The sequence below is a fragment of the Parambassis ranga genome, chromosome 22 (assembly GCF_900634625.1).
Source record: "Parambassis ranga chromosome 22, fParRan2.1, whole genome shotgun sequence".
Taxonomy (NCBI): Eukaryota; Metazoa; Chordata; class Actinopteri; family Ambassidae; genus Parambassis; species Parambassis ranga.
The window spans coordinates 6,348,817-6,462,026 of record NC_041042.1 but is presented as its reverse complement, the minus strand read 5'-3'; the positions used below and the strand labels follow the sequence as shown (position 1 = coordinate 6,462,026).

Genomic DNA, 113,210 nt, shown 5'->3' with positions numbered 1-113,210 from the left:
ATGTTATAACACAAGCTAAAAATAAGTTCTCATTTTGTAGTACATTTAAATGAACATGTGCCACTGTATGAGCTTTTCATCATCAAAACATACATACTTGCTGTTTCCCTGTTCAAGGATTGGAGGGAGACCCAGTGTGCTCAGCACACTCAGGCGGAGCTACTCTGTGTGATCAGAGCAGGGATTGGTTCAGAGTGCTGCCACTCAAACAGCAAATACGCTCCAACTTCCTCTGTCCTCCTTTCCTGGTGCAGCCTAGGAAGAGGGAGGGGAATGGATCTTTTCTGTATGAGTCGCCGGCGCTCCCTCAGCCTGCTCCTTACCACCTGTCCTTGACATACTGTGCACAGGCGAGACTGAGAGGAAGCTATACTGCTCACTCCTCCTCTGCCACTGTCCTGTCTGTGTTTATGTGGGCTGCTGCATTTTTTTATTTTACTCTGGGGCTGTTTCCTCCTACCTGTGGTGCTTCAGTGGATTGGTGGCAGGAGGAAGGTTTGTCCTCGGCTGGTGGAGCTCTGATGGGAGGCAACGCTGACTCTGGCTGGGACTGGGGATGCTGAACGGAGGGAGGGAGGGCCTGTTTGAGCTGGGACAGCAGCTCCAGCAGCAGGGGGAGTACCAGGCCGCCCTCCACTGCTTTCTCAGCTGCCTGTTGGGACTGACCCATGTGCAGAGCTTCACCTCTCTGCCCAACTGCTTACACCAGGTGAGCCAGGGGACTAGGCACACACACACAAAAACACTATGTTTGTGTCTTTTTCTTTGTCTCACACATTCTCATTACATGCATCCACAAAATCTGCTGTATCATGTATTCTCTGTGTGTGCATCATAAATTACACAGCACACAGGACACATTCAACCTTGATATCTCTGACACCAATGTCAAATCCAACAGCACAGTCCATCATGTGTCTGTGTTGACACTGTAAGAACACTTCAATTCCAGTAGGACTCCTGATGTGCATGTTGCTAAATGAGGAATTCGATGCAGCCCTAATATACAGTAACAGTGTTATTAGGCAGCTTACTATGTTGGAAACACTGTGGCATCCAGCTAATGTCTGGCCCATTGTGTGTGAGCTATTTTTGAGGTCAGTAGCATTATATTTTGGCTCTGCGTAGCCCTGACAAAGTTTAAATCAGATTATGGTGTGGTGTTTTACAAGACCCTCCTATAAAGGCTGAGCTAAAATTCTCTTTAGTAGTGTATGAAGGAATGTCCCCAATGTCAAAACATAGCCTTTACTCCACAACTTTGGAATGTACGGCATGATGTTGACCAGACCAGTGGTGCTGTGAGAACGGAATAACTTGTTTTGACAACTCATGACATCATGCTCACGTACACACTTGGGATTGATGTTAAAAATGAATTATTTAATACTTAACCATGTCCCTTGGTTGTTTTTTCTCTGCTTTACAGATTGCAGAACTCTTCATCACTGAAAAGAATTGTATCCTTTGCTCACAGCAAGTCTTTTCTAAACATCTTCTTTTCTTTCCCTGTCCTGCAAGCTTTAAGCAGGCGGCTAACTATAAAACTAGCACTTTGGCTCTGTGAACTGAAAATGTAAGGAACTGTAAAGGGAGGCAGCGGAGTAAATTCCAGCAAAATGGAAGTCACTTTATAGAAAGTGATGTAAACCGAGAGAAGAATAGCGAATGTCTTTGAGTTCATAATCAGAGATTTGTCCCTGAATACCACATGTTTTGTGTGTAGCCCAGGCTCTGTGCGACCGTCTCTTAAGAGGATTTGTAGGCTCTTATCTCGGCACAACAGAGTGGGAGTGCACTAATTAACCTGTATCTGCACTGACTAGCCTGTGCACCATCACTTCATTGCTTCTATAAACTATAGCAGTATAGGACATAGAGATAATAGAGAGGTTTTACGTTTCAGTATATATTACCTCTGTGGCTCCTCTCGCCGTCACTGAGACACTCCAACACTTAACTTGCCAGCTCAGGTTATCTACCTCAGCAAGGCTCTACCTCTCACTGTCCATTTTCCAAAACAGGTCGATTTGCTGAACTTCCCTTCATCAATAGCCATTACAGTCTGCCCCTCTCAGCATGAAAAGGAAACTACTTAAAAGGGGTCGTCTACCCTGAAAGGGTTAAATCTTTTGACATATAGTGCATTATTGCATAAGTTCATTATTAGTAATGTTTAGTGTCATGTTAGGTTGTGGTATTTTGTATTGTAGGGTTACATTCTTTAATTTGTAGTAACTTAAAAGTCATCAAAATACAAGCACACCATTCATTGTTGAGTAGGTCAGCAGTTAGGTCTGAGTAGATTGTTTAACATATTTCATGCTGTTTGATATTACGCTCTATTATTCTGGAAACAGCTCTCATCACAAGAGCTGATGTAGTGATGTCATGTGTGGTTGTAACCATCCCAAAGTGAGGGAGAGGGTCAGTGTGTCCAAAATGGAAGCAATATGCGGGAACTGTAGAGTTTCACATAAAATAACACTGCTGTACTGGCTTCACTATAGACAAATATACTGTGTTAGTTGCTGTTGATGTTGATAGTGTCAGTGCAATGACCACTTAGGGCATGATGTGTTGTTATCAGAGCTTGCAGTATTCACAAGTGACCTTTGTCCAAAGCCAAAAGCCTCTTCTGACTTCTGAGTGTTTGGTGATATGTTTCTTAGAAAGATTACTGACCCACACATGCAGACTATAATCGCAAATAAACACCTTTACATTTTTAAAGTGGACATATAGTACAGAAACACTGAAGGGGCTTAAGAACACAAGCCAATCAGTGAAGTAGTATCACTAGCATTTAGTGATATTTGGTTGTAAACATGGAGATGTAGTTGAACAGGAAATCTGAAGCTAAAGTTTAGTGTGTTCTTCTGGAGGTTATTCCAGTGCACTGTGGAGTCAGGTGGCACGTGTGAGCAGCTGTGCATTCAAAGGTGCCAGTGTTAATGCAAGTTGTTGCCGAGTTTGGGAGTGCAGTCCAATTACCAGCTCTGGGGGAGGTTGTGTGTGTGTGTGTAGATGCTTAGAGTGGAGGTCGTTCCCAGGAGAGGATTGTGTGAGGTTCCTGTTGCTGTATTGTTGTGGTCCAGGCCGGATAAAAATAGCAGGCAGAAGTAGTGCTCTGACCTCTGGTGACGGCTGTTACCCTCCTCCTCCTTCACAGATGGTCTGCTCCTTGCTCGCCTTATTCCCTGCTGCCAGGTGACTCCCTGGACCTGCAGCAGGTACAATGCATGTAAAGTTGTTCTGTAACAGAGCAGAGATTTGTTGAAAATGTTTCAACAAAATGGTGCAAGAGTGTAGGTTTTAAAGGAGCTTTATTGTTAAAGTTCCTTATATGTGCTCTTTTTGAATAATTGATACTAACCCTCTTCACCCCTCACTAATCTAGACTTCACATTTTAAAAGTTTGCCCCAACTTTTATCCAATCAGTAAACGTCTTCTCCTAATGTCAGTGCACAGTGGGATCTTAGTTCTCATACCAAATTTGGTGTGGTGTGCAATTTTGGCATTAATCTCCTCGGAAAATGAAGAAACCCAGCTGTTGTAGTTTTAAACTGTTTCTCTTTTTTAAGTTTCTGTGTAAAAGTTGTACACACGCTGTCTGTATTAAAGCATTGCCTGAAGGGTTCCCAGCAGTGATGTAAAACCCAAGAAATTTATGGTGTTTCACACATGAGAAATCTACTGTTAAGTAGGACATTGAAACAGGCACGGCTGTGTTTATTTTAAGCATTCTCCATCCCATTGGTCTTTAAATTCACCTGACAAGCATCAATGGTGTCATCTTACAGAGGGACGAACACTAAGTGCGCAGAATGCCTTTGACAAAGGGAGCTATTTTTAGGGGGCTTTAAATAGAAAGCCTTTTCATGGAAACAAAAACCTGCCATTTATATCAATTAACAGGACTGTGTACAACACATAAAAAAAAAAAACAGATATTAAAATAGGAATACAGGAAATGTGGTGTAATCTGATCCATGTGGCTACTTGACACACAAATCACAAAAACACCCCAGAAACAACAACACATACGCAGAAGCCTGTATTGCAAAACCCAGACCTAAAGATCAACAGTGTGCTCACAGCACGTTCTGACATCAGGTTTGTCCTCAAGTGGGGTTGAGCTGGGCAGTAAGGCTGTTTTTAACTCCAACAACTGACTAATCCTGTTGACAACTGAGACTGATCCTTCACCCATATATACAGATGGGAAGGCCCTCCAGTTCATTCAGGCTGAAAAAATGTTCTATGAAGTGGCATTGATCGAGCTCACGGCTCTTCAAGGGAGCACAGGCAAGTACATTTCACACTATGCTTTCAATAATAGAGTGTTCTTTGAATGTGGTTTTTGGCTTATAATTTTCACAAGAGTTTAAATGGCCTGGAAACATACAGGTACATGTAATTTAACACTGTTTACATGTAAAAACGGAGATTCACTTAGCAAGTAACAACCTTTAGTCAACACATATTCTGGACTCCTTTCATGCATGTAAGTGTGTTTTTATTGTAGAGGCAGTCAGCTCTGAAGCTCTTCAGTTGCCAGCAGACTGTGGTTAAAGTTGGCAGCTCTCAAAAGTGAATCATTTGTAACCCTAAACATGGACATATGTGTAGATAATAAAATAGTGTGCGCTAGTAATTTTTGTAAGCTGTTATGTCTATATGAAAGGATCCATTCTGTCACAATCCACCATTGTTTACAATAAACCTGCTGGAGCTTTGTGCGAATGCTCACAACAAGACTGTTCATTCATCACCCGCTGCTGCTCCAGACATCTGCCTCTTCCCCTCTGTCTGCTGCTGAGGCAGCAGTGCACTGTAGCATGGGCACAGCGGAGGAGATCGGGGACAGACATAGTGGAAGACAAATGGCCACACTTTCTCATTAGGTGCTGTGTGTCACTACAGAATGCTGAGGCCCCTGATTCAGCACTGACTCAGATTGAGTGTTGCACTTCTCCAGAGGCAGAGCTGGCTCTGTAGCAGCAGCTTACCAGCTTTCTGTTCCTCCCTACTGCTCTCTCAAATGTTCCCCTCTCTGTATGCCCTCACTGACAGCTCACATAATTGTCATTTTGTGGGTTTTGTAATGCAGACTAAATCCTCTCTTGTTACAATGATTTATTTGCACTCCCTTGTGACATGGATTACAAGTTAAACTCATTTCCACCTCCACTGTTGTATGTGTGTAGAGAGAGCCTGGTGTGTTCATTACATACTGTTTGTGGTTTGTCATTGAGTGCGTCTCAGCGCTCCAGTGGGCGTGGCGAGTGTGTTGTTTGACTCCCTTATCCTCTCTCTCCTGCCCTTATCTCTGCTCTCTTGTCTCCAGTCCTCAGTTGGCTCCTCTTTGCTGTTCAGGCTTAAAGTCCGCAGCAGTGCCACATATTCTGATAGCCCTGGGCTTTTTAGTAGTTTATTTGTCAAACTCTGTGGTGATATTGACGTGAGGAGAAAAGAAGACAATCAAAGAGAAAACTGAGAGTGTTGTTGGCAGGCTGACTGTGATTCTATGCCCTGTGTTTGTGTAACAGGGCCTCAGGAGGAGGCTACACTGGGCTCAGCAGGATGGACAACCCCAGAGGAACTTTCAGAGCAGGCCTCCCAGGCACAGCACCTGGAGCGGCTGGCTCAGCTCTGCATCATGAGCAAACAGTAGGTAAACTTGTGTACTGCTGAAACATCTATCGTGCTGAAGTGTGACATGTCTAAGATTAGGAGTAAATTTGGTGAGCTGAAGAAATGAGCTTTCATGACTTGTTTTTATATATTTATATATTTATGAATTTATAAGTATGTTCCTAGTGCATTTTGCCTCTCATCACTTCACAGAGCTGAAGTGGAATTGCTGCTTGGATCAGGTGTATCAAAGCAAACAGTATATTTGCCTTTACATCCGTTATCAGTTGTACTATGCAAGCAGCTGCTCAGTTCATGATGATAGATAAGTAGCTAACTTGTTTATAAAGTTAAGGCCTCAGCCCAGCTTAAAAGGGATAATTTTAATGATTTAACTCACTGTTTAAAGTTTTTTTACACATTTTCAAAAACCCTTTTTGTTAAATAAATTATTCATTTTTATCTTTGCTTTCATACTTTTATTTTAATGTTTTCAAAAGATCTTTACTGCTCTTGCCTGCTCACTCTTTATGAATTATGAAGCATGAAAAATGTGGGTTATTCCATGTCCGTTTGCACGTACGCACATTTCCACAATGGAAATTTTTAGAACTAGATAAACCCCAACTCCCAGTCTTTTTAGCCAGAGTTGAATTTCCTTGTAGATGTGGGGAAAAGAGACACCGCACTCTATCTGAGTGTTACGAGAGGAACACCTTAACTGGATCTGGTGTCTCCTGTTGCAGGGGCACTTTGTTAGGCCGTAGTGTGCACGCATTTTATGTGCCTCTGTTTTGTCATTGTTGGGATTAGGCCATTTAACCTGATTGCCGGAGAGGGTGACAGAGGGTTGAAGGCAGGCAGCATACAGTAGTTAAACTTAAATGAGATGGTACTGATTGTGCACGGCTGTACCCAGAGGCTTGGGTTTCTGGCTAAATAAGGACAAGCAGGAATTTGATTCTGCTCTTTGATCTATTCCTGCAGTCTTCACCCGGCACAGACTAAAAAAGATGTACAATATGAACAAAAACTGGCTGTGGTTTATCAAAGTAGGGAAATTGTCTTAATGCCTCAAAGCTCTAAATGCCTCTACTCTAAGCCTTGTGCTCCCCCGCGGACAGGAAGTTGTAATCTTCCTGAATCTTTCAGTGTTGTCGTAGGAAGTCCTGTGGGCCAGTGAAGGGCTTTTCTGTCTTTGCCGATCTCTTCTCAGATGTCCTCTGAGAAGGACCTTCTGAGGCAGAGCAAACCGACACCTGGCCATTATTAATTGAAGGGAAGTGTGGATTTGGAAGAGCGAAGCTGACATCTGTCACACTAACCAGAGCTTGCTTTACATCTATAGGCACACGTGAGGGTGTAAGGGTGGTGAATGTCCTTGGCTGGCTTTTCAGGGCAGATATGAGCAGAACAGCTGGCAGATCATCAGTGAAACACACCACGTTCACCTAGCTTAGCCCTAAACGGAAGAGTGGCACAGGGGCATGAGGCAGTAAACCAACCTGTAAGCGCCATGCCTTCTGTAATTCACTCTGGAGAATAGACAGGGGCAGGCAGTGCTGGCATAAATAGCAGGTTTCCACTTCCTTCAAAAGGTGCCTGAGTGTCCGCAGCATCACAGTCCGTGTCGAATCACAGCACACACATGTTTAGATTTGTCACGCTGCTGTGCTCCAAACAGTGAAACAGATACGCTTACCTGACAATGAGGCACCGGCCTTTACACTTGATTAAGGTTAGATATCGTTTTAATCTGTGGAAATATTAATTGTATTTGTCATTAAAAATTCTCAGATTATTATCTATTTGTTTTCCACACGTACAACATGTTTCAGTACAGCAACAGAAATGACATTTATTTACTGTACCACTTTCCTCTTTCTTTCAGACCTCATCTTGCCCTAGAATACAGTGGTAAAGTATGTACATCTCATCAATGTTTCATCCTAGACATTTAAATACATATTTTAGATAAATTTTGTATAAAGGTTGTGTGTCTGCATATTTCAGGCTACAAAGATTCACCAGAGGGCCTTTGGTAACGACCATCCAATTACAGCCAGAAGCCTGGAGCTCATGGCAACCGTCTATGCTGAGATTGGCAAGACTGAATATTCAGGTAAAGACTAAAATACAGAGCAGCAGACCATCATTCTGACATCGCCTTACAACTTAGACACTGTTTGTTGATTAAAACAAACATGGGTGTGTGATTCAGAAAACCAGGACAATGGACAGTTGAGGACAATTTACCATGAGGGTGGAGGGCTTACCTCTGCATTTGAGAGTACAGTCTAGATGTGGTTTTATGTTCTTCAGTTAGCCTTTAAACCATGTCGACCCATAGAAATGTTGAATTAATAAACACTTGCAGTCATGTTAGACACAGAAGTTGTTTTATACGCTGCAAGAAGAAACAAGGAAAGTAGTGTGTGACAGTTTGAGGCCATGGTTTTGTTGTACAGTGTGTATGCTCTGCTTGCACTTAGAGGGAGCAACACTCTGTGCCCAGCTCTGAACTCTGCATTTTGAGCTGTACGTAGAAACCAGTCTTGTTGTCGAGTCAGCTTTCAGAGGCAGTGGTGCTGAACACGAGCAGCTACATAAAGACAGGACTGTGGACCATATAAAGGAGGAGCTTTACAGCATTTCTGGTTGTTCAGCTCAGATGGTCATAAACGTGTCTGTTGAAACACTAAAGCAGTCAGATGGGCTGAGTTTGCAGATCAGAGTTTTTAGTCACCAGTGCATGTTTGGTATGACCTTTAGTTGTGTATTGTACACAGTGAAATCCTTTCTGACCTACAGTCAGACGCTTCAGCAGAGGCATTTTTAAGTGTTTACAGCTCCAGCTTACAGCTGCCCTTGACCATAAACTGGGTCAGTCACCTTTTATCGACAAACTATCAAATGCATCTGGACTGTAATATGTTATGTGGAATTATGTGGTACTATTTAATATTTAAAATGTATAATGACACACATGTGCCTAGATTTGAGAACCTTGATTTGATTATTTAATGTACTTACGGCTGTATAATGTGTCTGATCATATTCTTGGTCATAGTTTGTACTAATATAGATCAAATACTGAACATTAGTTGCTGACCTCAAAAGAAAATTGGAGCTCAGTAGGATCTTTTGATGATCTATCCTATATACCAAACACTGTAGTGTACAAAAATGTGTAATGTTAATCTAAAAAAAGTATTATAAAGACATTGTGCTGTTTTTATACAAAACAAGATAGACACATATGCCTGTTCATCTCTTTTACACTCTCTGAGCAGCAGCTATTTGACTACGATCAGTAATAGATTAACTTATCAGGTGATTAATCCAGCTAGTTCATCAGCTGGTCTTAATAGAAAAGAACACACAGTTGTAGGGAGGGGCATGGTCATTTAAACTATGCAAATGTAGAAACATGCAGTCAGTAGCTCACTTCTGCTTCTTCAGGCACTGCTGCTTCTTGCTTTTTTAAATAAATTATGGTGTTTATTTTTTAAGCGTTGTTATAATCAATATTTAGACTGAAAAAAAGATGTATTTTTGTAGCAGTGCTGGTGACTTCATTGTATCCGGTGTTGACAGAGTTAATACTCTGCCGTCTTTTTTCCCACAAATTTGCATGTTTAACTTTGTAAGTTTGACTTCAGCTCGACTGCAGACTCCAAAGAGAAACAGCTTCAGGTCTTTACTCATGCACTGTGCTGGTCATGGTTCTCTCACTAGACTCTCTGGGTCAGTGTGTATCGGCACTGTCCAAACGCTTCGCTGCTGCAGAGTCCCTCAGAGACACTGTCAATAGTCTTCCTAATGCCCATCGGGAGAAACATTCAGAGGTGCGCCACAGGAAGGACACACACCACCAACAGGAGGACACACTGACACATAAGGTGAGGAGAAGGATTCTTCTTGGTGTCTTCTGTTGGTCTGGATGTAAAGCAGCTGTGCCTTCCAGCAGACCTTTCAAATGTCTCAGCAGCTTCCAGTGAATTCAGCCTGAATTTTCTCATGTAGGTAACCAATGGCAAAGTCCCCATCTCCATTCTGAAGAGGCCAAGTCCCATCCAAGGGTCCGACACAGAACCCAACCACAGACGGAAAGGTGAGCGGAGGGTTCGATTCAGGGAGCCAGAGACCACAGTCCACGGTAAGAAAACACGCAGTTACACAATGTGCAAGTAGTCCAGCCTGCTCAGCCATGTGTTCGTACAAGCAAACAAGTGGATGCTGCCCTCTGGTGCTGCAACACCTCAGAACCCGCTCAGTGACTTTATTTTTCTGAGGACAGATCGATGAATAAAGGACTGTCATTTTGATAGTTTATTGAAATTTTCCTAAAACTGAGTGCTAACCACAGTTGGTCTCATGTAACAGCTGTGTGTGCATAGCACGTCACATAAACATAAAATAAGATACTTGATGTATCCCCAGATGGCGTCATAAACTATACATCCTATACAATTTAAAAGTAAGCTAATGCCAAGTGATATCCAAACATGAGCAAGTGATTTACTCTGGGTAATTAATTATGCATGCAAATGAGGCACCGTGGAGTCTGTTCCAGAGAGATAGTGGAGTCTGTGAGGGCACAGCAGCTGCTGTACATCACAGAGGCTGGCTCATGTTGACTGACTGGCCTCTTTTCTGTCGGCTTCACAGACATTCCTTACAGTGACTGTTTAGGTGGTAAGTCCGATGGAATCTCTAGATGTTAATGTGCATGAGGGAGTGTCAACAGAAAAAGATTTAAATTATGGTTAAATGTATAATAAATGTATAATAATTGCCTTTGATTAACATGTTTTTGCAGTTTATCCTTTTGCTGCCCCCCCCTCAATCCCCTTTTTAACAAGGTTTGAAACACACAAATCACGTGTGTTCCACTAAATTACATATATGCTATTTAATTACACAAAATCCTCCAGACCAGGGCACTCACCAGGTCTTCCCCTTGTTGGTTCAAATGGACGATACCCATGCATGTAACAATTCAAATACTCGTCAATTACAAATCAAAATTGAGGCAAAATGTTTTTTCTTTTATTCAGCCTATGAGACGACACCGTCCCGCCCCCACCTTGCCCTCTTCACCTGCCTGTTCTTGCTGATGTCATGCCTGGGTGTGGCCATGTACTGCACAGACCGCCGGCGCCCACAGCGAGTGTGTGAGGAGCTGGAGGCCGCTTTGGCTGTCTACCTGCTGCACATGAAACAGCTTCTGTGGGGCTGCTGGATATGGTTGACCATGCAGTGACTGTGACTGACCACAGGTGGAGACATGGAGCCTCCTTTTATTTTTTTCAGACCCCTCTTTTTTCTTGTCTTTGAAGATGCCCAGGCCCACAAACAACCTCAGCCATTTGTCAAGGCGCAGTTCACTGTGTGTGGTGTTGCACTACCCTCACAGTGAAAAGGGGAAAATGTGTAATCCCAGATATATGTAGCTTCCATGTCTGTATGTATATATGTACTGTGGTAGTGGGCGTGCCACTCCAGATTTGAGTTGTAACGACATTTTTGCACATCTGCATTGTTGATGCTGACACACTCATATAATCTCCACAACCATGTGATTTTTTTTTTTTTTCGGTTCATGTCACTGTCTGTGAGCGAATGTTTCCATGGAATGCAAATATTTATTTTGTTACAGTACATACAGTAATTTGTGTATATTAGATATTACACAGAACTGAATGTGTATATATGGCTCAATATACTAAGGACTATCACAGTATTTAGCCTTGTTATTGCACATAAATGAATGTAGAGATGTTTGGAAGAGGCTTATATTGGCACAGTGCACATTTGAGTTTACCAGTGTGTACACTGCTTGATAATGATCCTTGAGAAAGAACACAGGGCTGCATCATTTCACAGTACCAGGCCGAATGACTTCTTTTCAGGCTGTCTGGTGGTGTGTGTGGATGAGCCAATTCCATTATTTGCAGCACAATATTATCTATCATCAGAGAATATACTCAAACTGAATGAATGCTAATGCTGTTGACAGTGTTCCTCTTTATAATCGCTTGAAGAAAGACTCTAACCCTATATGTTAATATTCTTCTATATTGTATATCTGCATCTACGCAAGTGTCCGACCTTCAGTTATTTAACTTTTTTAACTTTTTGTTACCTGTAGCATTTCTATTTACAATAATATTCAGGTTTTAATTGATGTCAAATTCCCATCATGTGTTGGACAAGTGAACAGATAGGGCTCAACAGTTGTTTCCAATACATATATATATATATATATATATATATAATAAAGGATGTATTCCTCATTACTCTTTTTGAGGCCAAACACAGAAATGTAACAAAACCAGATACTGTAGATACTGAGTCCCTTTATCAAATGAATTTCACACAGCCAAACCGCCAAAGGGCACAGTGATAAACATCCCACATACCTCTCATTATGAGCAATAATAACACACACAGACATCAGTGTTTCCATTAAAACATTGCTCTTTATATAACAGGTTTCAGGGAATGGAAAGCGTTGGATTTAGGAGATTTTAATGTCAAAGCAATATAAGGCTAATAATGCCTGTAGAGAAGAAAGAAAGACTCTCGACTCTGTACTGTCAAACTAAAATTGTCATTAGCAATAAAACGATACCCATTCAACTCATGTCCTGTATATGCACATTTAGCTTATCGCTGCATTTTAGTGCTGTCCAAACATTTATGGTCACTTTGAAAGAAGTGCCTTTATGGAAGGTTTTCTTAGTTCCTACCGTGTTATGATTTGTTTTGAATAAAACAAACTGTCATTGCCTATCAAAGTCAAGCTTCTTTCCTGACAAAAAAAAAATTGAGTGTGGAATGTGATGTAACAGGGGGGAGCGATGCATGCAAGTATATCTGTGTCTATTCACAGAGTATATTGGATTTTAGCCTATAAAGTGTGAAGCCGCCCGAGTTACTGAATGGCACACAAGATAAGATCATTTGCTTCTTTATCTCACACAGATTGCTAAAAGCATTTTTGGACTGGCTGCCAAATACATGAACTGCAGTTTTTAATTTTTATAAAACACCTTCTTTGTAGCTGTTGATAAACATGTAAATACACTGCAAAAGCTTATTTCACTTTGCTGCAGCATGCAAAGAATTCTCACTGTAGCGAGATGCAGTGCGCATCCTAAAAGCCTATTTAAGGAACACATATATGGGTGTATAAAATAAAAGAACGTCCCTTTACATCTAAAAAAAAAACCCACCCTATTAATTTATCATGCATTAGGTCCATGCAAAAATTTCAACATGATCCATCGGCCAGACTGTCCAAACCATTAATACTGTGTCTGTAAATAGAATTTTATGAGTGGAGAAAAACTAGATGGTAAATACTGTCAGAGCTTGGCAGAGGTTGTGTATCCAAAAAAAGAATGCACAATTTACGAATTACATAAGGACTCTTCAAAGACTAGATGTTTCGAGGGAAAATCAATCACCTCTGAACAACAAAGCTAAAATTGTCCATTTGACTCAATCCTTGGTCAATGCAAGCAATGGAACCAATTGATTTTGATTGTCTACACAGGCAAACATTGGTGTTTCTCATGGCAGGCGAGAGGACTGTACGGCTGAGTGTGAATGTGTGTGTGTGTGTCTGTGCAGCTTCTGGCTTCTAGATCAGGCCGGTCTTGATATCAGAGTTGCGGCGTGAGGAGCGGCCGAGCAGCAGCTCCTTCTCATGGATCAGGGTGTCCAGCAGGTCCTCTTGTCTGTAGTTGTGGTAGACCTTCAAAAAGGCCATCACTGCGATGCCCAGCCAGGTGAGCCAGGCAGCCCACAGGCCGAACTAAGAGAGGGAAATCACTGTAAATATAAGATTCAGACCTGTCACTGCCTGAATGATCATTTTATCAAAGGGTTACCTGAGCTATAGCAAACTGGTCATAGAAAGCAGAGTTGTCCAAGCCCAGCTCCAGATCAGTGTCCTGCAGGTCCTCACAGCTAAACACAAACTGACCTTTAGAAGCACTTAATCACACCAATGTCTCAAAATAGAAATATGTATTTTCCCCTCTCACCTGTTGGGCATTGTCCCACTCTCAGTGATGGCGTCACACCACAGGTTGAAACCCACACTGACAATGGTGCTGGACAGGAAGACAGTGAACACTACTAGGGAGCTGATCATCAGGTTGAGGAAGGCGTTAAAGATGGAGCTGCAGACAGACAGGCAGGCAGGCAGGCAGAATGTCAAAGACAGTCTAACTTGTGTACTTTATTCTTTTTGGGGTCATTGTTCAGGAGCCTGCAGGCCTACAACACTGAGGCACAGCCTGTTATACAACATGATTCATCTCTCTGTGAGGATGAATGACGTTTTTTTTATCATAAAATGACACAATGAGTTAATGTCACAGACTAATGTGGTGGATCTGATTCAAAAACATCTGAAGTGTATTTCCTCCACCTCTATAATGGAAGACGACAATGACTAGACGTTTTTATGAGCTTCTCCTGTGCTGCAATTAGCATTATATAAGGGGAGCAGTATAATAATACACGCAGACTGTGATGCTGACAGAATAGCGCGCAGATATGGGTGTAGGAGAACGAAACGCATACTTGCATTATACTGAGTGACAGGCTACATCTGCATCCACTCAGCTGTTTATACTGAGCTTGTGTTTAAACGTGTTGAAGTGAACGGTCACTCACTCGTCGTGTCCTTTGCACAGAAAGAACAGCAGCCTCCACGCCTGCACTGCGGACAGAATGAGGGACGCTATCCCGACAAAAGTGATGAAGCTGCAGGCGGACTCGGGTCCCCACTCCTCCACGATGAAGCGCTGCTTCGACACAGTGATGTTCTCATTCTGCCACATCCCCCGCGTGAACAGCAGACATTTCCCTCCGAAATCTTCCGTGTTTTCAGAGAGAGGCACCACGGCGATGAAACCGAACACGAAAGCTAAAAAATAAAGGATGCATTGGGCGAAAATCAAATTATCGAGGGCCATTTTTTCTGCCTCCCTGCTCCGCTCTCAGAGTCCTGGAGAAACTGCGGCTGCGCAGTGAAGGAAGAGATGAACGAAGGCGCAGCATCCGACGAGGCGCTGTGGTGCAAATTAATAAGCAGGATGAGGCCTTCAGGGTACTCCATCTTATCTACATCCTCTCTGAAGAGCTCATGAGCGCCTGGTTATGTTTGAAAATGGGGAAACAAACACTGAATAATTTGTTTATTTATTCTTAAAGGTGTTGTGATATAATTCACTGATAACATAAACTGAACATATTATTCTGAGGACATGTAGCACTGTTAGCATCACAGTCAGTTGAGCAGGTGGTAGCAAATATATGTCACTTTGTCATTTATTTATTCAGCAAAATGTTCCAAAAAATTATGCAAAGAATTCCTTCTCTGTGATAAATGAAGGTGTTCTGATGTAAGGGGCAAAGGTATGAAGTGTCCTGTTCTACTGTAACAGAAGTCTGACCAGTGAATGTGTAGACGCGTATAATGACACAAACAAAAGACATTTCTGATGACCTCATAAAAACTCATTAGGCTGGAACAGGTTACACAAGCATCTCTAAAGAGTTTAAACTCTTTAAACCCTGGACCACATGGTGTGCATGGCACAGCCGCAAGGAGAAAGTCACTGCTCTCCAAAAGAACACTGCTGCCCACTAAAGAATCAGAATCAGAAATACTTTATTAATCCCAGGGGGGGACTGCTTTAAGTTTATGGCGACAAACCAGAGGGACACTGGAAAAATATTTTGTGGACAAATGAGACCAGAATTATTTATTAACATTAGGAGAAATAATGACACTGCATTCCAGTATATGAGCCTATCCCACCTGTTAAACATGGTGCATGGTGCATCTGAACCAGGATGATTTACCAGTGTCCACCTTCCAGCAGATGTGGATCACTAAGCAGGAGTACAATGAGGCTGGACCCTCCATCGTCCACACGAAGTGCTTCTAGGCAACATACTTTCCCTTTCTTCACTCTATGTTCAGTCCGTGCCAACCCTAAAAACGTTATTTGTTTATACAAGTGAAATTTATATATGGATTTGTATAGGTTTTAATAAACAATTGCCCAGCCTGAGAATATTTCTTTCTTTCTTTTTTACTCTCTCTGTCCCTCAAAAGCTGCAAAGCTCTATTCTTTCACCACGTGATGGGTGGTTAAAGGTTATTAAAGATTTGAATTAGAAAAGATTAAAGTGAGCGGAGAGGATAAGCCCTTGTGAGACCATCACAAAGTTTCATAGTGAAAACACCAATGTCACGTGACAAGTAAGCCCGGTTTTCCTGACTGAACAAAGCTAATAAGACGAGCATTCAATACATCAGCCTGCTTGTAGACACACAATCGCATTAAGTATAATTAATTAATATAATAAAAGTGTGAAAGGACAATCACATTTATATGACTTAGCGTATTGTGAACCCTGATCTAATATTAGTAGACACACACAATGCAGTCATAAATTTAAATCTATGAGCTATATACTGGGCGGGGTCACATATTTTGCTTCTATTTTTAAACTTACACACAGACAGAGAGAGGCAGGCATACAGGCAGACAGACAGAAAGGCAGACAGGCAGGCAAGCAGGCTGCCTTGTTGCATTTATTCTTTGGAATTTTCATGGATTCTGATTTTTTTTTTATTTTTGATTTGGGGTTTTGTGAGGTTTAAGCCCACTGTCTTTTTTGGATTTGTTTTGTATTTGATTTGATTCAGTGCAGTAAGTACTGTAAACTGTTACAGTATGTACTGCACTGAAACACACAAAGTTACTACAAGTAGATTTCACAGGTAGTTTTTTACAGTGTGCACGTGACGAAGTGCGCTCCAGTGTTAGAGTAATGGTTTGTTTATACATGGTGACAGTCCTTAAAGAAGGGCAGGTAGCTGTCACAGCCATCTGACATGCTTCACTGAGCCCATCTGGTGCGCTGGCCAAGGTGTCTCTCCCCTTTCTTTAGTGGCCATACAGCCTCTCACAGTGCCCTCCAGTGGGCAAGACTCCTGCTGCACCAGTGGGGTGAGAGCTAAACATCTCAGGCTTAGAGCTATTAAATGCATGCTGATTGTTGCAGAAAAACCTAAAAAGTGTGTCATTTAATGTAGGAAATCCAGTCAATGGGTGTGGTTACATTACAAAGATCTTCATCAGGGGCTTCCATTGAATTACTGTACCTCAGGAGATAATAATAATCCTGCAGCTTCAGGGGGAGTACTCCATGCAGCACAATGACAAGTATTTATATGAAAGATTTCCAGGCAACTATTTGTATCCATCATACAAACTGCAGTATTCTGCATCACATCCCCTGGCACATGATTTATGTGTCATTTTGCTGCACCACAGCACTCTGATTTCCATGATGGTATCAGCCCTCAGATTAGCTTGAGTTATTGCATGTGTGTTGTGTTGGCCTGAAAGTTTATTTCATTCCAGGGCTTTGAGACAGTTGGCTTTTTGGCATCATTAGATGCTATTACTTATATGTCATGCTCCTTGCACATTTCTGTTGCGGCAGACCTTTATTCTTGTGTGTATGATAAATTGTTCAGATTACTGTTTCCTGTAAAACAGTAAGGAGGGAACATTAGCTATAATAACGTGCTCATGTTTTCTCCGGCTACATCATCCAGTATCAGAAGGCACTGCAAGGTCATAAGGAAAGGCCTAACAGCTTCATAAGACATACACACACACACACACACACTCCAAACTCCAAACCACACTTTTAAATAATACAGCATGTGTGGGCTCCTGAACTGGGCACCCAGGGGAAACCCACAGCAGAAGTGTGTCAAGCAGAAATATGTGTTAAGTTATTCACCCCCCAGAACCAACCACAGAGGGAGAAGGGGAAAGGGGGGAAGAGAGAAGGGTGGGGGTGAGAGGATGCTAGCCCAAATGTAGTCCCAGGGCTCTGTGCAAATATAGAGAGCGATGGGCAGAAGAAAAGCACAGGGAGGTCATCCATTTTTCATGAGATGCAATGGCAGCAAAGCAAACATCCTTTTTTCAAGTGGAGTGTAGAAAAAAACAGTGAAAAATATGAAGTGCAGAATCATTTGCAATGACACTGTCAGTGTATCTTAAATGCAAAGCATTTATGCATGAACGGGAACAACATGAATCATGTTAATGTTGACCAGAAGAGAAATATCACTTTTTACTGAAGGTTTATTTAGAAAAAAAAAGTTCCATTAATAATTCCTGAGAGAGTTATTAATGTATGATGGTCTATGACAAGTGCATTAGGGTGTGGCAGGACAATGTCATGGAGGTGAATATTCTTTATGTAGCTCTGTTCAGATTTTGATTCTGAGTCCTTTGTCTTGCTGTTGAGTTTATTTTCTCTTTCCTCGTTTGCTGCTCCTGGATCGTGTCCTTCCACTTCTTATGGCGCCTTGTGAGACCTTCGCCAAACCACTCCAACCTGCAGCCTCAATATTCTCCGCCTGCAACACAAAGCAACAACATAAACAGACACAATTACAGCCTCATATCCTGGGCAAGTGATGTGGAGGGCCTGATGAAATATCCTGTACCCATTAATCTTTCCCCAAGGGGGGCGCAGGAGACTGGGAGCACTGGGCCAGCCACTGATTAAATGCCCTTAATAGATGCCATTCATCTCTGCTCGAATCTTGACTGTTTCAACATGCAGCATCAACCAACACAACCACACCCCACTTTTACTGTGCAAATATTGGTGTTTTCATAAAGACAAAGGTAATAGTATTTAATACAAAGGAGATGTGGGCTGTTATTTGATGGATGACATTATTTTAACTAAGGAATAAAACTGGACCAACAATCATCATTAACAGTCTAAGTGAGGTAATCAGGGGCAGGATCTAAATTCATGCATTAACAACTACATTTATAATATCCTGAATGTATTATCTTCAGACATTTTGGCACACCTAATAGTTTGATCAGCCATTAAGGGTTTGTCTTTAGCTCATTTTCACACATTAGTCTGTAATCTCTCTATCTGCCAATTAGGCAAAATCCAGCAGGTATTATTTCTGGCCTGGATAAACCAATTATAACAGTCAGAGCCCCTCTTACTACAGTAACTCACCTTCACACAGAATTAATAAATATAATGTAAAAACCCAAATGCATTGCAGTGATAGACAAACTCAGCTATGATCAGGTATAATCACCATAAATTAACATGGTCTAATTACATTTTACCTGCCAGGCTCCATATGCTCCCCAGTTCTGGACAAAATAATTAGGTGACGACATCCCAGTTAAACAATTATCAAATAATAATTCAATAAAACAATTAAGTGGTCATCAGCAACATTACAGAGTTTAGCGGTCATTTGCAACAAAACATTTAGTATCTGTGGTTCAGATACTGCTTCAATTCATTGCCATAGAGAAATGACATCATTGTAAGCTGAGGTTGTTGTAAGCAGTGATGTTGATGCTGGAGGACAGGCAAAAGAGGGATGAAGAGGGCACCTGCTGGGCTGAGATGAAGTAACATCCTCTGGGACTCAGAATGAGATCATCTGAGCACTGTGAAGCATCTTAACTGGAACAATAGTGACCCCTGTTGACTAGCTCGGCTCTCATGATGAACACGTCATCGCCTTCACATGTACTGTACAGTAAGGGAACAAAGTACCTGTGTGGCCTCTCTGCTGTCTCCTTTTTGTTTTGAGCTGGAGTCTGTGAAGTTGAGCAGACTGTACGGCTGGCCGAGGACAAGAGACAACCTCTTTTTATCTGAAAATACAAAGAAATACATTAAAACTTGAAATACTATAGTATTTCTCCATTGCTGAGTGCATCACACAAACTGATGCTACTTTTTAATTTTATGCAACATTGCTCCACTGTTATGTGTTTAACCCTTGTCACGGTGACAAGGTTGGGGCATCAGCATGGGGCAACAGGCCACGGGTCCCTGAGGCCCAGCGGTGATCAACACAGCCTAGCAGATGGAGAGAGGTCTGCCTGTAGTGGTAGATGGTACACCCCCTACAGAAGATGTGGGGGGAGGGGTGGGGGCTGTTTTATGGATGACTGGATGCGGCAGCAAGGTTAAGAGAACCAATCTCTGACACTTCACTTCCTCCACAGTCTCCCTCCACAAGCAGCCCCCCTACCTTTGGTACATGTACCTGCATCCTGCACCCTGCAGTGGACAACAGCTCCTCTGACATAAAATTATGTCCTCAACACAAACATATTTATATCCTTAGACCACTGCAGACAAAGAGATGAATTTGGTTTTCAATTAGCATATTACTAATTGCTATTTGGAGCAGCTAGCAACTAGTTTTAACCACACCTGACTCTCTCATCATGTGGTTGCATTGATACAGTTTTTTGAATAGCATTTATTTCTAAACATAAAACGTCCCACAGTCCTCACCTGAGGTAATAACTGCTCCTGGCTCTGTAGCAGATAAGAGGCCAGTGAAATCTTGACGAGCCTCACCGCCCTGTGTCCACCAGCCGCCTGCTCTGCAATGATCATGCCAGCTGGAGGTGCTGGGGAGGCAGAGTTCATCTGTAGATTTCAGGGAGCTCTCATTGGTGCCATCAGGAGGCACAGAGGTGACTTTGATACTGCAAGTTGGAGAACAATTAGTAAGATGTGAAGGAAAGCTAGAGCTGCACTGAAGAGAAGGAAGGGAGTTGTCATGCTCAGAGTCTCTGGCAGTGGGCTCCTCTAAAAGGAAGCTCTGGTGAAGGTCAGGTAGATTTTTATTGGTTTCAGATGGGATGCAGGAGAGGTTTTGCTCATATGTTTCCTAAGTAAACACAGAGTAAGAAAATTAGACACAACAACAGATGGCATAAAACGTAACCAGCAGTTGGTGCTGTTTGGATTTAGAGATCTGTTTTCTACCTGATGAAGTTTCTGGATGCAGGGAGATGTTGCAGCCTCACTACAACTAAACATATGTGAAGGAATGTAGTCTGATTGGTTCTCTTGGTTGAGTGACACTGAAGAGCTCCAAAAAGGAGTGACATCTGTGGGAGTCCATGTAGTTATGTGAGCATTCAATAGACCATAACAAAATCTTACCAATCAGCTGCATGTATCTACATACCATCAGGTAAGAGAACATCAGGCACTGATTGGCTGCCTTCGTTGCTGTAAAACTGAGATTGGAAATCTGACCTGAAATTGTATCACACACAAATATCAGTCAGTTTTAATTTACCTGAGCTGTTGTAAAAGGTGATAAACTCACCTTGAATCTAAAAAAACATTGTCATCTATCCAAGGTCCTGTGAGGCTGAACATATTCACACCTTGTGTTCCATCTTCTTCACCCCCTTGTAAAAGATGAGACATTTTATTGTCTCTTGACAATCTCTTAATATGTATAATGTGTAAAGAAAACACAAAGCTCACCATCTGCAGACAGCATCATCTCTACCAAAGAGTCTTTGTCGATGCTGCTGAGGTAAAGCGGTGCTGTGGCGCCATCTGGTGTCAGGATCAGCTCAGGGCAATCCGGCAATGTGTCAAGTGATGAGGAAGTTCCGCTCTCTGCTTCTTCATCGTCTCCCTCCCTGCATTGGTTCTCTCCATCAGTGAGCAGAGAGGAAATCTTCTGCAGAGTTAAAGTGCTCTCATACACATAAGGATGATCCCGTTTCAACAGTAACAGGGGTGAGGCTGAGGTGAAGGACGAGGCAGACACAGAGCTCAGATCCTCAGAAGAAGAAATGTGTTCTTGCATCTCAGGGTGCTGCTTTGACCAAAACACAAAGGGTGTTATTGCTTTTGTCACATTTCTACCATGTACAGTGCTCATTATATTAATGAGAAAATATTTACATTATGAATGAGAGACTGTTCCTCCTCCAGGTCATCTGTTTGCTCTGTTTCTTTTATTGTACCCAGTGGGGAGGGGGGTGTGAAACGACGCACATTCTTGGTTGACAGAAACATTTCTGTGCAGTTTGATTTTCGCTCAGAGTGTTCTGGCCAGACAACCTCCCTGGAATAAAGAAAGCCAGTTTTAAAATACGTTAGCACACATCAACCACATTTAGCCACTACATGTTATCTACTGTACCTTATCCTGGCTGGTGGGTTTCTCACTTCCATGACAGCATGTCTGACAAGTCTGATGAACTCATCTGGAGACACTGGGCTTGTTTTCTGAGCCTGATACAGCCTGGCAGACAGCGGGCAGCATGCTGCAAAACAGCCTGTTCAAAAAAAAAGCATCTCATACAACACACTTTGTTCTGATAGTGTGGATCTTACCTGTCATCATCTGTGGCAACTCTGTGGTCTCACTACCACCATCTGTATTCTGAGAAGGTTTTGACAAAAATAATCATTTCTAGCCTGTAGGTCTTATATCCACATGCAGAATGTGTTGCTGTCTGTGTAGCTCTCACATTATAACCTTCAGGAATGTACTTTGAAGCCTCTGCACACAGACTCAGTCTCTCACAGGCCTGCAGGAAGTACAAGACCATGTCTTCATTTTCTGACTGACATCTCTTCAACAGAGCCCAGGCATCAGAAACACAGCTGTAGGTCAGACAGCAATAAGCAGGTTAATCATAATAGTTTGAGATTTGATTATCAAACATTTGATTATAGCATACAAGACTATACCTGCTTTGAAGGAGAACGTCCGCAGACAGCTTGGCATCCTCGACTGTCTCAATTGCAGGTCTGGCCCACTGAAGATACCTTAACGCCATACGAGGCTGCTTCCTAGTCAGGAGACTGTGGATGATGCAGCGATGCTGCCAGGACTGCCAGGGAACAGCAGCCCTGGGATTCAGTAACAGCTCCATGGAGGCCTGGGTAAAATCCATAGCTTTTGTAAGTATAAGTTAAAATTCCTATTATCTTTGAAAACATAATGACATGAAAAGAAATATATTGTAAACCAATAGTGTCACATGCAGACCATTATGGCTGCTGGAACAAGGACAGTAATGTGAACAATAGGATGCTTAAACACAGTCTGCTTCAACATACCCTAATGTGTCCATGGTCAAACTTCCAGAAGGCTCGAATTTGTTGAGAAAAGCTAGGAGGAATTGTGAAAGCTCGACAGAAAGACCGGAGAAGGTCATCTCTGCACTGCAGGAAATTCACCACATCCAGGATAAAGTACATGAGCTGTGACATGCCTGTTAAGAACAATGGCCCGATTGAAATGTAAGGGCAGAATATCTGAACATGTTCTACACAAAGTGTTATTCTTTGGGTGGATACAATGGCCTGGACTGACATGTTGTCAATTCTTGGCACCAGCACCAGCTTCAGCAGGGCCTGCAGACTGGGGGGAGGATAGCCCTGATCTGTGCAGTTTTCAGAAGGCCAAATGCAGCCATGTTGTCTGTCCAGATTGGCCACCATGCCCTGTATCAAGGAGCAAAATCCTTCCTGTTCCCTCTGCTCCCCACTGGTCAAATATAAAAAATAAAGTAAAAATGTTTAGACAGGTGGACCTTCCTATATTCTCATCTCAGCATCAGACTCAGAAGTTACCTCTTTGTTTCAAGACAGGTTTTCCGATGGCTCTGATCCATTTCCTTCCACATCTGACCAATACGCTTCAACTCTTGGGCCTCTGACCGAAACACATACATCACACTAACATGGTGTGATAACAATCCTTCTAGCAGTCTTTGTGTGGGATCATATCCATACCTGGAAACTTGGGCAGAAGCCCCATGATGCCCCACCACTGAACCAGCCGTCCAAGCCAGATGTGCTGCTTCAGAGCCCTGTGCTCTCGATTCCAGCAACCACATTTGAGACAGGAGGCTCCAACACCTGCTTTAACAAGATGTAAAGAATTGATGTGAGGTTATGTATGTCAGAGTATAGGATACTTGATGACCATTGTTCTTTTCCAGCTGTTTCTGTACCATTCCAAAGGTGGGCTGAACAGAGCTGCCTTGCTGTCCACTGGGCCAAAGTGAGCAGGTTCCTCAGTCTCTGCAGCAACATGTGCACTCTGTTGAAGGAACTCCGGTCCAGGAACATCCACCGGCCCTGGCTGCGGCTGAAACCTGTCAGAGTAAGACAAAAGAGACACAAATATCCAACATGTTCAGAAAAACCCTGATAATGTTAATAAGGTTGTGTTTGTTGTGTGTACAAATGTTCAAAATGAATGTTGTTTATTTACTCACACATGCTTATTAACTCCTTTTTGGCAACCTCTGATGATCTCTGTACCCAGCAGCTAAATGTTTGTAGAATTTCCTCCTCAGCAGCATCACCTTATTGGAGATAAAACAACAAACACCTGATAGTATTACACATCACGCCATAGATTCAGAGTGATATACAAACAATCCTTATGCACAGTACCTTCAGCTGTAAGCTTAGCAAGCCGGCGGATGATGGCCCTGATGTTGTTGCTGGCCAGTGCCTCCGTCCACTGACCCTCTGAATTCAGCATGTTGTCTGAACCTCTGATGTCAACACGGAGACAAGTGAGTTCACATAGTGGGGTAAGGCCCCTATTAAAAAGCAAGTGCAAAATAAAATATAAGTATGTGAGTATTGATGATAACATCAGGTGTTTCAACTAGAACACATGTAATGTACTTAAGGTTTTTAATGAGTGGACTTCTCTCTTAGATAAGATTCCATAATTACGGTAAATGAATAGATGTTAAAGAGCAGATTAAAGCACAATGGTTTTGGTCATTTCTTTGAATGGTTAGTTTCCAGTACTTACTCAGTGAGTGTGGTTTAGTTGTCTGTATAGAAGCTCAGTTAACCGTCCCTCAGCGGAGAGTTCTCTGACTTGTCTGCCTTGTGGATTTTCTGACCGGCCCAGTGGCCACAGTAACATTCTCTTCTTACACAAGCTACTTTGGTACATGTTAATCCACTAATCCCACTCTCAGTTAACATTTCATTGGCTGTTTCGCAGCACGACAGTGAGTACACATTTGTGTGTGTGTGTGTGTGTGTGTGTGTGTGTGTGTGTGTGTGTGTGTGTGTGTGTGTGTGTGTGTGTGTGTGTGTGCTAAAAGCTTGACATGGAGTGAGTATCCTAGCAGGAATGAGATCTGAGCTGGAGGTGAAAATGAACTGTCCAGCTCTTTGCGGCTTGACTCTTTTGCCCACACTGGTCAGTGAGCTCTTTTCAATGTTTTGTAAGGGCACCTGTTGTATTATCACTTATTATAATAACACTTATCTTATTCCAAAAGAAGCAAACACAAATATTTAAATGATTCAGTCAAAGTCTTTTCCTAATTGATGTGAAGATTTCAGGCTTTACTATGGGGGGTTTTTTTGAGGGTACACCCTGGGCCCTGAATGCGCTGATTTGCACACAAAGTTACAGATCCTGAAACGGCACGACTGGATGAGCTGATACCAGCAGAGTACCAGCATGTAGAGTGAAAGTCAGTGTGGCATTATGAACTAACACTTGAAAGTTTTGTGGGCATGTGAGACTCTCAGAGGGCAGATTACACATCTATAATGGTCCATTTTGTCTGTGGTAACACAATTCATTACACATTAGCATTATCATATTGTGTATTCACTTGATACCACCTTTACTTTTGATTCAGATGAAAACACACACAAAGAGCATCCGCTAATACTTTCACAATGCTGGGACAGTCAGATTTGCATAGGTGGCAGAAGGTGGGTCCAAATCCCTCGTGGGGCCCAGGGATGATTAATGATTAAAGGGGATTAGGAGGAGGGTCAGGACTCGGTTACTATAGCCTCACTCTGATGTTGCAGTGGCCGACTTCATGCTATCTTCGTCACTACGACCACTCACCTCTCTCTGGTCTGAATCTAAAGAATGTCAGCAAGAAAAGAAGCTGAAAATGAGGAGCGTGATGTCAGAGGCTCAAGGTGAATGCTGACCATACAAGGTGCGTAAAGAGGATTTATTGGATTATATTTTCTATGTGCAAGCTCTCTCATTTTAGTTTTAGAAACTATATTCATTCATTCATTCATTTAAAACATTTATTTTACAAACAAAATTCATCCTGTCTATATTTTATAATATTATATTTGTCTCATGTAGATCCTGAAGTTTCTGTTGACATCACAATAAATCTGATTACATTTCTTTTATTAATACTTTTCATTGCTGGAAATTGTGCATTGTAAGAATTTCTTTCTCTTATTCTCACTTTCATAGTCTCACAGAGCACCTACAGTACAACCATAATGCGGCGTCCACACGATATTCATCATGACTACCAGGCTAAGCTGCTTATGAGAGGACCTTCAGATAACTGTACCAGCACTCCCCCTCCTCTTGGCCCCCCACACCCCCTGGAGGATAACCTGTTCCTCTCCCCTGCACTACCTGTATCCCACCCTTAATCCCACCCTGGACTCAAAAGAGTAACTTACAGAACAGATAGAGACAATGGCCGTCTTAAGAGTTAAGTTTACCAAGACCAAGAGGGACAAGCTGGCTCAGGTGCTGTGGATCCTAAACTGGATCTCAGTGGTTACAGGGGCCATCCTGTTCAGCCTGGGCCTTTTTCTTAAGGTGGAGATCAACAAGCGAGGGGAGCTGATGGCTGAGAGGGACATCCAGTATGTGCCCAACATGCTGATAGCTGTGGGTCTCATCGCTTGTGCCATCAATTTCCTGGGTGGGAAGATCTGCTATGACTGTGTGGACACCACCAAGTTCTTGCGCTGGAAGCTGATCATGCTGCCCTACATTATCTGCACCTTCTTCTTCACCTTCTGTGTGCTGGTGGGGGCTCTGATGTGTTACAGCATGCGTGGGGAGCTGGAGGAGTCTCTTAATGTAGGGCTGTCAGAGGCTATGCGCTTCTATAAGGACACAGACACACCGGGACGTTGCTTCCTGAAGCGCACTGTGGATGTGCTGCAGATACAGTTCCAGTGCTGTGGAAACAATGGCTACAAAGACTGGTTTCAAATTCAGTGGATAAGCAACCGCTACCTGGATATGTCCCAGAAAGAGGTGGTGGAGTAAGTACAAACTGCAGAATGACACACACAGGTCAACAGGTTCACTTTAAAGATTGGACTGTGTGACATTCACAGCCACAGTGAAAACATTGATAGTAAATAAACACCCCCCTCTGTCAGTGGAAAAGTTCATCTTAATGACAAAACAATTTGTGCTAAATAAATTGACAGAAGGCTCAGACATATGTTTAGATAAAGAGCCCATCCCTATTCTCATTAAAGGACGGATGTGTGAGGTTTAGAGGTGTCTTTCACAGTAATTATGATTTCATGGTTGTATAAGAACATGTAAAATGCTTCCATTTTAAACTGAGCCCTTCACATAGAACACATCTGTTTCCATAGTGACCGTCATGGTGCACCACCATATTTCTACAGGAGCTCTGAATGAAAACACCTAGATTGCTCCATAGGTATTCTGCCTTTTGTCTTGTCTTTTAAATGATCAGACCATAACCGTAGGCATTATGGTCAGGAGGAGGCAGAGAGGACTCTTTGTGGTATTTTTCTCCTGACAGTGAAAGGAGCAAAGAGGGGCATGACTGGCAGCAGACAATGGGTTTAGTTGTTTTCATTTAAAATATAATCCACACTGACCACTATGTCTATGCACCAAATCCATCAAGAACTTCTTTTTACTGCTTCTCAGCCGGTTAAGGAGTAACGTGCAGGGGAAGTACCTGATGGACGGAGTCCCCTTCAGCTGCTGCAACATCAACTCCCCCCGGCCCTGCATCCAGCAGCAGATCACTAACAACTCTGCTCACTTCAACTATGAGCACCAGACAGAGGAGCTCAACTTATGGATGAAAGGGTGTCGCCAGGCGCTGCTGGAGTACTACACCCATATTATGCAGTCCATCGGCCTCACGGTCCTCATCACCTGGCTGTTTGAGGTGAGAATTAGTAACTACAAAGCATCCAAGATAAAATGTGGTTAATGTGTGACACTCACTAATATGTCTCTCTTGTCTCAGTTATCAGTGCTGACAGGTGTTCGTTACCTCCAGACCTCCCTGGAAAATGTGCTGCGACAGGGAGACCCTAACTCTGAATCAGATGGCTGGCTGCTGGAGAACAGCTTCATGGAAACTGCCCGCACCAACCTGAATATCATCAAAAGCCTCGGGAAGAACAACCACATTGACACAGCTAACAATGGAGACCCCAACATTAACATCCCCTCCACCTCCAAAGCGCACTATGGGCCAGACAACGTTCCTCCAAAGCAAATAACAGAAATGAGTTGAATGAGCATCCCTGAAGCATAAATGCAGACTTTGAACAGAGCTGTTCATATCCTGGAAGGACTGAGTAACACTTATACCAACATTTTTATGAGTGTGAAAATGAAACACATTGTGGGTGGTACACCATGGATGATATTGTTTGTGCAGTTATTGCCTTGTTTACATCCAAATCTCTCTTATCAAAACATTTTTGTTTTGTTATAACAGCATCACATATATAACACACCTGTACAGATCCTTACTGTAATCTTTTTTGTATATACAAAGGACACGTTGTTTCTTGTCTATAGCCAAACCAGACGCAACACCAGCAACAACAAAATAACTTGAAATGTATCACTGTTCGAGACACATTAGAGAAGAAACACATAGCCTGTTAGAAAATCCTGTCATGACAGTTTAGAAATAATACAAATCTATACTTCACACACAAGGGTATTAAACAGTCATAGAGTTTTGGATAATCTCTGTATATTTTTTCCTGACATGCCTGACTGCATTAGCAAACATAAATAGTATTTCAGTATTTCATGCTTTCACATAAGCTGGAACCTAAAAGAAATCCTAGTGTAAGTGACAACAGATTTAAAGGAACATTACAACTATCACTCACAGAGTGTCATGTGCCTCAGCAATGCCACCATGGTTCAACTGTCTAATAAAAACTGGGATCAAAAACTTGACAATACATTTTGTGCACTCTTTGTCTTGTTGAGTTCTGAACTTTATAAATCAAGCTCTTTACTTTATAATCATACAAGATTAAAATAAAATGACAATTATTCAAAAATTATTAATTTAATCAATTGTCCAGCTATTCTAAAAACATGCATTACTAAGTTAACTTGTTGCAGTGCTGTAACAATAATTTCAAAGTAATTAAAACAATACTAATAATAGAGAAAGGATTGTTTCTTTATTCTGCAGGTGAGCAATGCCTTCTTGTTACAGTTGTTCATTCGACCATCACTGATAAGGATTCAGGGCACTAGAACAAATCAGGTGTGTAGACGGGCTTGTGACTTTATTGTCACAGCCCAGTATGCAGTCATGTATTCAAACAACACAAAAAAGAATAAAGTATAATGTATGCTTATATATTCATTGAAGTGCTGAGAAACAACATATGCCAGCTTTGTTTCAATAAAATGTACAATTATTTCTTATGTGTTACTTTTAACTTTTTGTTTAAATTCTGTTTAAGAGAATGAAGTACACAGTAAAATTTGATCCCTCCAATAGAATGACTACGAGCATACAGTGAAGATATGATCATGGTCATTTTGGCTTAAATATTTTTATAGAATTCAGTTGTTTAAAAAAACATAAATATGGCTGAATTAAAGAAAAATGATAGTTAAAATGAAAGCATGTATATCAGGAAATCATGGAGGCACTGTGTACTTGAATACTGAGTGTTTTAATGTGATTTTAAAAATAATGTATATTCCAAGTACATTTTATCCTTTATGTGTGTGTGTTTATAGTTTATATGTGAAGGTGACAACAGGTTATCTTCTACTTATTTAAAGGGCAAAGCAAATGTATGTGTATATATACATATATATAGGATCTTTGACCATGCCTAAACATTTCCACAGGAGTACCCTAAAAAACACGACCTATTATATAACTTATAACAAATAAGAATTTCTAACACAAAACAAGGATGCAGAAAATTCACAGCATTACTGAGAGAAACCAAAATACATATACTGATAACAGAAGCATGTTGTTTCTGATGTTTGCCTTTATTTGAATGAGCCTCTGTGCAAGAAGCATTAATCAAGGAGAAACTCATTCTCACAGCAGACAATCAAATTGAAACAAGGCGACTTGGGTTTAATTATGATCCATTTTAGTTTCCGTCTTCTTCCTCCTTCACTGTCCCATCTCTCTGGGTTCCAGCAGGGGGTTCAAACGGGAGGGACCCGGGCCTCCTTTGATTGTAAAGAAGGGTTTCATTGCTTGCGTATATAATGTGTGTGTATTTGCCCGCCTTCTGAGCACAGGATCTGGCCGTGCTCTATAGCTGTGCTCTTTAACTGTAAGCCACTACAGCTGCAGCAATCATCACAACATCTGCCACTCAAAGGCAAACATAACATTGACCACCTCTAGGCTGCGGGCAATTTCTTCCAGGATACAATGCTGTTGCCACAGTTGGTTTAGCTTCCTGTAGCGCTCTGGGCAAAGGTGCAGTGGATTGCCCCTTCTAGAAATGAAAACACAGACATCATTTGTCCAACAACCATACATACACACATCAACTCTTTAGTTCCTTACAAACGAAAAACATAGTTAAATTGTTTTCTATAGCTGACCATTGTTATATAGACTTGTGTTTATGCCCTACAAATGTGTCCTGAGTCACGAACACTGCACCACTGCTTCATCACAGACAACAGATTCTTACCCAAGATGAGGATCAGTCTCCCCATAATCATCCAAGTAAGGAGCTGGGTAGGTGCTTCCTCGAGTCCTACTGGCCATCAGGACAATTTCGCACTCTCTTATCCTGTGAAAAAGAAAGTTATAAATAAGAAACAAAAAAATCCAAACAGTTAATGAAGAGCAAAACATAGCACTTAAAAGAGTGACAGACCTGAGGAACATGCCAATTCCAGCACCACAGGTAGCAGCGTGGGCAGTGCAGGCTCCCACATCTTCCCCATCCAGCTGGCTGAGGCAGCAGGAGCTCTGAGAGCAAAGCATGGCCCCACAAAACAGGCAAAGTGTCGGATGCTTTCTCTCATCATCTGTAGATTTTGGACACCTGAAGACAAAGTGCAGGTAAGTCAGAGAGATCAACAACTGGAGGGAGGCAAAGGAATTAAATCCTGCACTTACTGAAAATGGCTGGCTTGATTGAGCAGAGCACTGTAATCCTCAGGAAGATCTATCAGACGATTTCTTCTCCTGGGGTATCTGAAATAATGACTAATTATCAAGAAATGATTACAAATCAAATCTGACATTGAAATAATAAATAAATTATTAAATAATAAAAGTTCACCTGAGTGTGGTGATTTTGCCCTTCAGAGCTTTGGTTATCACTGAGCTCTCGCACCACCTAAAGAAGAGCAAACATTTACAGTCACACTGCTTAGTTAATACTAAGAGATGCATCAATGTTTTCACCTACCTCTGAAGCAGAGGAGCAACAGTGTCTCTGTGCTCCTGGAAGAGGTCAAACACATTGAAGGGCAGTGCCAAGTAACTGCATAGTGCCTCCATCTGTCCTGGAGAATTAACTGCAAGAGATAGAAAGCTTAAATGCACAAATCATATTTATACTATATGTTCGAGCGATGTAATGCAACAGTTTGGCTCACCAGAAGTGGTAAAAAGCTCCTCTGGAGGGTGTACTCCTGTAAGGCAACTGAAAAAGAGAGCAGCACAACGCAGGAACGGTTCAATGCCTGTCTTCACTCTTTCTGCCACAGAGCTGCCCGACACATCTGGAGTCAGCCTGAAAAACAAATCACACAACAAAATCCTTTATAATGCTGAACCAGGGACTTAACTGATTTGCATATCATGCTATCATACCATACACACAAGTTAAATTTTATAGAGAATATTTTGTGTTTTTGTGAGGCTTGGTAGAAAACCTGTATAATGTTGAAAAGAAGTGTATAGGACCCTGTACAGGATGGGTTAAGACAATAAATGGATAGATGGGTGGATTTGTACCTTCCAGTTTGCTGTGAAACTGTAGCGTACAACTCTGCTGCTGCTCTTGCTTCTTCTGTCTCCTCTCCGCCCTCCACTGCAGGAAAATCTGCACAGAAATGAAATCATTGCTACTCATTCTAGCTTTGTGTCAGGGTACTTATAATATTTCTAGATTATATAGTGGAGGTTATGGCTGTTTGTACCTGTAGAGGATACGATGACCTGCAGCATGTGTGCCATGGTGACCAGGTGCAACATGTGGAGGTGGTTGTAGGCAGAGCTGACAGCAGATGGCTGTAAGTCTACAGCCTCCTCCTGATACAGTGATGGTACAGACAACACCAAGCCCACCTGACAAAACATTTTTACACCCAAACCGTCAGCAATAATAAAATATTATTGATAGAAGACAAATTCAAAGATTATGTTTTAATTATATTGATTTAAGTTGGGGTATATGAGGGGTATCTTCCCTTTAGAGAAGACCTACCAAAAGATGGAAGAAATCCACCTCCAGAACAGAAGGTGTGTTCTTTCTGCTCATGATGGGTAATAAGACTGTGGAGAGAGATCACAGGTTAGCCTACATTAAGTCCTACCAGCATATAAATCAATGCTGAGGATGCTTAGATGGACCACATACCTCCCAACATGTCTGTGAAGTGCCTTTGGATGACTGCCTGAGCACTCTTCAGTCTCTGTGATGCTGAAAACTGAACGATGGCCTTCAGACCTGCAAGCTAAAGAGGACACACATTTCTGGTAGATAACATAGAACAAACTGTATAAATGGCATTAATTGATTTGTATGTGGTAACCAACCTGTCGATTTTGTAAGGACCCAAATAGTGGCTTGTCCTCTTCCTGTAGAATGTTTTCTGTAAAGATATGCAATCGTACTTTTAGTATCACATACAGAAATATAAAAAGTTAGAGAGTTAAAGTCCTACTCTACCTATGGCCTGGATAGTGAAGGCACATGTGTTCCAGGCCATAATGGGCACGTGGGGACACATCTCATTGGGTGCTGTCTTCAGTCCCACCCTGTGGACTGTGGTGGCACATACCACCAGCATCTCTGTGATGCTGTCTGAGAACTTTCTCCTGAAAACAGCCCAGAGTAGAGAACTCAGATTAATGTGCTACAGTATAGAAACAGAACATATCTGAATAACACTGATGGAGTGGACACTCACGGTTCCTGCACTCCATAGCTCAGAATAGATCTGAAGTCTGGTTGGCCTTCTCCACACAGCCCCATGTTACCACTATCACCACTCGTGCCTTCTGCATTGCAATCTATAAAAACAATTTTAAGATCATCACAAAACATGTGCATACAAAGACTAACATGTGAAAGCTGTTTGTAAAAAAAAAAACAGAACATTAGAAACAAATTCTGCAGTTACACTACAATATGCAACCTTTTATGAAGCTCTGCAGAACTGAGTTCACCACAGTTTTTTAAACCAAACTGGTTCTGGGATATAAGTCTGCCACAATACATAACACTCAACATGACCGTTTTGAGCAGTTACCAAGTTGTGGTAAAAACTCCAATCTAACATAAATCATCTAAAGAGGTACAATCATTTTACACTATGTGTGTCTTCTTACCATTATCCTGAGTGACTGACTTGAGTCCCTTAATCCTGGCAGAGATGATCTGGATCCAGCGAGGCAGTGTCAAATGCTGTCCAATGATCTCTGCATTTTCACTGCAAGCAGGAAGCAAACATACTGATGACTTATTAACATTCAACCAAGTGAGCTTTGCAGACATGGATGTGAAACTAAGCTTACTAGTTAAATGTTAGTGGTTCCAACGGGATCAGAGGGACCACCGTATTGCACAGAGATTTGCACAGGGGACACAAGTACTCTCCATTCTCCAGATCGATGATAAGCTCAGCATGGTGCCGGTTCCTGGTTGTATCTTGGACAGCCTCAAAATATCTGAAAGAGTAAAAAGAGTAAATGAAGCCTGAATATCAGTAGTTTAGTAGACTACATATACATACAGTGTATATAAGATAGAACAACATAGAATTAGGCAAAAATGTGCGATTTTATTCTTTCAGTGACTTACTTCTGCCAACATGTGGCATGCATGACATGTCCGCAGCTGCCAGTGTGGGTCCCTACGGTCAGTTCAGGAGGCATGAAGAGTGGATATGATGTCCCTGGTTCTTTCATTGACAAATACAATAAATGTAAGCGTCAGATGTTGCCTTAAAACTCACAAAAAAATAAACAACATTAAAAGCCAGAAACTAAACATAAGATCAGACTCACTGTCTGCTTTATCGGTCAGCATTTTTCCTCTGCACTGGGTCAGCACCGTGGACCTTTGCACACAAGCAGTCAGGACCATGGCTGGAGCTTGAGCCACCACTTCCTGTTCCTCCTGACAGAGGATGCAGGTCAACACCTCCCTCTCAGCTGGGGTGGAGCCTCGGTGAGGCCCAATGGCTATAGGCAGCTCCCTCTGCTCCATGGCACAGCTGAAGACATAAACATAACCCAAAGTAGGATTAACAAAAAATCATCACGTGTGTAGCACATTTTCCACTCTGAGAATGGATCTGCTCACCTCTCAGTAGATGTAACAGGCTCTCCTTGGTTTCCGCTCTCAGGCACATTATCATACAGCATCTTGTTTGACTCAATAAAATTCTTCTGCATTGCTGACATCTGGGCCATGATCTTCTGTCGGTGGAGTTTAGCTGCCTCCGCCTTCCTTTTCCGCTCCGCCTTTTCTTTGTCCTGAGCACTCTAGATCAACCAAAGAGTACTAGTACTAGTGTACTTTGTTCCAACTCTGGAGTATACTGTATACTGCATACATATGATACTGTTCTGAAAGAAGATACATTATTTACCTCCTCTGGCTTGCTTGTTTCCATGTTCATGGACATCGGTGGGCTGGACTTCTCTCTAAGGCACTTGACAATCTCAAACATCTAAAAAAAAATGTGATATAAACAGTAAATAATCACATCTGTTCCAAAAGATGATTATAATTGATGAGTTCTAAAGTTATCTAATCAAAAAATGACAACCTGTAGAACCCATTTGACCATGTCTTTTTGAGCTTCCAGGGAAGGCAAGGCTATGATCTTGGACAACAAGAGGAACACGGATGTTCCATGCTCTGAACCGATTACTGAAAGAGCAAAACAGAAACTTATGTTACAACAGACACGCTTCATAACACCTATGATAAAAAAGAAGACAGAATTATTTCTCACTCACTGCGGGCTTTTAGGCTGAAATCAAACGCCACTTCCTCCAGAGTGCTGTCCTCAAGCTGTGTTTTCTCTTCAAGTAATGCCTGACCGATCAGGTGCAGGGCCTAATTTGAATGAATAAACAAGTAGTATTTCAGAGGAGAAAGGATTTTGTAAGGAAAAAAGACAAATGCGATGTATACCCTCTGAATCATGGCTTCAGTCCAAAGAGTGGGTTGGTCCTCTGCAGCTTTCTGCAGGACATGTCTCAGGATGTGGATGATAATGTCGCAGCAGAAGAGACGGACAATACTTGAGAAAGCTGGACAAAAGGCCGGTGGCACTGGAGGACGCAGTGCTGAGCACAAACATCATGGGCACTATTAGTAGAAATTCATTCAGATTCATTAGCAACTAGCATTAAAAAATGGTACCTTTATCGCTGCCCTCCTGTGTTCTCCTCTTCTTCTGAGACTCTTCTGCCTGTAACAAAGTAAGAATGAGCAAACAGCAGACCACACAACATTCGAACGGAACCTGAAGACAATGTGTTACCTTGCTATGTTGGGATCTTGAGTAATGGTAGAAGAAAGGATTAAATTCTATTAGGCGCTCTTTTTTTACTTCATATAAGCCATGTCCAGACACTCCTGGTTTTCTATAAAGAGTAACAGAACATACAGATCAAAGCTTGGGAAAATTGTTGAGGCAAATACAAAGGCTTTTTTTCACTCTTTACGTACTTGAATGTGGCAACTTTGGTAATGACAGCCTCCAGGCCCGTTTCATGGCTTTCCTACAAGGAAAATGTTTTTACATTTATAGTTCTTTGCAACTGAACACTGCAATATATATTTAATTTACAAAACTTCTTACATTCTCTGGCAGCCCTTTCACCAGGCTACTATGAGCCATTGGTTCAATGCACAGCAGGTGGACAACCTCCCTCATTGTCACTTCCTCTTTGGTCACCTGACTGATCCCAGGGATGTACCGCTCCCCTGAACACACACAAACATGAGTCAGACACTAAAATAACATTAATACTGTCTAAAGTTCTAAAGGTGACAGAATGTGACACCTTACCAACAATGACAATCAGTAGATACAGCATCTCCTCTGTGACACGGTTCCACTGAATCAACTCATCCTGTAAATTTAATTGCATTCAAATGAATATTTACAACAACTGGGAGCAAAACATGTCTTTAAAGAAAGGTTACTCAGGTGTTCTTACCTGGTCTTTGCTCGGGGTGCTTCCATTAAAATAGTCAAAGAGCTCAAATCTCAAAAGGATCAGCATGAGGAAGTGGTTGGGGTCCATTTTGGAAGCAGCTATCTGTAAACAACATGCAGGAGGTCATATGTTATCACCACACTACAGGAAAGCTGTAAGAGGTTACAGAAATTCTCATGTCTGACTACCAACCTGAAGCATGACAATGTCCTTATCAAACATCTCGTCCCTGCATTTAACATCCTGATAGTAGTAGACCTGTTTACATCAGACACCAGTAAGTTTAGTAGGATTTAAAGGAGAGGAGAAATAATACAGAAGGAAAGCAATGCCTGTAATAATGCAGTATACCTGGCTGACCAATGAAAGCCCGTTTCTCCGCCACATTTCACCTGAGACCTGTGCAGCCAACACCACGCAGCGCAGAGGATGCTCTGCCAGAAGAGTATAGTCATAACTCTCCTGCAACAGACAGAAACAATCCTTAAGTCTCTAATCCCAGCAATCTATCTGTCTGCTGTAGCTCACATAGCATTTGTTTCAGCAATAAATAAAGACATGTTACTTACAGGATTATCTAGACGTTCAATGGCCCCTGTTCTGCACAGATGTACATACAGGCCTATAGATGACAATGTACACAATAGTAAATTCAGAGCATACAAAATCTATGAATAATTAGCCAGTTTAAAATATTAGTGCTCCTACCAGCCAACAGCCTGGAGATGGGCAGATGTATGCTGACAGGCTCCTGAGAGACTTTATATGGATGAATGTGGAGGATGTGCTTGCACATATAGTAGTCAGTGGCCTCCCTACGGAAGGGTTGGTTATTGCACTGAAACAGAGCTCTGTGGCACTCCTTAAATGCAAGCAGCATGATCTCCTCCTGAGGGGGCAGACATAAGCAATAACTTCAATAACTTCTTCTTGTCTTTACCTCTCTACACCACTCTTGTACAGAGGTTCCATCTGTTGCTTAATTATTAGTATGAGTATGGGACAAAGGTGTGTGTTGTTCTGGCTATGAGGGGGGAAATGGGTCCGGCAACTAGAATGGCAGCAGATTGTTTCAGAGCCAGAACAATATCTTGTGATAGCAAATCGCATAACTCACATCAGAACAACACCAGTCCTGAAACATAGCCAGAATATGGCGAAGTTGGATCTGGAGGGTAAATCCAGCTTCCCATTCTGGCTCCACTGCAATGTGTTGACCAAGCTGCCGCTTGACCTCCTCCATTCCCTTATAAGGAAAGTGAAAGAGGGACATGATTCTTTAAATATCCATATCTGGTTACAATTACCTGGTAAAACACAGTTACACATGATACCAAAAACAAATAGGCTCATTTGTACCTGCATGCATTTGAGAAGCCCAAGAAAGTCTCTGAACCCCTTTAGGAACTGTCTTCGCAGCTCTTCAGTCCATACTGAGGGTTTACTGATCAGAATATACCTGAGAGACACCGACGAGTTGCATCTTAGAAATGTACTAAGAATTTGTATATTAAATCTGTTAAAATTTTTACTCACCTGAGATCGTGGAAGATGACCTGGATGCGTGAGAACTTGTCTGAGTTGTAGCCCAGGAAGAAAAAGCGATTGTTATTATCCAGATGTTCATGCAGCAACTCCATAACAGTATCGACTATCACTTTAATGACTTGGGCCTCTTCAATCAGCTGCCGGGCCTATGGGAAGAACAGAAAGGTAAGGACAGGAACTGATAATAAGTAAAGACAAGGACACATTCCATATTCAAGAAAAAGTAGGTTTATCAGAATCGGAATCAGAAATTCTTTATTGATCCCAGGGGGAAATTGCTTTCATTCCAGGTGCTCCATGTATACTCAAAAAAACAGGTTAGAAATATAAAATAAGGTAAAGTAGTAAGAGTAAAATACAAATGAAACCTAATAAATTCTAAACATTAATAAACATTCGCAAGTACAATCGCACTAGTAAAATCCAGGCAAGATCTTTGAAGTGTTGCTCAGATACTTATCAAAGTTTCAGACAAACTGTTTTAACATTTCTGTATACATCATTCACGATTCACAGTGTAGGATGGAAGCAGTATGGAAACTCCTAGACTAATGACATCAACAAAAGCTAATTGAAGTGAGGAATTAGCAAGCCTCTCTAATCAATGAAACAAGATTAGGGGTGTGTGTGTGTCAGCTACTTTGACTTGGGAAAAAAACATTCTGAATTTTCCCTTACCACAAATATTTGTGTAAAACATCTCAGAAGATTCATGATAAGAAATGGCTGAAAGCTGAAAAGGGTTCAAAGCACTCTAGAAGAGTTTAGATATTAATCCACTGAACAGTACAACAAAATGTCTATAAATAGTCCTGAGTCCTGTGTCTACACTTCCGAACTCCCAGTTAAGAAGACTCCAAAGTCATGATACAGATTGCCCAGTCAGGCGAAAGACAACCCTTAAGAAACAGCTGCAGGCTAAAGGAATCAATGAAACTATTTGATATCATTGTTCATGAGAGTGCCATTGCCGAACATTAAGCAAGGGTAAACACAGTGAGCTCTTGAAGTGGCTCAGTCGACGGTGGTATAAGAGTCATTCACACCAGACATTTTAAGAAAACTGGTGTACTAATGGTTTACTTAGTTTTTCCCAGCCAGTGCAGACACATTGGTGAATATGTTACTCCAGGAATCAACACTTACTAGAGTGGGAACAGTGAAGATCTGAACAGACAGAGCAGTGATGGATATACTCCTCTCATGGTCATCATTAATGAAGTCTTTCTGCAGCTGCTTGTAGTGCTGGAAAGACAAGGGTGGTCATCTACAGTGATTATGTGAACATTTTGCCACTAAATATTGAACTTTTGTATATTTGCTCACCTGTGTAAACTCAATTGCAAAAAGCCTCTTGAATTCGGTCTCCATTAGCATGCTACAGAAAATCAGCTCATGTACTATCTTGCGAGCTCCTTGAAGAAATAAAGAAAAAATGTTGCCTTCACGTTAGTGTCCTGTGAAAACAGACTGTGGTTATGTTACCATAAATAAAAATTAGTTCAGGGCTGCTTACCTTTATACATCCTGGCATCATGCAGCATGAGTCTGCTGATGAGGCAAGGCTTGTCTCTGTTTGCATTTGGTTCAAGTGCTACCTGGCAGAAAGCCTGCCTGAAGCCCACTGCACATAGACACATAGGTTCTCAGTCACGCAACAGTGTGCAAACAACAATGTGCAAAAGTTTTGCCTAATAGGATATCTGTCAAAGTTGCACACATATTGAATAAAGCTTGTATGATGCAATCATAATAAAGGCTGCACCTGAGTAACCAATAATCTTCTGAAACCAGGAGCCGAGACGCAGTGCAAACGTCTGATGAGCCATTACTGCTGCATGAAGGATCTCTACTCTTAGAGGCTGCAGGGAGATGTGCTCGGAGTTGAACTGTAATACAGCAAATTAGATTGAAAACTGGACAATAGTGATTCATTCTAAACTTTGAAATCAACACCTGAACAGGTACAGGGTTGGTAGAAAGGATTTACCCTGATGAGATCCTTTGCTTGCTGGCAGGAACGAAGGGTTCCCCTCTTTACTGCCCGCCGACCCTGTGCAACAATAATGACGAAAAACGTAAAGTATAATGTACTGATAATGTGCTGTTGATGTTTTACAGTCATTTAAAATCATGAAATATTGAACCTGAAGATAAAATAGATAAAACTAAAATATACCTCCTTGTCGATAAGTGCTGTGTGTGTCTGTGCTTCAGCCTGATTGCAGTTAACAGAACGCTGCAGGGTGTAGATCACATGATCATACGAGTGGTGCTCATCATTGTACAACACACAGTAGTATGCATTGTCTTTCATCCTGCATGGATCAAAAGAAGACAGTAGCTAAAGTTAACATTAAGAGTGTTTGGATATGGATTTTATTTGCATGTATCTGACAGGCCATACCGGGGCTGGAGTTCAGCCGATAGCTCGAAGTTCTCCTCCCACACCAAAAAATCTGTGACGTACTCCAGAAGCACCCGGAACAGCTTCTCAGCACGTTCGTATAGCTCAGGCTCCAGCACACACTCATCCTGCACAAAGTGAAAGAATAACACAGGAGGCTTATCCAAAACACACTCATCCATTCTGCACAGACACTCAAGTCATTAAATAAAAATACATTACAAGTCAATATTCTATCCAAGGTAACAAAATAATGCAACATCACTAGTAACTATAATTAAACTGACAAAATGTAAGGATAGGAAGCTGATCTGTATATTCTTGCTAATAAAACCAAAACAGGAAGTTAGCCTGGTAACAATAATATCAAATCCCCTGAGAGCAAACATTCCACACAACAGCCCAGTATTTCATACAAATGTCTGGCATTTAACACAAACTAAACAAAACATACATGACTCTGTCTATTTACACTAATCTTGATGTCACACCACTGTGTGAGAACCAGTACTAGAATCTAAAAGCCTAAACAACAAGAGATCCCAAACAGCACGGTGGGTTTTCATGTTGAAAAGCGGACAATGTGTTGAGGTCATGTGATGCATGTATCAGTTCAGATCTGGTGTAAAAAACACAAAGCTGCCTGCCAGGCTGGTCCAGAAATGGCTCTGTTGAAACAAGCACCTGCTGTTTATGGAAAAAGGCACAGAGCTGTCAAGCTATACGGACACTCAAAGCCCTAGAGTGTGATTGTATCACAGGAAAGTCCAAACACTGAACAGCAACACATCCTGACAAACAGCTGCCGAAGGTCACTTCAACATCATTTAGCTGTAGTACTAATTACCTCTATATACACCTCAGCATGAGTTAAGATACTGTAGAAGGATCCTCTCAAACACAACAGTCAACCATGCCTCTAGTTGATTTTCTTAGTTAAGGAAGGTCAACAGTGCTTTTCTTCCCATTTCCGCAGCCAAAGTCATAGCCAAGAGAGCTGCATTCAGGGCTAAGATGGGAAAATAAGCATTCTGGGGTCCACTGACACAGAATGGGACAAGTACAACCCTCCTACGTCCCTTTTCCACTCTGTTATGTAACTCACCGTTACCATGGCAGTGGCTGCCCCTGGGTCATGTTTGGAGCAACAGGGGCCAATTTTCCAGGCTTCTACATCTCCACAATCACAGAACCCCCCACCAGATGACGCATGCATCTGGAAGAAAATGCACAAACTGTATGTCAGAGAGGGCGCGTAAAGGATACACACAACAGTAATTAAGTCAGACGTCTCCTTCAGCTGTGGGAAAGCAGCACTGGGTCATAAACATGAAAGGCTGAATATAAATACTCTTTGATAATAATGCAATTATTAATAGCACATTATACACACAAGTGAATCAGTGGGTTGAATGATTGTTATTTTCATAGAAGGAGAGTACTGTTTTTCTGTATGTTTACACCAACCTTATAACGATGGCTTTTGTGCACGCTTTCCTGGAAGCAGTCCATGCACAGGACACAAGTGGGATCTATTGCACAATCCCTGCAAAAGGGGATTGCAAGTGTCAACAAACAAACAAACATGTCAGGCTGAAGACCCCCCCCCCATATATATCTGTCCTATTAGAAAATTACAAATACCTTTTTTAATGTCTCTATAAACTAATTTGAATAAAAAGTTTTACTTTAAAAGAATAAACAGCCTTTGCTGTATTCTTCAGGTATATACAAAACAACAGTTTAAGCAAAGGCAGTGAGAAAAACAGCAAAAACCTATAGATTAACAGAGGTATGTATATGATTGTATGGTAATGGGTCTTCATGTCATTCAGGTACACTCACAGACTGCATCATCGTGAAACGTGAGAGGGTTTACACATTAACTATTCATTTTCAACACTTAGCCTAAATACTGTGGTGTTGTAGAGTAATTGGATCACTGTAGAACTAAAACCTATTGAGGCCACTCTAAGCAGATGATGATGTTAAATTCTGTGGCTCTAAACCTCGTCCAGTAACCCCAGACTGCACTGGGTCTGGCTTAAAAAAAAACGTAATTTCTAAACAGTTAAGTAAAATTAATTATTCTTAAAAATACATATATGTTCCTATAGATTCATCAACTACAAATAAAATATCTATTCATTTAATAATTTATAAAATAACCACATTCTCTATACATAATTATGTAATGGATGTTTTGTAACAAAAGAGTCAAGTCAGAGTCAAGTCAGACCTGCAGGAGTAGACCGTCTCTCCCTCTTTAAATACACGCCCACAGAGCTGGGAGGAGTTGCTGCCCTGCTTGAGCTTCTCCAGACCCGGCTCAGGATCCTCTCCAAACAGGAAACACTCTAGAGGGTGCAGCAGATGGCTCTGCATCAACTCCTCTTCTTTCTGAGGGTTGGACTCTTTCTTCAGGCAGAAGATCTGTGGCACCTGCTCCTTTAGGTAGCGGAGCAGCTCCACTCTGCTGTCTGCTGCCTCCAGCCATTCCTAGTGGACAACAGAGAGGAGCATGAACTGTTTGACTTGTCCTGTCTTCGACAATGGACACAAAACTGGAGTAGTACCACTATTCTCACAATGTGCTTCCTATTTTTATAAATGCCCTGTTTATACAAGTGTGTTTAAACTTGAAACATTAAACATGAAACAATAAACATGTTATACTTTTTGACAGAGGCAGAAATGTTTTTGTAGTGACTGCTGATGCTACCATGAAGTTAAGCTTCCAAGTTGTTTTGTCTACAGAAATGTGCACGGCAACCCCGAAATAAAAAGCAACTAATTAGAACCAGATCATTCGGTTAATAGTCATTTTAATCAGTCAAACAAACACTGACAGGAATTGATCATATTCCTATCAGTTGATATACCGAGTATCTTTCCTAACTTGTCCTTTGCCGTCTGTATCTGCTGAATTGCAAAAACGCAATTTCCCCATTGTGGGACTAATAAAGGTATTCTTAATCTAAATCTTACTGCAAAACAAGCAGGTGTCATTAAAAAAGATTCCAACAAGGACTGAAAAAAAGATCCTCAATAATCAGGAATCCATTTTTGCCCAGAGAACTGTATTGCCAGAAATATGAAGTTAGACAATGTACACATGTACACGTTTGGGGGTTGTGTCTACATTTAGATTTATACAGTGATATATAATGAAATAATAATTACGTTAAATGTCTATTTAACCACATTAATATTGCAGCACCTTATAATATAATACACAGTGCATGCAATGGACGTTTAACAATTTTATAACACTGCTGCTTCATATATCAAATCGATCTCTTGCAAATGTCAATCTCAATGAGCTACACCGGGAGCCAGGTTTCACTTTCATGTTGTAAACAAAAGACACAAACGTTTACAAAAACACACACAGACAAAAGTAATAAGTGGATGCTAAAAATTTGAAAACTCAAGACAACTCAGGTTGAAGCGCTTTGGCTTAAAGGCGACCACCAAAATATGACAGGATAGAGCTCACTACGGAAAACATTTGTCATGTTGTCACCGTGAAAAACAAGTTCTGACTCGAAAGTAGTCAAAACACTGCCAATGTTAGTGAACAATAAATATTTGTAGCCACTGTAGAGACATTTCATTTTCATTTTCATTTGACGCTAGTTATGTAGCTAGCACATAGCCAGCTATTGCAGCTAGCTTGCTCTGTATGATGTCCCTTCACTGCGTGGTCAACTTGTATTGTTTAGAAGACTTGAGAGAGAAAGCGCTTCACTGTTTTGTCCCTGAGGCTGAACGATCGCTGTCAGATATAGTCGCAGCGAAAAATCATACCTTGCTGAGCTCTAGTCCGTCTGGGGATTTCTCACTCTCCGCCATATTCCATTTGCCGTAAAGGAGGTGTCGCTAGGAGACTGATTTTCCCTGTGAAAAAGAAACTCTCGGCCATCAGAGGACGCTGCAGGATTTATCCTGTACCTCTCTGTGCGCAGGAAAGCAGCGGGGCGGAGCTAGAGGTCAGAGTTGAATGTTTGACAGAAAGCTGAATATGGAGTCCATATTTCACGAGAAAGTAAGTTAAAACATTTACCTTAAGACGTTAACGCCCTAAAAATGGATGGTGGTTATTCGGTAGGCGTTGGAACGGCGTTGATTCGTGTAACGGCAGTTTCTGCCCTGTGCTAAGAGATCTGTGGTGGTGTTTGGCAGTATTGTTGTCCAGACAGTTAAAATGCTAATTCACTTGCTAAACAGCATTTGGAAAGAAAAGTTTCTTTTCAGCTGGGAGTAACAACGGATAAGGCGTTTTATACTCACAGTCATGTTATATTTTCAGTATGATTAAACCAACAGACTTAGCTTAACGGTCTGTTATAGCAGAGGAATTAAAACGATGAGTTGTGTGCGTTGTTTGCGTAGTTTAGCTAGCCGTATGTGGCTGCAACTGCTTGTGTAAGGTTGTTATTGTGAGTATAGACCAAAATCCTATGATTACCCGTTAATTTAGAGTTGACTAAGTTGCCACCGAAGTTTAAATCTATAGAAATCACATTTGTATTATCAACAAAACCATTTCTGTATTTTCAGCAAGAGGGCTCCCTCTGCGCCCAGCACTGTCTTAATAACCTGCTGCAGGGAGAGTATTTTACTCCTGTGGATCTGTCTTCAATTGCTCATCAGCTTGATGAGGAGGAGAGGATGCGGATGGCAGAGGGAGGTATGGCCAGTGAGGAGTACAGGACCTTTTTACAGGTGAGTAGAGGCAGAAGGCAAATGAGGAAGACAGCCTGATTAAAGATCAACATTTAATTCTATGGATGCTTACAGCAACCATCTGGGAACATGGATGACAGTGGGTTCTTTTCGATACAAGTGAGTTTGAGAAATTCTGCGTGTATTGCTATGACATAACAACGCAGTATGAATCAGTAATAGCAAGTTTCTTTTCTGTCTTCTGATTTTTCTAGGTAATTAGCAATGCTCTGCGAGTGTGGGGCTTAGAGCTAATCCTCTTCAACAGTCGAGAGTACCAGAGTCTGATGATAAATCCGATGTAAGGTTTCTTTTAAGACTTCATTATGTGAGGACTAAAATGTATTCAAATGTACATTTTAAAATTAAGGGCATTTTCATGTTCCAGAAATGAGAAAGCCTTCATTTGCAACTACAAGGAGCATTGGTTCACTATACGTAAACTAGGACAACAGGTAGACAGCGTAGTGATTTCTTTTCACATTATGTATTTATGCAGCCTGATATACTAATGGCTCTTGCTTTCTTTGCAGTGGTTTAATCTGAATTCACTTTTGACTGGACCAGAACTCATATCAGACACCTACCTAGCCCTTTTCCTTGCACAGTTACAACAAGAAGGTATTGCAGCGTTTCCTTTTTACTGTATATTTTGATGTTGCAGAAAAGATTCTAAAAGTTGTATTTGAACAGGTTACTCCATATTTGTGATCCGAGGAAACCTCCCAGAGTGTGACGCAGAGCAGATTCTTGGTATCATGAGGGTCCAGCAGCAGCAACGGCCCCGGCTTATTGGAGAGGATGAGGCTCAGACAAGTGCTGGGTAAGTATGGGTAGTTATCTTGCTTCTTGGGGCTCATAGTTGTGGCAGCTGATTAAGTGCTAATTACTGTGAGCAGCAGGTCAGCAACTCTGGGTCAGACGGAGGTGGGATTTGGTGCGGAGGATGAAGTCATCGATGAAGATGAAGAACTGAAAAGAGCTCTGGCACTGAGCAGACAGGACATAGATGTAGAAGATGAAGAGGCTGACCTTCGCAGGGCCATACAGCTCAGCATGCAAGGTTTGCTATCTCATAAATTAGCTCATCCTATCAAAATGGCTAAATACTAAACCACCACATAAGCATCACAAAGTCTCTTATACTTATGTCTTTGTATGTCATCAGGAGCAGTGATGAGCAACAGATCTTCAGAGTGTGAAGTGGGAAATGTAAAAGTAGGGAGTCAGGCAGCAGGAAGTGCTGCAGGAGGACAGAAAGAAGGCCAGAATGAGACACTTACAGCTGAAGAATTGAGGAAGAGGAGACAGGCCTACTTTGATCGGTAGGTTCAAATGATGACTGTAAAGCACTAATGAACAATGTAGTTAAGCAATGCACTCCATTTTCCATAAACTAATAACAAACACATGCATTTCATTTTGTTTAGGCAGCAGCAACAAGCTCAGGCAAGCATTCCTCAACAACCAGGCACACACACAACAGACGGCTCAGGTGAGCAAATCTGCTCTTAATGTATATATAAAAGATATTATTCATTAAATACCTTTTCAAGTATGTTATAACATATATTAACTTTAACCCACTTTCCTTTGCTAGGATCTGTAAACACAGGGGACCAACAACAAAAGCCCAGCCAGTGAAGTTGTCAGGGGTTTCCTTATGTTGTTTACCAGCTGCCTAGATAAGCAGCCCCACACAAGGGCTGCTTTGCTCCCTCCTCTAACCGTTGCACATGCGAACATAAGGACAGTCAGAAGGCTGACTCGTTTCCCCCGGTTAGTTCGCTGACAGGCTCTAGAGAAGAGAACAGCAAGGAAAGAAAAGGCAGTCTAATCTGACTCGGTGAAGCAGTGAGACTGGAAAAAGGCCGACCACAGGACTCATGATGCAGTTAATCCAAGTTTGCAATTGCCTTTTTACCATGGCGCCTTCTATTTCTATTGTATACTGTTTTTTATTCTCTTTTCTGCTGGTAGACATGGAAAGAAATAAACAGAGGGTGTGTGTTTGTTTTAGGGGTGAAAGTATGAGATGGGCCTTCTGTGAAAGCCATATGAGACCAATATTTAGACCACAGACAAAAGCTTTATAGGTGACAGAGGGTCCTACCTTTGTATTGGATTTAGGTTTGTTGAACATAACATGAATAAAAACACCCACCTCCACCAGAACACAATTGGCTTTGAAATGGATCCAGTTCACTAACATGTATAGGGTTGTTTTATTCCTCACTTGTCATTTAACTCGAACATTACGTATTTAGACATTGCACATTTAGATGGCAGCAGATATTTTTGTGGCTTTGTTAGCACATTTAATTGTTCAAATAGGCATAACGAATGGATTCTGATTAGACAGCTTACACAATACATTTGAGGTTTTGGATGGACCACAAACAAAAACCATGTATGAAGCTATTTACTGAAGACATTTGTCATTAATGCACATTTTTCACATCTTGTCCAGAATACTTTGTAAAGGGGAACAAAGCCGATGAATCAATATATTATTCATTCTGCAAGCACACAGTGTCATAGAAAACCAAATGAGTCTGACATGTCTATCCAGCCCTCCTAGTATTGATTTGATGTGCCGTTTCCTTTCACCAGTATTTGTTTTTAGCCATGTAAGGAATTAATTACAAAAGCTTGTTAAATTATAAACACCTCTTCACTCTTGATACAGACCCCTGCAACACTTTTAATCACACTGGTTTGAAATCTTTTGCACTGCAAAGACATTTGTTTGCATTGGTGTTGCTGTGGTGTGACAGATATGGGAGTAGTTTTCAGATGACCTTCAGAAATCCAATGAGATAAAAATGTGTTACAGTTTCCACAATGATTTTTTTTTCCTTTTCAGTCATTTCAGATTCTGATAAGATAAACTGCATTACAGCATTACCACACAATACTTGTTTACTGTTATGATGTCATGGCCATTCAGCCTGACCCGCAGAGAGTGTTGGATCTCGTGCAGATTGACTGGATGTCTTCTAGAAAGATTCCATGATTTTGCTTTTGTTTTGCTTCCTTTGGGGTTCCTAGTCTTTTTCTATTTAAATACACACGTAAAGAGTATAAAATGTTGGTAGTTGGGTTGCTATCATTTTATTCCTTATCACTTCATTCTTACAATAACGCACCATTTTTGTTATATTTCATGTTAGCGCAGCACATTCTTTCAGTTGTTATGGTTCTTGGATTAAAGTGATATTCACTCCTCCAAATGTTTCTTGTGTGTTTTATTTTATTTTGACATCAGCTCTGGAAGAGCTGTCTGTTCAAAAACTCAATTTGTATGTTGTGGTTAATATGTAACACTTAGAGCACACTTGTACTTTGTTTCCCCAAATAATAGATGGATTTTTCGGACACAGTCTTGTCCAAGCTGAAAGGTACGTATGACAAATCAGCAGTAAATTTCAGACACAAAATAACTGAATCTCTCCTTTTCTTGTTTTTTTCATATTTAAGGTGGCCGAACTTTATTTGTTTTTGTACTTGAGTTGTCCCTTTAAACATTTTCATGTTTCAGGTTGTGCTGCCAACCCTTTCCACAGCCAAATTATGGTCATACACAAAGCGAAGATGGCATTTACCTTCATCCTATCCTGCTTGTGCTTCTTCGCTCCAGTCTACCAAGCACAACCTTCAAGTCCAACTATCTCTGATCTCTCTTTCAAAAATTTGGACTTCGCCATGAACCTTTACAGGAAAATATCCAATTACCATGACAAGAACATCTTCCTCTCACCTCTGAGTATTTCCTCAGGTTTTGCTGCACTTCTAATGGCGTCTGATGGTGTCACACATGAGGAAATCCTCAAAGGAATGAACCTGGAGCAGCTGGAGAGGGGTGACCAGCCAGAACTTATCCCAAGACTGTTTCAGCTCCTTCATGAAAACATCACACAGAACGGGTCACTGAAACTAGACCAAAGCATGGCCATGTTTATGCGCCAGCACTTTGCAGTGGAGAAGACTTTTGAAGACAAAATAAAGAGATTTTTTGATGCTGACATCAAAACTGTGGACTTTACGGACACAAAAGGTAGTGTCAGATTCATCAATGAGTACATCAAGCAGCAGACTGATGGCAAAGTTACAGAGGTGATTTCAAATCTAGACCCACTCACCCATCTCCTCCTAGTCAACACAATTTTCTTCCAGGGTAAGTTAAAACTACACATTGATGTTATTTGTGTATATAACCTTAGATTTACAGAGTTCGTAACCATTATTCCACCTACAGGAGCCTGGGAGATGCCTTTCAATTCCAACCTGACTGAAAATGCACCATTCTACATAGACAACTACAATATCGTGCAAGTTCCCATGATGTTTAGAGAAGACAAGTTTTACACAATGGAAGATGTTCCTCTTGGGGCAAGAGTGCTAAAGCTGCCATACCAGGAAGGTGTTTCTATGCTCATCCTGCTGCCCAACAAGGGCATGGACTACACTGTAATTGATGATGAGATCACTGCTGAGAGGTTCCAGAGATGGGTCAGAAAATTGCAGAAAATGTACGTTATCTTAATTACACAGAAAATATTATTCTTATCTTTCTGTTGCCTCATAGTTGTGTTGTCCAAACCTTTGCCTTACAGCTGCTGTAAAAAAAAATACCGTGTGCATAAAATCAACATACATGTTAACACAGTGAATGACATTTTGTTCATAGCAAACTTGAAGTCAACATGCCCAAGTTCAAGATGGAGCAGTCGTATTCCCTGCAGAATATCCTACCAGAGATGGGCATGACCAGCATCTTCAGTAATGCAGCCAATCTGACAAGGCTCAGTAAGGAAGAACGCCTCAAAGTATCAGAGGTTTGTTTTTGATTTCCTATGTTATAACAACAAACATGCATTATTCCAAACTGCACAGCTTAAGTCTTCCATCACTTCTGTAAATCAGGTGTTGCATAAGGCTGTGATTGAGGTGGACGAGATCGGGACAACCGCAGCAGCTGCCACAACAACTGGCATTATTCCATATTCCCTACCGAGGACCTTCACTGTCAACAGACCATTCTTCTTCTTCATTTACCATGAAAACACAAACTGTCTGCTGTTCATGGGCAGGGTGATTGACCCCACTAAAAGCTAAACATCACCTCCACTTTGCTGTTAGAGTTATGGTGTGGCTCTCACAGATTTTTTTAATTTCACATTAAAAAGCTTACCTGTTGTGATTGATAATAATAAAAATGTCACAACCTGTTTCTGTGGGTTTAATTATTCCAAATCTCATAGTAACACCTGTAAACATTCACTGGATAAATAAATCCAGCAACCATGATACCTTAACCACACCCCTAAAATTAATTTTTCAAATTTCAAAATTATCAAAAGTAAGTTTTTTTTATAAATATAAGTAATAAATGAAAATCATTGATATACGCGCTATAATAGAGGATTTATATCATAAAAAATACTGTTCCAGTAAACCTGAAATTTGATCACCTTCCTGTTTCCCGGTTTAAGTCGACAAATAAAGGTTTTTCAAACCACGTGATCAACACTGTCATGGCTGCGCCCTCGTGTCATGCGTGGTTGTCCAGTACGATCACAGTTTGATGCTTTAAGTCCCCACATAGCGTGTTTGTTGGTATGTTTCTGCTTTTGTCTATAATCTACGAAGGTAACTGGTTTTATCTTTTATTCAGAACTTTTGCTAACACCAGGGGGCTAGCTAACTTCAGCTAACACGGAGGACCGTAGTAGGATCCGCATGCGCTAACTGGAGTTCGAGCACTCACCATAGTTTTGTTAATTTACAAGCTATCGGGAATAATTTGTTGGAAAATAAAGACAAAGAAGATGAAAGCGAAAAAGAAGCATCCCTCTGGGCCGCATAAACGAGACAAGCGGAGCGTTAGCGTGAAAGGCACGTGGAAAGCCGTTGATCTTGATCCCAGCCTCTTCTCTGAGGAGGGTTTGGAGGGTCTGGTGTGTTTCGAAGAGTTGACGGATTACGGTCAGGTAGACTCCAAGAAGGCTGCAGCCAAAGCAGAAAAGAAAAAGGCAAAGAAAAGAAAAGTCAACAAGGAGGCTGAAGAACTGGTAGAAGACGAGAGCAAAGAGGGAGAGCACACAGCTGAACCAGCAAAGAAAAAAGCCAAGAAGAAGAAAAATAAGAAGGTGGCTGCAAAGCAATCAGTCCAGTCAGATCGTACTTCTACAGAGGTGACTGAGGAGGAAGGAGAGAGTGATGTGGCAAATGAAGACATTGCAAAAGATTCAGCTGCCATCCCTGAAAATAATACACAATCAAAAACCAAAAAGAAGAAAAAGAAATCAAAGCAGATCCCAGAGAGGGACACAGCCCCCGAAGAAAAGCCAAGCTTGGATTCTCCAGCTGATCCTCTGCCTTCAGAAAAACAAAAATCCAGTCCAGATAAAGTGATGAAGCCTCCCACAGCAAAAACAAAGAACTGGACATATGCAGCACTCTGTTCTTCTGATGACAAAAATACTGACATGAGTGCATGGAAGGGCCTGTTTGTTCCTTCTTCTGTGCTAAAGGCACTGAGCAATCTTGGATTTGGTTCACCCACACCAATTCAAGCCCTGGCTTTGCCTTCAGCCATCAGAGATCATATGGACATACTGGGTGCTGCTGAGACAGGTAAGATAAAAATGTCTTTCACCCTTATAACTTATGAACACTTTCACAATGTTCACAAGTGAAGCAAATGTGTTTGTAATTTCAGGCAGTGGTAAGACACTGGCTTTTGGCATTCCCATGATCCACACCATCCTGGAGTGGAAAAGAGGCTCCAAAGAAACTGATGAGAACAACACAGAAGCAGCCAAAGAGGTGGAAAGTGTATATTTACCAGCTGCACAGATGAAGACAAAAGAGGACCAGGATGATGTGGAGGATTTGAAGGAGGAGGATGAGGACAATGAAAATCCGACTCAGGAAGACTCAGAAGAAGATGAATGTGACAGTGAAGACGAAGACGAGGACGAGCAGCTTGGATGTGTAAAAGTAATCGAAAATGCAGATTTTAATTTTGACAAATCTGCTGGTGGTCACAGTCAGCCTCTCCTTGGACTGGTTCTCACTCCCACAAGAGAGCTGGCTGTTCAGGTCAAACACCATATCGATGCTGTCGCAAAATTCACAGGTGAGCCATTATTGATCAAAATTATTAGGTTATTTTTCTAATAGTTTTGTTTATGTCTATATATTTATGGTGTAACTGTTTTGTAGGTATCAGAACAGCCATAGTGGTGGGCGGAATGTCACAACAGAAACAAAGGCGGCTGCTGAAGCACAGACCAGAGATTGTTATTGCTACTCCTGGACGTTTGTGGGACTTAATCAAGGAGCAGCATCCACATCTGCTCAACCTCAGACAGCTCAGGTAAGTCCCAGTGACTAACTTTTCCATTCATGAAAAATGGTTTCTATTTTTAGTGTGTGTGAGGTATTAGGCACATCCTCCTTAAATGTATTTACTCAGTCTTAGTTCTTCCTTGATGAATCGAGTAGATAATGATTCTCTTAACATCATGTTTATGCCATCTTATCTCGGTTGTGTTATAATCCAGGTGCCTGGTTATCGATGAAGCTGACCGCATGGTAGAGAAGGGACACTTTGCAGAACTTGAGAGCCTGCTGGAGATGCTAAGTACCACACACTTCAATCCCATGAGGCAAACATTTGTGTTCTCTGCCACTCTGACGATGGCACACAGCCTGCCCACCCGCATCCTCCAGAAGAAGAGGAAGAACCTGGAACAGAGGAACAGACTGGAAATTCTCATGGAGAAGGTTGGGATTAAGAACAAGCCCAAAATCATCGACCTAACCAGGAAGGAGGCAACCGTGGAGACACTGACTGAGACACAAATCCACTGTCAGAAGGAAGACAAGGATTTCTACCTATACTACTTCTTGCTGCAGTATCCTGGCCGCAGCATGGTGTTTGCTAACAGTATCGACTGCATTAAGAGACTGAACTCTCTGCTGGTAATCCTGGACTGTACTCCTCTGCCGCTACATGCCAACATGCACCAGAAACAACGCCTCAAAAACCTGGAGCGGTTTGCTGAGAAGGAGAGGTGAGTCTGTGATGAAGAATAAAAACATGTAACTAGTGTTTTAAGGGGTTTATCTGGCAGAAAGGCTAGAATTATATTTTTCATAAGCAGTTTGTAATATATCAAGTATTGAACCATACTGCATGTTTTACTGAATTGACCCTGGAATTTCAAATGTTCCCTCACAGCTGTGTTCTTCTGACTACTGATGTGGCAGCCAGAGGCTTAGATATACCCAATGTTCAACATGTCATTCACTACCAGGTAAACCATTTGAAATCCTGTGTGTGCAGCCTCTGTACTTCTAGGGGAAGCCAACACAGTCTAGACTGATCTGTGTCTAAGCACGTTATTTGTGTATACTAGGTTCCTCGAACATCTGAGACGTACGTACATCGCAGCGGCCGAACAGCAAGAGCCACTAAAGAGGGGCTCAGCTTGCTGCTAATAAGCGCAGACGACATGATGAACTTCAAAAAGATTTACAAAACTCTTGGAAAGGATGAGGAGCTTCCTGTGTTTCCTATAGAGACCAAATGTCTGGAAGCGATCAAGGTCGGAGCCACACCAGCATCATGACCTGTGTTTATGCCACAGTAAAGAGTTCATGTTGTTTACTGTTAAATGTCTTCCTCCACAGGAGCGAGTTAACTTGGCCAGGCAGATAGAAAAGATTGAGTACCACAATGGAAGGGAAAAGCAGCACGACTCTTGGTTTAAACGAGCAGCTGAGGCCATGGATATAGACCTTGATGATGATCTTTTATTAGGTAAGATCAGCAGTAACCAAACGGTTCAGGTTATACTATTGGTTGATTAAACATTGTTGCAAAACTGATGACTGAAAAGCTGTCTATGTACACAGGCACGCGAAAGGATGAGGACACTCACAGAGAGCAGCAGAAGATGGTGAAGGGGATGAAAAAGCATTTGAAACATTTGATCTCCCAGCCTGTATTCAGGAATGTCATAAAGACAAAGTACCCCACGGAGATGGGTAAACTCTCCCTGCCAAACCTGCCTCTTCCAGGGAAGGAAAGTGCCCTAACCACGGTTTCAATGCAGGGGAAGAAACAAGGGTTAAAGAAAAATGTTCCAAAGCAGTGGAGAAAAAAGAAGCAGAACAAAGAGAAGCAGCAGTGACGTGTATTGAATGAGATCATCTTTGACAAGATTTATGTATTTGTTCTATGTAAAAAAAAAAACATAAATCATTTAATTTACCTAAATGTTTATTGCACATTGTGCAATATTTGGATGTCTGGATGTTTTGAAACGATGTAAATGGCAAGATTTTATAAAAATCAGTTTTCATCAGTGTCTTGGAGTACAGTCCAGTTTTATTGAACCAAAGTCAGTAATCCTGAGACGTGCTGTCTTGGTGGACTGCTGTCAGAGCTGAGCTCGTGGGTAGAGAATGTTATAATGTGATGTCTGGTAGAGAAGATGCAGAGATGGTTCTGAACCCTCTGGAATGATATGGTGAGTCAACTGCTGTTCATCACCCTCCATGGAGACGATGTGAATGCAGATGTCCAGAGCCTGCGACAGGGCCAAGATGTCCACATGATCACACTCCATTGCCATGGCCTCCACTTCCTGCAAAAGGGAGAGAATTGTTATGTACTTAAGTTAACCAATTTCAATGTGACAGATTTTAAGATTAAAATCTACTTTCTCTCACTAGATGGCAGCAACACTTTACTAACCTGACGACAGTAAACTTGCAGATCCGGCGCCTCCACAAAGTTGCAGAAGAAGTCTGCGTGGTTTTGCAGGTGCACTGACGTGAGCAGCCTGAGATACTGCACCACACTGTCAGAGGTCACCTGATCATTGAAGAGCCTGACAAGTGTGTTTTCCTGCTCATCTGCTTGGCACTGCTCCACAACACTAACGACCTCCAAGGAAAGACAGGATAATCATTGTGTCACAGTCCAACTGGTTTGAACTTTAATTCCAAGTAAGTCATGCCAGACCACAGATGCCTTCCTGTCTCATTTTTCAAAATAAGATCGAGATTGTTTCCTCTGTATTAAGGAAACGTGATATTTGCCTTTTTATCCTGCATGGAAGCACAGTTGAAAGTAGAGACTTCTTCTGAAATGGTAACATTTATACATTTGAACATCATAAACTCATTTTAGGTTGTAGTGCCCAATTTCAGAATTAATATTTGCAGGTCAGAAACTACATTTATTTTGTATTTGGCAAAAACATTCTTTTGAATTGATAATGGCCTAGTATGATACCTAAATATTACTTATTGCTGCCTCTGAATGAAGAGGAATGCATGTTAATGCAGACCTGAGGGATAACAAAATAAACCTGGACTATTTGTAACTTAACAATTCCTGAATATTTGTTGAATAACAATAGTGTGGGTTGTTACTGTGTTAAGGTGGTGCTTGAATGAACTCTCGTCAAATCCCGCGGAAGCCAAAACTTTGCCACTCTGGATGATCCGGTTCTTGAATCTGTCATTGAAACCCGAGAGATAAGACCCCATTACTCCCTGGTATTATGTAGTATTTATTTAGCTCGTGCTTTATTTTGAGTGGATTTCTCTAATACTGACCTCTGCAGAGACCTGGCATTGTGTAGGACGGACTCCAAATACGCGAAGCAGAAAGCTCTGTAGAAGCAGTTCCCGTCGCCGCGCACTGTTCTCACGGAGCAGTGCTGACTGCTTAGATCCTAAAAAAGAACAAGAGGTGTGGTTATTAAGCTGCTCATGGCGACTGTGACTACATGCAGCAGATACACCTCATCAGCCTACTGTGTGTTTGGCGCTGGGCGTTTGCGCAGGGAACAACGAAGAGATGTCCTCTTTGCTTGAAACAAGGCTGTCCCCGGCCTCCATCTGTCGAGACACTTAACAGCTTCACTATCTGCGAGACTAAAGCGCAGTTTGACACATTTTACTGACTGCACCACATACCGTTTATATTGCAGCAACATGGGAACATGTAAGAAAGCGTAATTACAGTTTGGCAAGCCGTGCGTCAAAGATGTGCGTAAACGCTCTGTCAAAACATTGTTGCAATGTTGTTTCCACTTAAAAACCGGATGTTTGCAGACACCACGTGTTCCTGTTAAAGGGCCAGTCCACTCTTTTTTATTGCTGAATTATTCATACCATACACATAACGTATACAGCAGGGAATATATGTAAAATTACAAAAGACATTACACACTTGTAAATATTTAAAGTACCCCATTAAATAGCATATATGGTTGTATGTGTTTATTTTGCATGCTTTAGTTTAATATGGCTTTATCAAAGGTATAGGCTAATTTTACCTGAACAGTGATGCACCTTAAAAATATTGTCCAACATTGCACAAAAAAGTTATGCCATATTTTAACACTGTCTCCACTAGAAATCTCTGTATGTCAGTGGTGGACAACATGATTCACAACAGGCTGTGATGACCACGTCAGTGTTGCAGATTATCTGCTTAAGGTTTGTATAACAAACCTGTAGTAGCTGTATGTAGGTGCAAAACAGAAAATGTGTTTTTTTTCAGTCAGATTCTAAATAATGTTAAATTCACTGTATATAGTCAATATTAAATTATATTTATTTGCAATTTCATTATTTGTGTATAATCTAAATATTTGAGAAACATCATACATCTGACTGCATCATTTTATTGTGACTATTATTATTACATTTTAATGATAAACAGATGAACTGATAAAATTGAACTATAGTGCAAAACTTGGTGCATAGCAAAAACCTTCATTTATCAAAATGTCCATGTTCCTCTTTTTCTACAGTTACTACATTTTTTAAAATGAAAATACTGTTGTCCAAGGAAATGAAAGTACACATTCAACAACATCAAACACCGTGCCGAGCAACACTGTGGTAAATATTCCATTCCCAACATCAACTAAATGTGTCGCTCTTTTTGCTGACTTTACTTGAACTTTTGACTTGTGTTTTGCTTCCAATGCTTTTCATTGACGTCCTCTCTCTTTTGTCTGTCACAGCTGTTGTACTCGTCACCGCAGACCCAGACTCAATCAGCTTCCTCGCTCTCCTCTCTGTGTCAGCCCTGTCCAGAATGAACTCCTGGAATAATTGTCAGTCAGACAAGAGGTGGGCAATCTAAGCAGTGAGCATTATATGAATGAATCCACGAGGATGTTACCTTCACCATGTCCATCATCATTAGTACGCTCATGTTTTCCAGCGGTCCATATGCTGGCAAATAACACTGCTCTGCAAGGTTGTTGATGGCCACGAATACTCTTCCTGCTTCCTCCATCTGTAGAGTGCACAGTATTTCAACATCCCCATCTTCAAATTAACTAAAGGGAATCACCAACAGTACCTTCTTTCTGGATAGGCCTTGCTCCATCATTAAGTCCCCCTCCGCCTGCTTGTTCTTCTCTTTGAGGGTCTCTAACTCACCCTGCAGTTCAGACAGCTCTTTGTTGGCCAGCTGTACAAGAAATAAAACACAATTAAAGCACTGTCGGTGGCAAAAAAGGCAACATCAGCCATTTGTGCATCTGACCAGTTTTTTAATGCTGTACTCCTCCTTCATGTTCTGCAGCTGTCGCTGGCCCTGCTCCACCTCCTTCTCCATACGCCTCAGTTTCTGCCACAGCTCCTGGTGGATGATGGTCAGGGTTTCATGACGACAAATGATGGGCATAACCAAAGACTCAGACCCATTATCATGGTAACCTGAAATGGGTTGTGCACTATGTTAGAAATTAGAGCCATAATTCACTTAAACAGGATAAACAGACCAGCTTTTGCCAGCTTGAAGCTTACTGCTGGGCAGAAAATCCAGTGTTTTCATCAGGTAGTCCTCATAGATTTTGTACTTTGTAATTCTCTTCTTTAAAAGTTGCTTTCTGTGGATTAAAACATGGTAAAATAGTCTTACGTAGGTAATTTAAGAATGTTCACATCCAAAGAATTGCTTCAAGTTCTCACCTGACTCTGAGTTGTTTCAGTTGTTCAGTTAAATCTTCTATGTCTCTCTGTTTCAAAATGTTCTGCTGTCGGGATTCTTCACATTTCTTCAGTGCTCTTCGTCGCTTTGCTTCATTTTCAGCCACAAACCTCTCAAACTTCATCACCTTCTCTTTAGTCTGGGTGACAGTACACACCCAATAAAACAGTGTCATATGATGAATATCCTCTGAACATTTTTGACAGATTAATTTTTTTAAAATGATTCTTTTCAGGTGATATTGAGAGGCTTCAACTCGCCTGCTGTTGTTTTATCTCCAGTTCAGACCTTCTCTGAGCCAGAGCCTCCACACAGTTCCTAAAGTCTTGTCTTTTCAGCCCAAGACGCTTGTCCACCTCCTCTAACTCTGCCTGTTTCCTCAGAACCAGGGCCTTTTGCAAAGTGTGCAATCCTCTCCTTTGGTGTCTGCCTGAAGGCTGCATATAAAAATAGGTATGTAAAATCAGTAGCGGTCAGACAGCAGTGCTGCAGGCAGAGAGACAGAGGACTGTAGGCTGATGCTGGATTGGGAGTTTGATGCTGCACGCTGTGTTTTTATAATGTCCATCCATGATGCTGTGCTCTGGCTCGTCGGTTAGCTAACAAGTTAGCTACTGTCTGCTAACATAAGTCCGTCCATCAATGACAGAACGTTTTATGAATTAAATACAGGGTAAAAAGTGGGGAATGATTATTTTTCATCCATATTTATCATCCATTCAGCCTCTCTTCACTCAATGCCCACAGCCTGGACCATCACAGTTATTAAAATGACTAGTTGCCCAAATCAATTCCAGTACAATTGTAGTGTTCTAGTTTACATGCCTTATGTTAGTTTAATAAAAAAAATATAGAAAATGGGGAATTTCTTTTTATACCATTTATTATCATATTATCCATTTTGCAACCTGTCATGTTTGTTTTCTGTATGTTTGATGTTTGCTGCATGTTTGTTCCTCTCTCTCTCTCTCTCTCTCCTTCCTCCTCTCTGTCCTGTCTCTCTCTTCTTCTTCTTCTCTCTCTCCTTCATCCTCTCTGTCCTGTCTCCCTCTTCTTCTCCTCTCTCTCCTTCATCCTCTCTGCCCTGTCTCCCTCTTCTTCTCCTCCTCTACCCAGCCGACCTTTAGCAGGAAGGTTCAACAGCTCATTTTGAAATTACGTAAACATTGCAATTTTATAATTTATCATTATGAGCCTTACCTCCGTAACATTGTCTCCTCCTCTGTGTCTGTGTAGAAATGTGATTGTCAGTAACAACACTAAAGTCCTTTATGAATGGGGTGAAGTATTTGGCAGCTACTGTTTACTGTTAGAGTCACAGGCCTACCTTGTTTCCTCCGTCTGTGTTACAAAAATGTTTCTTATTCGTTTTTCCCCCGTAAGATTTGGACCAGAGTCGCTGTTATCCACGACAGGAAGAGAAGAAGTCGCCATGTTTTTTTGTACACTCCAAACTTCTGATGAGTAAACTCGTCCCTCAGTCGCTCCACGTTCGAACGATCAAGCTTCGATCCCGGATGTTTCCCTGGATTTGTGTAGTTGTTGCCTGGCAACCGTAGGCCAGACAACAGGGAATACGCCGGGATCGTTTCTCTGTTGTCATAGCAACGGTCGAAGAGGCGGTTCTGTTTTATTGATTGAATGAAAGGCACAGAATTAAACGACGCAGAGGTACGAAAAACGAAGAGCGCTCACTCCGTTCTGATTCTAGTAAACTAGAACCTTTGGATTACCAAATTTGGCATGCCTCGTGGCATACCCTGTATACGTCAACAGTAGCCTAATGTATAGGTCTACAGCTTCCTCCACAGTAACAAAGTATACGTTTCCAAACAACATTGGTAGAACAATAACATCCATGGTTATCTGTTAGTCATTTTGTAGAAATTAGTGTTCTTATTGGCATTCAAACTGTCTACTGTTAAAAAAGTTTATTGAAGGAGTCTCTGGCAATATAAATGATAGTTGTCAGGAAAGGCTTAGCATAAGGCCCAAAACAGATTAATAAATCATTTAAATGGGGCTCAAGATGAGACTTAATCTGCACTCAGTGGGATTGCACCCTTTAGGCCTCACCTAACAAACCCAAACAAGTTGTTACTACATTTCAATTATGTCTTTCAGCAAGACTACATTTTAAAGAATAATCTGTTAAAATTAAAATCCATAAACACAAATCAGGATCCTCAAGAGTCTTTTCAATTTATGTCTGCAAACAAGTAATTTGAAATACATATTCAAACCAGCTCTCTTGAAATGTTGCACAGTAGACCTACACTTCAATCCTTGGACTGATTCTTAATGTGCTGAGTTGGCTAAAATATTCTCGTCCTCATGCCACTCTAGTCCAAAATAAGACAAATTTTACATTTTTTTTGTTTTCTTATGTTTATCCCAGGTCAGGTATAGGGGGTAGCATCCTATCAGGATGCCATACCTCCCTCTTCCTGACCACCTCCTTTAGCTCCTTCAGCTTCCTGTCCAGATGAGAGATATAGCCTAGTTCAGCCATCTTAACAAGATGCCACCCCAACTGGCTCTTCTCACTGCAGATGAACACTGATTTTATAATAGTTATGTGTGTATTCTGAACGCTTTACCTGGAATCAAAGAACAATGTATTTCAACCAAGTCTGCCTTTGTTGTATTGTCTGTAGATCTGTTCAGAAATGTGTCTCAGAGCTCATCTGTATAGTTTCCAGCTGTAAATAGATACGCTGAAGAACTTGTTTGTTTCAGAAAACAACAAAGGCCACTTCCAGTTTAGATGCAGGAAGCATTCTTTCACAAACACTTCCGAAGAAGTGATTGTGAAACAAAAATCAGCTGTGATTGTGTGTGTTCTTCACGCACATATTCACACTTCACTGTGTCACAGTAAGGAACTTAGCCTCAGGAGCTGCCAGAGAAATTAGTAAGCTCTCTGTTGATGGGGGTTGAGCATCACGTCATGAGGTAAGTCTTTTTAAACTTTTAGGAAAACATCTGTTCATATGTTGCATGCTGTATTTCTGCATGTATTTTTGTCTTTGTTTAAAATTATGATCCAATATTTTCACTCCATCAATTACAATAATAGCTGAGGGGAAAAAAAACATCTCAGCTGTGTTATTGTAATGTCATCTTTCTGATGCATAACTCACTGTAACACCACAGCAGAATCAACTGGAACCAAACACAGCTCAACATGCCCTTAAAAGGCATCCACCCTCAATGCCTGAGCTGCTGCACTCTGATGTCTGCCAGAGAAGATTTTGGACTCTTATTCATACACTGTGTGTGTGTGTGTGTGTATCACTGCTTGAATTATTAGGCCTTTACACGTTATTTAACTGTTGCTCTAACTGCTTCTGTTTTGTACTTTTCTTTTCTGGATCACCATGACTCCTCTGTGAAGAAACAGCAGCATATTGTTGGACCTGCAGAGTGAACAACAAATCTCCTCCTGATGATTGCAGTCAGCAGATCCAGAACTCTTTATCAGAGACTTAACAATGACTTTAAAGGCAGACTGGCTGGCTGTACTCTCCACACTTCATCCAGCACCATAAGCCGGCTCAGGTGAGAATATACTGAAAAACTGCAACGCACTACATCACCAGACTACAAGCACATATGTATACACATAGATTTGCAGGCTTGTTGGAACTGATGGTCATGTCATGATATGTTTAACTTTTTAATCAAAAATTTTAGGGCTACTGCAACAAGCTGAAGATTAAAAAAATGCAGACATTTATTGTCAATTTCCTCATACAGAGAAAGTGAAATACTGTTTTATCCTCGTATTTTTATAAAGCATGCAATGAAAACAAAACAAGGTAGTAAAAATATGTAGGCCTAGTCTAAAATAAAATAAATAAGGTAAAAAATAAATAAATGTGTGTACGGTGAGTGTGTGAGAAAATCTTTGCTGTTTTGCTTACTGTAAATTTTACGCAAACAATGCAACCCTAGTTTACACAATGTAACCTGCTGGCAGGTTGGATCTGTCAGTCACAAACACCTCCCTCTTGTGGAGGAACAGCAGCCTGCTAAATGTGAAATTATTGACTTAATATTGTAAAAGGTTCATTGTATTTAAAAAAAAATAGAAATGAGAGTTAAATAAAGCTAACAGGCTCAACGGTCATGAACATGTTGATGAAGATTCAAGTCATCCAGGTCTTTTTCATTCAACAGTTTGATGCATGGTAACTGGATTTGTTAGTTTTGAATGAGTTCTGACAAGTGTGTCTATTATATGCAGACATATAATAGACACACAGAAGTATGATGCTGAAAATATAGACTAGTAACTCTTAAAAAAGACTCGGTATTTCTGCCCAGATGTCCAAAATTAACTCCACAATTAACTCCTACTGATGAGCTATAATTGTATAGATTTGCTTAGATTTGGTGATGGACTGTCGAGCATTTCAGATTAAAACAGCTATCCCGCAGAGCGTGCTGGGTCTATCTTTTTATTTTCTGTATTTGTCAGTCTGGCTGCTTAATTTGGCAACCGGCCAGTAAACAAGAAAAAGCGCTCTGTTCAGACTGCATTATCTTCAGTGCTGTCCGCCTTATCTCTGGCTGTCCGAGTCTTTTTACATATATGGATAAAGCCGTCACCCCGCCGCCTGACAATACAGTCCTAAAATAATCTGAGAGAGCACAGCTGAGCCCGCACGGCGCTGCACGCTGCTCCGCTGCCGCCGACTCACAGCGAAGGAAGACACTGCCGCACAAAAGCTGCCATCAGTAATGACGAAATTCAGCTATTCTGACTACTTATCTCAGTTCCGTAATGCCGGACGTAAATGTAATAATGTTCTATCGCGACTGAGAGGAGATACGAGGAGATTAGACAATCAGAGCGACGGAGCGTCAGAGCCGGAGTGAGTCTTTTGTTGTTGTGTGGGCCGTTTGACACAAGGAGGCTCTATGTGTTCTCTGTGTGTGTGTGTGTGTGTGTGTGTGTGTGTGTGTGTTTTGTGTGCAACAAAGCTCTTCTGCGTAAATAGACAAGAACAAAAGAATGACATGATGCCAAATATAGCGGCAACATCATGATTTGTTTAATTAAACTCATTAAACCCAAGTGAAAGAAACTCAAATTATCGCCAAATAAAAAAAAACATCAAAATTAAGGTCAATGGTTGAATCCAAACTACATCCTGTACTAATGTCTGTATAAAATCACCTTTGATCAAGTCAATTAAAGTTCATGTTTTCCTCCTTTAAAGGGATGTTGGCCCTCTGGTCTTTGCCATCAGGAGAGGGGATGTGGAGGCTGTTAATGACCTGGCTGCCTCCTCTTCTCACAGCCTGCTGAAGGAGAACAAAGATGGGTGGATACCCCTACATGATGCAGCCAACTGTGGACAGACTGAGTGCCTGAAGGCCCTGTTGAGGGGTATGGCACTAAAAGCATCAATAATAGCCCCAGACAGTCAAAGGAAGCCTTATCTGTAATTTTGGTGCACTGTTTTGTGTGTGACCCATTTGGTTTGTGTGTATTTGCTGCTCCAGCCCATCCAGGGTCAGTAGACAAACGTACACTGCAGGAGCAGACAGCGTTGCTGCTTGCTGTGTCTTGTGAACACTTGTCATGTGTGCAGTCCCTTCTGGAGGCAGGAGCTGACCCAGACATCTGCAGCAACAACAAAGAAACCCCTTTGTACAAAGGTATAGCTGTGAAATCAGAACTATTTAGAAAGTTCTGAAGAAAAACTACACACATGTGGAATATAAGATAGGAATGACTGTGTCCTGTGTGTCTACGCAGCATGTGAGCATGAGAACGTGGACATGGTGAGTCTCATCCTCTCGTACGGGGCCACTGTTAACCAGAGGTGTGGCCATGGTTGGACAGCTCTCCATGAAGCTGTGTCCAGAAACAACACAGAGATCTGTGAGATACTAATAGGAGCTGGAGCCACAATCAACCCGCCAAACACCTACAGCATCACACCGCTCATTGTAGCAGCTCAGCGGGGACAGATGAGGTCTCTGTCTTACCTCGTTGGGAAAGGTACACTTTTCCACAGAGAATGATAAATGCTTGATCATCCTGTTCTTATGGTAAACATCATAAAAGTGGAATGTTGTTTTGTTTACATTTATAGGTGCAGATGTGAACATACAGACATGTGATGGGGTGACAGCGCTGCATGAGGCCAGTAAAAATGGCCACAGGGAAGTTGTGGCTTTACTGTTGACTAAAAATGCAGATGCCAATAAACCCACTAACTCAGGACTGCTGCCTCTGCATATGGCTGCTCAGTATGGACACCATGAGTATGTTACATCACTGGTGGAAGCTGTAAACACTGCCATGATAAGAGTGACTGTGTTTTGACTAACTTCCTTACTTTGTGTTCAGGATTGTGTCCCTGCTGGTCTCTGTGACAAGTCGAGCCAGGCTCCGACAGAGCTGGATCAGCCCCCTCCACCTGGCAGCTGAGCACAACAGACACACTGTGGCAGCTGTGCTGCTGAAGACAGGTGCAGATGTAAATGCCACACTGGCCCACAGTTACTCCTTCCAGTATGCTGATCGTCGCGCTACAGCCCTCTACTTTGCCATCGCCAACGGCAGCACCAGAACAGCAGAGGTGTTACTGAACGCCGGTGCCAGTTTAAGCCTGGATCCTGTCAGCCCTCTGCTGATGGCTGTACGTCAGGGCTGTGTCAGCACAGTGTCCTTACTGCTAGAGAGAGGGGCTGATGTAAATGCTAGAATCCCATCCTATCCCACCACATTCCCAGCCCTTATTGCACTTTGTATGAACAATCTGCCTCTACTTAAGTGCCTTTTGGACAACGGCTGTGATGCCTTGTCCTGTTTTACCTGTACTTATGGGAGTGCTCTACACCCAGCTTCTGAGGGATCCACTGTAAGAACAAACGGACATGTCATACAGAATGACAGTATGCTTCATTTTAACTGCAGTGAGCCACCAGAACAGCCATCACAGGTGTGCAAAAAGAGCAAAAACCATTGTCATACATTCCACTGTGACTAAAAGCATGCATGTAATGTTTTTTTTATATATATTTTTCCACAGTTCTGTGAGTGGATCTCAACCCCTGCTATGTGTAAATGGGCAGGACCAATTATAGATTTGCTGCTGGAGCATGTTGGCCATGTTCAGCTGTGCAACAAACTCATTGACCTACTGGACAGTCGAGAAGAATGGCATGCTATTAAGAGGAAGTCATGTAAGCATCAGATAAAAAAACATTACTGTTCATTTACATCACGTCTCTTTCTCTCTTTCACTTCCTCATACTGCACAGATGACACAAATGTGGTCTACGAATATGCATGTGTCATTCTTGTTTTTCTTTTTCTTTGGCTACAGTGTCACCACGTCCACTGCTGCACCTTTGTAGATTAAGGATTCGGACCCAGATGGGGAGACACAAACTGAGATCTATCTCGAGCTTACCTCTGCCAAACAGACTGATCCGATATGTGAGCATGACTGACTGATTTTTAAGATGGACCTCACACAACACAGTCCTCAGAGATTGGATTAAATTTATCTTTTTATGGATCTTTTTTTAGTTGCATTGCGAATCTGTAAATGGTCCTCTCAAAGAAATTCTCCATGTACAGATATCTATTTATGTGAATATAAATCTCTTTAGTCTGTCATTTATATAAAAAAAAAACCCGTCAGTGAAAGGTAAGTACCCAAAGGAGTTCTTCAGAGAAGTTGAATCATTTATTTAAAAATAAAAGTCATTGCTTCAAATGTGCCTATCAAACATTATTTTGACAAAGGATGTGATTCTCAGAGTTGAAAGAGGAAACTAAAACAGGATGTTTGGATCATTTGAATGACTTTTTGAACTTAAAAAATGAAGTCCCAGTAGACACCTAAAAGTAGAAACCTTTTGACTTACTGTCATTTTTTCAGATGTGAAGCTGGCATGAAAGTGAAGATGATGAAATTATTTGACAAGTGCAATTTAGTCCTTTAAGTTTAAACAACAAAAATAGATGAAGCATTCCAATAAGTGCTTGAGGGTGTGTGTCATGTAGAAATGCAAAAAAAGGGAAATCATTAGTCATAGCTATACACGTGTTGTGTGCCCGCTTCATTAGTATGTTGGTTAAATGAATCCAAACACACTGAATATCGGTGACTGCGCAGTGGGTTTGGTCGGTATCGGTTTGACCACAACGTGTGTGTGAATTTTCTGTCCATAAGGATCAAATCTCTCCGTCTCAGTCCCTGCTGCTTTGCTCCACAAAGCCAGGGGCGGATGGGGGACCACAATGTGACTGTGGAGGACCTGGTGTCCGTGGTAATGGAAGGGGCAGCAGCCACACACACTCACACAGCGGTGAGTGGTCAGGTCCAATTTCAGCATCTCTTTATCCGAAGAGCTGCGCCGGCTGGACGCAGACATTGAGGCCTTAGTGTCTTCATCATAACACTTTTTCCTCTTTTCACTCTCACTCCCTTCACACGTGACAACGGGACTCCTTTTCGATCCTAAATGTTGGTGCTCCCTCTTAGTCTGGGTCAACTTGGGTTCCTCCCAAAAGGAAGCTGGTAGTTGGCGTTTCCTCATCGGCACCTGCTCCACAGAATCCACATCTTGCGCATGAGAGTTGGCCTTTTCTGACGCCGTCATAATCTGGTGAACAGTCCCCACCGGTTTGGCGCACCTGTGCTCCGCAGACCTGTGCGTGTGGCACCTCGGCACTCTGGAGTACTTTTGAGAGAACCGCTTCAGCTGTTTCTGTAGATATTTCCGGTGATCCACAGAGCGTCTGCAGGGTGCTGACTTATCCAAAGCTGCTTTGATGTCACTGGATGCCAAATTTACAAAATTGAGCAACGTTTTGACCTCACTGTCTGCATTTGCCATATCTGCCAATTCTTTATCAGATTAAGTCCATGTTAAAAACTGTAATCCACCGTCAAGATCTGAGGAAAAATCAGAAAAACAGTTTAGGCTTTGCCTTATTGGTAATTCCAAATCAACTTAAAATGGCTGTGATATATATGTGATCATATATTCATATTTTGCCAGAGATTAATAACCTTTACTCACCACTGCTGGATGAATCTTGATTCGAAGCCACAGTCCAAGCACAGACCCCTCTCTCCAGGCTGCAGTAGGAGCACTTCAACAAGTTGAATGAATATAAACTCCTTGTAGTTATGGTGCTTTCCTTGAACCAATCAGCGACCCCAGCCCCCTCACAATGCACCCCAATCAGCCTCCAAGCGCCCCGGTATCGAATTCTTCACCATTGCAAATTGTTGTCATGGAGATCTGGAAAAAGCCGCTGAGGGGATGCGATATTTCTCCGACACGATGATTTTTGCGAGTGGGCCAAACTCTCAGTTACCCAAAATGCGCACGGATGCGTAAATAATAAAATGTGTGTAAATTCTGCGGATCGTGTGTGAGTTCTAACTTCATATCAGAGCACTTAAAGTTAAGTTTTGAACACAGATACCCGTCCCTCCCCAAGAGTGATGTCAGCTGTAGGATTTGGTGAGGGGGGATCTGAAGAGTGCATAACCATGGAAAGGGGCTTGAACGCTCAAGAATCTTGTCTTTCTGTTTGCCCCCTCAATCGAGCGACACAAAGGCTGAATTACTCATTCAAACCTCGCGGGACAAAGGGAAAGGAGCTGGATAGCACTCCTGCATTTGTAGTCAAACATTTAGAGACTTAAATCGAGTCGTCATGAAGGAGAAAGAGTCGGACAAAGCCCATAGAATTGCCATCAGCAAACATTTTCCTGTGTCATATTATGGGGTCTCCATGGCTCCCTCTGGCCCGCGGACAATAGCACAAGTTTGCACACTCGAATACTGTCACCCTGCCAACGGCAACAAGGGCCCAAAACAGGACAATCCCCAGAGAAAGCATGGGCTCCGCGGGGAAGGTTGCAATAGAAGAGGAAAATGGGACTTGTGAAATGCTAATTGAGCTTCATCCCCTTATTGAAGTGGATAAAGAGTACCTATCGTTCCACTGAACCGCAGTGGAATGAGATGTGGCGAAGCGGTTTGTCTGGTAACACCTCATACCTCACACCCTGAACCAATCTTACTCCAGGAGAGAATTTTAAAGTAGACTATATTAAGGGCCCGGGTCATTTATTCAGAGCGAGCTGCGCGCCACCTGATTGATGGTCTCATTCAGTTAGTTTGGAGTTGTGTGAGGAGAGCCCTGAAGGTCTGCATGTGCATCTTTTTTAGGCGGTGCATCCCTCTTGTTCTGGAGAGGCAATGAGACCCTATTGTCCCCATCTCTTCTTCTTCTTCCCTGCACTTCTCTGTTCAGCTGAAAAGGCCAATTAACAATGGAGCCCCCTCCTCCCCAGACCTGTCACCCAACTCCTGTGCTTTTGAAGTGAGAAAGAATGAGACAGAGGAAGCATGGTGGCACCCATAAATGATGGGTGTGGGACGAGATATCGATCATGCTTCTACATATTGATCCCCAGAAAAACACACGACAATGTTCTCTCATTTCTCTGTCTTTGTCTAATCAGTCCACATGCAGAAAGACAGGAGTCACCTGCCAGCATGTTCACTGAAGATAGGAGAGCTTATTTGTATATCTGGCTGTGCATGCAAACTGAAAATACACCAGACAGGAGGTGCACTGTGTTTCCAATGATATGCAATGATAATACAAACTACTGCCACCATGTTTGCAGCAGTCTATTCAGCAGCTGTAGTTATGCTTTGTCCAAATAGAAGTTGTCTTTTGGTGGAACTTTCTTTTTTGTGACACCTGCACTCTCTTCAAAAGTAACACCATTAAATAAGATATATACCCATTGAAAAATGTAAGCACAACAAGTACAAAAAAAATTAAAAGCAGTAAAGGAGATAACGAACTTTAGATAACAAAACTGTCTGAAACTATTTTATAATTGTGTTTTTGGTGAAATACGTATCACTTATTTTGAATAAGCAGTAAAAGAACAAGTAGGCTACAGATCCAAATAACAAATGTACAAGACATGTAATGTAATGTAATAATAATGTTTAATAATAATAATAATTAATTGATTTATATATTAGCGCCAATGTAATTTATTTGTATATTAATTTAGTAGCAACTTAAGCAGGTGTTACCCTACTTTTCCACAAGATGGCAGTCTACCTCCACTGTGTCTCTGCATAGATACATATCCAGTAAGGTACATTCACAGTAATATAATGTAGCACATAGTGATAATAAATGCAGTTGGCCAATTTTTATCTGAACTTTATTATTCCTCAGGTGACTGATAGTTATAAACCTCTTATTGTTTTAATGCAAGGAGTATGTTTGTGCTCTGTTTTCTTACACAGATGCAGATTAAGTACTTTGGCAAGAATAATAACGCTGAAAGACCACAGTAATTATATTAAGAGGTTTTCTTATCTGAGTTTTAAAGGGCCGTGATGTATGTTGTGGCAGATTGCTGGTTGTTGGAATGAGGTGAGGTAGCAGGAAGGAAACAGGAGGATGTAGTGCTTTTCCCTTGTCAGATAATCGATACTGGGACAGACTGTAGGAGAGGATGGACGAGCCGAACTGCTGGGCAGACCATATGCCAAACGCAACCCTGTTGTATCCTTCAAAAACTCTTGACAAAATCTCTGCATTGTAGCAGCAGCTACGCATTTTCCACTCTAAGAGTCATCCACAGTTCTTTGTGTGAGCTCAACCCATTACAGTCTGTGAAGAGCTTTATGATAGGCGAGACGTGATAAATGCTCAGCTGCAACAAAAGGCTTTAAGGCTATAGATGCTGAATCCACTGATCCTAATCCAAAATTGTTTGAATAGTCAGCTTAGACACAATTGGCTGTCACTTCTGTCATCCAAACAAGTCACTACCTGGGTAAAACAAATGATTGTGGATTTATAAAACTTGAAAAGCGTTATAAATGACATGCAGGGTGGGAAAGCGTCCTGTGAAGTGAGCGTCTCAGGTCTCAAGTGGCTTCAGGAAGACAATGGAGCTCTTTAGATTCAGAAGTGATGCTGCTGGTGCTCCATAACAAACACCTCTTATTTTAATCCTGTGGGCAGTTTTGTCAAGTACCGAGTTTGGACTATAAAATATCACACTATCATCCATAAGGATTTTATATGATATTTTGTTTTTTGCTCATCTTAATTATTTTTCACAGTTGACAGTGACATGTAATTACACATCATCCTTTCAACATTAACAGACAGGTTGGTCAGTTAATCACTTAATACAGCTCCAAAAAATAACTCTTCTGATCCTCCCCTCACACTAAGATGAGTATTAAGGTTTTTACTCCCACTGTCAATCAACTGTTTTAGTCACCATGAATGTCACGTTGGCTCTTTAGTAACATGTACATGACTGTGGGCTCTGGGGGGGGTTTCATAACTGTGCCTTGTGAAGACCACCAACAATATTATGCAACTCTGCTCTTAAAAACTACCCATTGTAGCCTAATACTTTGCACTCTGCCCTACAGCATCCCCTCTCATAAACTACTGGGTCACAGATGTGGTTGGTGATGATAAGAAAGTAAGTTAGGGTTTTAAAATGCTCATATTATAAAATTGTTATAAGTGTCTTGCGCATTAGTGGTAAATGCCAGGTTACATCAGTGCTGTTTATCTCAGCCTACTTTGGGACATTGGAGTGTTCTAGCAGGCACACAGCACATCATACATGGGTATGGCAGTGTTTTCAGTCGGTAGGCGTCTTGCACTCTCTCGCTCTCTCTCGCCCTCTCTCTCTCTCTCTCTCTCTCCACTTGACTTTAATTCGGTCTAGTACGCGTCATCCTTACGGACTCGCCTCCTCCACGCATTGTGGGCTATACTTTCTGCCTGGACCACTAAAATAAAAACAAACACAAATATAAACAAGCAAACAAAAGCAAAACAAACAAAGCCCGGCTGATATTACCGACGCCTTCATAACCACATGCCCTTCCCCCCTGTGTTTTTGGAGGACTTTTTGAGAAGCGGAAGGTGAATTTGTTTGAGCACACGCTGTCAGGATGAGCTGATGTGAGCGTTGCATCAAGTGCGCGGCGGTGATGCTCCCGTATAAAACAGCCCGCTGTATTTTGGCACAGAGGGGGATGCATCACTTTAACCCTCGGCTCTGCCCTCCGGACTCGCCCATACCTATTCAGCCTAGATAAGTTGAGGGGATGTGTGATGCTATTGCGAGGAATCCTACCACACGATATTCCTGAGGATCTCTCTCTGTTCGTTTTTTCTTCAACTTCGATGGCTTGAGTGGCCCATTTGCACTCATGCTTGCAGCCGAGGAGGGATGTAAGGTACGGGCCATCTACCGCCCTCACATTGCACGGAGTAGCGGCGTGATTCAGGTCGCTATCTGAGTGCTATTAAGAAAAAAAACTACTTTCGAGATGTGAATTATCGAGATTTGCTACTCATTCCACCAGCTCGCCTGTCCTATGCTATCGACAACGGGATTTCAAAAGGAAAATGATTGTGGCATAAACTATTTCTGGAGACGCCTGTCACAGATATCGCCGCTGAACTGGATAGGGTGGATGGTTATTTTCCAAACAGTTCAAGCCTATGTATACTGCATCCATTTGTTGGAAACACTGCCTAGTATCTTCGAGAACAGCGCAAGAGGAATGCTGGTCCAAGATCTATTGCCATTTACTTTAAGTTTTTGGCCTTTTTTCTTCGGTCATTGCCTTCTCTCACTGTTTTTACTCTCATGCCAGGTAAGGATCACGTTCAGGCGCGCCACTTGGCAATTTACGCATGAGAAGAGGTTACACAAATGTAACTTGAGTTTGCTTTACTGATGTGGATAAGAGCTGGGGAACTGATCATCCCTTTTTCCAAGTAACTTCTATGCATATTCAGCTGTAGTTGATGTATTTTGCCTTCATAATGTGTTCAGAGCACACGTGGGTTCACCACTCCAGGGCTCACCTGTGTTTTGGAAATATTGGCAGACATGCATGTTTAGTGAGTTTCTACTAAGGCATGAGAGATCCCGCTATGCACAAGTGCACACAGACACTCAGCTCTCTTGTAGTGGGAACACGGAGTAGTCAACTGTGTTTTTATGATAACAACATTCAGTTATCCCACTAGGATCCCTGCAGCAGGCATATGTTTGTGATGAGTATTCTAACCTCTGCCCCGTGCTGCTGCCTACAGATAGTGGTGAGCTGCTGTTCACACGCGCACACACAGTGTTGCCAGGGTTCATGTGTAATGTGATCTGCTTGAGTTTCCAAGTCCACCCACGCACACTCCTCGGGGCAGCCTGCTGCCCACTCTGTTGGTGGGTGGTTTCTTACAGGGAGCGGGCTGCAGCCATCTATGTGATACTATACTGCATGTATACATACACAGCAGCTGTGACAACAACACTGGAGCTGAGATACAAAAAAATACTGAAAGGATATCCACAGTGCCACTAATGAAGAGGCTGCTGAGTGTTCAAGCATCTCCATTTGTGCTGCACAGTGTTGTGCTGATGGTACTTCTGAGTAATTCACTGAAGGACAGAGCGTCAGTCATTTCAATGCCTCTCTTTCTCTCTCTGTCTCTCTCTGTCTCACCATAAGGGAGAGCTCCAGAGGTCATGCTCACGGACTGTGGCGGAGAAAGTTAGTGAACAGTGCCAGTTGGCATGCCACTGTAGGAGATACCCTCCCCTTCCTCCACCCCCGCCTCCTCCACCTCCCCCACGACTACTGGGCACCACAGGTAAGACTTCCATCACACCCTCCCAGGTTTCACACCTGTCTCCCTCCAAGTCTGCCTGTCTCACTCTGTCTGCTCTTGCCCCACAGTTGGATCTCAATCCTAGCCAGACGCAGGTGTCAAGCAACTGGCTAAACTGAAGGAACTGTTTTGACGTGAAGTGTTTCCATTTATGCACAGAGGAAAATTTTAACATCAGACCCCTGAGATTAGTGTGTGAGTGCCCGTGCATGGGCACACATTTGCACATGTGCATCTGTGCGTGTGATAGAGCCAGCAGGATGTTGACAGCTGAACACAGGACTAATTTATGCCGGGCCTGACCTTGGGGAGTACCCAGCTGCCTGTGAAATCCATGCCTGCTGGGCTGCCAAGCTCAGTGGTTCAGTGGTAGGGTTTCCCCCGGAGGACCCCTGATTAAAACACAGATGAGTTAATTAAATTAGCTTTAATTCGATAGAGATAAGGGGCTAATGAAGCAGCCCAGTAGATCCAGCTTCGTTTTGAAGTTGAGCTGGCGGCAGTAAGTGTGTGTGTGTGTGTGTGTGTGTGTGTGTGTGTGTGTGTGTGTGTGTGTTAGCACTCGTATACAACAGTCTGTGTTGATCCAAAGCCTGTTGTAATACTTTTCCTCTTACACTGCCTCTTTAGTCTCTGATATGCTAAATCCACTGACAGATAGGCAAACATATTTCACCAGTCTGGCTGCTGAAAGTTGATATGATTTATATATTCGTCGCCAGCACCTTAATGAACAGTGCGTTGAAATATGGGACAGGCGTTGCTGATGATGCAGCCATTCTGAGCTATGTGACTCTTTAGAATCACTCTCCCCTCGCCTTTAGTATTATGAGTAGAGGGGAGTACTTAATCATCAAGCAGTGGAAGGGATTTAATCAATCAGTTCCAATGATTTTTTTTTCTGTCTGGTCAATGTGGATGGACTTTCCTTTCCCATGACTCACTATATTAGTTACCTATGAGAGTTATAGACCCTTCTGTGGTTGTTGTCAAGATCACTGCATGGATGCTGCCAGGACCATCTGACTGTAAGCCAAGGTGGGGGGGTTGAATGCCCATTTATGGACAATGCATGAGTGGACCTGAACACTGCGTCCACAGGGCTTTGACACCTCCAGAAACAGCAGCATGTAACAGTAAATGGGATAAGCTTTCCAATTTTCACCCCTTTCTGAAATGTTTGCAGAGGGTGGAGACATTATAAATAAATCTTATTGTTCCTAATTTAATCTGTCGAGATCCATAATTATTTTATACATTCTTTTAGTAGGCCAATTTGCTGAATTCTCAGAGCTGAAATTTTGCTTTAAACTGTAGTCTTTAAAAATGCAATGAATATCCATGGCTAATGTGGAAAAACTGGGACAAAGAACGAGACATTATCTATCTGCTAAAAGTCCCAAAAAAATGGAGGAAAATTGGCACAGTGAAGTAAGCGTCTGTGTGCTAAAAATGGTAACTGAAGGTCCCTTCAAAGGACTGTTCTTTATCACGATGAAGTAGATCCTTACTTGAATGAATTAAATCCTACAGCCGTTGACAAAACACAGGATTAAAATGGAAGAGTTTGGCTGAGGGGGGCTTTTAAATTCATAGTGACTTATGGTGTGGTGTGCCGAACAAGGGAGAGCCGTGCCTTGTTATTTGCTTCATAGAAATGTGCTGTGCTGGAAAATAGTCTGCAGCAATGCATTACTAAGGAGTATTTGTTGGTGTAGTATAAACCCTTCGTCTCATTCATAACAAAATAGCACTACATGCAAGAGTTATGAGTTTGTTATTGTACATACAGTACAGGGTATTTTCTGTGGAGCATTAAACTGGATAAACCTGCCTCCATAGACAGAAATGCACATGACTAAACTGATTTATAGATGGTGGGAGAGCACCAAGTGCTGCAGAAAGAGAAGAGAGAAGTTCTGCATTACAGACACGAAGTTGCTGATGCACATAATGTTATACAACATTCCTGGTGAGTGGTCTTACTCCACAGATCTAATGTGGAAAGAGCAGGAGGTTCTTGCAACAGTAATTGGTGTGGACAAGAGTGCTGGTGTAAGGAAGGCTGACGGGACCTTAAATGATTCATGGTGTCGGGTTGGATATCTTTGAACGTTGAACCTAAGACCTACAGAACAGGCGAGGACACGACTACTTCCCAGCTGAAAAATCTGAAAATCACTTCCATGCTGCTTTGTTATTGGGTTGTGTAACAGTTGAGCAAATCACCAAGGATCTAATAACGACATCTAAGTCAGAATTGTGGTTGGAGTGTAATCCACTACATTTTTGTGTAATTCATTCTGTTTACTCTCTTCTTCTCTACCTGCACCTCTCTCCTCCTGCCCCCCTTCTTCTCTGTTTCTTTAAGTGGCAGAGCCCAGTGAGCCCTTGTCGAGGCCCAGGTGGATGGACATCATAGTGCTTGGAACGGTGGGCTGTGCCTCAGTTGTCTTCCTCCTCTCAGCGATCATCATCTGCTACAAGGCTATCAAGAGGTTAGACCGCACTCCTCTCTTTTCTGTCCCGTTGAGGTAATATTTCAGTTCATGTATCTCATGACAAAATTGAAACAAAAATCTCTCAGGTCACTCAAATGTAATGTAACCCATCGGGGCACTGTAGCTCTCCTGCTTTCTTGTTAGAGTTACACACAAGGCTACACTGACCCTGTCATCACCCTATTGGGTCACACTGAGGTCAGAGGTTAAATAATGGAATGGGTTGCAAATGTCACTGCGGAAGATCCACTACACTGAGTCATGCAGAAACCTTCTACAGTCTAAATTAATGTATTGAAGTGCATGATGAGCCAACAATGCTGTGTTGATTTTAATTTACATAAGTGTCTAAAGCTTGTTGGAATGGCAGCTGGATTCATGAATGTGAAAGCAAGAGGCAGGAGGAGGAATCCCAAGACACTGCTGTTGCAGCATTTCCCCCCACTTGGCTTATTAGAGAAAAGGGCTGTGTGAGGTTTTAGCCTGCAGCACAACCAGACCCAATTCTCCTTGTGACATTCAGGCAGCATGGTGTCACACGTCCACGTAAACAGTCGCTAGACATTTAACACACACACACACACGTACATCTGTAACTGTGCAAAACATGCAGGGAATACTTGTTCATTTCACATACATCATCTTGGCATATTTACACAGCATATAAAGTATGGCATAAATGTTGACTCTCACACAACCGTATTGAGAAGATCCATGCGCTAAATTAGGGAGCTGTGTCCATGTGTTATTTATGTGTATTTAAATAGATTTAATATCATACTTTATTATATTTATGAAACTGTATTAAGTCTGCATGCCTGCATGATACAGCCTTCCTCAGCAGAACTCTATTTCTCCTTTCTTTAAACAACAAATAGGCAAAGTCAGGCAGCGGAAGTAATGGGTGGTTGGCTCAGGAATTCATTATGGCAATTCTCCAGCCCTCTGTGTAGCCAAGGGGCACCTTTTTTAATGCAGCAGTGGTAGGAGAGTGTTGTTGCAATACGGGCTCTAGCCCCAAACCCAAGTCATTATTTATGAATTAATTTGCGCAGTCATTCAGTCGCAGGCCACATCTTTTATACATGCAAGCAGGTCGTGTCCTGAAGCTCTCTGGGCTCTAGACTGCAGACTTTGTGCCACGCCAATGCTGCCCTCTACTCTGAATGAGAAGGGGAAAATACACAAGTCCAGACTGGCCTCATTAGACATTCATTAGTCACCAACCAGTAGGAGAGCAGTCCAGGGAAAAATGTGAGTCCTTTAACATTTGTCATGGATGCACTAATCATCCGCCGCTCCTTAGAGGAGGAGAGAGGAGACAGCACAATGAAAAGAACAGATAAAATGTTGTCTACCAAAGCAAGCAGAGGCAGTAATTGAGCGTCTTCTTCAATAACAATGTGAGAAAGGGTTTGTCAGTGTGAAAAACACAGCCAGTTATATATAGCCTTCCAGCCCCTCAGTGCTCCGGGCTTTCCCAATGAAAATCAGCTGGCCATGGGCCAAGGCCTGAGCGCCACAGACAGTCGAGGAGCTAGCTCTGCAGGTCCCAGCCCTCCTGGCCTTTTGCTACTTTTTATAATCTTTGTCTGCCAGTCATCTGTTAAAAGCAAAGGGGACTGAGAAGAAAAAAAAACATGTCCATACAATTCTATTCAGACTCCGCAGCACCAGGGAGGCTGGTGTGTGCAAGCATAGAGAAGAGGATTCAGACACATGCTGCGTTTCAGTGTTGCTGTGCCATCCGAAGCAAAAGACATGATGCTGCAGTCCAGGCTGTCAGCCATCCAAGAAGCCAAAACAAATAAAACTCAAACCACTGACTAATGAAGCGAGATGCTTTTCCCAATCACTTACCGCTCTGGGAGGCTTGTCCAAAGACGGATAATACATCACAGCTTGTCCCATCCAAGGGTAATACATAACATCCCAAACACTCCACCAGAAATCCAAGAACGGTTTAATGTCCATTATTTACTGATAAATTATTCATCAAGTTATTAATTGCTAAACCAGTACCATCCAAACTGGTGGCAGATTTTTACAGTGTGTTTTTTGTAATACTTATTTTTTGAACCATAGCATGTTACTCTAATTTCCAGATGGCTGGAGTGATTGTAAACAGCTCAACACATGTCCCAATTTTGCCATGATCCATTCCCTAAACTTCAAACAGGAATGTGCGCTGTGATTGCACAGCTTTGATATGAAATATTCATCTAACCTGTGAAGTGTTGTGTTGCCACCTGCCATGTGTCAACAGCATGGCATCTATTATTGAAGGCCTGGGTAGAGGTCGGTTTGGAGACCCAGCGCTCTGCCCTCTGTGGTGGCCCAGAGCGACATGGTCAGTCTGAGCAGAGATTACATCCTGGGAGAAATAAACAGGCCAGCAGGATGTAGATCACCTTTGTCAAACAGCATTTTACACCTGAACAGCGGAACTAGTTTAGACCTGTTGCTGCTTTATGTGAATTATTTTATAATAGAACAAAATAGAATAGAATACTTTATTCATCCACTCAGCATACTAAACATATATAAAATTTAAAATTCAATTAGAACAGAAATGAGTCACGTGCAGGATCATGCAGGATCAGTACAGAGGTAGGGGATGCTTCTCACTTTGAATATTTTGTGCAGTCATCATAAGACTCTTGGGGTCCCTGCCAGACTTCTGTTTATTGCTTTCAATAATATCCAGTCACATCTTTTGTGAAGCACTCCATTGCCAGTTCTCTTTGGGCTGCTGTTGGCCCGTCTTATTAAAGGGTTTAAGGTTTTGACACAACCAGACCTGGTATAGAAATCAGATTTCATGTTGATACAGTAGCAGTCAGCTCTAATAGCTGGAACAAGATTATAGTTAAGTCAAAGCTTCGTCATAATGCAATATACACATAATAACAGAGGTGATTAAGGAGTTAAGGAACTCTCTCTCACCCCCATTAAAAGTTTTGATTCTGTTAGGACGGGAGCCCGACAGCATCCCTCATCGGCCTGTTATTGAAAACCCTCATGAGTGCGGCACAGTCAGGAGTGAGTCAGATTCAGTTCTGCAACATTATGTTTTTAGAAAAGCAGAATTCTGTCTCGACCAGATCCTCCTTTGTTTGTGGTGTTGGCCACATCTGGTTTTAGCTTCAGGGCTCCAGCTGCAAGGACTGAAAGGACTTCCTTTTTGTATGTAGACTTGTTAAACACTTGTCATAACTGGACTCTGGGAATGTTTAAGGCTTCAGGTGTTATAAAATCTGGGTCGGCTGGTCTGCGGGGAGATTCCTCCTCTGTCGTCCTCAGGGAAGGAATCAATTGTGTAAGTTATCTTCATTTGTTGTCATGTGATTCATTTGTTTTGTGTGGCTGACCATCAACCTGCAAACCAAGTTTCACCCTTGGGGACACTAAAGATTGATTAACTGACTTACTGAAATACAAACGCCTGTCAAAAATATTTAAATTTAAAATCATTGGTGAGCTGCAATTGAATATCGACCGCACTGGCTTCCTATTCCCAGACTGGCTGTAAACAAAGCCGTCCCTTGGAGAAAACTTTGGTATATCCCAAATCCCATAGCTGCAGCTGCATTAGCCAAGTACCACCGCCCCCACAGCAGAGTGTGTTTCCACCCCGGGGCTGGACAGTTTCTTTTCTCAGGCTTTCCCCAGGTCCCACAGGGACACAGAAAGCAGCATCTGTCCTACATGGCCCGCATGTTTGTGTCCCAAGTGCGCTCAGCCACACAACCTCCCAGCTGACAGAGTCCCTCAGGAAGTCTTAGTCATAGACTCACGTTCTGTTTACAACTTCTTTCTAAGACCATTAGTGTTAGACTAATGGCCTTAGAAAGAAGTTGTAAACAGAACAGGCATGACCTCCAACAACCCCAAAAGTTCACCAAGAATTCATTTCTTTTCCTAATGAGTTGTGCCTCCAAAATTTAAATACAGCTGTAATAATAAATAATAATAATAAAGTGGAAGATACTGTTGGTTAAAAGTGAGGAGAGTTATGTATACAACTTCTATTTGTTCTGATGACCCTATAAAAAGAGTCAGCATCTGTGCTAGTAGAGTTGTGAGGCTGCACTAAAGCACTAAGGGTAAGCAAATGCTAACATGCTGATGCTCATATTCATTCACCTAAGCTGGCATGTTAGCTGCTGACTTGATGATGGTACAAGATTAAAAGATACAGGGTTTGCAAGTCATCCGGATCAGACATGAAAGTATCCAATCTCATGAGACATTTCAGCAAAGTTCACAAATTTAAAACCGATGCAGGACGAATGCAGAGGAGCACCGAATCAACCTCTTGGATGTGATCTATCTGTTGTTAAGATGTTTCTGTCTGGACCAAAGTGATGGCCTTGTCTACAGACTAAAATTACATTGCTGCTAGAAAGGCTGAAAATTACAGAGGAGGAGGTGAAAGTGTTTGTTTCTTAGACCCTGTTGTGATAGTTGTGTGGAGCTGATATTTAGAGGTAAAATCTGAGAGTGACTGGAAGATCTTTCCTGTGTACTCTTCAGCAGAAAAACTGAATGGAGTCAAGCTGAGCAGGATTTCAGGGGAGCCCTGATGAGCGCGGGAGGCAGAGGGTTGGAGGTTAAGCACAGCTCTGAAATGACAGCTGGAAAACAGCCGAGACAGGAAGGCTTTTACATTCTGACAGCAACAAGATGGCTGTGTAACAGGTGTGGCAAACTCTGATTGGCAAAGCGTATGAGTGCAACCAAAAAAAGACAGCTGACAAATTGAGATGACAGTTCAATAATTATGAAAAATGTTTAGCCAACATGTGCATGGAAACAGCCCCTGGAAATATTCATATAAATATTGTTAGTATTTCTGTGCAAGAGCAAAAGTCAGTTAAAATATACCTGCCAGATAATTCACCCGGTCTTTTAGGCTTATAATTAATGCCTCTTTGTTCAAGCTCATAATGTAGACCTTGTCAGATGACTCAACCTGGTCTCCTCCTTCTTTCATAGTCCATTTACAGAGTATAAAACTACACCCTTTGTTCTTCACAAGATCATAATCACAATTTATAGTTTTGTTCTCCCAGGGTTGCTTTATTGAGCTGCATTATGTCATGTATGAGCTCATTTCAGCCTCTAAGTGCTCCCTGTCTGCCTCCCTTTACGACGTGAGAGGGTCAAAAAAGATTTGTGCAGGACTGGACTGAGAATGACTGTTCATCAAAGTTGGACTTGCCAGCCTGGGCTTTCAGAGGAGGGGCGATGCTAAGCTAAGATGTCGCTCAAGGGTCCTCTCTGCCAGTGAAGGCGCTGTACAGTGTTGAGTGGGACAATGACTGTACTAACTGTATTCAGATCTGTCTCTGAGTTACATAAGCTTCAACAGGAGAGAGCAGCTGAGGGGGTCGGTGCAGAAGCCACAGTACACTGGACAAATATAATAACCACAAAGGCATCAAGGAGTGCATGAAAAGGGCTGCATTGAATGATACTGCTCTTCACAGGCCTGTAGCAGCAGCGGCATCAGGGGTTTGTAGCTTTATTTTGCACCAGACCGTACTCACACTGTTAGGAAAGAATTTCACAGGAGGTTATGTATTAATGTTATTCCCAAGTTGTTTTGACAGCCACATGTACTCATTACTTAGGGGGAAGATTGCATCTACCAGTCCGAGTAGGTAATTGCCTTATCCCCTGTGTTGTGATGTATCTTTCCCTCCTGTCTCCTTACAAAATTGACCTTTGAACACTGAGCTTATTAGGAAGGATAGCTGAGACCAGCATATCACCCAGAGCAGCAACAGAAATCAAATCAGCCTGAAGGTTAACAGTCTAGAAACTCTGTTTAATGACGTGGCCTTTAGCTTAGGACAAATGTAACGTCAAATCTCACTTGTCAAGGAATTCATCCTCACTTTATAAAACTGTTTATTCACAGGAAACCACTGAGGAAAGAAGAGAACGGGACGAGTCGTGGGGAGTATGCCATGAGCATTCGTAACAAGAAGACCATGGGTACGAACAACACTGTGGTATAAACTGTCTCCTGGTACACACAGGAAGTGACATCACAATTATCTCTCACCTTATCCCCAATACAATGATCCCCTCTCACCCAGAATGCAACAGGGTTTTTCACCCGAGGTTTTCAAATATGTAAACCTTCCCCTTTTTGCTTGGCATGTTGCCCAGACTGAAGACACCATTCAGCTCGAGCCGAGCTGAAAAGATGGAAGGGAAAAAAAAATCAAGGCAGGAATGACGGAGAGAAAGATCCACAAACCCCCATGGTGTCAAAAGTGGCACAGCAGGCTGAACATTATGCTCTTAGTAACAGCAAGTGTTGCTGACAGGCTGGTTGGCTGCTGGCTGGAGAGGGACTGTCTGCCAGTCTGCCGCAGATCCAGACCTCACACACTGTTGACATCTGCAATGGAACAACAGACAATACAGCAGCTCTGCAGTCCCACGGGCGGCCAGACAGGACAGCCCATCACACGCAACAAATAACGTGCATGCAGTTTTTACAGAGAATGCAACATTTTTATAGTCCGGTCTTCACACTGTCCACCTTTAGTTCTCCATTTTTGAGAGGGATGCTTTGTGAGAGGCATGATGTTACTGTTGGTCCTGGCTCTGAGATGTGGATTCATCTGACTATGCAATTTAAAGAAATCCATACTACACTAAAAAAAAGGAGCAGCAACATCAACATGGGACTTACTGGTTATTTTACCATGCCAAAAAAAGCCGCTGAAGACTTTGGCTGAGTGTAATATATTTCAGTCATTCATGTATTTATTTGCTCAATTTATTTACTTATCTATCTTTGAATTTATTTTTCTACTTAAAAGAAAAAAACTGTGCTGTAAGTTACTCACATCTTTACAAATCTTGAACATTTGATGAATTCAGTTTATTTCTTGATAGCTCTGTTTTCTAAGTGAATAATTTATAAACCATATAATTCATTTGTGATGCTCCGATGCTTTAAGCCTGCTGTCAGTTTGTTGAGACACTGATGCAGAAAACACGCTTGCTCTGCAAAGAGTTTTGGTATCAGTTGTTTTGTCTCTGGATGTTTGATAGGCTTTTCTCTGTTTCCCTGAGACTTCAGCTGAAAAGTCAGGGGTCTCGATGATGTGCTACGTGGATGTGTGTTTTATAAAAATTATTTCAATGCTTCATCATATTGCCATTTTTTTATTTGGTAACTCAATGCAAGCACCTCTACAAGTTAGCCCATATGACAACCCATGTGGTTCATTCTTGTTGTTCTAGAGTCTTGGGGTCAGCAAGATGCCTTCAGCCATGTTTTCTTTGGATGTGACAATCGTCATTTTTATTTATCTGTCAAGAAGGGGCTTAGCCCATCACTATAGAAACAGGGGACATGAGCCTAGAGCTGACCTTGTGACTGGTGACAGACAGGAGATTTAGCCAATAGCCAGAGATCAGGTTGCACAGAGGATGGCCCCAGCAGGGATGTGTGTAACTCGGTGCTGTCACAGGCATCCTCAACATCCTTGCTGGAAAAAACATAACTGAACTGAACTGGAGCATCACTCAAAGCTGTTCTGCTTTTCTTTCTTCTTCTTCTTCTTTTTCATTATCTGTGTGTGTGCGTGTGTGTGTGAGTGTGTGTCTGTCTGTGACTGTGCATGCAGGTGAGTGTACTCAGTGAGAGTGAGCTGTACTCTGTGGCTGTCAGTTAAGTATAGATATTGGCTAAAATGTGGAAATTTGGAGAAAAAAAAAATACATACTTGCATTTAAACATGCACAGGTATTAGTTAACGATATACCCCACCATGTAACTATATGAGAGAAATGATGGATGCATGAATGTAAATATTGATATTTAAATATCTGCCTTCTGGACTGTTAATTCATGTACAGTGTAACAGATTTAAACAATGTGCTACCATTTAGAATAATGTCAATGTTGTCATGTTGATGGAGCAAGCCATTAATGTATATATGGCAATCAGTAGTACATACACAATTTATGCATTATACCAAACAGATAACAAGATGTGCATAAGTTGATTTCATTGCTGAGTTTTTCAGTTGTAAATAAAACTGTACATAACAACAGACTTATAGTCCATTGTGTTTAAAGAAGAGATGTGTGCAGATATAAACCCCTGTTTTATGAGGGCAGACAAGCTGGTGTGTAAGTGGTGACGGTGATAAAAGTGAGGCTGTTATATTTAGCCTGTGCCCAGCTCATCTGCACTGTGCTGTGTTGTTGCCGTTCATGTCTTGGGCAGAGCTGTTCTGGCCACGTCTCCCGGGCCCCCCCACAGTGGAGGACATGTTCTCAGTCTGTCTCACACAGTGCATCTTTAATGAACTGCAATTATCAAATGTATTCCACAACATGGGGTTTAATGACGCAAAAAGGAAAACTTATAGGTGACATATTGTGCTAGTTCTGGGCTCCATAAACAATAAATGATGTCACCAGAAATTGTAAGTGTGTGTAGGATGTAGGGCTACATTAAGTCATGTAGACATGTTCCCATTTATGTCACTATTTACTGTAGCAAATGATGTGAAACAAACAGGGGGGGGGGGGGGTAAACCTGGACTATACAGGCTGATGCAGAAGAGCAGTGAAGAGGAATGTCAATGAATTATAATGTGAATGAGGGACCATAGAGTACTTTGCCCTCCCTGCTTTGGATGTGCCGTTTGACGGTAATGCCAATGGACACTCTGAGCAATTTAAACATTCATGCATTGTCCACCCGGGCGCTGTGGATTTCACAGTAATAAAAGCAATGTGACAGCACTAGGCAGGGGTACCAGGGATAGTCACTGTCTCAACAAGTTTTACAAGGCTCTCAGAAGGTAATTCCATAAAGGGGAAAAAGTACAGATACACCCTTTAAAATTTGGGTTCCTCAAGTTGTTTCTGTGCAAAACTGCTGGTTAGTTTGATCTGTATGAGGATACTTCTGTCAAGCTGCTCTTTAATCAAGGGATGCACCAGTGAACACACCTGGTGATACATCGTGCTGGTGCGTGATTGTGTGTGTGTCTGAGTATAAGAGCTCACACAGTCCTTTCAAAGCTGACCTTCACAATCTTTGAGGACCCACTCACACCCTCTCTGCCTGAGAGGCCTTTGGTCAGTGTTAATTACCCTCAGTACCTCCAGCTGCCTGCTCATCAGGTCAGCACTCCCATATGGTCCTGCAGGAGGCAGCAGGCAGGCAGAGGCGGGGAAAGTGCTGGATACCTGTGGGACACTGATTACATAAGCTGCTGCTAATGAGAGAGGTTCTTTCCAAAAGGGCTGCGAGTTCAAACGATCACAACGGTGGCAGTGGCTGACAGATGCAACCCCAGAGCAAGGGGGACTTGATTAAACACACACATCTATGCACATGCTGGGACACATGCACATACACACCTGCATCCAGCATCACTCTAACACACACACACACACACAGAAACACAGCAGGAGAAGGGCTCTTTGATGAGCCAAGACTAGAGGTTGATGAGAAGGGGCACTGCAGCCTGATTCAGCTACCTTGAGGTCACAAAGGAGTGTGTGTGTGTGTGTGTGTGTGTGTGTTCATTAGTCACATTGTGTGATATCATTATACTAGTGACTCATTTGGCAGACACCTCTCAGCATGGGTCTTTTTACACATGCAGTGACTAAAAAAGTAATTTAAAAAAAAAAATATTTATGTAAATCAAATCTGGCTTATTTTTTTCCAATAAACTAATTTATCCTTGCAGAATATGTTTATATCATCAGATCTAATATCATGTTAAAGCTTGATAATGAAATCCTTGCAGCAGTGAAGATCAAAACAAAGATTAATGTGCTGTTCAGCTTTCTAGCCCTGCTGTCATGTCATCTGTTATTCTCAGACAAGGGCTTCGTCGTAATACAGTTAGACCTCACAACAATGCTTAATCACAACAAACCACATTAGGCCAAAGGTAATTGTGTTTGCTTGGTATATGCGTGGGCCAATCTGTTTCGCTGCTGCCAACGATGAGAGGGATGGAGTAGCAGGGTGAGGTGGGGGCTGGGGGTGGCTTTCCACTTTGGGGCGAGGAGGAGCAGCGGGGGAGAGGCACAACCGAAATAGTCTTGTTTACCTCCAATGTCTGGCTCCGTGTTATCGAGTTACAAAGCTACTGCCGCAACCCAGATTGGCCTCTGATCGATCAGGGCTCTGATGGCAAAAGGCAGCGTGACTGACAGTCTGACAAGGATCTCAGACGGGAGCTGGGTAATGCATGTCATGTTGTTTTCCCGTAGACACCTGAGGTTCAGTTTCTCGTCCAGGAGAGAAAGCAGCAGTGCTGATTTTATCGCTCTGCCATCTGCATTATGGTAAACTGGGCATTTTCCACATCAAGTCAGGACATCAAAGGGCAGTAAATGTCACATTTGAATGTTTGAGGAGGATGCAATTCATATGAAATAACAGTGTCTCAATATTTAGAAAAACTCGTACTTTTATTTTCTAGCTTGCAAACAAGCAACTTAAAAAGTGTTAAGATATGAATGTCACAGAATGAGTATATTTAAGAGTCAACAAGCATTTATTTCTGAGCCCTTGCTGTCACTAACATGGGTCTGTAGAAAAATCTTTAGTCAGCCTCTGACTCTTCAAATCTGTTGTACAGGCACCTGGTATAATTATTCCACACAGGCCTATTAAACTTTCATTATACGTTCTGGAGCTAGTATTTTAAAATAGCATAGATTTACTGTACATATACAAGTTTTTTAATAAAGGTGCCAATGATGATGATCCTGGTTAAATGGATCCCACACAGCATCAGTTCATTTAAGAGTCTCTCTTTTTAGGTTTAGCCAGAGCAGATGCATGCAGGTCTAAAGACCCAGAGGTGACTGCGGAGCAGGTCACATCGGATAGAACTGTGACGCAGCCTCAGATGACTGGATCTCCACCTGAGCCATCTTGAACTGGGTGCACTGCAACCATTTGCGCAGAGCGAATGGAGGGGTTCCGGATGTCTGTCCCTGCAGACTTTGGTGGTTCACCCTGTTCTGGATGGCCTGGAGACGCAGCTGCAGCCCCGCAGACAGATGCTGAGGAGAAGAAGAGGGGAGGGAGGATTTTAGTCGGAAATCATACTTGTAAATTATTAATGTGTATGAATAATGACACAAAAAAAATTTGAAAGCCTTTTTAAGGCCTTACCTTAAGGTTCGACTGAATCATGGGTAACCACATAGGAATTAACTAAAAGACAGAATAAGAATGGATAAGTATCAAGCTGCATTTTTATGTGGTCATATGCTGTTCATGTAGAAATGCACTAGCAAACCTTAACAAAGATGGTTGAGTTGCATTCCTGCAGGGCTTCCATCAAACTAATGACATGTAGACACACCATCTCTACCATCTGAAAGAGAAATGTTATCTTGTTTTCTTATGATGCAAAGATTACAAATACATTCCAAAGGGTGACATTTACATTTCAGTTTTTGAATGACACCATAGTTTTATCCCTTTTTGAAAAGCGTCAGCACCTACCACTTTATTGTGAGCCATGAGCTGCAGGATGCTGGGTGTAACCCGACTCCAGAACTCCAGACCAGTTAGGATGGCACTGGAGGAAAACTCTGTCTGGTTCTGGTTCTGGGATGGAGCAGCAGCTGCCTGCTCGCAGTAGATGGTCCACAGCTGGGCGAACATAAATGCATGGAACAGAGAGCACATGTGCAGCACTGATGTCTGGAAACAAAGATCAGGACCGAAAATAAACATGTCACCTTGGTGCTTTACACAGCATGTTACAAATGTATGACCATCTAGAAGGAGATTTATGTAGGACAGACCTTTGACTGCTCTGGGAAGCCAATGAGGATAACAATAAGATGATCTGCGATGTGTGAGCCAGCATCCAGAGGGATGGGCATGCAGGAGGTGGAGCCCTGGTGCAGGGCACAATGTGTCAGGGAGCCCAAAAGAAGCCAGGACAGCTGACGAATGTGAGACACACACTCTATAAATTCTTTAGGCCTGCAGAGGAGAAAGGTGGAAATTGAGCTAAACAAATCAGACTTAGTTTATTTCACTTTCACCTTGGCTGATCTTCATTTCACCCACTTTTCTAGCCATATCTATCATGTTTGTTGTTGATGCTCTTTCAGAGAATGGGGTCACTGATTCGCAAAAGAGATGCTGACTTTTTGACTTTCACACAAAAACCCACAAATAGAATCTATGAAAAAAGTAAAATGATGATCTACATGGCTACAACAGATACTTGAGATTAGCAAGTGAACATGTAATGTAGGCTAAGTGCCATCAGTCTTAGTGAAAAATGACATAACAGCTGTTATTCTTACCCTTGTTGCATGGTGGATGGTGGATGATAAAGCCAAGGGAGATAACGGACCACAGCTTTGTTATCACGGTGATTGCCTTTGCTGATCTCCATGGCTGCAACTTGTGCCAAGCCCACCTTTAGGTTGCCCCCAAAAGTGTCCTCGTGCAGTGGCTGACAGCAAGCCTTCATGTGGCTCTGGATATGATATGAAATGAGGGAAATATGAACAGCAGGTAAAAACACTGTATGAAATGCACGTTGTGCATGCTACTCATGAAGACTCACTTTAAGTTTGGTTAGCGTATGCATGTCTGCAATGAAGTCCAGGAGCTCACTTATGTATTGCCTCATGCACTCCATTGCTGCTGTTGTGCACTGTTGAGCAGAAGCAGTTCATTTGTTAGGGAGGAATCACAGAGGGTTACCTCCTGCTGTTTTATGAGGTGGATTTTAATAAGTTCGTAACACACAACGGTTTAAGTCTCACCCCCGGCAGTGTTGAGATCATGTGCTTTTGGATGATGGTGGATTCAGCTAGCCGTGTTCCAATGTCTGCACAAACAAACTGCCAAAATGTCCACAGTTAGTTTTACAATTCAAGATGAAACATTGAGATTTTCTGGTTCTTGTAAACAATAGAGGTACACAAAAAGAGGATTTTTTTTACCTGAACCAGCAGTAGCAAGTTCGTGTCAGGCAGAGGAGACTTGAACTTGAGAGCCTGCAGAAGCTCTAACACCACAATGCGGGACATGTAGAACTTATCTCTCTCCTGAATGCAAGGAGGTAGAGAGTGGAGTAAATGTACTGATGCAGCAAGACTGCCTTTTTCTATTATCACTCTCCCTTACTCATGCTGCGAGGAGAGCATAAACTCTGGAGCTTGAATAGAGGGGGAAGGACAGGCAGCGAGAGGGGAGGGAGGGGAGCCAGGGAGACAGAGAATAGTGAAGCCGAGGAGTAGATTTAGGCCAGTCCAGATCTCTCCTCCCAGAGTCCCAGGCAGCTCAGATGAGGCTGTCAGGCTGCCTTCTCCCTCCCCGAGGACAGGCTGCTCTCTTTGTTCATCCCTTCCACACAAAGCCCAGCTGCCTGTTTACAAACCACACTGTCATCTTCTGGCTTCCAGTTTGCCTCTCTCTTTCTCTTTGCACTCATGTTTGCTTATGTTAGAAGTAGGCACATGCTCTTCTACTCATGCAGAATGCAGAGCTGCTTCTGACATTTCTCACTGTGTGGCTCGTTAATGCACATACCTGTACACAGCATTCTCATAATTAAAAGTTAATGGAGCATGTCCTTTCGGTAAATAGCAAATCAAAAGGCTATTCTTAAGCTAGGGAACCCTGTCACATATAGAGTGCCATGACAAATGGTGCATAGTGTGACAAACTTCAATAGGTCTAGACATTGTGTCCTTACAGCCTGACCTCCAAAGCTAATGGAGCCGCCTGAGATATCCTCCTTGTGTTTCCCAGAGACCCCACATCACTATAAAACAGCAGCATATGACAGGATTCAAAAGCAATTGCTCATATCACCTGGAGCATTAGAAATGCGGATATTATAAGGTGAGGAATTAAAGAGAGTGTAGAAAATCAATACTGCAGGAGACATAAAGCATGCAGCGCTGACAGTGGTGGGGGACTGAGGATCCATCTGGCCAAATAGTGCAGACAGCCCTGGCTCCATCTCTGTCTGAGACAGCCACTGAGAAACGCACCATACATCCTGCGCCTTAGCACACCAACTAATCATGTTAATCAATACTGGCTGATTGCCTACTTAATCATCTGTGACACATGGCCACAATTCTGGCTGACTGGGGAATCAGGGAAGTAGGTGTAGCACCAAAAAAGTGATGAGTGAGAAGCCAGCTAACAGGGGCTCAACATTTTAACACTGCAGATTAGTTTAAAAGGTTTAACTCTTTCAAGACTACTGCAAACTGCAACTATTAAACACACATAGGAGTACCTTGTTAAATGCTTTGTAACACAGTCCACATAGTTCTACAAGGTAGGAGAGACTGAACATGCCATACTGGATGACAAAGCTCAGCAGTTTGGAAAAAGGCTCCAGGAGACTCTGTAGAATAGAGGAGGAAGAGAGGGGGGTGAGACACTCAAGGTTATAATTTGGACAAACTGGTATGAAATACTTCTGCTTTGAACTTACTCGAGTTGCATTTGTGGTTGGGATTTTCAGCAGACAAATGATAATCCTTAAACTGGAGTCCAAGGGACACTAATGGGGTACACATTACAGAAAAAAAGTTGACAATCTAAAGCCAGCATGCTTCAGAGTGGAAAATAATGATTGTGTGGCACATATCCATATTCTGGATTTAGTGTTTTGAATGTGTCTGCAGAGACAAATTGATTAGAGACCTCCAAGGTTAAAAGAGTCCAATCAATTACAATTTTAAGACTCTGTCCTATTGAACCCGACAAGGGCACTGCTAGATGCTTTTCCCCCAGCCATAATCACATTAAACCATATCAGACCATGACTAAGTGAGGGGAAGGGTTGATATCTACCTTCAGAGGAAGCACAGAGGGCAGCTTTGTGAGGAAGGTCTGGAACTGGTTGCAGATGGTTGTCCACAGGTTGCTAGGAGAGTCCATAGGGAGAGCCTCCATGAAGGTGGCGATGTTGTCCAGGCAGTGCAGCATTGTGCCCCCTGCTGGCAGACTCTTCTTGTTGTTTAAACCCTGGAGGGCACAGAGGCATAAACCATAACAGGGTTATATAATGAAATTCTATAAGCGAAGATATTTCCATTTAACTGATCATTCAGTGCTGATCAATCCCAGTGCTCATGATGAGAGCAATTGATTTAGGACACTGAAGTACAGATGAGTTCATGCATGAAGGGGTTCTTATCTGTGCCATTAATTTGGCTTTACAGTAACCATAAACTGGTAGAGAGCTGCAGGGTAAGACCGGTTTCTTTGAATGCAGTGATGAGTTGTTGTTTTAGATGGTCTTATGCTGAACATGTAGTTGGAGACACAGGAGGTTTTGCTTTGACAACAGCTCCTCCTGCTGGCTAAAGAACTAAACTCAACACAACACAAAAATCTCACCTCAAGCAGCATGTTGAGAGCAGCAACAGAGCTCAGCTCATTGAAATCTATTAACGACAATGCAAGTGTTCGCAGAAAGCTCCCATCTGCAGAGGAAGACATTGAAAACAACATGTAACTATGTAAATGATGTACATCTCATATAGTCTGCAAAATATGTAAGCAAAGTTTGTGGCATAAGTTTGAAGGAGTTACACAGTTCTAGTTGAGTGATCAACTCTCAGTGAGATAAAATTCAGTGATGTTTGTTTTAAATTACAAAGTCAGCATTATGTAGAGTATGTGGACGACAATCCTTTTTAGTCAACAGCTCAATTTTCAATTCCTGAGGTCAGCAGGTGAGGCGATGTTGCTGGTGGACTATGTGAAAATGGGTCACACTGTTACAGAAGCCTTCTATGCTGATCTCTTGGGACATGATGGGAGAAAATCAAAAAGGTTTTGAGTGGGAAGCTGACAAGAGGAGTACTCCAGCCCACAAGACCACAGTGGGGAAGGCTGCCCTCCAGGAAGATGAAGATGAGCTAAGTGGTCACCATTTTGACAGAGATTACAATATCATCGCTATGAATAAGAGCTCTGTATACTCTATGCCCACCTGACAAAGTGTGTACTTCCATGACCACACAGTATTAAGAGATCTTCTAAAACTGACCCCTTCTACCTCAGGCCACAAACTAATCACTCAACATTGTCAAAACATGATGAATGGAGCAGTTCAGTTATACTACAGAAATAGTTATTTAACAGTGGCATAAGCAGACCTTTGATGTTACTCTGAAAAAGTTGGGGTAAGATGCCGTTCGGGGCCAGCTGGTGAAACATACAGCGCAGGAACTGCTTGGCTACACCTGCTACATTCCCTGGAATCAACATACTGCAAAACATCACAGGAAGGCTTTCAGTGTTGGACAGGCAGTCACACTTCACATCTATTATTAAACTCATCTATAAGCACAGTGAATATCTGAACACTCTGCTGTGACGGCTTTTAATGTCTCATACCTCTCAGCTTGTCCAGAAAAATTGCCACTAGATGCCAACCTGAAAGAAGTCAAAGCAGTGGATTAGGACTCAGGGATGAATTATGCATGAGTTCTAAGAGTGAGTTATGAAACTTCATTTAACGGTGAAGTGCTGTGTGGATGGAGATTGCAGGGACGGTTATAGGAGCTTCTGTACCTGCCCACAGACTGCATGATGTCGAGAAGCATAGGAGCAGCCAAATCAGGGCTGAGGTGGATGAACATGGACAAAACTACCACTGCAAGGCTGAGAGTCTCCTCGTCATATTCCTCCAACACAGCTGCACAGTCCCGACACCTGGGATACAACACAGAAGCACTCAACATTGGGCAGAAAGATACAATTTTGCAAGATATCTACAGTATATAATATATTTTTACTTTACCGATCAGACATTGTGGTAGGCTGCTCATCAATAAACTCCTCAGGAGCAGGAACAAACATGCTGACCGTGCTTGGAGCTGAGAGAAGACTGGTTTTTGTAGGACCTATCAAATAAGATCAGTCCCAGGAGATTAGGGTAATAATAATAATGATGATGATGATTTTGCAAAATGTACACTACTGAACAGAAATTTTTTTTAAAAAAATGCAATTTCACATAATGTGTGTTTTATGTTCTTTGAATTTTGTCTGTTTTGTCAGATCAATAACATGCTTTACTATGCGTATGTATCTCCTCCAAAGAAAAAAAAAGTGACTGACCTGTCTCCCAGGTGCAGATGTTGTGTGGTGCACTGGACTGATGCTCCAGCTGTCTCTTCATAAGCTGGCTCATGGTCAGAGCTCCCAGAGAGCCTCGTTTCACCTGTCGATACTGAGCTACGGGTTCAGACACAGAAGATAAGCTGTGAGTAAAATGTATGTCAGTTTTACTAGCAACAAGTTCTGTGTGTGTGTGTGTGGTTTCATGAAAGTGGAGAAGACACATGAAAAAGATGGTCATTCATTAATGTTACATCAAATATCTATAAAACTATCATGCCAGTATTTTAGAATAAACCTAATTAAAATATTCTGTGTTCATAGGAATTGTGTTAGTCTCACTGGTGGTGATGTTACCTAACATTATGTGATATTTAGTTCATTTTTAGAATTATTGTAGAAAATAAAAAATATAGTAGGTTGCATACTTGTACAGATGCAGTACAAATACATGGCTTCTCTCTGAAAACCACAATAAAAAATGTATTTGGATCCTACTTGATACTGAAGAGCGATGGCTTGTTTCAGGCATAGCAGCTTCGAGAGTTGGGGCTGAAGCAGATTCTCGTGGCTTTTCCAAAGTAGACATAACTTTGTGATCTGCAAGGACATATGGATAAATGATGGCAGGAGCATAGGCATCGCAGTATGTGCCACCCTATGCCATAATCAGACAGAATGCTGTATTAATGTGTACTAGTTACAACACAAATTTAATTGCATGTTATGTAAAATTTAATGCTTTGTTACATAACCTCGTAGAAGAAATGTTTACACTGATCTCAAACACCTTTAATATACCATTCAGTTCTACCATGCTGTTCTATCTTTAAATCACTTTTGACTTTTAATGCACCAGTGGCTGATGTGTCTGTACAATGAGCACATACACAGAAAACATACTATAGGACAACACAAGGCTGTACATGTTTACCTAACTGATGATGACACTCATAATGATATACTTAGATGCATTGATGATGTTATTATACAGAAAAATGTAACAGATTCCAACTGAGAAAAAGGCTCTAAAATAGCATGTTTTTTGTGTTTGTTTTGTCTCCCCCTCATCCTTACCAGTTTCTGTGGTCTGCTCCCCACTGAGCTTGTCGAATGTGTTGAAGGAGATGTCCAAGTATTCCCTCTGGATGGCGCTGACAGCAATTTTCCTCTGTTTACGCTGTCTGGGAACAATCTGGATTTTAAATTCAGCTTCATCGTTGTCATCTGTGTTGTCAGCTTTGGCCTCGCTGTCTACTTCATCGCTCATGTCATCGTCTTCTTCATCATCTCCATCCTCCTCTTCATCATTGCTGTTACTCTTGCTTTTCTCCGGTGAGGAAGGGGGCTCTGCTTTGTCTTCTGGGATGTCCAGGAATATAGTCCTGCCAGAGGGACTTGTCCCAAGGCCCATCCCTATCCTCACTTCTTCTGGGGCCACAGATGTGTCATCTAGCGAGTTGTCAGGGACATGCGGTGTCTTTCTCAGCAGGTCTCTCTTCTGTTTTAGTGTCATGGGGCTTTCATAGCAGACATTTTCTGGCCGATCAGGGAGGTCCAGAGAGGCGCTGTGGGTAACGCGGGTTGGCTTCTTCTCTACAGATGCTGGCTCTGAGCTCCTGCCTCTGATCAGGTCTGAGGTCTTTTTGTCACTGGAGCAGTCCTCCACACTAACCTGAACCACAGGAGACAGTCGCAAAGTGCTGCTGCTTGCAGGGGAAGCTAAGACCTTTGGACTCCCGTTAAACTTGGAGCCTATGATGGTGTTGAGGTCAAACTCCTCGTCACTCTCCACAATCCTCAGAGGAGGCAGCGATTCAAACACCAGGGAGTCGCTATCAGACATGGAAAGCAGTGAGTGTTTTTCTGGAATGGAGGTGCAGTCGGAGGAGAGGTCAATCAGGTCCTGATCCTCTTTCTCCTGTGCTGATTCCCCTAATGAGCTCTGATCCAGTTTGTCCTCAAAGGTCTCCATGCAGCTGAGGCGGACCTCTGGGATGACAGGCTTGGAGGTGTCAGACTGGCCACCTCGAGACCCTCGACGGTCTATGGGGTCAATGCCCTCCACCCGGACTGAAGATCCATCAGAAGATCCTTTACCACGATGCCTGCTGTGTGACGTAGCAGAGGACGGGGACAGGACCACTGGGGGTGCCTGCATGTCACAGCGATCAATGCAGGACTTACGTCGGTGTTCATCCAGGCTGAAGAGGATGGAGTCTGTGTTGGAAATGTCCAGAGACTTCTGTTTGTGAATGGCCTGCAACCGCTTCTTCCTGGTGCTCTCCTCCCTCACACAGTGCAGGATGCTGTCCTGAAGGGCGCTGGCTTCTCGGTACTCTGACAGCTCAATTTCACCTGAAGAAAAATGAGATGCTATCACTGTGAAAACAACAAGCCAGCAAACAAAGCAAGCAAAAACATAATTCTGCTGTAATACTATACTATAAAGGCCTCTGTTTCTTACTTTTCTTGGCGTTCAGTTCAACCGGCTGGTACTTCACAGACTTGCTGCCTCCAATCCTCTTCAAGCGAGCAAAGAAGGTCTGCGACTCCTTGTTAGCAGCACCAGTCGGTGTGTCATGAACGTCTGACTCATCAAACACACTGTCCTCTTCTATTTTAAGAGAAAAATATGCACAGCAGCACTATATTATACAATATTAATACTATGTAGTAATCTAATATATATTTGTACTTTTTTCACCCAGCTTCACTTGTTGCACGTGTTGTGATCAAATTGCAGCCATAAAAGTCTTGCCATAGGGATGAAAGGCACAGCAGGTCTCACCTTTTTCTTTTTCACTGTAGCGGCTCATGTTGGAGTTGTCACTGTAAAGCGGTCCTGCTGTAGCATGAGGACGACAGCTGTGATACTGTGCATTCAGTGTGTTGATGGTGATGTGGATCAGATGAAGGACCACTTTACTGCCATCCATGTCTCTGTATGGATACTACACAAAAACGTACAGGAACATAAGAATGTATAACAACAAAATCTATTTAGATAAGAGACTGAATGAAAAATCATCCATGCAATACAGTACCACTGAAACAAAGTACCTTATAGAGGATAACTAGCAGAGCTTTGAGCCACATCTGTCGAATGTGTGGCTTCAGGGCCCACAGGGAGCATCGAGGTGGCTGCTGAAAATAGTGTCTCAGCTGTGGACATGTACAGTACTTCAACACTTGGACCACTAGGGGGAGCAGCTGCTTCCCTAAACTAATATTGTAGTCCATCACCTGGAGGAAATATTGCTGTTAGACTCTTTCACAATGTAAAAACAAACAAACATGTAAAAAATTGATTCTAAGTCACCTGTGCAATGCCAGCGATGAAGGCGCTGAAGCAGGTGGAGGTGCGCATCTTCTGAGGTGCAATCATGAAACAGCCCTCCTGTTGGTCATAGCCCAGCAGCACATAAAGGTGACGTTTCACTGTGTTGAAGGCCTTGGCACTGCCAATGTCAGTCTCAGCACTGCTCTGGTCTTTGGCCATGAATTTCATGAGCACCATGATCAGCTGGTGAACTGTCTGATGATCAATGCCAGCATCCTCAGGGAGCAGGTCTCTGATCATGGTGTTGTCTTCAGGAGAGGGGGTGTGACCTGCAAGAGGGGCTGAAGCGTCAGGGTTAAAGTGCGGGAGGAAACGTGCTGCGGACAGGGGAGAGGGTAGGGTGCAGTAGCAGGAAGACAACAACACACAGGTGGGGGAGTCAACTCATCTTGTCCACTTCACGATGGAGGTAGAGACATCATCATGCAGTTTACATACATCAGTGTGCATGATGTTAATGGTGTGAACACAAAGAAACGACCTACTAGCTGTTAGCAAAAGTGTGCTTTTCATTCTCGCTGGTGTCACAATTTTTTATATTATATTTTCACCTATTAGAAATATTGATAGCCGTAATGCAGGTTTCATCCAATATGCTGTGACCATGAGAATAGCGGAATGTTTCTGATTTGGATTGTTATTTACCTGGCAGGACTTTCTCTATCATATCTCCCAGTGTCGGAGCAGAGTGCTCTTGCCTCGTTAGCCTTAGAGCTAAAAACCACATATGAAGAACACAATTTAGGAGAGTAGATGTACAGGGGAGACAGCACAGGACACATGTCTAAGCTTCATGATCACATGAGGACACACAAAGAAAAAACACTACACAGCATCAACAGTATGATTTCCATGTGGTTTTTGGGTGCAACAACAAATATCCAAACCCCTGACCAAGAAACTCAGACAGCTTTCTGTGCTGAGTTCCTCCTTTTTTAAAAAAACATTGTAGTTAGACATTTTAGTGAAATGATCTTTGGGAACAAACAAATGAGAGAAACATTAGGAAAATGGGACCAGACTTTGGTCAAACAGTATTTGCAGAAAAAAAAAATATGCTGGTTTTCCCAGTAGAATTGGAGATAGAGTCTATGGGCCACCGCTCATATGAGGCTTCTCAGCATGTCTCAATAGTTATTTGCAAACAGTATTTGACCACAGACTGAATGAGAGTGACACAGGTTCAGATTCAAACTGACACACTGGCTGATCTCTGCTACTCACGAAGTCGGTTGCTCAGGGACTCAGGGAGTGAAAATGCCCGTTTGGACTCTGCAGGGCCTCCCTTCACGCTGTCGCGGAGGGAACGCACGCTCTTCTGCCGATTCCTTGCAAAACGGGCCCGACGTATCTTCCACATTGCTGCATCACTGAGGTTAGCTACATTGGTTCGTACAGCTGTAATAGCTGTCAAAAAAAAATTAGAAAAAATATTTAACTTAATTATGAGTACCATTATGCTCCAGCATGGCAGGTGAAGCCGATGTGAACATCTAAATAGCGACAAAAGCGGCTGCTGTACATACTAGTGGGGAAAGGAAATTCCTTGTTGCAGTCAAGGTGTAGCTGAGCCTCCAGAGATAGGGTTTCAAATCGGTTGACAAAAAACTCCCAGCTAAGTGCAGGTATGTCCTTCTTCAGGAAGTGCAGCAGCAGGAGTTTGCTGAGAATGATGGGACGATCCCTCACCACAGTGTCAAACTGGAAATCCAGACAAAGACACAGACCCTGCAAAACACACAAGACACACACATACTGTGAACATGTACCTGGATGCACACAGACAGACGTTATTGTGATATTTCACAGGTATTATATCTATTGATGAACAGCATAGGTAGCATAGGATTTAAAAAAACAAACCAGCTGTTATATATTTCTTATTTAAGTGTGAACTTTGCAACATTCAGGTCACCTGCAGAGCCGGCCTCTTGATGGTGTCCAGCAGAAGTCTGGCCCTGGTAGCCACAGCCGGGTTCACATCCTCCACAGATGCCAGAAAGCAGCAGAACGCGTGGGCCAAAGCATACTTCAGCAAGTGGTTCTTTGTCACCGCACCGATGTCTAAGAATCGACACAGCACCGCTACCTTCTCAACTGGGAACATATTGAGAATGAAAAATGAATCATCAGCAGAAGAGACACAGAGAACACACACAAACAAGAGGCTGAGGCTGAGCAGCCAGATGTCCTCAGATAATTATCACGATTTAATAAACAGAACAAGCTATGAGGTCACAACTTAACATATTTAATATAAGTTACTGTGTTACTTGGCTACTATTTATGTCAACATGTTAATGTTTGCATAATACTTTGATGTATTAATATGCATTAAGTTTGTTTAGGTTAGTGAGTCATTAACAAATCTAACAAAATGTATTCATAAAATATCCATCTGCAGCTTTACAAAGCAAAATAACACTCAAAGTCAGGAATATAAAATGCTAGTCGAACATGTAATGCATGTACATACTTATATTTACACACACACACACACACACATACTCCCAATCTCTCTCTCTCTCTCTCTCTCCAAATATCCTGCCATGCATTCCATCATCTCTACACAGATGATACTTCCAGTAATTGGTGGCTTTATTTATCACAGTGTGGATTAAAATCCAAAAATAAACACTTTGATCTAAAATCCAAAAACTCTCACCCACTCTGAACTGATGGGTCACTTCTAGCATTGACCACTAGGTGTCAGTATAAGAGTTATTATTGGGATATGCCACAGTGAAAACCAGATTTCCTGCTGGTTCTTGTTGTACATTTTGTTGTCTGATTTATGCCCCCATTTATACATTTATTTTTTACCACTACTTATAAGTGGGAAACATTGTAATTGCTCATCCATTTGACGTAGTTCAACAGCATCTTAAGCTGTTGCATCACTGATGCATCATTTTACCAAACAACTGCATTTATTTCTAAATTTCTGACAGTAAGATAATTTTATAACCTATGGAAACATCTGTATGTGTCTCTGGCTATGCTTCCCTGCTGCTTTCTAGCCATGTCATTGCTGTTCTGTTTCCCTGTATCCATACATTGACTTGGAGGTCCTGTCCTCTGCCTTTGTCTCAAGGTCATACAGCTCCTCTCTGCCAATCACAAGGCAGGGAAAACCTTATTAATCCCACAATTCCTCTATGCTGACTATTTGAGCCACACAGTAACCATGGCAACACAAGCAGGGAATGTGGGCAGGCAGTGGTTTAGGAAGCATATTATATAAGGCTCTTATGACAGTTCATACATCCACAACCACAAAGACATATTATAAAAAGCCAAAATTTAAAGTCATTGATTACATCTACATATAATGTAACATACTGTATATGAGAGGCTGCTGAACATGGCAGATTCACTACGTGATTTCAAAGTCTGTGTCTCACCAGCTTCAAATCTTATCTTCCAGTCTTTGCTGTTAAAGTTTGTGTTGATGAGGTTCCAGAAGATGTCTGCCCCATGTGACAGAGAGAGTGCGTGCAGAAGCTGCGGCACCGCCAAGGAGGCCAGCTGGCAAAACTCCGACTTCAACATCGACCACAGGCTGAAACAAAACAGACACAAACGGGTGTGAAAGAAAAACAGCACGCACACAAATACATATCCGCAAAAAGCTCCCTTTTTTTCTGTCATCTGTTATGATGGATGCTGACTGATGCACGCACCTTGGGATGAGCATCTTCTCCTGGATGTAGGCCAAAAACTGGGGGTGATCCTTGCGGGCGAGGTACAAACACTCTCCGTGGAGACACAGGATCTTCAGACAGTTGAGCATGTTGAACAAGATGTCAGGCTCCTCAAACTTGGACATTTCCTGACAATACAGAAGAGATGCGTCATTCATAGCGAACCATGTGTACACTCAAATACATTGTACAAGAAACATTTGTCTCTAGTCTATTTATTCAGCATGAGTACCTGTAGAATGGTGTATATGAGCTTCAAAGACACAGGGAGCTGCTGGTAAGAGAACCTCTTATCAGAGTTATTCTTCAGGGCTGGAAGGAAGAAAACAATTCAACACATAAGTTACTGCGGCAGAGTGTTTTGAACAAAGACTGGAAAATCAGACAATTTTTATTTGAACAAGTTCTGTTACACACAAGTATTATCAGGAGAGAGGTTACTGGGGTTGTCAGTGTGGGTGCCACTTGGATTGTCTCCTTCTTCACTTCCATTCTCTGTCCCAAGGGAGAAATCTGTCGGAGACCCGAGCAGGGTTTCCTCCAAGCTATCTGTAGGCTCCTGTGGAGAAAAACAGACAATGTCAAAACATCTCCATCTGCAAAACAGCTGAGAGACACAAGCTTTTGTGTATGTTTGGGCTGTAATGTTTTGAAAATGGGGGCATCTTCTTAACAGCCATCCTGCACCTTAATGCTCTGGGTTAATTTACATTTGGTGCATAAAAATGCACGCTGTGTGTCTCACCACCAGGCGTATCTCTTCCCGGGGGGTCAGCCTCTCCAAGAGCTCACAGCCCAGCTGGTAGCACAGAATGCTGGATTGGCACAGGCTGCACTCAAGGGCCTTCTCATCTTTCTGGCAGGTGTGCGAGCCCCCCCACGGGGCCTGGAAGACGTTGTTGATGATACCTACGATATCCTTCCCCAGGCTGCTGTCTAGACCCAGCATCACACCGTCATCCTGGAGCTCCATCTGGGACAGCAGGAGGGGGGAGACAACCGTAAAAAGTAGAGGAACACAAAGCAGAGCATGGCACAGAAATCTCAAGATCCCACCTGTGGGCATTGTTGTCATTGTATTGTGTGTGTTTTCTGTATATGAATGACTGGGTTCGGATTATGATGTATAGTGTGCAGATGGTAATACAACACAGCAGGGTTGAATGTTTTTTTTTTTTTTTTTACAAATAAGAAACAGACACTGAACATATCCTCATCAAGTCACCTGCTTCAAGATGAGGTCAAACATGAGGATGAAACAGCCGAGGTTCATGTCGTCATCATCACAGTCGAGGTCCAGGGCGCAGTGGCCGGTAGCATGACCCAGGTTTTTGAAAGGGCTGCAGCGCAGAGGGCTGCGGAATGGACTCCTAAAGGGGCTGGGGAAGGGGCTGAGGGTGTTGTGCTGCCCACGGCGACCTGGATCTGACACCACACTTACCTGTGAGAAAAGAGAACATCAGTATGTAGACTAAAATATGTGTTCTATTTGTGCCTCTGAGAGTCTTTTCATCTCCAGCTTTTACTGGCAGATAGAAATGGCACGTGTGCAGAGTTGCGAGGCTGTAAATTTCTGTGATAAAGCCACATCACAGTCAAGTTCAATTAAGCCCTTTGAGAGAGCTATATTTAGATATCGGCTGTTACCATGGAAACATACAGTATATCTAAATGGAAAGTGGAAAATAGAAGCCAAAGAGAGAAATATGTACACTCTGATCCTACAACAGGCATCTATGAAAACAAATCATGACAGAAACATAATTTGGGGGAATAGCTGTGTTTGTTAAGCCTCTGTCTTTTATTTTTTGGTAGTATTTTTGTCTTCTCACCCGTCGAGCGCCAGTATTGCCTGTCAGATCGGAAGCTCGTGCCTTTCTCTGATTGGCCAGTTCCTTCAAAGAATTGACTCCATCGGAGAACATCCCAATCAGCAGCTGAAGAGGCACAACAATGTCCAGCTCTGACAGCACCTACATTCCAGCAGGACCAAGGCCAAGAATAAAAAAAAATTAATATATGAATAGATATGCATGCCTTATGTCAAGCAGCAAAATAGTGGAAAAGTGACTTTAACATGCCACCTGCAGAGAAAGAACTCTACTCCTCTGTCTGATGTGCATATGACCTATTTACTAGAGTGACTTAATGCAATCTCTTGATCACAGTTGTGACAGAAAACTTGAAACTGATCCATGTATACAGGGCAGCAAGCTGTGACTGCATATGGGATGAAAGGCAAAATCCCTCCTATCTCTTTCGGTCTCCTTCTGTGACCTAGATCCATATTCAGCAGGGCCCCTGACCAGACTCTCACACTCTGTGACAACCTGCTCATTTCACACGCACTGTGGACAGAACCACAGGATGAGGACTGGACACAGTGTGTTTGTGTGTGTGTCCATTCTTACATGCAGCCACAGCAGAGCTTGTTCTTGCACAGATGCTGGATAGCCGGAGAATCTGCAACTGATGAAGCCAAACATTTCCTCCATGGAGAAGGGCAGCGGGCACAGTTCAATATCAAACATCTTGCTGTAGAGGGCAGACAGAGGAGAATGATAGTTTCAAGTGAATTTATTTATGGAAACACTAAAGCTAAAATCAATGTTTTTATACTGCTATACAATCAGTGTTTTTAGTGCAATATTTTTTAAAGTATAAGTACTTTGATGCACCAATTTACTGCCCTGACTATTTCATTCATTTCACATATTTTGTAAAAAGATGGTAGAATGACAGCATTTAAAGTCCTGATATATAGTATGTGAGTGTACCTGAGTACTTCCCGGAACTCTTTGAGCTGATTGTCGGGCACCTCAGTACGGATGGCCTCCAGCCACTCAGGCATAAAGCATTCCCACAAAGGCTGACTGATGACATTGTAAGGTATCAGACACAGAATCCGGTTCAGGCCTTCCTTCAGCTGTGTCACCGTGCTACATGACTTGTCCCAGTAACCTCCCACCTAAGAAAAGTGCGGTAATTATTCATAGCTACCATAGTGCAACATATTTACACCATGTTATAATGTTAAACTGACCAAACACCACATAACACTGTCATAATAGCTATGTATGCTTACCCTGGCAAATTCTGCCGGTTTAGGAAGCAGGCACATAACCATGACATCAAATCGCACTTCACACACTGTCTTTAGCCACTTTGTGACAAACTGAGGCTTCAACTTCTCCACCAGGCTCCCAACTTCATCATCCATCATATAGGCAGTGGAGTGAAACCACTGGAAGACCATACTGACCAGCCGAGCCAGGCTCTCTGTGGGCGTGTTTTCATTAGGGGTGCACAGGCTCACCTGCAGACGTGAGCAGTGGTGATAAGAGGCCATGTACTGTACACATTCTTATCTACCCCCACCTTCTATCTACCCTTCCCTGTTATTGACAGACACAGCAACAGCTTGTGATTACACACCAGGAACCAGATGCCAAACTGACTGAGGAGGCGCTGGTCATGCTGGTCGTCCTCCTTGTTATCAAACTCGATGTTGTCCAGAGAGTGGTGGGAGGCAGACAGCCCCATCTGACGACGTCTGTTCAGCTCAAACTCACGCTGCTCTGCATGAATTTCTGCCTCCTTCAGAAGGCTAGATGTAGGAGGAAATGAGAAGGGAAACAGAAAAATCTTGATGCAATTTTGTTGTCTATATATTTATGTTATGTATTCGCAACATCACATATATACACCCTGTGGCTATGGCTTGTGGTGCGTAAACACTGTGAAAATACCTTATAACAGCTTCCACGGTGCACACAAGCTCCTCCGCTCCGCACTCCCGGGTGTTGATGGGCGGGGGCGAGGTCTGGTACAGATGGGTCTCCGCCGCAGCCCCCACCTCGCTGCTGTGGTGGTTGACATGGCAACGCTTGCAGTAGCGGACAGGCCGGTTGCCATGGCGCCCACAGCAGCCAGCTGAGAAGCAGGTGACCACGGCCCTCCTAACATGAGAGCTACAGTTCTATACAAGGCCAACAACAAGAGAAAGGAGGAGGAAGAGGAGGAAAAGAAATGTTTCTATTCTGGGATATATATGTATATATATATAGCCAACAAAATTTAGATCATCAACAATCACATGCAGTTTTGTCTGATGATAACTCTAAAAATAAACTCTAAAAATAAACACATTTTCAGGCCTCAGAAGCAACTCTGACGATGAACACCACTCTCTTTGACACGCATTTGTTTTGAACATGTTGATCTGTCCATATTTGCAGCAACAGAACAAGCCTTTATGTGTCCCCATGGTGTCTCAGGTTTCTAAAAATAAAAAGCATGGCACTAGAGAACCATCCTAATCTGATCAGCCTCTAATCTTGTGCCATTAGAGGGATGCATTGCTCCCTATGAAATTAACATATCTACCCTCGGAGTTCATTCATTCAGCCATTTGGCTTTTAACAACCAAACAACACAACTTAGATACTACAGTTGTTGTTGTTGTCTTTTACAGCAATAGTCGTAAAAAGAAGCTATTCTCATGTGAAAAGTAACTAATAATGAGAAAGCTGGTGTAAATCCAAGTGACATTTTAAAGAGCTTTCTGTGATGAGACAGGACAAAGCTTGCTCAGAAAGGCAGGCTGTGGATTACGAACTGACGGACAAACCAGGATGAGGGCCAGCTGTTTCTGAGCGGCTGCTCTACCTGATGAGAATACCTGACATCATCACACACTCAGTTTTTCCCACTGTCTCCCTGGAAACCAGCTGGGAGCTCTTGCGCCCTTGTCGGTGCATTCAGCAACAGCAAACAAACATCACGCCCCAACGGTTTCGAATGAAATCATTTGGCCTTTACTGAGCTGCTTCAGTGAATGGACTTCATGACAGAGAAAACCATGGATCACAATTTAAATATATCTCATGATACATTTTCACAAAGTACAATTATGCTTTTTGTTTTTTGGAAGACATTTGAAGGAACACTGTTTAGTTAGGTTGGCAGGCAGCACACCATTAATCCGAAGAAGCTATCATAATTTATGACTGCACGCTACACAGGACTAATTATGATGTCATTTATGCTTCAGTGCAAACATCTTACCTTCTTTTGGCAAATGGCAGATATCTCTGCTGCAAAGAAAATGAAAAGATGCAGACAACATAAGTATCTCTTCAATATTAGTCATTTTCCAAGAATATAACTCTATACTCTATATAACTATAAAAAGATACAAGATCACAGAATAAACCAACTATCTAAAGCACTTTTGTAACTCTAAATTTTAGAAAATGAGCCCAGTGGGAAACCGATAAAAATACAAGCCCAGGCAAACAAACTTTCATTATGAGCAAGCATGAGAATAAGTATCTATACCCAGAACAATGTCTGTATTGTGTATTAATTACATCCTTTGAGTTGTGAACTCTCACCTTGGGGCAGGAGTACATCAACAAGCCATTCAGAGTGATCTCTGGAAAGGTCAAACAAATGTTAAACAATGCATGATTTATAGGCAAAATGCTCCACAAAGCCTGCTGTTCACAAAACAACTTCGAAATCAGCGGAAAGGAATGATTACTGTCTATATGCTGGAGGAAAAAGAGAAACAAGTGGATGCGTGGTTTTGTGATGATGATCTCATTATTGGGCAGAGGGAATTATGTAACCATGGCGATGTATTTCCCCTGGGTTAAAGACAGGAATAATGAGGCAGGCGGTAGGTGATGTATGTTTGGAATGGCATCTTTTTGAAGGAGGGGGGAGGATTGAGAGAGAAATGTAAAGAAGAGGTGAAACAGATGCATACCCGGCTATCCTCTGGCTGCATTCCTCGCATAAATAAAGAGGAGGGGGCTTGTCTCCCAGGGCAACAGAGAGAGTCGGATCTATACACATCTGCAAAGGTAATACAGGAAGTGTGAGAATAGATGTGGTTTTTCAACACGAGCAATGTTTAGTTGTTTTATTATACAAAATATAGGAAAAGCATTGTATTTACTAGACTGTTAATGGAAGAAAAACTTTTTTATTAAGCTAAAAATATAACAAAAACATGTATCCAATTATTTCTTAATGTTGACTATAGAGCTCATAAACCTGTCTCTTTGAAGACATATTTACTGACTTAATAATAAATGTCATGTTATTGAGGTGGCATATCATGAGAGTCATGTGACACTTTTACCTGTCTCTCCATGTCTCTGTATGGATGGCTGCATGCATATGCTGCCCTCCATGCTTTTGCAACCTGTGCCTGGCCCTGTGCTAGTGCTTGTGGCTCCAATGTTCAGATGGTGCACTATAATTTACTGTGCTCACTTGATGCCACCCCGTCTTCAAGGGCTACACAGGGTCACCGCCTCCAATTAAGCCCCAACCCCCACACCCCATACCCCCTCCCTGCTCCTGGTAATTGAAATCCAGCCCCTGTCCATGCCCCTGTTCCTACTCTATTTGTCAATTTTGAGCACAGTTGAGTACAGGCAGACTGAAGTGATAAGGCCGAATGGCAGCAGCATAATGTAAAGTAGCACAGAAGCTGATATGATTACCCCATAGCTGCCCAAGGATGCACTGATTTATTTACTGAGGAGCTCACAACGGTAAACATGGCAACACTCATGGTTGAACACAAGGCATTCTGCCACATGCTCCATGTATTCCTGGTGAACTGATGTATCCTATTACAGAAAGCAGGCCTTGGGTTGTAAGTTCATTCTTTTTAAGACTGTAGTCACCTTGACAGCAGGTTTATTGATGGCATTGTGACACTCAATATGTTGACAGTGGATGGGATTCCAGGCTGAACCGGGAGAGGAGGAGGAGAGAGACAGAAGATTGGCAGCAGGGGAGAAAAGGAGAAAAACGAATGGCAAGTTAAATCCCTGATCAGCTCAAGGACAGATGAAGCAGCAGATGTGGCAATATGAGAATCTGACCTGTGTACTGCAGCCCTCTGTATTCACTGATGGCTCCTGGTGGCTTCAGGTTGGGCCAGTAATGAAACAGCATCTGCACAGCTGGGGGTTTCACTTGAGATGGGCCATAGGAGATGACATAAAGCAGGTCCTGCACACAGGGAAAACAACACATGTACATGAAGTGCAGTCATTTTCAAAGATATGTGAATATTTGTACTTGCTGACTGTGTGATAAACGCAGTGCTATACCTATACACTGTTAGCTTAGCATAGAGAAAAGGGATTTAAGGAAGATTTAAATAGCTGTAGGCCTCATTCACTGTTACTTTTGGAAGGAATGGATGGTTGCAGCTTGGTTTTGATATTGTTCGTTGGATTTTGTCGCAGTTAATAAAACAATATCCTTTGGTCCTCTTTCTGAGTTGAACAAGCAGCCTGCTTGCTTATTAACTTAGTTTATTGTTTGTTTAAAAAGGAAATACCTTCCACACTTCCTGTTTGTGCTTCATCAGACATTCCAGCATCTGACAGTGATATACTAGAAAGAAGCAGAGGTGGGATTAAGTACAGTTATACACATAGTTATACAGTTATATTTGAATAGAAGCACCTAAATAATAGTTCACCTGGATTTGAAGTGTACTGCATTGCAATCATGAGCATAGAGGAGGCAGACAAATTGACATAGGCAGGGACTCCCCCCTCTCTTCGAGTGGAGCCCACTACACAGAAAAAGAAGAATGATAACCACTTGAAAGATCATACTGTATATAAAGCTTTTGCTTTATTTGTAGCACTTTTTTTTATTATGACTGGAGCTAAATAATTGATTATACTCACATATAGCCATGGGGAGGAATGAGGTGCTCAGGTATTCAATGATGTCTTTGTGGAGGAAAGGGGGAAATGTGGCTAAAGTGGAGATCATAGTATATGGCAAAGTGCTGAGAATATCATCACTGAGAAACGGCAGGAGGCAAGTTGTTGTGTAAAAAATGGACTGTCCCAGATCTGATGAGGAAAAGGAGAGACAAAAAAGACAAAGAGAGATACACAGACACTCATTCAATCAGCTGTACATACAGTATGCACATACTGTATGCAGCCACAGATGTCACGTTACATAACATTTTAATCATCTAACAGTATAACAGTGAAGAAAAAAAAACATTTGGTATGTGAGCTTCTGTTGAGGGCAGTGAGCTTTCTTTTAAAGCCACTTAGGTAAAGTTTACCCTCAGGAAAAGTAGAGCAGACTAGTCAAGAAATGGATATTTATGCCTTTGAGATTTTTTTAAATGATCAGATATTCACGACAAATAAGAGCACTGACTGTGATGTAACCTTACACCCATGAAAAATCTACTAAAAAACATTACATTTACCTATGCTCACTTTAACTTATATATTTGCACATGACAACATAATTAGAACATTTCTCCCACTTTGCATAACAAACATGCAGTCAAGTATGGTACACAGCAGAGAGGGCCTATGTCTGGTGTGTCCAATGGCTTATGAACGATTAAGTTGACAGGATCCAGCGTGCTCCCAATCACCCCATGCATCCCTCAAGATCCTCAGCAGGACTTCTCTCCTCCCGTTACAAAAGAGGCCAAAAAAGCAGCAGTGGCTTCATGCAGGCCAGACGGCTCGGGGATGATGATGACAAACAGTGGTGCACTGGGCCTTGACTCACCATGCTGACCGTGCTGCAGCAGGGGCACCAGGTCAAGCAGGGTCACGAGGGTCACATAGAGGCCCTGATAGTCCAGAGAGGGGTACTCTGAGAGCTGAGCGTCCCGACTCTGCTGCCCCTGCCCCCCGCGGTCTGACGGGGCATCGCGCAGAACGCTGTAAAGGAGGGAGCGAGTAACTGTAGGGTTGATGGAACTGACTTGTGGTCTTAGAGATGGGGTGAGTGGGAATGGCACAGGAAAAAGACACATGGTCATGGGCACGGCCAAATTGGAAGCTTCCTGGTTCTCCTTCCTGCCTGTGCGGGACAGAATGCTGCTCCGGGGTGGGAGGGGAGGGGAGGGAGGGTAGGAGAGGGGAACAAGGGAAAAAAAGAGACAACAAAGACACAAAAAAACAGCACATTACATTGAAATGGCACTACAGAGACAGCGTAAATAGAAAAAAACAAACCCAGATAAACCCCACATAGGATGCAGTGTCTCACTATTTGACTATATCACTGAAGGCACGGGCAATTTTTCCCTGCTTTGTCTGCTCAGAGTGACTTTAGTTCAATTAATCTTGTTTTGTCTGTCTTTGCACTTGGAAAACAAAAAAAACATGAGCACAAACTGCAATGATCACTGCATCTCATGCGTATCTGGTGACAAGGAGCAAAAATATAAAAAATGGCATGTTTTCAGTGGCAACCCCATACTTCTCCAAAAAGGGATAGTGCAAATGACTGTCCCTCGATGGCTGCCATCTTTCAATCAGCAAGGATCAGTGGCTACCATGAGAAAAAGGCCAATGAGCCATATTTTAAAATGTGATTTCCTTGCCTTTAGTGGGGCTGTCAAGGATGGGAGTGACACCAAATTGGTTCGGGAAAATACAGAGGTGACACTTTTGAAACATGCTTCAGCCAGTAATAAACATGTGTGTGAGGTTAGATCAAGTGCTCCTAGGTCACAGCACATGTTTATTGCACCAGAGAAATAATGTCCGTATGCATACGTTATGATACTGCACCAGTATCATCAGGAGAAATAATGAGATCCAACAGGCATATGGATTCAGGTTTCTAAAATAAATAACAACTAATCTACGGTAGAGGAGAAACTATAATGACAAAGGAATAGGTTGTATCAAGGGGGGAGATGACTGGTAGCATTATGTTTGTGAGCTAATGCAGGATGGACACTTGTGTTTGCTGTCCCCTGGGGAAGGTGGTGGACATAGTCAAATTTTAAAAAGAGGAAAAAACAAAAGCAAAAACTAGTTGGGTTGAGTGTGGAGCGTCTAGGGTGAAGGAGGGAGGAGGGGGTAGGGGGGGCCAGAGAGCATTGCTCTTTTTTTTTTACTGCACATTATTAAAGAGCTAAGCTGTTCTATCAGGCAAATGATTGGGATTTATCATGAGAGCCCAGATTATAAATGCTAATGTATTGCTTTGTTTTTGGAAAGGTCACCCAAAATTTGAGTTACATCATTTGGAGTTACATGGCAAGTGAGAAAGGGGATTTTGTTCATATTTTTCAACATATTATATGCATAAATCAGTAGAATGTACCATTACGTGACTGATCCCCTCAAAGTGATACTCTGCAAGATGTTCAGTCTGTGTCCATTCCTTTAAAAAGCTATTACTCAGAGTAACTCACAACAACAGATTGTATCTCAGAGTATGACTTTTTCACTGCCCATCTCTCATATAAGAAAACATCATAAATTTGAACAATGAACATAGACATAAACAGACACACTCACACGCATACACTGAACACATACACGCAAAGACGCACACGAATGTGCATAAGTACATACATACACGAAAAATTACATATACGACACATAAAACACATGTAGAAATGCACTGGTACAGACACATGACATACATTTACTCAAACCCTGCACTGTCATTATAAACTCCTGTGTGTATCAGCAATTCAAAGCACAAGTCTTCCTATGTTAGCATGTTTACAGGTGTGTGAAGTACAGAGAGAATACTCTGAACAGTACTGAAGGATTGCTGCAGTCTACAGTCATTCCTATTCAGGAGTGTTTGGCACCAAGTCAGCGAGGCTCTCTGATGCAGAGAGCTCCGCCTGACAAAACTCTGCCTCATAATAGTCGGTAAAAAGGAGAAATGGGACCCTGCTTTATTTCCTATCCTCCATCTGACTTGCGCCAAACCTGAATTCGGTGGATGAATCGGCAGCCACCTCAGGATCATGACACATGCCTGGTCCACTTTTTAAGGCTCACTACTCCCACTTTGCCTCTCTCCTTTTGTGTTTTCTTTTTTCTCCTAACCCCAGGCTTCCGAAGGCACAGGTGTATGGATAATCTTGAAGTCCCTGCAGAGGACATCAGACTCCTCTAATGGTGGGCAGAGTGGCTGTTCTGCATATCAGAGGCTAAGAGACCGTGCTTCGGGAAAATATCAAGGAGCCGTTAACAGCGGCATCATTCTGAGTGATTCTTTTCTCACTCTGATGATACTGGCCCTCAGAGACACAATCGTCACTTGAGTTAACACTGATTCCCACAGTTGCAGCCTCTGTCACGCTCAATCTGCCATGAGAGGCCATGTTTAAAACAGCACAGTGACGGCTGGTGTTAGACGGCCCTTTAGCAAAGCATGAAGTGTCCAGGGCCATAATCCTCATGGTGTTGAGGAACAGAATTGAGGCCAGCTGCCAATTGCAAATGTATTGCACCCTAAGCTGATAATAATGATGAAAGTAGGGCGCACAAGTTTAGCCTCCAGTAATACCACCCATTTTTCAAATTAGCTAATAAGAAAGGACAGTGCTATTTTCTATGAAACCAACAGGTAGTAAAGCTACCCTAAGGAGAAATAGCCTAACACTGTGATGAATTTTAGAATGGAAAGATGCTATGCCTAGAGGGAAAAAAGGAGGAAATCAGATGTGTCCAAAATGGCTGCCTGCTTGACCTGTGCTGGAGGAGGAAATAACATGCTGTTCCTTCCTCAGGCTTTCACAGCACCCAGGAGAGCAGGCTGACCCGGCAACTGCGTAGCCTGGAGGACCTGCCCTCCGCCGGCCCCTCTGGGAAGGACGCAGCAGACCGCCCCAGGGAAGCGTTCATCTAGCAACCGACCACTGAATCAATAAACATCACTGAGCCGTCTATCTGTGCTGCTGTTGTGTTAAAACAGCGCTGTAACTCCATCTCCTATCTGTCAAAGCAGAACAGGCAGGGCTAGTTCCTTAACTTCCTCCTGTCATCATGATGTCACTGTCATCTCATCAGAAAGTGTGTGAGTACCTTGTCTGATCATGAAAGGAAGCTAAGTATTAAACATTCTACAGTCTGTTACTTCACCTGATGTCTCCAGAGCAGGGTACTTACCTAAGCAGGGTTTGGGAAAAGTATTTCAGTGTGTTTGCAATGTCTGTTCCGGAGGGCACAGGGTAAATATTGTGTTGCACACGGTTGTGATACTCTTGCAAGTATCGTATCTTAGAGGCAACTAGACAAAATAAAGAGCAGAGTAACAAGCAAATCAACACTAGAATATAAAATAGAATAACATGACACATTACTGAGCATGCACGAGTCTTGCACTGTATGCATCTATCGTGGTTCGGTTCAGATCAATGGCAGTATACTGTATACATAACATAGATGCTCCAATTATCAAGTTACACAAAGAGTCTGTGTTCCCATGGCTCTCTGGCCGTCACCAGGTGACCTTTTCGGTACAGCAGCGAGGTCACAGGAAGCCCTAGAGGAGGCAGTAACCTATTGCTTACAGAATAAAGCTTGTGTACAAAAGGTTCTTGGTTCAAGTCCCAAGACAAGCTGAGAAAATCATCCTCTAACAAATGACACTGAGGGATGTTTTACTCCCTGCAGTTTAGATTTATTTTTGACTGGTTAAATAAGAGTTAAAATAAGTTGAAGAGGGTGATTGCTGACCCATTTTCTGTGACTTTGGGCAGCACTTTTTAGCTTCCTCCCTGACCTGTAAATGACAAACCCCAAAATAAAAATAACAGCTGCAGGCTTTGAGCATGTGTGGTCAAAGCCTGTGCAGCAATAACACAAACTCCAACATTTAAGCTTTGATGGTAATAAACAAACGCTGTTTATATAGAGTAATAGCTCCCAATATGTTGAATAGCACAGCAGCAGAATTCCTCTTGTTTTTCTGACCCTATATTCTGGCTACTAAACAATATGAGCATCATACAACTTTTTTCATATTTGAACCCATCAAACAGGTTTAGCCTGTATGTAGAGGCATTATTCAGTAATACATGAACAGTGACTGGTTTCCACCTGTTCAGGAGAATCAGAGAATGAGGAGAGGGTTAACAACCGACTTCAACACAGTGTGATCAACCCTCATGATTGATCAATCTGATGCCACCATATTGTTCAGCACAGAATCTGTCGGGTCGACCTTGAGAACAGTATTACACCTCGCTATTCACACGCACCTCATCCAGCCACGTCAATCAAAAAAAAAAAACTGGCTCCTGTGCGGACCAGCCGTGAATTTGTGTTCTCTTCAACATGCAGACAAATACAGGGAGATGCACAGTGTGTGCACTGAGACCTCCAGCCATCCTCTGCAGTGAGAGGACGTGTTGCAACCTGCCTTGGCAACCGCGGTTTCATCACCAAGGACAGCTCCCTTTATACGCTTTCTTGGTTTATCACATTTCCAGTTTGCACACCTACCCAATGACAAAACAGAAAAAAACACCTAACACACACACACAGGCGCGCGCATACACAGCCGTACTTACACTGTTCTGCCTTCGTAGACATTTCGCAGATACTTCAGGAAACATAAAAGCCAGACTGTCAGTTGTTTTAGTGGGTTTTCCCCTTCACGGCGGTGTGTTTCCCTCAGTCGTGGAAAAGTGAATGTGCCCCCCCCCCCCCCCTTTGCAGCCCAGGCTCGGCTTGGTTGTACCACTCTGCGCGATGGATTTCCACAGCGTGGCTCCTTGAGCTGTGCTGCGGTCCCTTTTCAGCATCTTTTAACGGAAATCGAACAAGGACCCATTTTGTATGAGTCACTTATTCATTTTTAGATATTTGATTTGTTCTTGGCATACAGAGATGGCGACATACATCTCAGACAACACAGCCCACCTTTCCAAATGGACTGATCCGGATTTGACAAATTGTCATTCAAGAATTGCAAAGACCCTATCAGCGATCTTTAGGGTGATTATAGGAGGGAAATAAGGAGCTCCGTGTATTTGCCTGAATAATAGTCTCACTTTCTGTGTTGTATACAAAAGAATAACATGCAACAGATGGTTGGCAGATCGTTATAAACATAATCATAACCTATTCTGAAAAATATACTTGACTTATTCTCTCACGTTTTACATTTCAGATTTAGAATGAGTGTATTTTCAAGCAGATAGTCACCTCTCGACGTGTTTTAATTCACATTATCACTTGATGGCCTTAATGTTTAA

General features: G+C 42.3%; 14 protein-coding genes and 1 long non-coding RNA gene across 24 annotated transcripts; 8 read left to right on the top strand and 7 right to left on the bottom strand.

Annotated features, from left to right (window-relative positions):
• Positions 1-277: 277 nt before the first annotated feature.
• c22h14orf180 (chromosome 22 C14orf180 homolog) lies at positions 278-11,940 on the top strand. The gene is made up of 9 exons (XM_028395431.1): positions 278-709; positions 1,430-1,460; positions 4,223-4,309; positions 5,554-5,674; positions 7,530-7,560; positions 7,652-7,760; positions 9,377-9,540; positions 9,665-9,797; positions 10,699-11,940. The coding sequence occupies exons 1-9, from the start codon at positions 557-559 to the stop codon at positions 10,902-10,904; spliced, it is 1,035 nt and encodes a 344-aa protein (XP_028251232.1). The 5' UTR covers positions 278-556; the 3' UTR covers positions 10,905-11,940.
• A 390-nt stretch (positions 11,941-12,330) lies between these two features.
• On the bottom strand, positions 12,331-14,676 carry tmem179ab (transmembrane protein 179a, genome duplicate B). The gene is made up of 4 exons (XM_028395433.1): positions 14,333-14,676; positions 13,696-13,833; positions 13,540-13,618; positions 12,331-13,463 (listed from the first exon to the last, which is right to left on the bottom strand). Exons 1-4 carry the CDS (start codon positions 14,632-14,634, stop codon positions 13,290-13,292), a joined length of 693 nt encoding a protein of 230 aa, XP_028251234.1. The 5' UTR covers positions 14,635-14,676; the 3' UTR covers positions 12,331-13,289.
• Positions 14,677-17,994: 3,318 nt separating this feature from the next.
• On the bottom strand, positions 17,995-22,479 carry LOC114427767 (uncharacterized). The gene is made up of 12 exons (XM_028395983.1): positions 22,274-22,479; positions 22,051-22,186; positions 21,914-21,962; positions 21,720-21,843; positions 21,479-21,641; positions 21,050-21,389; positions 20,886-20,970; positions 20,742-20,812; positions 20,537-20,661; positions 20,057-20,438; positions 19,304-19,404; positions 17,995-18,116 (listed from the first exon to the last, which is right to left on the bottom strand). Exons 1-12 carry the CDS (start codon positions 22,477-22,479, stop codon positions 18,006-18,008), a joined length of 1,893 nt encoding a protein of 630 aa, XP_028251784.1. The 3' UTR covers positions 17,995-18,005.
• A 3,560-nt stretch (positions 22,480-26,039) lies between these two features.
• prph2la (peripherin 2-like a) lies at positions 26,040-27,870 on the top strand. Its single transcript, XM_028395922.1, has 3 exons — positions 26,040-26,620; positions 27,270-27,516; positions 27,598-27,870. Exons 1-3 carry the CDS (start codon positions 26,040-26,042, stop codon positions 27,868-27,870), a joined length of 1,101 nt encoding a protein of 366 aa, XP_028251723.1.
• Positions 27,871-29,605: 1,735 nt separating this feature from the next.
• On the bottom strand, positions 29,606-43,870 carry ubr1 (ubiquitin protein ligase E3 component n-recognin 1). 2 transcript variants are annotated; one of them, XM_028395157.1, is made up of 47 exons: positions 43,781-43,870; positions 42,210-42,469; positions 41,438-41,516; positions 41,076-41,186; positions 39,971-40,098; positions 39,743-39,881; positions 39,554-39,616; positions 39,329-39,452; positions 39,080-39,187; positions 38,890-38,978; positions 38,710-38,808; positions 37,552-37,709; positions 37,375-37,474; positions 37,133-37,261; positions 36,724-36,904; positions 36,585-36,637; positions 36,367-36,477; positions 36,208-36,273; positions 36,016-36,117; positions 35,865-35,928; positions 35,655-35,779; positions 35,522-35,574; positions 35,334-35,436; positions 35,213-35,261; positions 34,982-35,136; positions 34,804-34,903; positions 34,611-34,714; positions 34,431-34,511; positions 34,142-34,323; positions 33,844-34,052; positions 33,638-33,737; positions 33,352-33,504; positions 33,166-33,266; positions 32,745-32,847; positions 32,504-32,652; positions 32,371-32,426; positions 32,192-32,288; positions 32,039-32,106; positions 31,752-31,899; positions 31,567-31,654; positions 31,206-31,342; positions 31,016-31,124; positions 30,887-30,943; positions 30,721-30,810; positions 30,476-30,646; positions 30,287-30,388; positions 29,606-30,085 (listed from the first exon to the last, which is right to left on the bottom strand). In XM_028395157.1, the coding sequence occupies exons 1-47, from the start codon at positions 43,823-43,825 to the stop codon at positions 29,944-29,946; spliced, it is 5,241 nt and encodes a 1,746-aa protein (XP_028250958.1). In that variant the 5' UTR covers positions 43,826-43,870; the 3' UTR covers positions 29,606-29,943. The 2 variants fall into 2 exon arrangements, with proteins under 2 accessions (XP_028250958.1, XP_028250959.1); XM_028395158.1 differs by having other exon boundaries at positions 30,721-30,798.
• Positions 43,871-43,917: 47 nt separating this feature from the next.
• Positions 43,918-47,924, top strand: atxn3 (ataxin 3). 2 transcript variants are annotated; one of them, XM_028396191.1, is made up of 11 exons: positions 43,918-44,018; positions 44,534-44,698; positions 44,774-44,818; positions 44,914-44,999; positions 45,087-45,153; positions 45,232-45,319; positions 45,392-45,521; positions 45,598-45,761; positions 45,867-46,023; positions 46,129-46,193; positions 46,314-47,924. In XM_028396191.1, the coding sequence occupies exons 1-11, from the start codon at positions 43,974-43,976 to the stop codon at positions 46,340-46,342; spliced, it is 1,041 nt and encodes a 346-aa protein (XP_028251992.1). In that variant the 5' UTR covers positions 43,918-43,973; the 3' UTR covers positions 46,343-47,924. The 2 variants fall into 2 exon arrangements, with proteins under 2 accessions (XP_028251992.1, XP_028251991.1); XM_028396190.1 differs by having other exon boundaries at positions 46,299-47,924.
• A 45-nt stretch (positions 47,925-47,969) lies between these two features.
• serpina10b (serpin peptidase inhibitor, clade A (alpha-1 antiproteinase, antitrypsin), member 10b) lies at positions 47,970-49,931 on the top strand. Its single transcript, XM_028396189.1, has 5 exons — positions 47,970-48,099; positions 48,240-48,875; positions 48,957-49,230; positions 49,389-49,536; positions 49,625-49,931. Exons 1-5 carry the CDS (start codon positions 48,063-48,065, stop codon positions 49,814-49,816), a joined length of 1,287 nt encoding a protein of 428 aa, XP_028251990.1. The 5' UTR covers positions 47,970-48,062; the 3' UTR covers positions 49,817-49,931.
• Positions 49,932-50,231: 300 nt separating this feature from the next.
• Positions 50,232-54,081, top strand: ddx24 (DEAD (Asp-Glu-Ala-Asp) box helicase 24). The gene is made up of 8 exons (XM_028395847.1): positions 50,232-51,337; positions 51,423-51,842; positions 51,929-52,082; positions 52,270-52,782; positions 52,950-53,025; positions 53,128-53,316; positions 53,402-53,531; positions 53,627-54,081. The coding sequence occupies exons 1-8, from the start codon at positions 50,530-50,532 to the stop codon at positions 53,902-53,904; spliced, it is 2,568 nt and encodes an 855-aa protein (XP_028251648.1). The 5' UTR covers positions 50,232-50,529; the 3' UTR covers positions 53,905-54,081.
• A 2-nt stretch (positions 54,082-54,083) lies between these two features.
• LOC114427667 (ubiquitin thioesterase OTUB2-like) lies at positions 54,084-55,828 on the bottom strand. Of its 2 annotated transcripts, none has more exons than XM_028395849.1 (6): positions 55,703-55,828; positions 55,541-55,624; positions 55,340-55,458; positions 55,154-55,238; positions 54,471-54,662; positions 54,084-54,360 (listed from the first exon to the last, which is right to left on the bottom strand). In XM_028395849.1, exons 2-6 carry the CDS (start codon positions 55,622-55,624, stop codon positions 54,154-54,156), a joined length of 687 nt encoding a protein of 228 aa, XP_028251650.1. In that variant the 5' UTR covers positions 55,703-55,828; the 3' UTR covers positions 54,084-54,153. The 2 variants fall into 2 exon arrangements, with proteins under 2 accessions (XP_028251650.1, XP_028251651.1); XM_028395850.1 differs by having other exon boundaries at positions 55,541-55,660; positions 55,749-55,819.
• A 363-nt stretch (positions 55,829-56,191) lies between these two features.
• LOC114427668 (uncharacterized) lies at positions 56,192-56,788 on the top strand. Its single transcript, XR_003669474.1, has 3 exons — positions 56,192-56,227; positions 56,545-56,635; positions 56,761-56,788. It is a non-coding gene; the product is annotated as an uncharacterized LOC114427668 (long non-coding RNA).
• Positions 56,272-59,424, bottom strand: ccdc197 (coiled-coil domain containing 197). The gene is made up of 9 exons (XM_028395848.1): positions 59,065-59,424; positions 58,938-58,965; positions 57,998-58,174; positions 57,719-57,876; positions 57,554-57,636; positions 57,291-57,463; positions 57,105-57,215; positions 56,922-57,038; positions 56,272-56,842 (listed from the first exon to the last, which is right to left on the bottom strand). Exons 1-9 carry the CDS (start codon positions 59,169-59,171, stop codon positions 56,657-56,659), a joined length of 1,140 nt encoding a protein of 379 aa, XP_028251649.1. The 5' UTR covers positions 59,172-59,424; the 3' UTR covers positions 56,272-56,656.
• Positions 59,425-60,592: 1,168 nt separating this feature from the next.
• Positions 60,593-65,399, top strand: LOC114427430 (ankyrin repeat and SOCS box protein 2-like). 4 transcript variants are annotated; one of them, XM_028395496.1, is made up of 9 exons: positions 60,593-60,692; positions 61,135-61,298; positions 62,966-63,135; positions 63,252-63,407; positions 63,508-63,753; positions 63,848-64,019; positions 64,105-64,699; positions 64,790-64,943; positions 65,087-65,399. In XM_028395496.1, exons 2-9 carry the CDS (start codon positions 61,186-61,188, stop codon positions 65,215-65,217), a joined length of 1,737 nt encoding a protein of 578 aa, XP_028251297.1. In that variant the 5' UTR covers positions 60,593-60,692; positions 61,135-61,185; the 3' UTR covers positions 65,218-65,399. The 4 variants fall into 4 exon arrangements, with proteins under 4 accessions (XP_028251297.1, XP_028251299.1, XP_028251298.1 ...); XM_028395498.1 differs by having other exon boundaries at positions 60,622-60,692; positions 61,141-61,298; XM_028395497.1 differs by lacking the exon at positions 60,593-60,692 and adding an exon at positions 60,744-61,012.
• A 370-nt stretch (positions 65,400-65,769) lies between these two features.
• On the bottom strand, positions 65,770-66,860 carry LOC114427924 (protein FAM181A-like). The gene is made up of 2 exons (XM_028396165.1): positions 66,795-66,860; positions 65,770-66,667 (listed from the first exon to the last, which is right to left on the bottom strand). The coding sequence occupies exon 2, from the start codon at positions 66,606-66,608 to the stop codon at positions 65,844-65,846; it is 765 nt and encodes a 254-aa protein (XP_028251966.1). The 5' UTR covers positions 66,609-66,667; positions 66,795-66,860; the 3' UTR covers positions 65,770-65,843.
• A 3,729-nt stretch (positions 66,861-70,589) lies between these two features.
• prima1 (proline rich membrane anchor 1) lies at positions 70,590-81,678 on the top strand. 2 transcript variants are annotated; one of them, XM_028395935.1, is made up of 4 exons: positions 70,590-71,459; positions 72,318-72,459; positions 74,855-74,975; positions 80,905-81,678. In XM_028395935.1, the coding sequence occupies exons 1-4, from the start codon at positions 71,178-71,180 to the stop codon at positions 81,002-81,004; spliced, it is 645 nt and encodes a 214-aa protein (XP_028251736.1). In that variant the 5' UTR covers positions 70,590-71,177; the 3' UTR covers positions 81,005-81,678. The 2 variants fall into 2 exon arrangements, with proteins under 2 accessions (XP_028251736.1, XP_028251735.1); XM_028395934.1 differs by having other exon boundaries at positions 74,849-74,975.
• A 3,858-nt stretch (positions 81,679-85,536) lies between these two features.
• On the bottom strand, positions 85,537-112,746 carry unc79 (unc-79 homolog, NALCN channel complex subunit). Of its 3 annotated transcripts, XM_028396204.1 has the most exons (51): positions 112,524-112,746; positions 111,118-111,238; positions 107,756-108,069; positions 106,897-107,067; positions 106,683-106,778; positions 106,539-106,594; positions 106,075-106,204; positions 105,874-105,938; positions 104,943-105,031; positions 104,566-104,606; positions 104,237-104,265; positions 102,919-103,148; positions 102,605-102,776; positions 102,255-102,485; positions 101,947-102,137; positions 101,581-101,704; positions 101,002-101,142; positions 100,395-100,610; positions 99,915-100,142; positions 99,587-99,728; positions 99,402-99,481; positions 99,149-99,297; positions 98,870-99,027; positions 97,381-97,562; positions 96,992-97,193; positions 96,690-96,872; positions 96,111-96,179; positions 95,445-95,782; positions 95,186-95,368; positions 94,914-95,076; positions 94,590-94,739; positions 93,200-94,480; positions 92,621-92,722; positions 92,123-92,239; positions 91,803-91,905; positions 91,574-91,714; positions 91,397-91,435; positions 91,156-91,268; positions 90,392-90,477; positions 89,843-90,016; positions 89,481-89,549; positions 89,280-89,390; positions 87,970-88,074; positions 87,790-87,867; positions 87,588-87,677; positions 87,322-87,497; positions 86,809-86,992; positions 86,504-86,704; positions 86,295-86,372; positions 86,168-86,209; positions 85,537-86,055 (listed from the first exon to the last, which is right to left on the bottom strand). In XM_028396204.1, the coding sequence occupies exons 1-51, from the start codon at positions 112,543-112,545 to the stop codon at positions 85,867-85,869; spliced, it is 8,145 nt and encodes a 2,714-aa protein (XP_028252005.1). In that variant the 5' UTR covers positions 112,546-112,746; the 3' UTR covers positions 85,537-85,866. The 3 variants fall into 3 exon arrangements, with proteins under 3 accessions (XP_028252005.1, XP_028252006.1, XP_028252007.1); XM_028396205.1 differs by lacking the exons at positions 107,756-108,069; positions 112,524-112,746 and having other exon boundaries at positions 85,867-86,055; XM_028396206.1 differs by lacking the exons at positions 111,118-111,238; positions 112,524-112,746 and having other exon boundaries at positions 85,867-86,055; positions 107,955-108,039.
• Positions 112,747-113,210: the final 464 nt, after the last annotated feature.

What these genes read in the sequence shown, in the direction of transcription:
- c22h14orf180 (XM_028395431.1), top strand. Translation starts at nt 557, where the DNA reads ATGCTGAACGGAGGGAGGGAGGGCCTGTTTGAGCTGGGACAGCAGCTC. An exon ending in GGCTCTTCAAGGGAGCACAG is followed by an intron (nt 4,310 to 5,553) that starts GCAAGTACATTT and finishes TTTGTGTAACAG; the next exon opens with GGCCTCAGGAGGAGGCTACA. An exon ending in TGGCAAGACTGAATATTCAG is followed by an intron (nt 7,761 to 9,376) that starts GTAAAGACTAAA and finishes TTCTCTCACTAG; the next exon opens with ACTCTCTGGGTCAGTGTGTA.
- tmem179ab (XM_028395433.1), bottom strand. Translation starts at nt 14,634, where the DNA reads ATGGCCCTCGATAATTTGATTTTCGCCCAATGCATCCTTTATTTTTTA. An exon ending in AGTGGGACAATGCCCAACAG is followed by an intron (nt 13,619 to 13,695) that starts GTGAGAGGGGAA and finishes GTTTGTGTTTAG; the next exon opens with CTGTGAGGACCTGCAGGACA. An exon ending in ACCAGTTTGCTATAGCTCAG is followed by an intron (nt 13,464 to 13,539) that starts GTAACCCTTTGA and finishes TCCCTCTCTTAG; the next exon opens with TTCGGCCTGTGGGCTGCCTG.
- LOC114427767 (XM_028395983.1), bottom strand. Translation starts at nt 22,479, where the DNA reads ATGGATTTTACCCAGGCCTCCATGGAGCTGTTACTGAATCCCAGGGCT. An exon ending in GTTGCCACAGATGATGACAG is followed by an intron (nt 21,844 to 21,913) that starts GTAAGATCCACA and finishes GCTGTTTTGCAG; the next exon opens with CATGCTGCCCGCTGTCTGCC. An exon ending in AATGTTTTTTTAGATTCAAG is followed by an intron (nt 20,813 to 20,885) that starts GTGAGTTTATCA and finishes ATACAATTTCAG; the next exon opens with GTCAGATTTCCAATCTCAGT.
- prph2la (XM_028395922.1), top strand. Translation starts at nt 26,040, where the DNA reads ATGGCCGTCTTAAGAGTTAAGTTTACCAAGACCAAGAGGGACAAGCTG. An exon ending in TCCCAGAAAGAGGTGGTGGA is followed by an intron (nt 26,621 to 27,269) that starts GTAAGTACAAAC and finishes ACTGCTTCTCAG; the next exon opens with CCGGTTAAGGAGTAACGTGC. An exon ending in TCATCACCTGGCTGTTTGAG is followed by an intron (nt 27,517 to 27,597) that starts GTGAGAATTAGT and finishes CTCTTGTCTCAG; the next exon opens with TTATCAGTGCTGACAGGTGT.
- ubr1 (XM_028395157.1), bottom strand. Translation starts at nt 43,825, where the DNA reads ATGGCGGAGAGTGAGAAATCCCCAGACGGACTAGAGCTCAGCAAG. An exon ending in CATGCCACATGTTGGCAGAA is followed by an intron (nt 33,505 to 33,637) that starts GTAAGTCACTGA and finishes TTACTCTTTCAG; the next exon opens with ATATTTTGAGGCTGTCCAAG. An exon ending in GGTCATCGTATCCTCTACAG is followed by an intron (nt 31,655 to 31,751) that starts GTACAAACAGCC and finishes ATTTCTGTGCAG; the next exon opens with ATTTTCCTGCAGTGGAGGGC.
- atxn3 (XM_028396190.1), top strand. Translation starts at nt 43,974, where the DNA reads ATGTTTGACAGAAAGCTGAATATGGAGTCCATATTTCACGAGAAA. An exon ending in CATACAGCTCAGCATGCAAG is followed by an intron (nt 45,762 to 45,866) that starts GTTTGCTATCTC and finishes GTATGTCATCAG; the next exon opens with GAGCAGTGATGAGCAACAGA. An exon ending in ACACACAACAGACGGCTCAG is followed by an intron (nt 46,194 to 46,298) that starts GTGAGCAAATCT and finishes TTCCTTTGCTAG; the next exon opens with GATCTGTAAACACAGGGGAC.
- serpina10b (XM_028396189.1), top strand. Translation starts at nt 48,063, where the DNA reads ATGGATTTTTCGGACACAGTCTTGTCCAAGCTGAAAG. An exon ending in AGTCTTGTCCAAGCTGAAAG is followed by an intron (nt 48,100 to 48,239) that starts GTACGTATGACA and finishes TTCATGTTTCAG; the next exon opens with GTTGTGCTGCCAACCCTTTC. An exon ending in AACGCCTCAAAGTATCAGAG is followed by an intron (nt 49,537 to 49,624) that starts GTTTGTTTTTGA and finishes TCTGTAAATCAG; the next exon opens with GTGTTGCATAAGGCTGTGAT.
- ddx24 (XM_028395847.1), top strand. Translation starts at nt 50,530, where the DNA reads ATGAAAGCGAAAAAGAAGCATCCCTCTGGGCCGCATAAACGAGACAAG. An exon ending in CGGTTTGCTGAGAAGGAGAG is followed by an intron (nt 52,783 to 52,949) that starts GTGAGTCTGTGA and finishes GTTCCCTCACAG; the next exon opens with CTGTGTTCTTCTGACTACTG. An exon ending in TGATGATGATCTTTTATTAG is followed by an intron (nt 53,532 to 53,626) that starts GTAAGATCAGCA and finishes CTATGTACACAG; the next exon opens with GCACGCGAAAGGATGAGGAC.
- LOC114427667 (XM_028395849.1), bottom strand. Translation starts at nt 55,624, where the DNA reads ATGGAGGCCGGGGACAGCCTTGTTTCAAGCAAAGAGGACATCTCTTCG. An exon ending in CGCCCAGCGCCAAACACACA is followed by an intron (nt 55,459 to 55,540) that starts GTAGGCTGATGA and finishes GTTCTTTTTTAG; the next exon opens with GATCTAAGCAGTCAGCACTG. An exon ending in TGCAAGTTTACTGTCGTCAG is followed by an intron (nt 54,361 to 54,470) that starts GTTAGTAAAGTG and finishes TCCCTTTTGCAG; the next exon opens with GAAGTGGAGGCCATGGCAAT.
- ccdc197 (XM_028395848.1), bottom strand. Translation starts at nt 59,171, where the DNA reads ATGGCGACTTCTTCTCTTCCTGTCGTGGATAACAGCGACTCTGGTCCA. An exon ending in GAGGAGACAATGTTACGGAG is followed by an intron (nt 58,175 to 58,937) that starts GTAAGGCTCATA and finishes TTTTATATGCAG; the next exon opens with CCTTCAGGCAGACACCAAAG. An exon ending in TGGAGATAAAACAACAGCAG is followed by an intron (nt 57,877 to 57,997) that starts GCGAGTTGAAGC and finishes ACTGTCACCCAG; the next exon opens with ACTAAAGAGAAGGTGATGAA.
- LOC114427430 (XM_028395495.1), top strand. Translation starts at nt 62,484, where the DNA reads ATGACGAAATTCAGCTATTCTGACTACTTATCTCAGTTCCGTAATGCC. An exon ending in GACGGAGCGTCAGAGCCGGA is followed by an intron (nt 62,618 to 62,965) that starts GTGAGTCTTTTG and finishes CCTCCTTTAAAG; the next exon opens with GGATGTTGGCCCTCTGGTCT. An exon ending in GTCTTACCTCGTTGGGAAAG is followed by an intron (nt 63,754 to 63,847) that starts GTACACTTTTCC and finishes TTACATTTATAG; the next exon opens with GTGCAGATGTGAACATACAG.
- LOC114427924 (XM_028396165.1), bottom strand. Translation starts at nt 66,608, where the DNA reads ATGGCAAATGCAGACAGTGAGGTCAAAACGTTGCTCAATTTTGTAAAT.
- prima1 (XM_028395934.1), top strand. Translation starts at nt 71,178, where the DNA reads ATGCTATCGACAACGGGATTTCAAAAGGAAAATGATTGTGGCATAAAC. An exon ending in TGTTTTTACTCTCATGCCAG is followed by an intron (nt 71,460 to 72,317) that starts GTAAGGATCACG and finishes TCTCACCATAAG; the next exon opens with GGAGAGCTCCAGAGGTCATG. An exon ending in TGCTACAAGGCTATCAAGAG is followed by an intron (nt 74,976 to 80,904) that starts GTTAGACCGCAC and finishes GTTTATTCACAG; the next exon opens with GAAACCACTGAGGAAAGAAG.
- unc79 (XM_028396204.1), bottom strand. Translation starts at nt 112,545, where the DNA reads ATGTCTACGAAGGCAGAACAGT. An exon ending in TGATGTACTCCTGCCCCAAG is followed by an intron (nt 104,266 to 104,565) that starts GTGAGAGTTCAC and finishes TTTTCTTTGCAG; the next exon opens with CAGAGATATCTGCCATTTGC. An exon ending in GGGAAGAGATACGCCTGGTG is followed by an intron (nt 99,729 to 99,914) that starts GTGAGACACACA and finishes TTTTCTCCACAG; the next exon opens with GAGCCTACAGATAGCTTGGA.